Below are 124,227 nucleotides of genomic sequence, written 5' to 3'. Positions count from 1 at the left end.
CTGCAATATTCAACTACTGTAGTTTCAGCAGTACAACAGACAACAAAACACTGGGGAAGAGGGGAGAAACTGGATTTCCTGCACTAAATGAAAATGTGGAACAGGAATTTTTCTTTCCTTATGGTGCAGTAAATAAAGCACAGTATAGTACAAGACTATTATATGATCCTCAGATGCACTGCACAAGAAACGCTTTCCTTCTTTTCAGTTCGGAAGTCAGTGCTTATTGCAATTATTTGCAAATTATTTACTTCATGAATTCTTATCATGATAAAATGATGCAAAAATGTTTTTCAACACCAGAACAATAAAAAATAATCCAAGAAAGGAACATATTCAACAATAACTAAGCTGAATTAGTTAACATAAAAAAGTAAATAACTTGTGAATAACTATGCTCACCTGGTTAACACTGAACCAGCTTCAATACAGCAAAAGAATAAAAAAAATAAAAGTGGTTACAGGAATATATCTAGTACTGTACAAGATTAAGTCATTAACACTCATGCACGTTTTGTGATCATGTATTAACATGGTGAAGCAAACTAAACTTAATTTTTCCTGCTGCAATATTCTCATGTAAGAGAATCAAAAATAGAAATATCTCATTGAGATCAATGCACATTGCTACATAAGACAATTTCACCTGTCACTTTTAATGACATTTTGCCTTTTAATAATGAAACACATTAAAAAGTTTTTTTTTTTTTCATTTTGCCTTTTTTTTTTAAATCTGTGGGCCGTATTTGTTGCATTTATCCTAAGGAATGTGCCTGCCACAGGTTCAACAGAATTTTAGTGCAATATATGAACCCAGAAAGTTTGCTGGACTAACCAAGCAATCAAATTTAAAGTGTTTGCTGCAATACTGTACACAGGGTACAAATTCACTAGTTTTTATACTTTAGCAAAAACTGCTATCAAAATAATTTATTTCTTATGTTAGTAGGAAGCCAATAATGTAAACAAGGGGTCAGAACTGTCTCAAATTCAAAGTTTTGGAGTATCTGACAAAGACAGGCTTCCATTTGTTAGGATCACAGAATTTTCCTTTGGGTATTGCATACTTTGGTGTGCAGTAGTGCTCTGTCTCAATGTATCATAAAGAACTAACTAGCACTAAGTACAGGGACCTAACATTAATTGTAACACCAACACACAAACATCTCTAAAATGATACATACCAATGTACAAAGCTGTGCCTGTGCCTTGGATTTTACTTGAAACAATTCTTATCAAATTTAATAGTTTTAAAATTAAACATATATTTACTTTAAACCCACTGATTAGAGAATATTTCTGCTAATTAAGTCACATGTTAGGCCCAATGTAATGCTTGCATTTAAAGAGAATTTTAAATGCATTTTTAAAAACCTTTGGTGATGGCTGCATAATTTAGAATGCATCAACTTTAAATCTACTTTTGCTTTTGTGAGAAATCTTCTTTAAAAAATTAGCAGTTAGGCTAAACCTTCCTTCCCCCAGGTGCCCCTCAGTGTCAGTGTCTGCGACCCGAGGTGAGGCCAGCCCACCATGGAACACGGGCTGCTGCAGCACCCGGGCAGCTCCTCCCGCAGCTGCACTGAGTCACAGAATCACACAAGGCTGAGATGGAAGGGATCCTCCCCCCTTCATCGAAGCAGGTTTCACCTATTCACAGTAGTGCTGGCACTTCACACATGGTCAGGAAACAGAAACAAAAAGGTGCTGAGTGTCTCTCAGACCCATCCTCCTACCAGGGTGAGAGGATGTTCAACACACCCTCTCAAAAGGCCGTGGGCAAGTACAGGATTCAAGCCTTGCCTTCAGCAACTTTAGTCTACAAGAAAAATGGTTCAAGTCTCACTGATGGACACCTGGCAGGACAACAAGCAGAAGGTTACTATGCAGCTTTTAGTCTCCTCCCCATCGCCTTGGAAAAGTCACTTGGTCTTAAAGCAAACCACATTATCGCAACATCCTTGTGCTTCAAGGAGGGATCAGAACTCTCCAGGCTCACTCCTGATAAGTGGCAAAATGTCTGATGCAAGCACAGTGAAACCAGGCCCCCATAAGGTGCTGTTACTTGGCACACCTGTTTGTCCTTGCAGAAGAAGCCATAAACTGGTGATGAACTGGGGGAAGGGCAAGAGAAGCCATGATATACCAGCACCTCCAGTGCCAATGCAGCAGCACAAGTTGAATCAGCACTGCCAAAAAAATTGACCAGTACTGGGATCTCGAGTCATTTACAAAAACTGAAGAAACAGAAAACCACCAAGTCACTTAAAGAAAAACACAAATCACATGAAAAATCTGAGCATCTTCCCCTTAGAGAAATCTACGGGGGGTTTACTGAACCTCCCCCTTTGTAAATGTATGACCACTCATCAAAGAAATGCAAAAGAAGAAATTTTTTCCTGCTCTATTTTCTGCTTTGTGTCAGGTCACAGGAAAAGTAATCCATTTTATACTAGGCTTAAGGGATAGTATTGTAGCATACTCAGTGCACCACTTCTTTTGTAAAAATCTGCAAGTCCTCTTTCTAGCATCAAGGCCATAGCTGGGTAAATACCTCTCTCTTTTGACCATTAGAGATCTATGCATGCCATGCTGATAAAATAAAAGGTCTTTTTGGTTTGAGTGAACCAGTGAGACAGAAGTCTAATTCTCATTTTCCAGAGGGGCAGCATTTTTTTCCTTTAAAAAAAAATAGATTGATCAACCCTGTCAAATCACTTTTGAAAACTGAATTCAGGCTTCTAAAACAGTAAGTACTTTTAAAAGAAGTTTTACCAAAAGAATGATCATGTGTCTTACTGTGTATCTGTAAAGTGCCTGGCAGTATTATGGCTCTATATGAAATATTTTTAGATTAACCACATTTTCTAATATTTTAATAATCTTTTGTTTGAAAGAAGGTGAGCAAGAAAGACAGAAAGGCTCAACCTACTGAAGTAGAGAAGATATGACATCTTCCTATGCCCTCCACTAGGTTAGGAAAGAGTAAACTTTAAAAAAAAAAAGTAACTTTTAGAAACAGTATTTTAATGAGCTCCAGCAGCTCCCTATTAAAAAAAAAAAAAAAAAAAAAAAAAAAAGGGAAAATATCATGTTCCTTCTCTAGCATTGATACACAGTACCTATCACTTTAAAATAGGGGGTTATGACTAGATTAAATCTCAGTGCTCAAAATCTTTTTGCATTAATTTTACCTAATATAAAAACATTGACATGAGAACTAAAATATCAAGTATGTCATGAATATTTATGGATAAAATAACTACATAGATTTATTTCTCTTAAATAGAAAAATTTAGTGCATCTTTTTCCTTGATCATTCCTGTTAGCTTTTCCCATCTCTGTGTTTTACTGGAGATGCCAATGGCACCAGTGCTACAGAGATTTCCTGAAGTTCACCATCGAGCAGAGCTCCAGACAGCTACACAATGATCAGGCATCTGCATGTCACCTGGTCCACTTGTACCCACTCCCCACCACCTTACCTACCTGCAGGCACCCTGCATTTCAAACCTGGATGACAAAGGTCAGTAAAGATCACCTACTAAGAAGTAACAACCAATACAAAGTATGGAAAGCCTACTAACAAGCTTGAATTAAAACCCTCCCAAAGCATCAACCATAGCTGTCATCACTGGCTGCCATTAACCACTTCTTTATTTGCTAAAACAAGAAATGTTGAATGGGAAACACTCCAAAATTCAAAATTTAATACTGGCTCTTTGATAGCCCATCACCTTCAGAGATTTGTTTAAAATTGGTAAGACTGCCTTTTCCTTACTGAAGAATGAGCAACAGGTACAGCAAACTTTTTTAAAAAATGCCACAATACATAGCAAGTGTTTCTGCTGCGGGAGGCACTTCCATTAAGACAAATACAATACGTCTGTCTTTTAGATACAGTGTGCTACATACATATTATAAAACAAGATTAACCCAACATTTCAACAGCAGGATGATCCTTACTCTCCATCCACTCAAAACCTGATCCAGTCATTGAGTTAATGGATTCATTGCAGATTTGTTGAAACAAGGGGTCATTTTTTAATTCCTCCAGTGTAGCATCATCATCTTGTCCCTGCTGACGACCTGGATCAAACAGTAGATTTGTGTCTAAAGTGTTCAGATCGTTAATGCTGCCTGAGAGCTCGGAAGACAACCTGATGTCGCTGGGAAAGACAGATGCAACGTTATTGAGATCTGATGCCACCTGATTCACCAGCTGCTGGTTTGTCGGCAGACTGTCCTCCCCTAAAAGGTCTTTTACAGTGCTGCTAAAATCTAATTGCTGCTCTCCGATGTCTGATTGTGCTTGGTTATCTCCAGAAGAAAAACTGATCTGATCGGTGCTGCTATTTTTTGTGAGGTAATTTGGTGTTTGGAATTCATAAACTGAAGTGCTGGAATTGATCATACTTTGTGGGTTGGCACTAGGAAAAGTGGTGGATGTCTCCAAAATCTGAGTGAGATTCATCCTGGCTGTGTAATTTGAGGGCATGTTGTTCATTCCCAAACCTCTCACTGCATCATCACTATCAGAATCAAGTTTGTTTAACAACACATTGGTTATTTTTTTAGTGTTTGTTTGTTTCTGAAGAGACGGGAAGGCCGTCTGCATCATCACAGTCAACGGGACTGACTGGCTTCTCTGTGCTATGTTATTGGCACTGGTGTCTGCATGGATATTAGCAAATACGTTGTGAACTTCGGGAGTCACTGGACTTCCAAAAGGTGTCAGATTAGAACGTGGTATATTTGACACAGGGTAAACGGTGCTCCCACTGAGATTACGCTGGCGATGGACAGCAGGGCTCACACTCCGGCATCTCAGACTGTTGTTGAGAGATGAACCAGTTCCTTTGTTGTCCAAAGGAGCAGGAACAGCAAAGCCCTCCTGCTTGGTAGTGCTACTGACAGGGGCTGCCTGGTGCTGCACAGGTGAAACAGGAGTCACGCGACCAAAGTGAGTGTCGTGGTGGCGTGGCTGAGACTGGTATGACTGGCCGGGAACTGCAAAAGCGTGAGGTTTCCTGAAGCGATCTTCCACCAGCTCCTGGTAGCTTGTAAGGATGCCATGGTTTGCAACTGAGGAATTACCAACCCCACTGTAGCCGTTATTCATCCACTCGAGCTTGGTTTTGTCGGGATGGGTAGCCATAGGCCGCTGCATTGGCTTCACAGGGCTACTTGATATGATGCTGGCATCGTGGTAAGCCATACTAGAGCTGATGGGAGTAAATGCAAATGGGTTTCGGCATTCCACAGGACTTGGAGGGACACTGCTGCTGCAGTTGGAATGGGGTGTGCCAATGGGCGTGTGCCGGCTGCTTCCTAGGGCACTGTCTACGGGAGTCGTCTGAGCCAGCCTTGAACAAGGGCTCTCTCGAGACATGTTCTGAGACCCAGCAATCATTTCGGAGGTGGGTGTTGGAGTTGGGGTGGGAGTGGGAGTTGGGGTGGGAGTGGGAGTTGGGGTGTGAATTGGAGTGCTGTTGTTATGGATTGAATGGTAAAAGTGCGTGCTGCTTGGATGAGATGATACGGGAGCTCCTTGAGCTGCAGCCTGACTCTGAAGTGTCATTCCTAGACAACCACTATAAGGATGGGAATTATTCATGGACATTTGCTCCTCCATGAGCACCAGCTCCTCCACAATGCTGTCCTGGGTAAGGTCATCATCAAATGAAAAGAAGTTTTCATTTGACTGAGGGACTGTATGCTCAAACTCTTTCAGCTCAGACTGCAGAGGTAACTGATTTGAAGACTGTGCTTGTATTTGATCCAAGGAGTCCTGGATCTGGCTCTGTAACTGCTGGCTGTACACATCCTGCTGTATACCTTCGCAGTGCACCGGCTCCCACGCGGATTCCTGTAAGTCACTAGAGCCAGAGTGCCCAGCAATAGTCATAACACTGATATCTTGCTGCTGATCACAATTCACAGATGCAAAGTCAGAGGTTTTGGTGATATGATGCCATGTATTTGGGTTGAAGCTGCCATCAGATTTTGAATCATTTTCTATGATAAACAAGTTTCCTTCCAATTTTACTTTTATATCTGGAGATGAAGCTGATGCAAGCTGCTGTTCTAAAGCAGGATCACAGGTATTTAAATTGGTGCTCAAAGAAAGGTCTGTTGCTAAGTTTGCAGCAGCTGTAGGAGGTACAGGTACTGTCACGGGTACCTTGATGGGAACTTGAGCAAGTGTTGCTGTATTGTCACTGTTAGCTAATGATCCAACCTTCAGAGCCTTCTTAACATTGTTAGCTTTTTGACTCTCCACAGCATTACCAGTTGCAAACTGCTCCACTAGTGGTTTCTTTACAGGTGGTAACTGGGAATCCTGAAGTGTGGAAGGTTGTCGCTTTCTTGGACTTTTAGTGCATGTTTTGTCTTTAATCATAGACTCACCAGTAGGAGGTGAATTGATGCTGGTGCTGGACAAGTTTTGACTGGCAACTGTAAGCTTAAGAGTGCTTTGATTATTGCCTGCTGAAGAAACTGGTGTGATTTCATCAGACTGTGTCTTATATTTGGTCCCTGCTTCTTCAGCTTCCTGATCACAGCCCTTACCTGGCTTTAGCTCCATGACATCATCCATTGAAACCTTCAAGGCTGCAACCTCAAAATTAATTAGCTGTGCAGGAGGCAGGTCAGGGGTTGCCTTTATGGATTTAGACACGTCAGAGCTCTCTTGACCCTGTGCAGAGTTCTCATCCAGCAGTGCTTCTGGTTCCGTTTTGATCTTAACTGCAGGCGTAGCTACAGCAGTGCTAGGTTTGGATCCTGGAGACTGAAGTGAAACAACAGATCCATTTTTGATCTGTGGACCAGTCCTCCCTTCTTCCACTGCTCCTGCACTAGTGCTAACTGAAGGTGTCTGTTTGACGGGCACACTACTGCTGCTCGGGGCAAGAGATATTGCTGTCATTTTTACCACATTTAAGGAATTCACATGTGGAGCTGGCACAACAGTCTTGATTGGGCTACTGGTAAATAGCACCGTCGTGGGAGAGCGGATGGTGAGAGCACTGGTGCTTGCTGGCTTGGGTAAAATCTGCTGGTAGCGATGCCGGGCAGAGCGGTCCCCCACAGGGCTAGCGGGAACGTTCTGGGGAGTCTTTGGTGGCTGCTTGACTGATTGCATGTGCTGAGTGACCACCTGAACATTGAGCGGCAGGACCTTGCTATCAGACGATCCCATAGGACTTGGAGATGTCACCAACTGCCTGGTTCTTGGCACCTGTAAAGAGAGAAAGAGAAAAGGTGTGGTAATGAAGCGAGAGGTCCCAAAGCCCACACATGATCTCAGCCACAAGCATTTCAAAGGTGAAAGACAACATAGCTCAATACACCAAAGGTAGTGAAAGTCAGTTTGAAACAAAGTAAGTTCTTCTACTTGTCCAAGACAATTTCTATTTCTCTGCCTAAGGATTGGTAGACAGACATATGCCTTCTATTTTTAAGGCATGAGGCACTGAATGCACTAGTCTGCTCTTCTGCTAAAGAAAAGGGTCACTCTCATACAATCCTTCACCACCTGGGACAAAAAGACAGACATACAAAGGCTAAAGAGGAGAGGATGTGTTCAAAATACTGCTCATTGTTAAGGTTTCAAAAGTGAGTTAAATACAAACTCACTATCAGGCAGAAAAACTGGCTTACCTATCAAAATGAACAGCACAGTGAACATCTTAAAACCAAATAACCTTCCTGTGCTCCCTAGCCCAATTTTATAAGGCTGAAAGACAAAAATGTTCTGTACTACAGACATTCATTCAAAATAAAATTGTACCTGTCACTAAATGCACTGGGCCAATGAAAGGCAATTTAGATTCCATATTAAGGCCTGAGTGACCCACACAACTGGTGTCAGCTCTCTCATCTGGTTAAACTTCATGTCCAGGCTCACTTTAATGACTTCAAAGATGAACTTGGCCTACGTTACATGATCAGAATTCTGGTGCTTCTGTATCAATCCTGTAACTAATGAGCTATAACACAATGCAGACAGAAAAGCATCAAGGCACCCAAGCCTTTGACTGGAAACTGTTCTAATCCACTGACACCACTGCTTAGCTACTGGCAATGTACAACCTTTGCATAGGGTGGATTCTCTAGAGAATTGCTGGAGAGCATTACCGGTATGGGGCTGGGGACAGCAGCCACAACAATGCCAATAGGTGGAGGGGACAGAATGGCAGGACTTCCATTAGATATACTGGTCACACCGTTGGTTGCAGCGCCTTCTGTTTTCTTTACTGGAGACTCTCCTGGCAAAGGAGACTGCAGTTTCTGTTCTTGCTGCTTCTTCTGGATCTTACGCTGCAGCTGCTGCTTAGCATCAACAGGAGATGGCAGAGTTTTCACTTGTGGTTGAAAAGAATTACTTTCAGCAGTAGGTATAAAAGCTGAGGGCTGGGGGATCCCTTTTATTCCTGAAAACAAAAGAAGGAGAACAAATTACAACCAAACATACCCTGTCTGCTGTGGTGACACTTCTACATCTAACAGATAATATATGGCAGGCATCTCCAAAACCATTCTGGGAACACTTCCTCCATGAGTTGCTACCATCCACTTCATGTTTAAATCTATTCAGCTTCAGTTGATTCCCACATTTGTGGCAAAATCTCTGTCTATTAGACAAGCTGGGCATTAGCTGCTAAAATACTCTGTATGGGCGTCTTGTTTCTAATAATGTGAAATGGCAACTTGTGTGTCAGCACAATCTCAGCCCGGTGCATTTCACTGAACTGGCAGCAGAGGGCGGCGGGCACGTTTCAGATGAGCCTTTAAAATCCTGCACTTGCCGTGGTTTTGTTTTGTTACCTGTTCTAAGGCAGCTTTAAATGAAAAATGTTTTCAGAAAGCCGTGGGTCTGTGTCACAGAGGAGCAGCTTTAAGCAGATGACATTATCTAATGGGCAAGGCATTAAATATAGTGCATCTAATATCAGAATGGATCAAAACCTCTGTGTGATCAGGGATAATGGGGAAAATCAGCAAAAAGAGAAGTGTTCAGAAAAAAAAAAAGAAAAAAACCAGAAAAAGTTCAAAAAACAATGGAAATTAGAATGGGAGAACATTTTTTCTGGAGAAATTACTTTGCTGATTACAAAGAAGGCAAGTGCTGCTTTCAGGGAGAAAACAGACTTAGTGTCCTCTGTGCAGCTAGTACTAAATTTCCCTTATAAAATCACCTCACATTTATGACCTTCTGTTTATTAACAGTCAAGAGGATTAGCATGCTCTTTAGAGACCAAATAACCTTGCTGAACTACGTCTTTAGAAATGCTTTAACATTGTTTCATTTACACTTTGAGGTTACAGAGCTTTAAAATTACTCCTAATTACAAATTAATCAACACCATTTTACTACATTATTAGTTTTACTGAAACTAATTTTACAATACTAAACCCAAGTAATTGGTTTTGATGGCCAGCACATGCTTAGGAACTGTGATCTGGGAGCCCACTCTCTCAGCAGCAGGCTGAATGTACCATGAGAGGTTGAATGTCACATCATGTCTCCACTTCCACAATTTCTTCTTTGCAGAGCGGCAAAATGCCCAAATATATTGCAATTACTAGCGCACAGTTCTTCTATATGGGCAAGTAATATTGATAAGAAAAAAACCCTCAAACTTTTCTTTGAGGGTAAAAGTTGTTTCTTCCTCAGTTAATGCACAGAGACACCGTAGTTCCCTGCAAGAGGAATGGAATTATTTTTGTCATCCTAGGAAGAACCTCTTCTAAAATGGCCATCCAAGCCATAGAGGCATGCACTGGAAGTAACTGCCCTTTTCCTTGAAGGAAACCATCTTTTCTTGAATGAAGTGAGGAGGAGAAGCTACAGGAGTTGAAGAGCTGTCCATACACTGAGTGTCCCTTCTAGCAGCACGGAAAGCAGAACCAATGTAGCCAAGCATTAAGTCACGATGGAGCATACAAGCAGCAAAACCCAACACTGCCACCTGTCAGGTCCAAGTTGGAATAAAGGACAGAGAGCTGGAAGGAAAAAGAACATGATCCAGAAGGGGATCACCTGAACACCACTGTCCATTTAAAACTGTCTCAAGAGGTTGGCCTTGATCTTAAGACAAGCCCGTTTGCTTGATAGGCCTAGTCAGAACTTCTCAGAGGGAAGTCTGGGGGCATGTTGTGCATCTGCATTTCCCTTCTCATCCTTCATTTTTGTAATTTACTTTATCCGTGGTCATCAAAACACACTAAATAATTAAGTGACTGATTTCGAGCTTGCAGAAGGAAACAAACCACACAAAAAATCTGCTCTTGACAGAAAATTGTTTCCAAATTAGGGCAAGTTAGGAGATAGAAACACAGCTACACCAGCAGTCTATCTACAAACCAGCACTGTAGTAGCACCAAACTCCTGCTCTAGCCAAGTATCTAAGTTCAGTACGATTACTCACATGCCCTGAAGGTCACACGCCCTGAAGTGCTTTAAAAGACCAGGATCCTCACCAGAGGAATGGGAGGATCACCACCTAAACCTGAGACCGGTGCTGATTTTCAAATCTTTACCCAGATGACCATCAAGAACAGTAATTTTCAGCAATGTGACTAAAATCACATAAATGAATGCTGAATGCTCAGAGTCAGTGTTAAAATTTGCCCTGAAGAGAAAAGTGCTTTCTCAAACCAAGCTGTTACTACTCTCCGCAGGAAGATCCCCCATTTCAACATTCAGCATTATCTCATTACCTGCTGGTGCCCCTGCCATTACTGTTAAAGCTGCCATTGACTTGGTACCAATATAGTGACTTTTGACAAGGAAACGAGCCAATTCCAAGACTGTATCGAAAGGCTGGCTCAGCACTTTCTGGGCCCATTCACAAACAAGGCGGCAGGCTGCAGAGACGACTTCCTCATCCGCACTTTGCAGCTGCCCCGATGGCTCTGCTCCATCCAACTAAACCAAACAAACAAAGGAGGAAAGGTTCCTTTAATTAATAAGGGTCATTAAGGCATGAAAACAAAAATAGAAAGCAAATTATTATCAGAATCACATCAGAAGTTGGAGTAGTATGTTCACAGTTTTACATGAAATTATGATAATGAGATCACAACACCCAGTATCTTTCAAAATTAAATGTCTTAACAATAATCTACGGATTGTTTCCAAAGGCATTATATGGAATTGACATTCCTGGAAGAAAATCACAGACAGAATCCTAATATTTGGAGCACCAACAATTGATTTCCCCTGTAAACAGAGTCTTGTCAGCTCAGTAGTCACTACTACCCAGGAACTGCTTCTTTCACTGGAGTATCTCTTCCTTAGCACTGACTTAAAAAAATACAGTAAAAGTAAAACAGAATCAGAGTTTAAAACATGTATACAGTGGATAGGAACACTCTGGACGTCTACCTCAGCTCCTAAATTAGTTTAAGAGTATTGCAATACATCATGAACTTTACAGAAAAAAACATTAAATGCTGATTCAGAATATGAGTCATAAAGAAAGATCTTAAAAGCTGCAAAGATCTTCACTTCGTTTTGAAAGATTCTAACATAAAAACAGCATAATAAATGCTAGCTTGCAGAAATATATATAAATAAGCAAATATATATCATACCCCATCTCCAGTTTTATGAAAGTCAAGGTTGGGCAGTGTTGGCATGTGCACAAAAGCCTTCTTCCTCAGTCCACTGTAGCAATATGTGAACAACAATTAAGGTCTACATTGTCTACTTGTTAGCTGGGGGATAGGAGAGAAGGGCAGTAATTCCTCTGATAACCCTCATAAGCTTCAAAAGTAAACTCAACGCAGAACTAAGAATTCCTGTCATTAGCATGATCTCACAGTCAGTCAGAATCAAAAGTCTATCAGTGGCTGCATTCTTGGCCAGGTCATTGGGTTTCTCAATCCATGCAGAGATGCTGGGTATGATTAACTTCATTTGAAGACTTAGAACAAGCACCAAACCATTCCAGGCAGCTTCAATTACCTACTCAATATTCAAATCAGTAACATAAATTTTGACTAAATTCTCTTTCTAAAACAAGTTGGGACAATCAATAAAAAAAAAAGAAAAAAGTCAATCACTATTAAAAAATGCATTCTCAAACTTAGGTTCTACTTTGTTTCCTTCTCCTGAAGGACTTCCTCAAACTGAAGTTTCCCAGGACAAGGTAAAAAGCCCGATGAGTGCATTTTTTCCTAAAATTTCACACTATTTTGAGACACTCTTTCCTCATCCATGATTATATTTTTCCAGAAAAATTAAGACAGACTTTTTCTCATCATTTTGGTACACAAAAATATGCTCCCTTTATTATTTGTACTCACTTGTTTATAGGTCTAAAAATCAAATCAGCCTTTTTTTTTTTCCTTTCTACAGCATCGTCTGGGACTTGACACACACTGTCTTTTCTCCATGACACACAACTCCTTTCCAGGATCACTAATTTTTCACATTCTGTAAATATGTATTCTTTCCTAGGCCATGGAGTTTGCAACTGCTTGCATTAACCTGGATGGAGCATAATTACAGTAAAAGAAATCTAAGGAGCCTGGGAATTACAGCAGGTATGAGACAAGGTCACATTTTGATAATTCTGAATTAGAAACATTGGAAATAGAACTTAAAGAGATCCCCTGGGTCAAGCTACAATTACATTGTACAAGTTCTTCCTTAACACTTTTCTAGCTCTATCCAAACATGAGTACTAAGTTTCAGATTTCACTGCTAGATAATCCAACACTGTATTTTATGAAACAGTTTAACCGACACATAACTTCTCCATTTACTACAGCATGGAAGGCTTTTTCCCTCAATGGAAGACAGGCAATTCTGGGCTGCCTGCTAGCATTTAATTTTCTAAGTGCATGCTTCAAGTGAGACCTGGCAAAGGCCAGTACCACAGCACATTCATATCGTTACTGTTACTTCTTTTGGGTGGTTTTTTATTAGGGCATATAAGCACCTCAATGCCTTTTAGCCTTTCCATGCTCTCCCTCCCCCACTTACTGCAGGGGCTTTGCCTATCCAGCACGTCAGGATGCAGCAGGTAGGACATTACGTCACCATGGCCTCTAAGGGCTCTCATGGGAAGGTGTAATTCTCAGCTCAGAAAAGAAAAATTCTGACTGATGAAAAAACTGGTTTGAAAATCACTAATAGTTTTGGTTCCTTTATTCCAATATCTCTTTTGCACTAAATTATAATACTTTTTTGATGCCTTGCTGCTGTGACAACTGTCAGAACCTAAATTTAAGTACTTGTTTCCAAAGTTATATCTTGCAACCTAACACTACTGCAACTAATATTTTTTAAAGAACATTGGAAAAGTGTAGGCATTTTTTAGTCAACATTACTTCTACATTTAGCCAGTAGTTAAGCCACAATGACAGATGATCTCCAGGCAAGAGCAGAACAAGTTACTGAGAAGCATTCTAACAAAGGATATTTTGATTTGCCTCTTGTGCCTAGACGACGGGCCTTCATATTTGGAAAGACATTTTTCATGATCTTTCCAAAGTCAGCAGCACTTAATGGGTGGTAGCCAAGATTGTCACAATAGCTCCTGCAACAAAGAGAAAGAAAGCGTGAATGGAATCATCGTTAATACAAGAGGCCAGCCTACATGCTAGACTCCAAAGGTTTTCAAAAGAAAACACTTATCCCCATCCATATTTAGAACCACATTTAACATTAATGAAGCTATCCACCACGAATTGAATGCATTAAAAATGTATAAACAGAGCTATTAATATCATAGTTTTTGCCTTGTTCTCTACCGAGTTCAAAGACAAGTCATGTGAAGACATAACAAGCAGTGGCACTATCTAGAGCACAGTTGAGATTTACTCCACATCTCAGTTTGAAGCATATGTTTCAATTCACATATTCCAGGACATAATAAATCAGAGACCCTGCTCTAGCCAGAAGCACAGTTTGAGTGTGGTAGGGCTTGCAGGAATATTTGAAAAGCAGTAGGTAAGAGATGTGCCAGTGTCCAGAGAAAGATTTTGCATATACAATTTTTATTTAGTAGACCTCAACAGAACTAAACTTAAAAGATGCCTTCCCAGGGAATCAGCTTTGTAGGTGTAACAAAAGCACATACTGAGGACACAGTCCTCCTACCACTGTGGCTCTACTGAACTATGAGAGATGCTTGATTATAGACAACCCTATTTAACAGTCCTAAATTAACAGAGATTCCAACTGCTGCTGCAATTGAAGATCATCATGCAACTCAGTATACAGCCTGATGATACATGGGAATAAAGAAACAAAACATAATTATTTTGCCATCTTTACTTGTTCTAGCAAAATGTTATCTGTCTTCAGTTCTCAAAAGCAGCAAAAAGAATTCTGATTCAGCATATGAGACATTTTAAAAATTACATTCTTGAGGCAGAGAACAAGAATTGTTGATTTTGCTGCAAAAGGTGAATGTTCTGGAAAATCAGAAACACAAAGCAACGGAGAAAACCAGGACCTGCTTTGGAAGTGCTGCACAAAGGCTGCACAAAGACAGCAACTCCTTGCACTGTTGCACAGCCATTGATGTGCTGTGGCCTAAAATGTACCAGTATAAAACCTTCTCAGTGAGATTTCCAACAGCCAGTGTCAACGACCTCCTTTCCCGTGAGAAGTAGAAAGGGGAGAGTAGAAAGGGGAGATAGCAACGACCTCCTTTCCTGTGAGAAGTCCTATCAGCAATACACAAAAACAACCTGCCTCTGAAAAGGTGACTGTACATGATCAGTGTGGTTATCAGCAAGAGTGCAGAGAAACAATGACTTCACACCCCTCAGTTGCCTCTGCCCTAATCAGGTACATACACACAAACCAACCCCAGAAACTCAGGCAGATGCAAAGAAAAAGCAGCAGTCTGAAACAGATGCTTCACCCCCAGCATCACTTAGTAACGATCTGCATCCAGTCAAAATGTCTTCTCTTCAAGTTGTAGTCTGTAGAAAGCTGTATGTATTTCTTGAGATTTATGTGTTTATGAGATTTATTTTCTTTCACCACTGCCTTTACCTTCTCAGTAAAAATATTAGTTACTACAGAGCAAGTATCTGCTGCTTTTACCCTGGTCGTATGTTGGTGTCCTCCACTTGGAAAGTACAACCACGGATTTAATGATTTTGATGATGACAAACAGCAACATTTATGCTCTTAGGTGCTGACACTCCCCTGCAAAGCCTCCCCACCACTTCCAGGGCCACTCTGTCCAAACCACGATACATTGCCTACAACTGGTACACAGTCAGGCATCAGTCTACTTTCTATGTAGAACATCAAGAAGCTTTATATCCAATTTATATACCAACACATTTCATTTCAACGTATGTCAATCACAGAAGCTGGTTTCTAGCTATGTCCCTTTGAAGTTATTACAAAGGAATTCTCTGCTGCCTCACTGTACCCTCATAGGAATCAGACATTGCTCTGTGTTTAATAAATAGATCTCTGTGCTTTTTGTCCCTTGCATCTCGCCAGGCTTCCATGGATTCAAACTCTAGTCTGAAAAATTCCTGAATGGAGGGCCTTTGCTGCTTACCAATGCTGATTACAAAACTTTAAATCTCAAATACCATTCAAAGGAGAACTCTCTGAATTTCTCTGCCATAGGCAGTAGTATCTTTGATTGAAACTCAACAATGTCAGCAAAATAAAGTTAAAAAAAAAACAAGCTAGCAAAACACCAGGAATAGGGACCTACAATTAACTTCAAAGTTAAAATTATTTCCCCCTTAAGAGAAAATAAATAAATTAAAAGGGAATAAAGTTACCATTCCTCAAGTCTAGCACATTTGCTGTAAGACAATCACTTGCTAGCAGCAAAAACATACAGTCTAAATGGTCCCCTCATATCCCCAGTGGAAGCTCCTGCAAGCCTGTAGATTCTGAGCTATCAGTATTATCATGGAATTTCAGTCTTCAGACAGATCATCCTACACGGCCCCTCCCCCTCCTGGCTTGGCCCAGAACCCTCCATGTCCATCTGCAGTCTCTCATTGACTTGACAGGACATACCAGGAGTGTCTTCCCTGAAGCTCTTCTCTCTGCTACTTGCACTCTTGGCACATCGCTGAGCCCAGGAGCTGTTTTGCTCTTTGAAGGGTGGGTGGGAAACAGACTGGGGGAGGGAAGGCCTAAGCAGAGACAGGAATGACAATGGACACGCGGTTCTTTGTTCCTTTGTACAGAGCTCCGCTACATGATAAGCAGAAAAGGTGCCTTTTTTTTTTTTTTGGGTAGGATCTTCGAATTGAATGTACTCCAAACATAAAATACACTGGCAGCTCACCTGAATTAAAACACCAAAAAAATTAACCAAAAAGCTGATGAAGAGAGGCTATACAGCCCAGCTTACACAGCTTCCTGAGCAGAAAAAATCAGCATGAATAGCAAATGATAAAGAACCTATCAAATGAAACAAAATAGAATTCTTGGTTTATCCAATCCCCAAAACAACTCATCTCCAAAAATGGGTTAGAGTCAAGAGCCTCAGAAAGACGTAGGCTCTCATTAGGCTGACGAATAATGCTGGCACATAAATGCATCCCTATAATCAGGTAGGATGGGAACCAGATGTCTCAAAACCAGTAAAGAAATGAAATTGCAGGTCAGACTCCCAGGAGCAGCAGCAGAGGTGAGAAAAAAGTGCTTTAAGGGGAGTTTGACTGTCTTTCAAAGGAATTATATGGGTAGTTGCTTATGACATGGGACTAGACTTTGCAACACAACAGGTCCCATCCTATTCCTATCAGAGAATATTATATAAAAGCCCTGGATAAGCACCACCCAACAAGATTAGTATGTACCTTGTGTCCTTTATGTGTTCACCAGACATCGTATGCTAAACCTACTGACCTCTTCTGTGTTAACATCTGAATATTCTTCTAACTTGTTGGTTAATATTCTTAACACTTAGTGCATATAATCTAAGCATCAGGTGGCACCAAGTGGCCTAGCAGTCAGTAAAGCAAGGATTAATGATTTACAGACTAAAGGAAAGAGATACAGGATGACTCAAAGACCTCCTAATCCATATTAAGCATATCAAGTGAATCTTCAGGACACCAAACTTAAATATGCATGACTTTTATCCCTTACGTCACAGCAGTAAAGTAAAATAAGAGGACTCAAGTGTTTACTGAAGGCTCAACAAATAATTTTGTGGGCAAGTAAGGATTTTGCCTGCATAAGTACTGCAGGACTGCATATAGATTTGAAATCCTAATTGTCTAAACTCAGCTAAATCCACACATGGCTGTGCGCAGAAGGATGTTTTCTAATAGGGACAAGATACCCAAGTAAAATTGACTTTCGTGAAAACATTGAAAGGATCTAATGGGAAACAGCATCTATTCACTGCATGCTGGATAACATGATGGGCACCTCCCCTTGAGCTCCCATACTTTCCAGCCTGTATTCCCACATAACTCCCAGAGGAAGATGGCAGAAGAACTTTGAGGACCCAACAGAAACCCAGCCTCTTAAAGCTCAAAGTATTCTGTCAGTACAAGCAGCATCACAGCACCAACAAGAGGTGAACCAGCTCCCATCTACCTTTCTAAAACTCAGCTGCAAGCTCTCAAGCCTTCCCAAGTGCTATTGCCTTATATTGTGATGCATTTTTAATTTATCCCTTTCAAAAGAAAGATGAATCCACTCACTTTTATCCAGTTAGAAACATGAATTCACTCTTAAATTGAAGAGTAACAAAACACAAAGAAGAGTCACTGTATTGAATAAGCCCAGAGAGAAGGGGCTACTGAAATGTGGAGGAGCTGAAAACACTATCAGCACTTGCCAATGGTGAATTTGTGTGGAGTGCAAGCTTCTGTCTTTCCCTCTTCATAGAAAAAAAAAAACGGAAGGTGATGCAGAAGGCTGGTAGTTTTGCAAGATTTATTTGACCAAAATTTATGGCAGGAATGAAGATGCTGGTATGATGCAGCAGTCTTCTGAAGTCTTGCATTTTTGGTTTACACATGCAGAGTGCATAAGCTTGCTTATGTGAGCTCATGCAAGATCCATCTCTGCACACAGAAGAGAGAAATGGTAACTGGTTAATATAACGGAACTGAGTTTTGCGAGGTCTTAGCACCCTTAGGTAAAGAAAAAGGACATATCAAAACGAACTCACATATTTATATGCCTGTTCCCCACATCCCACTCCAAGACTGCTTCTCCTTTTGTGTGTAAGAATAGCTCATGCAAATATTCAAAGAAACGGAATGTTTTAAAAACAGAACAGAAGCTTTCAAAGGAGAACAGATTCCAAACATTTGATATTTTTCCTGAATATTTGCTTACCACCCTTATTTTGTTAGGGGAAAAAAAAAATACAATACACAAATACTTGATGCAGCTACATACAAAGCCATCCAAATTTCACACTCCACAATCTGTAGATGATGATATTTCCGGGCATCTGCAGTTTGGCACAGCATGGAAGCCAAGCAGATTTGTTGCTGAAGCAGGCCATAAATTATTTAATAAGAAATATATTTAAGAATAACGCTCCCATCTCTCTCCCGCACAGCAGCTGCCGCTGTTGCTGTGTCTGCGCGAGCGGCTGCTGCTCGGGGATTGGCCACCGCAGCGTGTCTGTGCCATTGGCTGCACTGCCAGGCTGCGTCACCGCTCCTGGCCGTGCAGGAGCTCAGAAATAGGTGTGTACATGTTTATCTACCCCAGGCAAGCCAATGCCATCATGCTTCAGCTCAATCTGAGTAAAACACTTCAGCAGAGAGAGTTAATTAAAAAGAGGTATTTGCAGAAGGCAGCCCTGCAATAACAATTACTATGGGGTGAATCCTGTGGGCACTTAGGAGGTGAAGGGATTCAGCTCCTTGCAAATTACAGTAATTGTTCAGATTATGGAAATATTCATACTAGATCATAAATCTGTTACTCATCTTCAGGCAACTGGACTGAGGATGATTATTTCTTTCCCCCTCCCCCATGGGGTATGTTCTGTAAATGAATTCAAATCCAACTTTCATCAGACAGCTCCCTCTCCCTTGCCTCTAATCGCTTCCTCATTACACGGTAGCTTTGAGACTTGACAACACAGACTCACAGTGGCCTTGGTTACTGGTTTCATACATATTCAGATATATTGTGCCTCTGTTGAAATCAGGTTTGCTGCAGGAATGTCCAATATTTATGCATTATTCTGGAAAGAAAGGTGCGATGGGCAAGATCATATGTGCAAAACAGCTGCATCTATGGGGAACAATTCAACCCCTCACCCTTGTTAAGGCAGTCATACAGGTATGTAAACAAGCAGACTAACACACATTGTAAGATAGTAACTGATGCTTTTTACCTGTGCCACTGCACAAAACAAACCCAATATTCATTCATTCACCTGATACTGATATTCACTTGTTAAGAAATACTTGTACCTTTCCTTCAGCAACTGTACATGTAATGCACAATTTAAACATCACAGTCTTATCTCCAGAGGCAGTAGTAATGAATATAGTTTGCCACAGAGCAGCTACTGCATCCTCAGGTACAGCAGCATGGTCCATCAAGTGTCCACACACACCAGAGGGGCACGTGCAGAGTCAGTGTCACAGAACACTGCACCGGCTAAAGCCGTACGCATGGCACTCACTTGTACTCATCATAGACCTCCTGCTTGGGAAGGGATGTCTCGGGGTGCTCTTCCAGGGTGTTGCGTATCCACGAGAAGGCGTGCATCTGCTGGGCACGGCTGGATGACATGGAGATCTGATCGCTGGGGAGAGAACGAGCGGTGCTGATGAGGACGTGGCTCCATAGAGGACTTAATAATTGTCTGCCTATACAGGTGGAGAGACACCAGAAACAAAGAGGGCCTGCACCTCATGGATTTATCTATTCCTTGAGCCTTGGGCAGCAATTTCTCCCTCTCCCTCTTTAATCCACAATTTGACAAAGAGACTCCACACTCCAGTTCTTGACTGATACACAGCTGCAAGTACACAGTGACTCTCAAATTTATTATTCCTTACTGGCCACCTCTAAGCTTCTGCTCACTGAGTTTGCCAGCTGTCCTTTGGGAACACCCAGTTTTCCCAGGAGATACTCAGTGTGTTTCCTATAGGCATCTGCCTGCCTATAACCATCCTACTGAGAAGAGGTTTATTTTGTGACACTCTGATCTGCAGGCTGGTTTTCTAGAACTTCCTTTAGTCAAACAAGTGTTACCAGAAATACCATCAGTTTTTTCTTTCCTCCACCATCACATTGGTGTTGCTATTTTATGACTTCATGCATAAACAGCGTAGGAACAATTACACAGACTGTGAAACACTTTCTCTGATGACTCTTTAATTTCAGGATATTTATAATCACAAGCTTTTCATGCAATAAAAGATTCTAAAGTTTAAAAAAAACCCTCAACATCCGATCTTCAGGAAAATAAGAGTACTTAATGTTTAATAAAGGTTGCTTCTGCTACCAACATCATGTGAATGATTCCTGAGCAGTTAAGTGCCACAGGAAGTAAAGCAAGTTTGCAGTATTAGCTGTTCACCTTTACACTCACATACCTTTTGTCTCCATTGTTGGGACCCGAAGGCAGCTGAAGGTAGAGGTAGAGTTTCTCTAGGTCTGTAAACTTCTCAACTTCTTGCTAGATAAGGTGTTTTGGTTTGGAAAAAAAAAAAAAGTGGGAGAGGTAGGAGAGGAAAAAGCAAGTAAGAATAGTTGAGCTTGGCAGTTAAAAACTGTCATCTGACAGTGTATTCCTAAATAATATAATTTCAAACAAGAATGTATTTATTTATGTGAAAGAACATGACCGTGAGCACTATGTGACTAGAAATGTGATTTCCTATTTTATTTGCACATCATCACCCACCAGAAAGCACTTACTACAATTACAAAATTCACATGCAATAAAAGCAGAATGTGGAAAAATGTTAACGACAGATTGCTTCTGTAACCAGACATGTAACATGAAAACTTGGTCTTGTCAGAGCACACATGAAGCACCTCTGAGAATCCAGAATCACAACCAGCTATGCTGTAACAGCATAGAATGCCAGATGTGATCCTGCAATCCACTGTATTTACTAATAGTTAAATGTCATAGACTTTCATGAAGCCATTTAAAAACCTATATATGTACATATGTATTTTTTTGTTTCCTTTGAAAATCAGTTATTGAAACTGTTACTGCACACAAGCCCTTCAGTAAACATCCGTATCAGTTATGCCAGACTCTTTCTCCAGAGGATACCAGCTGAGTATCAGACACGAGGGGGAGTTTTACCTGGTGTATGCAGCCAGTGATTGCTACACAGAGACCAGCTTTTGGTCATTTGAAACCAGTACATGGACTTAAAAATAGAAGGAAAATGAACTGTGATAACATGCTTAGGGCCTGCTCAGCAGCAATGCAAGGAAAGCCATGCAGCAGGAAGCACAGGGGGTTTCCTTCAGGAAGATGCTGCAGAAACACTGCCTGAGCTGGTGCTCCATCAGTACAGAGCTGGAGACTCACATGATCCTTTTTGAAGTCCGAATACAGCTTCTGGATTACTGCTAATTCTCTTTGTCTTTACTGGTGTCTTACTGCCAATGTAACATTTTCCAGAAGGAACAGAAAAGAGGAGGGACCAACATGCAGTGAGACCTGGCTCACTTCAGCAGTGAGCAGAATGGGGAGTGGGGAAACCAAAAACCTAAACTTCACTTCAAACTGGGGCTCCCTACCAGACCCAGTCACATCCAGACCAACCTCGCTGGCACAAAACTGACAGCAGCACAGGAAAGAGGAGGTTCCACTTCCTCCTCCCTGACCCCAGACCCTGCACAAGGACTGGTGGGACACGGTATGCAGGGAATGGAGCTGGGAGAACGCGGGGTCGCAACAATCCCAGCCAGCAAACCCCAGCCCAGAAGTGCTGCACTGAACGGGGCCACCAGCGATGCGACAGAGCTGCCCAGAGCCAAGAGAAACACCCAGCAGCACACAGGTAACAGACACTGGATGTGCTGCTTTTATAGGCTGCAGCAAACCACAACATTTGGTTGGGGCTTTTTCCTCTGACAAACTCTTGAAATTTGCTGACACCAATTTCTGTGTGGCTCTACAGCAGCTTACACAGCAGTGGTGCTCAAACCACCAAGTATCAAGAGAGGTATTTCTTAATAATGGGTATATTTTGTCAAATTCTCTGTTCTGCCTTTCCTGTATGAATCACTGCATTTAAATTGGTGGGTTTTCCTTTAGCAAGCTCATTATTGCAAAGTCAACCTTCTCCAAAGAAAGAATTTACAGAAAATTAATCATTTTTGAGAAGACAGAAATTTAACAAGAAAATTTGTACTTCATTATTAGACATCCTCTTGTCCAAGGAACTTAGCTCTTTTTGTTTGAAATGGCAAAAAAAAGCCCAAGCAGCACACCAAAGGGCACTGTCTGGGTGGGATTACCTTGCATGGGAAGCACTAATCCATGAGACAAAAGCATCCCAGGCAAAATAAATCCCCTGCTCCCCTCCCCATGAGTCTGACACTGAAGTGAAAGACAAGTTCTCCCTTCCAAATCTATGCCCAAGTGCAACACAGGAGGCAAGATTTTAGAAGAAATATTAAACCTTTCATCAAAATACACTGCAGTAGTCTCAGTGCCCACTGCAGCTGAAGCCATTTCTGTGTCATGGCAGGAGGAAGGGGCTGTGTGGAAGGGCCCTGTCTGAGCCACTCTGCTAGACAGGTCTCACCTGCCAACCCCCCAAATTAAAGAAAAACAAAACAACAAAAGGTCCCAACAGCAAAGGAAAAAATGTGACTGGGATTATGTTAGCAGAACCTTTTCCAAAGGATGTGAGTGAGCTGGCCACTCTCCCATGAGCAGAACTGCATCCCTACATCTGAGGTGGCTGATTACAGCTTCCTCTCAGCCATCCATGGCAGAAGCAGCTGGAGAATGATGTGATCTTACTGTCTGCACTCAAACCCCACTCCTCTCCATGTCTGGCCCTGGGCAGCACTTTCTGCACAACTCCTTCAGCTTCCAGCAACAGTAGCAGGGAAGCCCTGGAAGGCAGGACCTCAGAATGGGAGAATTAAAAGAAGTCACAGGCAGTTCACAGCAGTAATCCTACCTTGCTGATAATTAGATAAACCTAAGCTTATTAGATGAGACTGAATCTATTTAGAGAAAATCATCTTGAAACTGAAGAAGTGGCAGCAAGGAGATGGAGTGTGACAGTCAGTGCAAGTAGATTTGAGAAAGACTGCATTTTATTCAGTTAAAATTTGTTAAACAGTGTTTTCGCTACACATTTCTGAAACCCTCAAAATTTGGTTACAGTCTTAGTAAGTACAGTCTCTTCAAACTCAGCTGACATCCACCAGTTCTCAATGCTAAAAGCCTGGTGAATCCAGTAATAACTGCAGTTGCTGTTACTACAATTGTTCAAAGCATCAAAACTTTACAATTTTTTAATGCGATCAGAATCACAGAATTTGGGAAATTGGAGGAGCACTTCAGCTGCTCTACTAACTGACCAAAAAGAAAAAGGTTCATTCATTCTGCGTTATTCTTTGTGCTAGGCTGGATGCATGTGGAAACAAATAAAAAGAAACAAGAACACAAAATATTCTACAAATTCCCATCCCAATCCCCAAATACGTCAACAGTGTGGAAAAAATAGGTCATTAGAGTGGAAGAGAAAAGGAATGATGCCATTTGGGTGGCATCAAAAGGAAGAATGTGATGTTGGCACCATCTTGGACAAACTCCCCTTTGTGCAGCCTGTTAAAGCTTATGCTACTGTTGTTCTAAAAACCACAGAGCCTGTGCAACGTCTGGGGAATCCTTTTCTGCTATTTAAAAGGATCTAAGTAAAAATCCTGCTTGAAGTATCCTGACCTTGATTGACTGGTTCTATCACATCAAATGAAGATGGTCTAATTCTCCAAAGGCTATTTATAAATCATATTTCTTGAAGTTGCATTAGAAAAATGCACAAGCATGCTAAACTGCTTGCAGGAGACTGAGGTATAAAGCCAGCACAAAGCATTGCCTCTGGTACCCTTGCTCTTCACACATTACCTTTATCCCCTCCAACTGAAACCATAAAAACAAAGGAAGATTCAAAGAAGATGGGGAGCAGGCAGTGTTCATACTAATTTTTACAACTTGTCTTCAATTCAGCCAAAAATCTATCAAGTACTCATAACACCTCCATGATCTTATATACTGAGACAGAAAAACTAAGGACAAAGAATTAAAAACCTTAAGCCACAGCTAAGCAAAGACTTTCAGTAACACATAAAGGAACAGACATCTCTGCTATTTCTGTTTTGACAATTACCAAATACAGATAGATAACTACAGAAATGCACAAAATAAGTAGCAAACAAATTAAACCACACAGATCTGCTCCAAATGAATCTGTCCTTTTGCTGCCTCAAATAGACATAGAACAAGATTTTCATTGAAACAGATGCAACTTTCTTTATAATTTTAACAGGCATTTTGATTGAGCAAAATAAACACCTGTGAAATAAATCAGGATGACCAAAATTATGAGGGGTAGGGTTTTTTAAAATGAAAATAGCAGGTTTTGATCTCTGTTTCCATTCTGGGAGACACTAACTTGCCACTGCAAGTTTCAGCAGCATAAAGAGACAAAGATTTATTCAGCATAGAATGTGGTTAAGGACTTAATCTGTGCTACAGGAAACAGAGTTTATTCATGTTTCTGCTTGAAGCAGAGAACCTAGAGATTTGAACATGAATCTCCAAAATCAAAGAATATATTTCAGGGTTTCTGACCTTGGTGGATTGGTTCCCTCCTTCTGGTTTCCTCTGACTGCTGATCTACTGTCAGGTCACAAACATTTGACAGCTTTGAAATGAAGCTTGACTAAAGGGATTACCAAAGGAAAACTCCAAGCAAAAAAACCATGTGCTTTTTCTGGATTGTTTACCTAGTCAGGCCAAACTTTAAATAAGATAGAAGAAGAATATAGTAAGGAACAATCAGAAGAGCTGCTACTTCTGTAATGTGCACAGTGCAAATGTCATTCAAATTTGAACTATTTCAAATTTCCATAATGAAAGCAGAATTACAGGTTATTTTTGTCCTCGAGTTTGGATAAGGGGAGCTGAAGGCCAGGGGCACTCTGCAAGCTTTATGCAAGGCTGCTGTTTTAGAGAGCATGGACTGCTCTTAATATTTCTTTCCACACATTGAGTATTTATAGACAACTATACACTAATCAAAGTGAAAAAGGCTGTGCCAATGGCAATGTAACCTGCACCTACTGGCAGAAAGGCCCTAAAATTTGTCATACTTCAGCAGAACAAATATCTATTATTTAACAACCAGAACTAAAAATAGCAAAGTAGTCAAGCAATCATCTCCCCACTTTATGAATAGAGAAACAAAAAGCAAAGGTGAATTACTCTAGATCAGATGGTTTGTTGGAAATATCACTAAGACAGAAAATAACTAATACTAAAAACACCCTTTTATTCTAGAAAGCAGCTAATAAATACAATTGATATACTTTATCTGAGCAGCAGCAGGAACACATTTCACGTGTTAAACATTCCAAACAAGCCCTAAAAAGACATGGCAGCTTTGCTCTGACAGTACCCAAGCACAGCTGCCAAGGCTTCGTGGAGCTTCTGCCTGTCTCCTGCAGGGCCCAAGAGACAAGTGGCACCTTCGCTGCCACAGGACTGACAGACACTGCCTCAGCACCAGCAGCTCTGGTTTCCACGGCCATGGATCCAGCACTCTCTCACCAGCACTGACCTCTTTTCCGAGGACTAAGGAAAGAAGCCTTGGCCTTCTTGCTGAGTGATTATATGGAGCAAACCGTTTTAAAAATCGGGTTCAAAAGTTCACTTGGTATGTGGCTACAAATATAACAAGCAAAATCATAAGAGAGTCTACTGCTAGACATGTTTACTACAGTTAAAAAGATGTTATAATGAATTTTTAATGACTGTTTACACCACAATTCTTGCTAATTATCTTTTTTGGATTGCACAGTGTACAATGATTTTCTTATGATCTCCCAGAAACTGACAGTATGTTGGAATGTGAGTGGTGCAGTGAAACAAGTTGAAGGCAGGTAACTCTGGACTCTTGCATGAGCAGTTGCAGCCTCAGTGCCCTTACACTGGCTGCTTTCCACAGCCCTCTGCTGTGAGTGACCTCCACACCAGACTACTGCCATCACCTCTGCTTCCTCCTAGCTCTCTCCCTGCTGAACTGTGTTGAACTTGGCACCCTGTGAACATTTGTGTGCAGCTCTGCACACGGGGGCTGTGACTGATGCTACCAAAGGAGGGATTCAGAGCTACACAGCCACAGCCTTTCAGTTCAACATGCTTTTAGATTCTGTCTTGCAGATCACAGTTTTCCAAAGCACTTAAAACCACAGAAACCATTTTGCCAGAATTCAGCTAAATTTTGATTTCCTCAAACTATTCTGATCTTGGATTTTTCTTTTTTAAACCTGAACAGCATTAGATCTACCTTTGCTAACCTAGAGTGGCTTTTCCACTGTTGACACAACTCCTCTGAACTCATCAGCAGGACAGACAAGGAGGCATCTGGAACAGAAAATTAGACCATCAGGACACTGCTGCTCCGTTCCAAGTCAAGCCATGGAGACTGCTTTGTGTCCAAGATTTCTCTGTCAATCCAAAGGATGAGACCTACCCAGTACCCTCCATGCAAACTGATAATCCCTGCCTCAGTACACAAAGTCCATAAATCTGCAGAATTTAATGCAAAATAGTCCTAGTGTAATTCCATTTTCTTAAAACAGACTGCCAAAAGTAGATGACTGATTAGCCTCCCACTTATTTACTCCCTCTCCAATGCTACTTAGAAACACCCCAACTCCCTTTTTTTTTTCTACAGAAATAGCTGGTGTTAAAAGAGTTTTACAAATGCAGTTTTGCAATCTGTCCTTTTACCACTGAAGACTCACATACAAAATTAAGATCTTAAGGCACCTGCTTGGTGTTCACAAATGTCAATAAGGAATAAAGGGGGCAAAAATTACATTCTGCACCCCTATTCCCATTGGGTGCATCCAAGAACTTTTAAACAGAGGTTAAATGGGGTCCAAAGTTTGTCTGAAACACAATAAAGCTTTAAATCTTATACAATAATAAATTAAAACATTTTAAGGCAAGACTCAGTACCACCTGAATTAGCCTTTGACAATATGGCTTCGTAGAGTATTCTTTGTTAGCCCAGCCATACTATTTGAAAGTATCCAGATGGTTGTCTATGACACTTTTTTGTCTTATCCACTGGTACTTCTGGATGAAGTGCTGAAGGTAGAAAATCAGGATAAGCAATTCCCTCCAGTCCTAAGATTTATGAACTCAAGACTCTGATTTAAAAAAACTTGCAACCCGCTCACTACTAAAAACAAATAAAACCTCTTTCAGATCTAGTGCTTCCTAAAAATAATCTCACTGCCTAGATCCTGTTATTTTTAATGCACAAATGAAGATGATGTTTTTGCAATTCAAGGGCCTTTCCCGCTTCAAAAAATGATCTCTCTGCCCTAAGCAGCACAGCAGAGCTAACAAGACCTGCAGTGTTGCACATTTCTGGGAAGGTACCTGAGATGGTAAGTAATTTTGATCACATTTAGTGGTAGTACCTTCAAGTACTGCTAAGGAAAGGCTTCATAATAGCTGTCAGGCTCCAGAGCCATCTATTTTGGTCTTGTAGCTCATTAAATATTGAAAAGCATTCTGGAGTTGTACTTACCAAAATGCAGTCCACTTTAGATTGTACAGTTTTGCTAGATGTGAGGGAAGAAAGAGAGAAGAGAAATACTGAATTAGTCTAAAATCAATGACAAAAACATTACATTTTAGAATTTCTATCACTGCACTGTAGGCTTTATATCTTACTCTGAATTATCCTGCTAGTCTATGGAATAATAGTCAGCTATTTTTCTGTAGAAAGTCACCCAAACTTAATTGCTTGCTAGAATTTTGCTGCTTGTTCTTTTACATAAGAACGGCACTTTTTAAATGAAATACCATTGCAATTATTATCCCAAGCTGCAATGCAGCCAGGATGGATATTACAACTTTTATTGTAGCTCTTATAATTTAAATGCATTTGACTTGTTTATCTGTAAAAACAATTAACATCCCCTTCTCCCCATGCTTCAGTAAATCCCACCACTTCAAGGCATGTATTTCTAGCTTTCCAAAGAGCTGCTACAAGGCACACAGCTGTTATTCCACTGGCAACTCTGGAGTTTTCCAAGTTAGTCTCTCTACCTCCCAGCTGGCTTATTAAGACTACACTGGGTGGGGATTCAATAGAAATATGCCAGGAATGACCTCAGTGCATGTGCCAAGGCGGGCAAACAGTATGGAACTTATTATACTTCCTATAAACACACCCATGAGCAGCTCTTGTGTTTCTTAAGGGTGCTGTACTTCACATGCTTCATCTGACAGCATTAGTTGAAGGCATTTTATCACTGCTCTGAAGAGGAGCAGGAGGTTTCCCATACAGAAAACCCTAGCCTGAACACATACTGAACAAGCATCAAACAATTATTTTGAGTTCAGAGAACAATTATTTTTCTAGTAAAATAAAACATAATTCAATCTCCTTAAACAACAAAACATCTCATGGAAGCTATTTTACTTTTGTACAGGTGCTAAAAAAGCTAGACTAAGTCAGGCAGCTGATGGATCTCCTAAAACTCTGAGTAAGAAACAAGCAAAACAAATGGTTCTAGTGTCTGGTGGTGATAGGAACCAGCACCTACTGTTCCATCAGATGCCCAGAGGCAGGAGTATGGTTGCCCTGCTTTTTACACCACTTCCACTTTCAAACAAGACTGTCTAAAAATCTGTTTTGTAGAGGCTGCTAACACTGATGCCCCTTCCCATACAAGAACCGCTCAGGTTATAGTGACAGAATACAAGAAAAGATTTCAACAGGTAAGAGCATTTGACAAGTTCACTGGAACAGATCCATCAGCAGCCATCCACTTCAGCTGACTTTGTGTAGGAGAAGCCATCAGGTGGGTAGACAGGAACACCAAGGAGACAGTAAAGCAGAGCTGCTGGGGATTTTGAAGAACAGGGAGTACAAAGGATGGCAAATATGGAAGCTTTGCTTTGCCTTGCCTTGGGAGAGACGCTTACATATACTGCAGCAACTGAAGAAGGAAATCTAAATGTCATCTCACTTATCAAAAACCACCATCTTAGCAGAAAAGTCAAAGGACACCAAGCATGGAAACCTGCTGCTGCTGCATGTTGCCAGTGCATCTGACCCAAAGCTGAGCAAATTGATGGGGACACAGATGCTCCAGCAGCACTTCTCCACCCTGGACTCCACCACTGCCTCCAACCCCGAGCAAGGTCTCACAGTCCCTGTGCTGCCACAGATCAACAGCCTCTCCTACAAAGCAGCAGGCAACAGGAATCAGGCATAAGTACCCACTCTTGTACCCAAAGCTCTTGTATGGCTTTACACGGCAGCTTACACAGAAAGGGTGCATAAAGGGCAAGGGGATGCAGGGTACAGACATAGGAAACTTAGCCCAAACACAGCCTCTACAGACTTGCAGACAAGTCCATGCACTGGGCTTTTCAGGAGAGCACACTCCAGCCAGCACAGCTTCCCTTCTGCCAACCTGAGCATCAGCATGCCCATCTGCATTAATGTCTTCTTCTTGCAAAGAGAAAGAGGCAAGTTGCCAGGAGGCAGCTGGACAGGAGATCCCTAGAGCTGTCCCTTTATCTCCAAATATCAGTCTGAGTCAGGAAATGTAAACTCTCAAATTTAGTGCAGGCTCTTCCAGTTGTGACCTCTGCTCCTACAGCACCGATCAACAGTGTTGAGAAGCTGCAGCAGAGGAGCAATAATAGGGCCAGTAAATACAGCTCACTATGTTTCCTTTTTGTAAACTGGTGGCATAAAAAGGACAGTCAAGTTCATGTCCTCCAATCTGCAAGCAGATGTTGTGACATTTTAAAAGGCAAAGGTCCCACTGCTTCAGCAGGGCTAAGTGTGATCTCTATTTAAAAACCAATTTTTCCACCTTCTGCTCCATGCTCTTGAGTATACTGGGATGACATAATTAAAATTTGTTAGTGGTAAACTGAGGTGTCTTTCTTTCTAACCAGAGCACAGGTAAATGTTGCTTCATTTTATAAAGCTTGTGCCTAATGACAAAAATGCTTATTTCCCTTCCAGTAGAAGCAATCAAAGTTAAGCACTGGCAACCCTGAGGAATGAGCCCTTTGACTGGGACAGTACTGGGAGTGACCTTCTCATGGACCTGAGCACTGCACAGAAACAATCAATTTGGTGACACTGCAGGATACATCCCCAGCACATCAGGAGATAAAAAGGCAAGTGACAGAAGTGGCAAAGGGACAGACATCCCAGTTACACCTGCCACCTTTGTTTATTTTGCCCCACTTCTTCTCTAGCAGGACATACATGCTTTGAAAGCTGAAGTTTCATTTACAAGTAAGTCAGTCTGCTTCTGTCCCTGCCAAAGGCATCCCATACTTAATTACTACTGCAATTACCATGCGTGCAACCAGCAATCCCAACAACCAGGCTGAATCAGGCCCTTCACAGAGCCATTTCTAACATCTGGAGGCCATTACCCACACATTTTGCTGCAAGCCTAGGAGTAGCTGCAAGAGAACAGCAGGAATTATGTTCTTTCTAATGAAAATAACCATTTGAATCTATTTGGAACCTAAGCCCATTGGAAACTAAGAAACTGCACCTAAAGCCCACAGCCAGCATTGTTCCTCCTGGAGGCTCATTGTGATTCACCCCCACCTAGAAGCACAGCTGGTGTTACTCTCTTTCATAGCTCTACATGATGACAGTCTCCCTCAAGTTAAATTAGTCCACTTACATGATCCAAAAATTAATCCAGGCTACTTCATGCAGTTTTATCCAGGACAAGATCTGTGACTCTGGGGGTAGCTGTCTCTTGTGAGCGACAACGAATACGGCTGCTTTTACAGCTACCTTGGATTTGCCACCTTGTGCCCAATGACCCAACACAAGAACTGTGGAGCATAAAATTTTCTATCAAAGCCTTGTATGTGCTCCTCTCCAATCAAAAAATACAGACACTGTCACAACCAAAAAGGAGGCACTTATTCAGTGGGTGCCATCCTATTGACTGTTTCAAAGTTAAGGCACACGGAGTGACTCAAGAGGGACCCTGTTGTACTGTCTACAGCAATGCTCCTCAAAAATGTCAACTCTGCTCTGAACACCATTAAAGCACATCAATCTGGACATTTCTGGTCACTTACCTACCAGCCACTCAAAAACATGCACACAGCTTCTACTAATTAATAAAACAGCAGAGAAAATGAGGTTTCTTGGGCTGTGCTTGGAGAAGCAGCATAGGGCAGCTCCCTACAGAAGCTGTTGTGTCTCATGGGGAACCCCAGACCCTACAACTTCCCAGAGAACCATGTGTTGGTTGTTTTGAGTCTGCAGCAAAAAGCCTTTCAGGAAGGGCCAAGACCTCTAAAGGATTCTTGAAGATAAGTTTCAAAGGTTGTAGCAATTGATGCTTCTAAAGGCTGAAGACAAACTCCTGAAATTACCTTTGGGAGAATGATCAGGAGAAATCAGATGAAAGTATTTCCTCAAACTGCTCTTCTATCTTCTGCCAAAGTATGCATTTCTGTTTTCCCTGACCTATTTATGTATTTCTGCTCAGAATCGCCCTGACTTGGCATGGGCAGAATGAGGAGTGTGCTCTCTTCCCAGGTGAGCAGCTGAGTTTACTTCGCACTGAGGGACAGAGAGGGGAAAAAAGCAGAAGAATAAGGCAAGGAGATGCAATTCTTTTTTCTAAGTGGCATAGAACCAGATGCTGCCAATCTTCCTCTAATTAAGCAATACTTACTTTCAGGAAGAGGCAGCTGAATTGTACTGAGCAATATGGGACTATTGTATTACCAGAAGTGGCACAATTCAGTTGCTCTGAGCACGAGTACCTCCTTAATGTTGCAAATAAGAGAAGCCATATAACCACAAGGGATAAGAGAAGCCTTATGTCTGTGAGACCAGAAAAAGGGAGGTGGTTGGGAGAAATAAAAGAAAGCCCTTGAATTTATCAGCTTCTGCCTGGTTAACCCTGAGCCTCCCCAAAGCCTGCACGGCACTGAAACGAACCGTTAGCAGCTTTGCAGCTGAGAGCATTCGGCCCCTGTGAAAGGCAGCAGGTGACCAACACTGCGGGAGCGCAGCGAACGCCCGCCCTGCGGCACAGCTCCTCTCCTGGGACACACGTCCAGAGCACCGTGCTGCCACGGGCACTCCCGGGCTGAGTCCCTGGCAGCAGGGGGACAGCAGCACCTCCAGGACATCGCTGTTCTGCTCACTCAGGGGAGACCTCCCAGCCCCAAAAGTCACACAGGACACGGCTCTCACCATTCGGGCACTGGCAGTGGACTCATCCCTCAAATGGAGGAGGACGTCAACAACAACAGAGCCAGTTCAACCGAACTCAGCACAAGTGGAGCTACAATTTGTTGTGCAGAATTGAATAATGGTTTGAGTAGGTGGTCACATGTGGGAAGCCCAGAGTGATTTTTTCATCAAAGGTTTGGTGCATACTGCGAAATTACCACAGATACTCTGTATCCCATTCAGCCCAAGATTGCAAATATTTGCATGAACTGAAACATCCTCCCGAAAATAGCCTCTGTATAGCTGTGTTTCATGTGCTTGCCACTTATTGGACAACCTAGAGAAAACATTATTTCTGCCAAACCATAATGCAATTGATGAAAAGAAACTGCTTTCTATCACTGCTCATAACTGAGCCTTGCATCTGGAAGGCAGGGCTTAACTCCTGACCAGACAGCAAGGGCTCCCCTCTGCAGGGTCTCAGATTCCAGTACTAGAGTATTAAGTTACATTATTACCCAACATGCAGGACTTACAGCAAAAAGTTGCAACTAAAATAGAAAACCCTAGCGTGCAGTTACTTACCATGGGCACAGTTACCTAGTTATTCACCTCAGACTGCAAACCACCCTCTCAGCCATCTGAGAGAGAAAATGTTTACCAAGTTATAAAATAATGTATAATTATTATAAATTATAATAATTATAAAATAATGTAAAAACCAAAAACCCAACAGGGACTGTTCAGGCCACAGGAAAGTTCTGAGTGGCTCACATGCAGCACACACAACCCTTACAGTGCATGGTGACACTGCTGCCCTGGTATTTTACTCACACCTGAAAACAAGCCTTCCACAAGAGAAGAATAACCAAGACAACACTTAGAGCTGTCTGCCAAAGAAGGAGTGTCAAAAATTTCAAAAATTACTGCAATCTGAAAAGCCTCCATTTCCCACTGCATCAGTTGTTCCCCCATACCATCCCTGCAGGTTGTTTGTCAAACTGCTTAGCAACAGGGCCTAGGGGTACTCTGGAAGGGCTGCTCCTGCTGGGAGCAGTAGCACATGAGCAGCACTGCCAGGCTCATGTCTCCCAGGCACAGGAGGCATTTGGGTGTTGACAGCACCCAGGAACTCCTCCTCCTGTGCAATGTCCTGCTGCCCCTTTCCCTCTTGCAAAAATCCACTTCAGCTCCCAAGGAAAACAAGTCAGAATCCACTACAAAGTACCAACAGTAACAGTTTTGGCAAAGCCATCTTTCTGAAAACCTTGTTAAAATAGGGAAGGTCATTATTAAACTGACCACATACCCTTTTGGAAAGATTCAGTCTGAATTCCACTACTCTGACGACATCAGGTGACATTAAAAAAAAAAAAAATCTCTATTTACTCTGTGTGCTGTGAGGAACCACTCAATAAAAGGATTACCAACCCCATTACAGTAAGTGGTACTATCAGAAAGGTACTATTATCACATCCTTACCACGACAAGCACTGTGTCCCAGCAGTGCCTGCAGCAATCAGCCCTTAATTCTTAATCTTACTGAATTAATGCTTCTCTTTCTTAGACTAACAGCTCTAAATATATCTTTATATAACCTTCCACTCAGAAGCACAAAGAAATGTTAAACTGGAGCCAAGGATCATCTAAGGAGAAAATTATGAAACAGCCGCCTATGTGTGCTGCTACTCAATTAACATCTTAACATATGCCATGTTACATTGTCTGGCTTGGCTCACAGTGATAAAGAAGTAAAATGGCTGTAAAAGCATTTCAATTAAATATTTAGAAAGCAGAGCTGCACAAGGTTGAAACTTGTTTGAATTAGCAAAATGACGACTATCCATACTGCTCGGCTAATGCCACAAGAGCTCTAGCACAGGGCACCAAGAAAGGAAAGCACACCCCAAGCATGGCCCCGCACCCCAGGGCCAGGAACCCCCTCCCATCCTCACCTCTCACCCTCGGGCGTGCAGCAGCCAAAAATCGGGTGGCTTCTGATGCCACCTAGGGGCTCCGTCCCTGCCTGCACTGCTCCCTCCCCCGGGAGAGTCCAGTGTCATGCCCCAGACACCAGGCACTTGAGCCTAGCACAAACACAGGCAAACAGCGGCAAAACATTTAATGCAAGACAAATTAGGTCTTTCAGAATTCAAATGCAGATATATTTTTATTCCATATAAAAGCCACAGGGACCACAATTGCATCCTAAAAGCACATGAGGTATTGCTGTTTCTCTGAAGTATAAAAATAGAGCAATGTCCACTGGAAATACAAAAAAGTGTCCAACTCTCAGGCCTCAAAAAGTAAACAAAGTGAGAATTCACCAACCGGTAAATATCGTCTCTTTCTGAAAGCAGATTCCTCCTCAATCCCAGGCAAATCACCCTTCTCAGCAAAATCAGGAGGCAAACGCTCAGCAAGCCAATAAAAGAGTGCAACAAGAAGGGTGAGCTGCCACTACTTCATCATCCTCCCTGTAACCTAATCCACCTCCTTCCACTCACTAGAGAGAATAAGCTAAACCAGTTTTCCATCAGACATAAGGAGGAGCAATGTTACATCACAGTGATGAAAAACAGTGGTTCAGCATGCCTTGAAGTTAATGCAGGTTAAAATGTGTCAAATGCCTGACTTCAACACTTGTTACTTAAATGCAATTAAGATAGTTCATAGAGAATTAAAAATTGAATCCCTTCACCATTTCTGACACTATGGTAATTTTATGAGTATAAATAATGCCAACTATACAAACAGCTGAACAAAGAAGGAAGATGAGGCTGCTAATGAAATGCCCAAGTCTCACATATAGCCCATTGTAATGAACTGCCAAGAAATAATTAGCCAGCAGACATCAGAATACCTATGTCTGAAACGTAGGTCTATAAACATCTCTTTCAGCTCTCTGAAGAAATCTAGTTGTATTCAATGCTAAAGGCTTGTTCCACTATTCTTAAAATAACTGGGAAGAACTTGCAACAACCACACACTGCCAGGTGCTCTATTCCAACAAGACAGTCATTTAAGTTCCTAGGGTTGGGGCTCTTTTAACATTTATTTAAATTCAGTATATTGCCATAAGTTACTGTAATGAACTCTCAGAAGAGACAAAGAAAATGCTTTTACACAGCTCTCACCCTGGCTCTTTCAGCACTGCTCTGAATTAAAATCAGTGCATATTGTTACATTCAGGCAGGAGATTCTGTTCCAAGGATGCAGTGCCCTCTGTACAGGATGTGGGAAGATAATATGACTTTAGAGGAGCTGCATCCTGTATTTATTACTAACAATCTACAACCTCAAAAAAGCACCATGAAAAAAGATTATTTCAGTAGAAATTTCATCTCAGGAATGTCCCACTGAAAGCAGAAAGATGGAAACAGTCACCAGACATGCAGGTTTGTAGCCATGCAGCAAATCATCCATTGCAACAACTCTCATATTCCACAACGAAAACTGCTGGGTTTAAAACTAATTATGAAAAAACAAATCAACTTTTGGTTGCTTCACAATCCAGTCTATAGATAGCTAAGAGACCTGCTGTGCTATTTTCAGCTGAGGTCATCAGAAGCCCCATCACAACATTACTTAAGGGTCTGAACTGGAGGCACTGTAAAGCCAACGAGACACTGGGATTTTTCTCCAGCCTTTGTCCCACATGGCTCCAAGAAAGAATGCCTAGTGAAACTAAGGGGGTGACACTTCTCAGAACTTAAAAACCAAACAGGAAATTCAGTGCATCTATAAAAACACATGTACAAAATTGTTTCTCTTCCATGCCTGCAGAGTCAACAAGCTGAGGAGGAGGAGGAAGGCAGCACCTTGCTGTACATCACAGCCTGCCACAGGTCACAGCCCTGGTCCTCCGCTGCCTTTCCCTTGGGAAATGGTGGCTACAGACACTTGATGGCAAAGCAAAACAATATTGATGTGAGAGAACTGGAAGAGTTCTACACTCTGCTTACATGTAACACACACCCAGCAATGTTCAAATCTGCACAACGCTGTGTTTACTGTACGTAGCTCAGAGCTCAGCTGAACCCAACAGAAGAGCTCCCAGTGTCAGCAGCTCTGCAGCCAGGCTTTCCCACCACACGTGTTTCCCAATGGTGGCACAGGTGCCCGGATGGCAGATTTAAGCCTGCTGATAAAAACTGGGTTTCTTCTTCTTTATTTCAACATTTTCAAGACCCACAGCTATCCTAGTTATGTTCTCTTAACAGAGGGATTTGCTTCTACTGTTACCTCTTGTACCTCTTTATTTCCCTATTCATTTGATACCCAGGGGCTGTTATCTGGTTTGCAGTGTCACAACCCAGTCCTGCCCAAGCTCTTCTGTGGCTTTATCCTGAGGGAGCAGATGAGACCCCCCTGCCCTGCGGAGCCCCACACGCCGCTCACGTCACAAGAAGCCATCCCCTCCCCAAAACCTGCAGGTGTCCCACTGCCAGCCTGGAAACGAGCCCCAGCCTTCCCAACACGCTGCCATCCCGATGCTCCCTGGGCCTGGCACACACTGGGAAGCAGAGAAGCAATCCAGGGGCTGCCCCAGGCCTCTCACAGACACTGCACTGAGGAGGCCCAGCTTAACCTGCAGGGTTTCCCTGGCACACTCTTTGTCCCTCCTCCATGCCACAGATATCCTTCTCTCCCCTCCACATTGAACAGCTCCCCCATAGGTATCAGCCTGTCTTTTTGCAAACAAATCCAGCTTTTATCAAGCCTTCTCCTCCCAAGGCTGCTTGCAACATCCTACTACCCCTGCTTCTGCCCTAATTTCTGCACACATGCATTCCTCCTTCTCCTTACTCCTTTTTCTCTCATGGCTGCCCACCACACAATTCCTCTGCACCCTTTTTTCCACTTGAGGAACCTGTACCCAATTGCTGACTCCCATGGAATGCAATTCTTGCAACCTCTTAGGTTACCCTGTGCTGAGTAATGCCCTGAGTATCTACATGCGCTCTCCAAGCATCTGCCTACTAAAAGGGTCACTCACTTCTTTCCTGCTAGATAGGCATGGCTTCATTGCCATAGGAAAGGCAATTTCTCTCCTACTTGTGCCATGTTGCTCACTGGCACATCCCAGAACCCTCTCCTGTCCTTGACTTTACTATCAGGTGACAATTTAAAGCTGAACACATGCAGGATGAACATGGCACTGCTGCCTGATGGTGACCATACAACCTCCCACCTCAGAGGACTCCCCCTTGTTCAGCTTCCACAGGTTCTTTCAGGCATCCATCCTTCAGCCTTGCACCTGCACCGAGAACTCACTCGCCTCTGCTGATCAGCTTCACCTACTCTAGACACAGAAGCTCTCTGGCCTCTGCAAATAAAGAGCTGCAAGGAGCCAGAAGACTCTTGCCTATCTCAAAGGTCAGTTCACTGAATGCTAAAGCAGTGTAACTCATCAGCTCTCCATCATCCTCTGCTTCTGGGGGTAGAAAAATAATCTATGTGGTACCTTTTAAAATGGTTTTAAACCCTAAACTAGGATCTTCAGAAGAGTTACAAATGCATGCTACTCCAATTCTTAAGGATTTTTAAAAAAGGAGTTTAAACACAACTGCACTCACTCCTAGGTGGCAAATTAACTCTGTCCAACAGGTATCTTACATGGCCCTGCACGGCAGGACTGCCTGCTCCCACCTGGATCATGCGTGCAGCTCTGGGGCTGCCACCATCAGGCCAGCCCAGCTCCACAGCAGCAGCAGCAGCACAGAGCTCCAGGGCAGCACTGCAGAAGCTGCAGTGTGGGGCAGGCCAACACCATGCACTCCACCCCACACACTGCCTCCTTCCCTGCCAGGCTGCCTCTGCAGCTGTGATGGCTGAACAAGTGAGTCGATCTGGATACTTCATCTAAAACCTGCTCATGAATGGAAATTATGAACAGCAAGCATCTAAGCAACATTGAATACCCCACAACTTTAGGGTTCAGTTCTCTGTCCTCAGAACAGGGAACAATGTATGCAGCCAGTTTGTTGCCTTGCTATCCTACTTCTACAGGTAACGAGGAGAATGGGACCTGAAAACCTAACAACTTAGCCATTTTCTTCTCAAGTAACACACCTGCTTTGCAGGCACAGCATCATCCATAAGCATTTTGACACCTATTTCAGAAGTTTTCATAGTGTCATGGTTTTCTTTTGAAAATGCAGTAGAGGGCTTGTGACCTGTCCTAGTACAAAGTACTGAAGCCACAGCCACACAGGCCACTGAGTTTAGCACCCTATTCAGACAATTTACAGAACACCTGCATGGATTCATTATTCGTAGCATGTACTGAACATCCCAGGGAGCTGCACAGTTACACCACAACTTACTTAGTAAAAGAGTCAAAACCAGAAAAGGCTGTGCTTCATTAAATCTAGATCAGATTTCAGAAAAGTTGCACTAAACTTCTGACTTTCCAAAAATCATAACAGCACAGAATTATATTTCAGATGTATGTAGACAGTTCTAAAGAAATACTCACCAGGGTAACAGTGCTGTCGACATTCACCTGTAGGCTACCACACGTTTTCAGCATCTAACAATCCACTGGATTATGTTTCTGCAAGAGTCTCATGCTAATGGTACCCACAATTACTTGTCTGAGGGGTCCTTCCAGAAGGACACATTGTTTAAGAGCACTACAGAATTGATCAGTCTGGATTTTCATTCCCATGAATCACATCATGCGTAAACATTGCAGCGGGAGAGCAGATGTCCGCATTACGAGAATGAAAACGTCCCTTCCTGATTATTAACACAGTTTGATTTCAGTTTTCACAGTGAACTATATGCTGCTTTGCCACTCCTTTGCTCAGGAGCTGAACTAATCAAGCCAAAACTGCAACTCACCTTTCTGAGTTTGACAAATTCCAGAAGAATATACTCAAGCTATCTCCAGGTCCTACACTGGGCCTCACTTCCCACAAAGCTACTGCTACTTAAAGTACTCAGCAGTAACTAAGAACTTTACTAAAGTGACAAGAATCACTGTAAAGTGACAAATAACAATTATTAGCTCTGCACTGCAAACACTTATCTATTGCAAATATTTTCACCCTGAACAGCTGGAGCTACTCACTGACAGCATCCCAGTGCACTACGTGTTCACAGAGGGGCTTCCACACAGGGAACCATGGTACACATGAGCTGAACTGTGTTTTTCAATTACCTTACAAGTTTCACCAACTTGATTGTACAAACCACAGTGATATATGAACCCACATTCCTACCCCTCCAAGAGAAGTAAGCTGCTCGCAAGAAAGATGCAGTCCATGCAGACACGTTCCATGAAAGCTAAGTGGGGACTGCCTAAACTCACTGGTACTAAACAAAACAAAGTATTTTGGTTTGTGTTTATTCTTAGCCTTAGAGCTCAAGACTATTAACATTTTTTAGCTGCTATTAACCGAAAACTGACTACTCAGAGCATATTCAGGCACGGATCTACAGGGTAATCAGACACCTGGCTTCTATTCAGAAGTAACCAATAAAAGAGATGTGTCTGGATATCTTCATGGATCACAGACTTAATTATACAGGTTACCAAATCTTAAGGGTCAGCATTTTATCTTTTTTTTTTGCATGATAAAATGATGCTCAAGATTAATTTTTAACTGAAGATTCACTGTGAACTTCATTTAGACAAACCTTTGTCCAGTGTAATGAAACACACACAAACCACCAATATTTCCAAATATTTTATTTGATTCAGCAAGCTATCTCCCAACAACTAACAGATTATGCTCAAAATATCCTTTTCCAGGGATAGTTCTTGCACTTTAAAATTATATATACCATTCCCATTTCACTCACTTGTTGAATGGAAGAAGCTAATACTTTTCCCTCAGCTGCCATTTAATGTCACAACTTTTTAGGAGTCACTGATTGAACTATACCACTGGAATCAAGCTTAATGAAGTTAATGCTGCAGAACAGGCTCCTGGAGCCTGTGAGTAACTTGATTGTCTTTTAAATATCAACTAATTCATTTAGTTTATATGGTCACTAATAGCAACTGTAGGCCTTCATCATTTATCATACCAAAAGGCTTAATACAGAAAGAAAATCAAACCATAAAGAAAACTCACCAACCTTTTATACACCCTTAATGAAAGGAATTTTGTCACATTTTGTCAGAGCTTGGATAAAAAGCTTCTGTGGCATAATCTGACTCCTGCAAAAATAGTTCAAAATTATTTTTAGCCTTTTCTTTAGACAGTCCCATCACAGCAGAAGGAGCTGCAGCTTTCACCAAGGGCTGGCCAGCCTCACAGATGCCTCACCCACAACTACCAACTTCCAGAGAAGCAGCGCAAGGACCACAGAGCAATCGGGACCTTGCACAGAGCATCGAAGCCGGCTTGGAGCGGGTGATGCCAAGCACCAATAGCACAGCTCTCCTGGGCACGGCACCCTGTGTGCTCTTTCCAAGAAACTACTGCCCACACACCCTCAGCACACACAGCAAACTGGTCCTGCCAGAGGATGTCCAGCCCTGAAGTAGACACCTCGAGTCTCAGTTTCAGATTGCCTCCAGACACTGCATTCACACAGGATCCAGAATCCCCTTGCAGAATTCTCCTCCCAATTTAACAAGCACCCAAGCCTCTCAAGCACTTTACTCCACTGAACTAGCAATGAAACTAACACAGTTCTGAAAGAAGGAGCTGTCACATTTTTCCAGAGCAGATTAAAAAACAAGACTAAAATTCCATCCACAAAAAATATTAAATAAATGTTAAAGCTTTTCAATAAAGAGGCCTTCAAAGAGTTACCACTTGTGGTACTAAGTAACTGCCTTTCCAGTCTGTGTTTTAATGTAGCAGTGGTTCTGAAGAGGAAGGGAGAAGGCACACAGGAATATTCCCATTGAAGTCACAAAGACTACTCCAGGTATTTTCAAGTGATTTCTAAACAAGGGCAAGGAGGAGGTAAGGCAAACACAGAAGAACAAACTGCCCATCCTATTATTCAGCACACTTTTCTTACACACTAATTTTTGTTTGTCTAAAGGATGCTTGTGTTGATACTCACAAGGCAACCTCGTTCATACTGAGAAGTTCCAACAGTTTGTATTGCTGACCATTTTAAAAACAGTATAATCCACTTTGCTTTATATGCAAACTCATGAACTGTAATTTCTACTGTCCAGTGCAATCTAACTTTTTCACCCACAGGTGTCCCAAAACCTTATAATGGTACCTTAGGAATTTCTGACTGAGAAATACAGATTGCCTGCACACCTGTGGGCCATCCATCAGAAAGGACAGCCATCCATCACAGACCTTGACATTTAACCACAAACTTCCTCTCAGGGGGAGATACAAATATGCCTCATTTAATAAACAAGTTCTCCCCAGGAACAAGATTTTCTTCCCAAACTTGAAGTACCTGACAATGGGCAAGGGACAGCGCTCCCAGCCAGCTCCAGGGAAAAGCTGAGTGGGATTCATCACTGTGGAGGAACACAGGTACACCCCCAGCCCTGGAACAGGCAGGACCTGCCCTTGCAGGGTGTCTGTGGGTTACAGCTGACACCAGGGAGGGACAACAGCTCAGGTCACAGGAGCCACGAGGACGTCACTCACCGGGAGCAGGTCCCAACCAGCCAGAGCCGCCCCCATCCCCACTCCTGCAGCAACACCTGCCTCCCCACCCCTTGACAGGTACAATGCCACCACAGCAACCACAAGCAATTCAAAAGAAGCCACAAGGAAAATATTTGGGAAGTTTTGAATGTTTTTTTTTCCACTGTCTTAATGATTAAACATTCAACAACACAAAACACTGGGCAGCTTACTGAAAGCCTGTTGATGGCACAGCAGCTGATAACAAGCATCCTACTTGGTGAGAGATAATCCTTTTTCCATTAAATCAAGAAAGCATTAAAATTGAGATACTGGGTAACTCCATTTAGAACAAAACAAAACAAACCCTCGAAATTCCCAAAGATCTAATGTCATAGAAATATCCCACCGTTCCAGAATTTTTTGATTTAGGGGATTCTTCTCACTGGCTTGAAAGCACCAATTTGTGCTGGCCTTTTGCTCAGGCTCTTTCAGGGTGACAGAGCACACGCTGCTTTTTCACCCATTCAATTGACCTTGAATCACCTGCTGATGGCTTTGTAACACACAGTCCAGCATTCTACCTGGACTGCTCCAGAGGGAGGTGAAGAAGCCACCTCCCTGTCCTCATGGCCACAGTTTAAAAATAAAGAGCTCCTTATTTATATATAAGGGTTTGTAATATTAGAAATTAGAAAGGCTTGAACCAAAAAACCAAATTTGGATCCTGATCTGAATTTTGCAGCTTTGGCCCTTCTCCAAATACTTCTGTTTGGCAAGCAGCTGAGTAGAGTAACAAGAGAAGGCAACATACATAACTTATGGGATCTGTATAAAAACATTAAGCTCAACCCCTGCTTTCAAAACTATACACACACAGAGAAAAAGACTAACAAAACCACCCCAAGCTCCAATTAATTAAAAGATTAATCAGTGCTTCAGTGTAAGTCTGATCACCCCAACCTGAGCAGTACTGTCATCTCACCCAATTATATGATTTTTTCTGATTAATTTATACAGTGTCCAGAAACTTTTAGGGGGAGTTTCCACGTGTTCTTTCCCAGTAGAGATTTGGATTCCTACTTGCCAGTGGCATACAGACACATGTAAATAATGCAGAACTCTCCTAAATGGCAAACAACCCAGCTACAGAGGCCTGGGATGACAACCCTGCAATTCTGTGCTTATTAAGGACTCATTAGAACTGCTGCACTGAACCACAATGTCACACCATCTGACTTGCTTCAATGAGGAAACTCCTGCAGTGGGAAGTAAAATGTTTATGAAACAAGGAATTGCATATGTTTGATGCCGTGAAGTCAACAACAGCATGCATTCCAATGCATTCCAAATGAACAACAGTAAAACTTATCCAAATCCTTTATTACTTGAATAGTGGTTTTCCCCCCATATAGTTTTTCAGATTCTATTGTTTCAAAAAACAAAGACAAACAAAACCCACAAACAAGAGTGAAAAATCCACTCTTCCTAAAAGCAGGTTTTATAAAGACCTTTTTTCTGCAAAGCTATTCCCATCAACTCAGAGCCAGGATAGTCAATAAAACCTCAGCTCCGTTCTCCAAAGGTTGCATAAAGGTCACCATTCATTTTACTCAGGTTTATTTTCTAACCTTGTAAAAACGCCTGCAGACCAAGTTGGCTTCCACACCAGCTGACCTAGAACCTCCAGCACTGTGGTGGCCGTGCCCTGTTTTGGAAAGTTGCTCCTCCTCCCACGCCCTGCCCGCTGCCACAGGGATGCACTGCAGCAGGGAACAGCGAAAGCTTTTCTACCCTGCTCTGGTGACAAGGAATCCTTCTGGGGGCTTCCCCGCAAAAGGAGCGTCCTGCACACAGGAATGTGTAGTAACAGATAAAGGGCGCACCTGGCCCTATTTCAGAGGAGTGGAAAGTGGAACAACCCATGGAGGCCATGTCCAGGAGAAGTCAAGCTGAGAAAGGGACAAATGGTGTAGGATTTGTTTTGCCCAGTTCATGAGTTCTGCACCACAGATGGTTATGTCCTGTTTTAAAATTTGTTTGCAATCAGAGAATTAGGCACATGAAGTGATTGGATGGATTGTTTTATGGAAACATCTTTCCTAAGAGCTAGCCCTCTCCTCAGAAATGCCTTTTTTTCTTCCACAATAACTACATGGGAATTGTACAGAACCAGGTGGAGTGAAACGAAACAAATTCCACTTTCTGTTCCTATCCATTTGGGGAAGCAGAGTGTGAAGGAGAATGACAAGCTGCTAAATGCTTTGCCCAAGGAGGGGTGACCTTCCCTGAAATCACCATGAACTACTCTAAAATATGGTCCATGGTTCAATTTTTTCCTATGTATTTGACTGCTTATACACCATATCAGGAAACACATTCAGGACAGGCAAACCTTACCAACACCTGGAATTACTGGAACCACGAAGCCAGGGAAAACTGAGTCAGTGACAAGAAATCTTTGCAGTTTTACATTCTCATCATCTCTCAGCTAGGGGGCTCAAGGTACTTTTTCAAAGCAGGTAAACACACTTCTGATGTTGCATAGATTAAGTGAAGTAAGTGCAGCCTGTACACCTGTCAATGATAATTATTTGATTTTCCTTACAGAAATCAGTAATCCATAATTAAAGAATTATATAACCTGTGTTTCCCACCTCCAACAATGAATTAACCAGGATGAAGCAAGGAATGACAGCCACTGCATTTTAGGCTGGGGGCACAGAATAACCACAAGTACTCTGTAATCAGAGGAAATTTTGAGTTCTCTCAGTTTTGACAGGCTACTTAACAAAATACTGAAGGTTATGTCAGGGTTTTTTTTCTCTTACTTCCTGTCTCCCTCTCCCAAGCTACAAGAAAGAGAGAAAATGCAGATGGATTGGTTTACACATTAATCCAACCTGACTCAAGAAATTCTTGTTTTAAAAAAATACATACAGAAATTTCAACTGCAAAAGAAAACTACCAAAAAGGTATATCCATCTGCATTTGCTAAAAGCCTGAAACACATACCCCTCGAGCTTCCCTCTTCACTGCCAGGCATTAAAAATATCAAGTCAATCAATATTAATTTTATTAAAAATATCAAGTCAATCATTTTTTCTGCTGACCTAACTATACAAATAAGTAGCAATTCCTATTATGAAAAACCTCAATGGCATTTCCCAAGTTGAAGAACACTTGCTCTGCCAACAGCTAAGTGACGATCCACGCTTGCTGACAATGCCTAATGAGGAGTGATGGATGCAACTGCAGGAGGGAGCAGGAATGTTTTAAGTCATAAAAAAGAATGGAGCCTTCCAAAGATTAGAAAACATTGGTGTTACAATCAGCTAATCTGGTTTTCTAGCACAATAACAAGAGCCCAAAAGTAACAAGGGCACAATTCACCTCCTGCTCCTTTTTCAACATGAGACAAACTGGGCATTAGGACACAATTTCAGCACTGCCCAGACTCGCTCATGTGGTTTTCCAATACAACTTCTAGCTAGAAGAGTGATTGGAGGACAAAAATTATGGGTCTGAAACCCACACACACATCCAGCCTGAAATGGCTGCAAATGCAGTGCTTTGTGTTTGCCATTCCACACTGCCTGGTCCTCAGCTCGGTTTACACATGAGACACTGGGGCGGGGAAGGAGAGAAATTAATCTCTCAAGCAGAATTGCAATATTCAAATCCTAACAGATGCCTTTAGGACAAAAAGAGCTGAGATGCAGGCAAGGTGAAAGAAGCTGGGGCCAACCCATGCACAGATGCAAGCACCAGATTACTATTTACAATGGTAAACAAGTGCTCATAGCAGAACCATCACCAGTTATTCGCAACAGTGAACAAGAAAACAAACCTGTCCGTTCCTTCAATGTTCACAGTTACTGGATTTTGGATTAATACAGTGAGTGGAGGGATTAAATTGCCTAAAACTGTTGGTCTTTTTCTTTTATGCCAGCAATGAGAGACCCTCAGCTGACACCATCCTCCCTTGGCTATCTCTGCATCTCAATCCTTGTGCCACGCTGCTTTTACATCCGTACTTCGCTGGGTGTCTTCAGCTGCAAGATATTCCTTGGCAAGTTAACGTGATACTGAGTAGACTCTGTCTTCACCACCATATGTTTGGGTACAGAAACATCATATACAAATAACACACACTTGATAATACAGTACCCTCACCCAAAGAAGTAAGTGAAACCCCATTAGTCTATATGCTCAGACAGCTGACTAGGGAGGTTTTCCCGCCTCGGGCTCCAACGTCTGGACAAAAAGCTATTAATAAATATGAAAGCTTTAACGAATCTACAGAGAAATAAAAACAGGCAGATTAAGGCCCAGTGTCCAGCGAAGACCAGGGCAATTTACAAACCCGCCCATGCTGACACTAATCAGCCAGGCTGGGCTCCCAAAGACGTGTTCTCTCTGTCTAGACTTCTAATCCGTCAATGGGAAAAGACATGCAGTATTATTTCTGCCCGCTTCACCCACACCGTAAGAACACATCCAACCGCCTCAGCAACTCTCATGCAGCACGAAACAAAACCAGACACTGCTTTGCTGCATGTGTTCAAGTGGGGCAGCCAGGACACAAACACAGATAGACAGTGATGAGCTTCAATTACTGCAACCAAATAGCAGTTAAATACCTGTATATGATGTTGTAATGCAAATAAATACTTCCTGATTTGTTTCTAAGCACAGCTAAGTCACTCTTTTATCTTCCCCTCCTTAGCTCAAACTAGTGGTCACCTTATATGCCAAAAAACACCCCAAAAAAAAAAAAAAACCAAAAAAAAAAAAACAAACCCCAACAGACTGGACACTTAAAAAGCATATTTTTAAGTCTTCAGTACCTATACTGACCATGCCTGCAAATGCAACCAGCAGGGCTTAAACGATTGTTTCAATTTAAGGGACTCCACATGTACACAATTATCTAATATGTTTTTGTCAATCTACATTTTAATTTAATAAACAGAATAAAATAAGTACGAATTGAGACAATTAATAGCTCATTGTCCCACTCGAGGTCTGCATCAGTCTCTATATTTGTCTGTGAAGTGGAGGGACAAGCATAGACTTGTTTGTGATCCTCAAGTCCAGTATTTATGTAGCTGCTATATTTTGCTATACTATTTTCACTGACAATACAATCTGAAGACTGAAACCTTTAAAAAACCTGTAACAAACACAACCAACTTAAAAGCCTCCATCTACTATTTACAAACACGTGCGGGGAAAAAAGGAGCTGGGGGAAAACAACAGAGAAGAGTACTGAGCTGGATGTGCTAAACCTGCTGGGAAGCAAAGGGGGAACTGAATGCACCAACTTGCCAGCACATGCAACTGGCACGGCAGGGGAAGAGGGGAGGAAGAGGAGGGAAGGAGAAAAGAGGAAGAAGCTCTGCTCTGCTCATTACACCTCACTCTGTTAACAGCAATGCGCTGCCATTTTCACAACTGGCCTTCCACAACCTCTCCTGGTGTTTATCCATCACCAGCACCCACTGTACAGAGAGCAAACCCCAGTTTGCTGCCAGTTCAGAAGGAGACTTTGCACTGTTTATTGGGGTGCAGTGTGCACAACATCCTCAGCAGTGCTCCTCATCCCTGCTGTGCCAAAACAACCACTTCATCTCCAGGAAGATGCAAATTCACATTAAACTCCAACCTCAAAGGAAGACTGCTTGATCACAATAGAGAAACATAAGATTTGAAAACATCAAAAGAAAAGGTTTTCTTATAAAAAAATAACCTTATCTTCAAATACTGCATTTCAACAGCACAACCTGCAGGGAACAGATGCTGCCTGAGAGCAGCAGGGAAGTTGAAGCCCGGTGCAGGAAGCAGGTAGCCAGGAGGAACACTCTGTGAAGGTGAGGAACACCTGTGAAAGTACCAGGAGACAGGGCTGCAAGGTGCTGGAAAACCTCTGCTGGTCACAGGCACTTGGCACCAGGCAAGCCACTCACCCCGGGCAAAACGCTTCATTCCTTTGTACCAAACATGGGCTTGGGCTATTCACCAAGTTCACCTGAATCAAACAAGCAGTGTTCATTTCAGAAGCTAACATATGTGCTCTGTTTCCTTGAAAAGAAAAGCCACAATAAAAGCAGAGGTTTTACTTAGTAGCCATTTTGTCTTCAACTTGGACATGATACCTCCTAATCTGAATGCAATGTAAACATGCTCTCCGAGGATCATTTCCAAACAGCACATTCATGCAAAGAGAAGGAAACATGAAAAGACCATCACTAAATACCATAATAAATTAGGAGGGTGTGAAGATTTTATGATCCAAAAAGACAGAAAATTCTGCAGCTCATATTCCTTCTCTAGGTCACATTGCAGAGAAGACCAAAACAAAAGGTAGCAAGTGTGGATGAAGGAGAATGAACTATTATTTACCGTTTAAATAAATAAAAACAAAACAACCACCATCCCAATAATAAAAGCAATTTCAGTATGCCATACAATAAAAAAATCTGAAGGTAAAATTATGTTTAGATTCTGTTTATTTTCTAGCGACATCCATTCAAACCAGACAATCTAACTGTAATATGACGTAATATGCAAGCTAGATCAGTATGCTTTTATTGGGATGAGTATATGTATAAAATACACATGGTGTGTGTGTATATAAAGGAAAACATTACATGAGTAACCTGTATTTACAACTCCCAACTTTCAGTACTCTTTACCAGTGCCCTCAGCCAAAAGCAGCTTTTAAAAACGTACATAAAATACAAATGCTGCAGGTGACAGCCTCTTGCAGATACTAAAAAAAAAAAAAACAAACTAAAAAACAAAGAACAACAAAGTGCTCTATTTGCACCAACCTAAACTCGATTCACCTCGTTTCCCTAATACACATAAAATTCTTAAATAAAATGCTAGTTGACTAAGAAATTGAATTTTTAGGGAAAAGAATCAACAAAAAATAACCTGGATTCCTATGCAGAAACTTGAAAATCATCGTGAGCTCCAGCCAAAACTGCATTTGAACTGCCTGAGACCTCAGAAGAGCAGAGGTTTACAGGGGGCCGGACAATCGCACCCTTCCTGCCCAGCTCCGCATCCCCCGCTGCACCAGCGCCCTGCTGGGCGCTCATGTGCGCGCTACAAACACGGCCGGGAGCGCCGCGGGCCGCGCAAGATGCGCCCGGCTGCGGCGCCTGCGGCAGGTGACCCGAGCCCGCCGCCCACCGCAGCCGGGCAGCGCCGCCGCCCGCCCGCACACGGGGCCGGTCCTGCCCGAGCGGCGCCGGCCGCGAGCACGGCCCGGCCGCGACCCCCGCCCGCGAACACGCGTGTGCTCCGCGCTGCCCGCACAAAGGGGCCGCGCCCGCGCAGCCCCTCGGCCCTTCCCCCGCTCCCCCGGCCCGGCCCTTACCAGATGGAGCTGCGGATCTTGTGCTGCAGCGCGCTGGCCTCGCCGCCCTGCAGCCCCGGCACCAGGGCCGGCAGGGCCCCGCCGGGCGCGGGGGTGCCGGCGAGCCGCCGCGGCGGCTGCCCCCCCTCCGGCTGCTGCTCCTCGGCCATGGGACGCGAGCGGCGCTGGCCGCACTAGGCCTCTGCCGCAGCGCTCGAGTGAGTCGCCTTCCCCGGCTGCCCGGGGGACATCACGGGCGGAACCCGTCCCGCCGCTACGCCGCAGGATGGCGAGCCCGGCCCGCGGCTCGGCGCATGGCGCCCGGCCCCCGCCGCCCCCCGCGCAGGGTCGCTCCGCGCTCCCCCGCCCCGCAGCAGCACCTGGCCCGGCCCGGCCCGCCCCGCGCCTCTCCTCGCCCCGCGGCCGCCGTGCCCGCCCGGCCGCCGAGTGCGCAGGCTCGGCGTGCCCGACACACGGGCCGCCCCGCGCCGCCGCCGCCGCCGCCGCCGCTGCCGGGGAGGGGGCCGGGGCCGCGACTGGGGCCGGGGGCGGCGAGCGCAGCCGGAGCGGGGGGGCGGCCCCTCCGTCAGCCCCGGGACCCCCGCCGCGGTGGGGAGGGGGTTGGACTGCGCCCGGAGCGGCCCGGCGGCCCAAATAACACGTGTGTGCGTGCGTGTGTGTGTGTGTGTGTGTGTGTGTGTGTCCCCGTGTGTCACGGCGCACACACCGTGCGGCACACGCTGCTGCCCCGCTGTCCGGGCGCGCCGCAGACACGTGAAGGCGCTGCGGCGGCAGCAGCATTACATCAGCTGCGGCACCGCGGCCGGGCGCGCCCCGCAGCCCCCGCGCCCGGCCCGCCCTCCGCCGCGGCTCGTAACAAAATAACAAGTGCCGCCGTGCTCACACGGCGCTGAGGAAGCCAGACACCGGCACGGGCGGCGGCAGGCCGGGCCATTGCTCGCCCTCAGGCTTCCTGCGTGCTCCCTAGACATGAGTGGGGCCGGGCTGCCATTAGTTCCACCGGCCTTTACCCACAACCTTTCTGTGAAAACAATTTCCCAAAATTTAAATTGTGCGGCTAGCACAACTGCTTTCTCTGAACTACAGGCACAAGCCATATTTCTACTCCTTGGGATCGTGGCTTTTAAAGAAAAGAGCCAGAGGAATTGCACAGCCTGGGATAGTGGACAGGTAAATACCTACATTCAGGGACGGTGATAGAAGGTGACCATTATTAAAGTCATTATTAGGAGTTGGACTGGATGACCATGTGGGGCCCTTCCAGCTCTGGATATTCCACGGTTATTGTTTCTCTTCCCTGTAGGGTTATGGTAACACAGCCTGCTCAAGCTGCCCCCCTGTTGCCCCTCCTTTCCCAGCCACTCCAGTTCTGGTCTGTTCCCACTGGAATTCACAACTGGACACTCACCCCACTTGGCAGGGGCATGGACATGCAGGTGCCCTCTCTGACACAAGGATGCAGTGACTCCCTGCCTTGTGCTGATCACAGAAAATGTGGGCTTAAAGGTGACTAATAATATAAATATACATATGGAGACACAGCTTTGCTAAATTTAGGAGATGAGCATTTTGTCATCAGCTGAAGCAAAGGCCTTTCAAAAATAAATATTTGCTTACGTCTCCACTGCTCCAAAATCAGAACATTAATGGCTGTGACAATGATGGTGATCTTCGCCTTACAAAACCTCTCATCAGAATCAAAAAAACCTAAGCCTTCTTGTCCCTGCCTCTGATTTAAAATGTTTTTTTAATGATAATTGAAAATTTCTGACGGTCATTTTAAAAAAATTAGGAAAAAAATAAAAGTAAAATTTTTTATCAGAAGTGAGCAGAGAAGTAATCAATTTTAAATCCTAACTGTTATGCTTTTTGCAAGAAAACTACATCAGTGTGCAGGTAAACTGGCAGAGGAAGACAAGGGTCTTGGTCCTTGGTGGTAATTTTTAGTTTTGTGGCAATTTCCCCTTAAGAGCAACTGTATCAACACAACCAGGGTTGCTTCTGTTGAGATCTTTTGTTGGATTCTGTCACATCTGCCCGATCAGAATTTAACCCACAGGGATCCAAGCCATAAAATCATTCTGGCCAACACCTATATATTGTCCCAGATTGAAACTGATGGCCCTACACCTCAGAATAGGGTTCAACAGATGTGCATCATGTTTGCAGGAGCATAGACCATTACAATAAATTGTAAAAAATATACATTATTTCAGTGTTGCTTTCAGTCTAAACCAGCTGGAAGACAAGTTCATTATTTAGTTCCTCATTAATTTAGGTCCCAGACATGACCTTTTAAACATGTTTATTTAGAGCTGTATGGGCATCATGTGACCCAGAAAAAAAAAAGGAGTCACTTCTCTTCTGCAAAATCTGCAATACCATGTCAGGCTGGCACCCAAAGGCCACCAGTACCACCCTGAAATCACACCAGGTGTTTTAGGGCAGAATGGGATTAAACTGGCACAGAGATTAAACAAGTGAGCCAGACTCCCAGGTTGCATTTTGGTGGTCAAAATGGTCCATGGGCTTCCAAAGCTATGTTTATGCTCCCATATCTCACTATCAATCAATTGTTCTATAAAAAATACTTTTTTTTTCTGTGCCTTTGGTGTGAAGCCTTCCAAGTATAAGCCTGTTATTGCTGGGTTTGAGCATCAGACCCAAAACAAGATTCCACAAGAGCCCAAAATGAGATGAGGGTCCCTTTTTGTGTAAAGAAAAGATTTCCTTCTCAGGCCTAGCAGTAAATAAAAAAATAACATTTTTCACAGTGTGATACTTAGAAGAAACGGGGCTGTGTTGTGTATCAGTACAGAAGGGAAGCTCTCTCTCTGCTCTCCACAAGCCCTTTCCTGTTAGGAATAACGCTCTCCTGGCGTTGGCACGGGTCTGGCACGTGCCTGTTTCCACACCCAGCGGGGGAGTCCTGCCCTTTACACACGCACAGGTTCATAAATGGGGGCCATTTCGGCTGCCTCCCACACAACCAGCTGAATTTGCCTCGTGTTTCGTACACCCTCGTGCACCTGTGCAAAATGGGCAAAGATGGTGGCAGCCCATTCACAGTTTATGTGGCCATGTGTAGCTACAGCAGAGAACAAATAGATCCAGAATTTCTGTGTCAACAAAGCTCGTGCTGACAGAATTAACTTGAAGATACTGAAGGAATTATTTAACTGCTATGAGATGAACAGCCATGAGATGGACTGACTGGGCATCTCTCCATCAAGGACCACTACAACCATCTGCTGGAGTTCTTGTACCTAATGGTTCTAAAAACCTTAATTTGATGCAGACATTTAGCTCCCGGTCAGCACTGTTTAAGAAACATACCAGAAGTAATACATATGAGTTAATTTTAAGTTCCCTTACTGTAAAGAAAGACATGTGTGAAAGTTACAGCATGTCAGAAACCAGACTAGTGTTGGCAGGACCAGGATCTTTCCTGTTCTTTCCTATTTTCCAAACATCTGCCCTTGTGGAAGAGCACAGCAGCTGAACTGTGAGTAGGTGGGGGCTTCCTCTCTCCTTCTGCAGGTAGATTTTACTTGTCTAGAAAACTGATGTTGCTGTACTAGTGCTAAAATGCATGTCTTTTCTAACTCAAGAGCACTGCAAATCTCCTGTGCCGGACACATATATTCATCCAAGGATGATCTTCAACAGAGAATGAAAGAGCTGTTCTGGAGAAAGAGCTGGCTGTCTGCATGAGGACGAGCTCCACTGTGCTGTCCTGACACAGGTGGGAGCCAACTCCATTTTGCCAGGTTAATTCCAAAAGCTCTGTTTATTTTCCCTCTATTTCTGGAGCTTCGGATGTAACACATTCCCTCTCTGTGGGGAAAAGTTGTGCTTAAGTACTGTCCAACCCATTTTCCAGGATTTTCTCTGCTGTAGTTCAGCGTGGCTTTGTTTTGTTTTGATTTTTCCATAATAGATTGTGTCTGACAGCTGGGGAATACAGCGTCTCTCACTTTCAAGAAGGAATGCCTCACTGCCCTTTCTGCAGCTTGCAGCCAGCACTGAGGGGAAGGCACTTTTCCCGCTCTCCTGTCCACAGAGAGGGATCTGCCGCCTCTTGTCTAGCACAGGGCCAGGGGCCTGCACGCTCAGAGGTATGAGCCAGATAAATTATGAAATCTCACTATCTTTATCCGCAAGACAAACATGAAGCACATTCTCTGAGGATAATTGACTTTAAAGGTTTGCTTAAAAAAGACACTTCCCAAAAGCTTTAAACGCCAGTTCAGTGAACTCCATTTTGATGCCTTTTTGCAACTCTCCTTCCCCAGGGATGCCTGTCTCTGTGTGTCCTATGCTATGCCCAAGACATTTCGCTCTGGTTCTGTTTATTTTCTTAGCTCCATTCCTGTGTAGTATCTGTAAAATCAAAGTGCAATAACTAGTAATTCACCTAACAAATTTTAATGAAAGCTTCAGTTTTTATAGTTTCAATTATTAAAGGAAAAAAAAAAAAAAAAAAAAGCCAGTTAGCCCAGCTTCAGATTCACATCATCCCAGCTGACAGAAGAAAATGGTCTGTGTTCAAACTGGGCAGTGAAAATGGGGCTACTTTAATTACAATGAAAGCCTGCTTCACCAGAAATTTTCTAAGCTTTGCTGGGTCTTGCAGCATCTGTTTGGAGTGGGAGTGAGCATTGTGTGGTGCACAGTATGGCCACTTGGCAAATAACAGGAAATGTTAAAAACATGCTGGGGAAGTCTGAGGTAGGCCCCATGATCATGACTCCTTCTCTAGCAAAGGAAGAGCATTAACCACCCCTCTGCCTAGTGATGGAAATGGCTTCAGACTCTGTATGGCAGTTTTAGGGTGCTAATGAATGGGATATGAGCCCTTCCTCTGTGTGAATGTGGATGATCCTGAGGTGTAAGACAGCAAGGCCTGGGCTCCCAGCCTGGCTATGGCTCACCAGGGCTGGTGAGAGAAGGATGTGGCATTCTGCATCTTGGGTAAGACATAGATCACTTGCATTCCATAAGTGATGATGACCAGATTAAATTCCCAAGGTCTATCCATGTTCTTTGATGATACAGATACTTTGAAACTTCATTTCTGTAGACTATCTCCTCTGTACAGTACAATAAATCTTTGTCTCAGTAATGTCAAATGGGCTCAGCTGCTGAGCTGTAAAAAATGCCACCGGTGTGGTGTTCCAGATACTGCATTCTTGACTTCAAGTTGGAAGAAGTCAATAAGGTAGAAAAAGGTAGCAACTACTACAGCCTAAGAAAACTACACAGAAGAGGACAGTGATGATGAAAGTGGTGATTCAGGCTGTCCTGTACAGCACTGATAAGTAGGAAGGAAGGGCTCTCACTGAAAGAAATACCAAAGTTTGGTACTTGGCTGAATGAGGTTTTAAACCATTTTTCCCCATTTTTGGGGCTGTTGAATGTTGATGCTCTGCAAGTAGAAGCTTGGGGGAAAATACTTTTAGTCTGACCCCTATGCAGATGCCTGATCTTGTCAGTTGTCTCTTATGCTAATGGTCAAGGAGGGAGAAATATATGCAAGTGATGTAACAAGGCAATCAACACTTCAGTCTTCCTGGGATTTCTTTCTATTCAAGATCCAGTAGTAATCTGGAAAGGCACAAGCATACAAAATCCAACACTGCCTACCTGCAGATTGGCTGGAGTGCAAGGAAGGGGTCAGCTGCAGTTCACAGGAGCCTTGCTACCCACACAAAATCATCACCCAAATTAGAATGACACACTAATGCAGTGCTTCCAGGTATGTGATAGCAGGGAATGGGAGAGCACCAAATCCCCAAGCACAGAGTCATATGGCATGGGAACCGTGAATTTTAGCTACATTGGTTCAAAATCTGAATCCCCAGATAAACTATGGATGTCCTTAATCTTACTGCTGCCTGAAGGATTTCTGGAAGATTTCCAAGTCATACAGACTCCTGAGAAATTTGTTTCCATTTTCTCCTGTATGCAAATTGTCAAGGCAGCAATCCAGCGATACTCAAGTGCTTGCGATTATGGCATTGCCCTTTGATTCCCCATCTTGAGAGCAGGCAGCATCTTGAAAGATCAAACCCAGCCTGAGGACACATTAAGGATATTTGTTCTGAGAGAAGTTGCCCTCCCCCTCCCCCCCCCCCCCCCCCCACCAGAAATGGGGGAAAGGGAAATGCTCCCTGCAGCGGGTAGAGCAGACAGGTAAACCCACACCACAGTAAAGCCTTCCATTTGGACCATCTTCTTTCAAGTCTCTTCTTGACAAGGCAGAGGAGTGTCCTGTCAAAGATCAAAGCAATCACATCTCCTCAGTACTGGTTTATGCCCATCTGGTTTTAACACTTTAGTTCCTCTTGGTAAAAACTCCAGCTCTTCCCCTGCTCATCTTCTGTCTGACAGCTCCACCACCTCTGAGCACCATTTCAGCACCCTCTTTTCCACTAAGTCATTTGCCGCAGGGGCTGCTTCATGGACTCCTCCCAACCTTTGTGTCAGCAGCGCCTGCTCTCCAGCCTCGGTGGCTGCTGAAGGCATCAGTGCCTCGCCTGGGAGCGCTGCTATCAGTGCCTCGTCAGGACGCAGCAGGAAACGTCTGGCCTCCGCTCCACGACCATCTGCTAAAACCAGGACTCCTCTGGCGGGAGTCCAACACAAAGTAAACAGAGTTTCACAGCCAGATTTCAAATAGCAAAATAACTGAGAAATATGGCTCACTGCTTCTAGTTTTCAAATTCAAAACACTGAAGCTCCTAGAAGCGAAAGTCCTTTATGTATCTTAAGACTTCTTGGTTACCAAATGGATCCATTGCAACTAACACTATGGAGAAAGTGCAGTGATGTAGCAATTTTAGTTAGTTACACCTAATTAATTCAATGTATGCATTTGGTAATTTTTAAGATGATTTCTTTTTCAAGATCAGTGATGCAGAAAAATAAATTTGTTATACTGCAGATTTCATTTTGCAGTATTTGTTTGTGTGGGTAACAGTAGAGAAGAATTCTGAATCTTGCTACTGTACAATATTTTTCATGGTATGGGAGACAGAGAAGGACTCAATGAAGTGTGAAGGATTTTTTAAAAGAACAGATTGCCATGTCTTTTAAAATAGGTCAAGTTTTTGGCCTACTTTCCTTTAAAGTATCCCTTAAAGCAATGGGGTTGGAATATCCATGATAGTGACATTGCTTTTTTGTTTATAGCCATGTTTATGTGTGGCTCTAGTTGTAAGGCAGAAATGTTCCAGTGTAAAACTACAACAGCAGACAAAGACCACGTGTCTCCAGGAGCATTTGTGAACAAGTTACACTGAACAATAAAATTTCAGCAGTGGCTGCATTTCATCTTTATGTGTAATGTTATTCTGAAACATGTGACTGAGAAAAAGCAAATTATTAAATAAGGTGATGGCCAGTGAAGACAAAACCTGCAGAAACAAACCTGTCAAACCTCATTTATTAATTCTCCAAATTTCAGGAGGGTTTGCACCGTTGTTTGTTTTCCATCTTTAAATTAATTAAATCAATTGATTAACTTGATTCAAGTAGAAAGGAGAACTATAATAATGACAGGTAGATTGAAGATACACAAGATAGCACTTGTAAGAACAAACTAAGGCCACCTATGTTGAATGGAGAAAAAATACAACAGTCAGCTGTCAAAACAAAAAGAATCTGTATGTGTACATTTAAATTTTGAAAACGGATGTTCAAGATATTTAAAGAGGGAGGAAATTCTGCATGCAATATTAATTAATAGGGAATAAATACCATCTGTCTTCTTTGTACAGAGCAGACTGGTGTGTATTTTTATGGCTGTATCTTTGCTCTAAGAACATAACATGTATAAAACACATATATTTATTATGTTACATAGATGTAATTAGTCTGCATAATACACATACCAGTAATTGCAGTTGGCCTTAGTGCAGCTATATGGAGTGAGACAGGACATGAGGAGGATTTCCTCCACCACAGAGGCCTGGGAAAAGGCCAGGTACCAATCAAGAGTAGTTGTGCTTGGAGACTACAAGGATAGGACTTGCCACTTTAACTGCTCTCCCCTGAGGCTGAGGTGGGTGCTCAGCACATCCCCAGTAAGATGCAGGTTCTTCTCCCCATTAAGCTGATCCATAACAGATAGTGCCCTTCATGTACAGCCTGTACTGGAATGTACCTTGTTGTGGTGAAACTCTGCATTGACCTATTGCACAGTAATAAACATCAGTTGGCTTACAGTGCTGTGCAGTACTAAACACACTGAAGAGCTTGGCAGTGCACATTTTGGGAAAGGTACAGTCTGGGACAACAGGTCCTGTGGACACACTTGGCATACAAATTTTTTGCAGGCTGTATACTTCATTATGAAAACTGTTTGTGATTCCAGTTAAGTTGTGAGCGAAGGCAATGCAAAGGCTTGTCTGGTATTCGTATCATTATAGTGTGGAAAGATAAATCAGCCTTTAACAAGAGACAGTTTAAAGAATACCTTTCTTTTAATAATTATCATTATTTTGCACTGAGATTTGTAGTTGTAACCACCATCATGAGTGGAACCTTTGTTTTGTACCTGATCCTCCTCTACATCTTTTGCTGAGCAACCAGTGTGAACTGTTACGCACATGCCTTTGTGTGCACAGTTTGTGACATAAAAAGGCTCAAGAAAGGGAAAGAGAAACTTTCTTTTAGCAGAATATCACAAAATGCAGGAAGAGTCATCTAGAGAGCTCCTAAGGATTCTGACTTGTGAACAACTCCTTTTCACATATTACTCCCACTACTTCCTGCGAGACAAGAATATTACACACAGAGGTCTGGTGTGAGTTTTCAAACTGGCAGTTCCTCCCAATGCTGTTCATATATCAAAATCACTTTCACTTCATAAGAGACCATAAATTCTTCTAATAATAATTCTAAGAATATTATTTTTGTCAGCTACACTTTAAATGATTGACAAAGATGCTGGGCAGATTTGTGATGCATTTGATATGGAGCAGGAAAATGTTAGTGGCTCTGCAATTATCACACTTCCAATAGCTGGCAAAGATTTATCTTGAAAAAAATCTCACTGAAAAGTTTTCCTCAGCATGAATATGTGACTGCAGAATTACTCATAAGGAGTGGTGGACTAAATCTCATTGATTTATAATCTGAATCAAGGTGGGGAAAAGCAATATTATCTATTTGCATGAATTTATAAGCTTCACAGAGTTTTACTCACCAGCATAGAGCTCAGTGGACCACAGACATTATATTCTCTTATCAGGGTGAAATATAAGAAATGAAAGATGGTTTATTTAGGATACTGTACAAAGGTCCAGATTCTTAATGCCTTCATCTGCCTTTATAAGGCACTGTGGGGTCCTGATGTCAGCAGCACATTCAGATTCCAGGTGCAAAACAGAAGCTGTGAGTGAAATGCCTTCTGTGGAACATGCATAACAATTACACTGCATGCTAAAGTAAGGCAACTGGCTCAGCTGTCTGAAGGACAGGACTTTATTCTGTTGGGCTAAAGCAACCTTCTGTGGGGTTGGAGCCAAGAACATTGAAAAGAAAATGCTGTTCATAATCCATCTGGCTGAAATCTTATCCTATCTAAGCACTAGATGTAGCTCAGAGCCAAAATTAGGCTATTGAGAGAGGTACCAGTGAGATGGGGATGAAGCCAGAGAGCTGGTGAGAGAAGCTGGTCCCTGGGCAGACAACAGCCCGTGAAGGGGGTGGCAGGAAAAGGCTGGGGAGCAGCTCCCATGTCAGTGAGCACAGCAGTGAGTGAGTCAGCAGTGGTGGTGATGGTCTTCTCAGTACCTGTGGTCTTAACAGTGCTCAGCAAGAAAGCCAGTATCAAATCAGTTTAGATAAGAGAAGAATGGCATCCTTTATCAAGATACTTCATCAATGTCTTAATTAGCTGAACAGTTCTGTATCACTACTCTTACAAATCAATACCACACAGAGCCAAGAAACAGCTGTCACCACACTATGAGGTTTCTAACATTGCTCTAACAATTCAAAAGAAAAAAGAAAAAAGGTATAATTTTTAATACAAGAGAGTACTTCATGTCCTCTGCTATTTTTAAGTGAACCTAAGAGATGATTCATGTATTTAATAAATATTATGTGTGAAATTATGGAAATTTACCTAAAAGGTGCCACTTTATGACTTATATGATCTGGGAGTAGGAGGAAAGCATGGGGCTTATAATTAATAAAATACTGGACTTTACTATTTGGGATGGTGCTCAGGGTTTTTCAGCATTTTTCATCTGAATAATTTCTAGTGGAGTGGCTCAGTTTACAAACCAGTACACTTTGCAACTGTATCTTTTCTACCACCATGCAAAAAATAAAATAAATAAATGGGCAGGTCACCTTCCTAATTTGATTTTCCTGATTCAAATAATTTTCTTTCCTTCATGAAGCAAGGAACAGATCTCTTTCAGCATTAAGATAGGAAGTAGGGGCAGCTTCCATCTGCTCATTTGCTTTAACTTTGAGAATGAATTGATCACATTTTGTTCATAAAAATTTCCTGTGTTGGGGCATTTCTCTGTTTGCTTTTTTTCTTAGTTTCTCCCCTTTCAGTTTTTCACAAGTCCTCTCCTCAAATTCTAGCAGAACCCAAACTCAAAAATTCTAACTGTAGTTTTAGAATATTGCTATTTACACAATGTTGTAAGGGCCAGTGAGCCCAGGAGTAAGGCTTGCCTCAGATACAGGCTGTGTTCTGTCCACACACAGGAGGTAGAAGAAATAATGTTTAGTCCTTTTATTAACTTAGCAGGCACCCAACTTAGAGCTGTGCCTGTTCAGGCATCTAAAAACAGTCAGCACTGACCGTGCCCTCTGGCTTCCTGGCAGGGCTACTCCCATACCAGTAACTTGATCTATTCACTCATGGTCACCATAACACCAGCCAAGCACATGGAAAGAAGAGCATCTTTAGAAAATACTTCAATGGGTTAAAAAAACCAGCAGGTCTCAGCTACCAAAGTCATGTCTGGGATTTTTCCCTCTGCAACACAGAAAGGGGGCTCAGTACCTTCTGGCTGTTTGCTACTTGAAGAGGAAAAGGATGATTGTGCAGATGGCAAGTTTGTGCACAAAAAATCTGTTTTCAGAATTGCAGCAATTGACTAGTTTGAGTTGCTTTATTCCTCCAGCACCAAGGTAAGGGAGGAGGTAGAAAGGTATCAGCTCTGCTACTGGAACACAGTTAGATTAACTAAATGTTACAGGCCCAGATTCTGCCCTCACTGTGCTGGTGCAGCTTAGAGCAGGTGATGCAGTTGCACAGCCATGTTAGAGGACAAACACTGTCATGGCACAGTTATAAAGCTTTATTACTGGTAATTTAACTGTCAGAAAGGAAACAATATACTGCATAAATGCCTGGTAGGTGGTTAGAAAAGATTATGTTTTTAACCTTATCCACAGTGTATTTAATCTCAAATTACAGACACAGATATAGAACACACTGGTGTTACTTTTAAACATGCAGACATGCCTCCCTGTAAGAGAGTGGGGGTTTTTCTTAAGTTTTTTTAATTTTGAGGGATTTCTTGAATAGAAATTTTAACAATCCCAGCACACAGTTGTCTATTGCAAAAAATACTATTCTGCTTTTGAGCAATTTCCTCTCTTTCTGAAAGCATAGACAAATTAATGAAGGATAATCATAGCTTACTCATAAAAACAATCTGTCAATATTTACATGGTGTTCTTTTATTCTTGGTCTTTCTTTGCTAGTCTGATACTTCAGCTAAGTACACATCACCAAGCTCTGGATCTAATAACTTCGGAAGATGGTATTTTGAAATGCATTTGCATCTCAAATTTGGAGGAAATCCAAAGGGGGAGAGAAAATGTGTCCTCAGCATGATTCAAAATAATTGCTGAATGAGAGGTCAGGCTATAATAGGATGAAAAAAAAAACGCAAAGGAAAATAAAGCAGGTGGCCAGAACCCAACTGGTGAGTCTGGTGAGACGAGCTGCTATGTGCAGCAATGAGAAGGCCTGTGGTGCACTGGCAACTTCCTCAGACATTGACTGTAAAACTTGAAATTGACTTATACTTCTTTTCAAATAAGATCAAGCAAATACATAGTTGTGTCAGGTCCATTTTAAACTCTTCTGCTCCTCGGGGGTTTTGATATTACTCTTCAGGGGTCTAAAGAAACTCTTCTGAGAAAGAAAAGAATTGGGCCTTGAAAACTCCTAGCTCCAACAGCTGGTGCCAGAGGCACTGTCTGGAAGAAGAGCAGTTTTAGAGCTATCAAATGGCTTTTCCATCTCACTGGCATTACAGCTTCATAGTTCTGACTTATTAGGGATCAAACACAGATACTAATTATTGTAAATGCAGGTGAACCCAGTGGGAAGAAATGATGATGTCTGACTCCAGTTCAGAAGGCTGAGTGATTTCTTTATTATAACTACACTATAATACATTAATATACTATTTAAAGGAGATACTAAAACTACATGCCTACTTGTTCTAACTACCAAATCTAACTAACTCACAACTCGTGACCCTCTTCTCGAGAGTCCAGCCACAGGTGGACTGGATTGGCCACCAGCCTCAAACAATCCTCACCAGAATCCAATCAAGCAATCACCCCAGGTAACAATTCTCCAAACACATTCCACATAGCAAAAACAAGGAGCAGAAATAGAAGTTGTTTTCTCTTTCTTTCCTCTGTGCTGCTCTATGAAAAAATCCTGAGAGAGAAAGAAATGTGCTTGCTACAACTAATAGCTATTTGAGCATAAATATGACTTCTCAGACCAGCTTTTAGTATGACAGGAGCAGGCCCACTGTTTTAGCAGGGCCCTGAAGCGAGGAGAGTGAATGCTCAGACTCCTTTTCATGGCAAGAACGTGAGTGCTGCTGCTGCTTCTGAAACCCAGCTGCTGTAGTACTGCAAAGGGTAACTCAGAGCAAGTATGAAACCAAACGTACTGCCACACAGACACAGCATGTTTCTTTCAGAAGGTTTTTACCCAGAATTATGGTTGATAGCTATAAAAGTCTTCCTTATCATGCTTTTTCATGTGTGTTTTTTTTTTTTTTTTTTAAATCATTCTTGAGAACCTGCTGTTTGGGGACTAAGCAAATAAATTTTATACATGGAACAATTTTATCCCAACTGATTAAATGAACATCCTCCTTCTTTCTTCACATTGAAGATATCTCTCAAGATTTTTACAGTTACTGGGTCTGGCAGTAATGCACAGTCAGAGAAGGCACTTGGAATACAGCATGATAGGGATGCTTTAAGGGGCAGCATACCTGAACTCACTTATTGAACTAGTGTCTGAATCCTCCAGTTTAGGGAACAAAAATATGACACACAGCTTCTTAAACCCCATAAATAGTTCCAAATAGTTTGTTTTCAAAATATTTCTAAGTGGTTTGCTTATTTTGAATTTCTGGGACACTTCTGGATGACACAATCTTAGCGTCAAATTATTGCCAAATGTGCACAAGCCTCTTCCCAGAAGATCTGGCCCGGGGGTGAATAATGTACTTGGTGCATTTGCAACTCAATTACAAGGCAGAGCACAGAGCATGCATTGCCCTGCTCCACTGTTTGCCTCAATTCAGACACTCTCACTCCAGCTACTCCAGTAGAAGAAGCAGCTTTACAATTTTTCCCACAGTACACTTCCCTCCTAAAAATCTCCCACACAAGCATTCTTACTCCTGCAGCCCCACCAATGCTAGTGCATGTGGGAGGGCTGGCATTTTTGGTATAAGAACATTTGGACCCTCTTTACAGTGTCTGCTCTTCTCCCTTGAATACATTTGCACTTAATCAGAGCAACATATGACAAAGGGTGGTCTGCTGTGAAAGGTACCTAGTGCACTTGGGTTTAATATCCCCTCATTTCATGTGGATAATGATGCTCTTTCTTCCCCCCAGATTCCCTCTTTTCCTCAAAACTGCTGAGTGAGAAAGACTAGAAGTTCCATCTGAGGAAACTGAAAACAATAAAAGCTCTGGTCTACTTAAGAAAAGTGCTGTAAGAGAGTCAGGCTCTGTATTATTATACTGTCCAATATATTGTAATAAAACATTATTAAAATTGAAGCAGTTGAGTTTGTTTTCAAAGAGATGATGTGTGGAAATAAACGTTCTTCAGATAACTCTTATTAGTATTTTCACATATGTTATCCTGGTTTTCATATAAACATTGTATGATCTTATATGGTATGTAGTCAAATAGCTGGAATCCATTAAAAGCATGCTCCAGCTGTGCAATCACTGTCCTCACAAAGATACATTTTTATATGTGGTTAATGCCAGAAAGAATCTACAGCTTCAATTATGAGAACATCAAAATATGTTGTTTATTGCAGAAAAAAAAAAAAAAGCATTTGCAGCAATTTAAAATATCCAGTCAACAGCACATTGTTAAATCTAGATAATAGAAATCCCAGAGAAATTTGAGCTAAATCTGTCTGGATTATAGCTGTGGGATTATCTGAATGCTAAATTACTGTATATGTTTAACTCACAAACATGAGCACAGACAGTACAGGAATATGGATGACTATGCAGATTGCAATAAAACCCATCCCCAAGGGACTTTTTCATACACTAGGTAAACAACCCCTCTCAATTTATCAAGCTTTCTGGATTGAATTGATGCTCATTGATGTCATTTACTTTGCTGTTGCTGTGTAGAGGAGTATGGTTTAACATTAACAGATTTAGCACTAAAAAAATAACAAAGGTTTTCTCTGTGCACCCTTCACAACACAGAGAGTGCAGTAATATTAATTTGCTGCTGTGATTGTATAACTGAATTAAAGAAAGTACAACTGTTGTTTGGTGTATAATTAGAAAACCAAATTACATGCAATATTGAAAGAAAAGATTAACCCTGATTGTCTTATTAAACCTTTCTTTCCCCTCCCCCATTGTTTACACACCAGTGTTTCTGGCTTTCTAAGGATAAACAGTGAATGAACCTGGACTGACCTGACACATAGCATCTCTCAAACTTTCCCCTTGGATGATTCACACATATGTGAGCTGGGACCAAACAAAGCAAAGAGGAAAAATGCAGGATACTGTACAGGCTGAGCAAATTTGGAAGAGGTGAGACTGTCCAAGTGTGCCATGCCCGAGTCCCTCCTCTGCTGCAAGCGCACAGCTACTGATTACAAACACACATTCCTTCCCTTGCCAGTTTAGCTCAGTTTGACAACTGCAACTGAAATTAGCTTCAGTCCTGTTTGTGCAGGAATTATTGTCATTCTTATTAATCTATCCCCCAAATTAGTTTTTATTGCTCTCTAGTGCTTTATTTGCTATTTTGTGTGGCCATGCATGGCACAGCTCCATGGTACAGGAAGCATTCGGGAGGGCTTTCCTGGGGAAGAAGGCTAGACAGTAATTGCTGCTTCCTGTGAACAGCTACCAGCTGATATAGATATGGCCACTTTCATTTCCCTCTTTCTCATTCAAAAAATACATGTAGCTCTGTAAACAGATTAAGTACAATTTTGGATCCTGGGAAACCATCAATGTAATCCTTTGGCCAAAGTACAAACAAACAAATAAACAAACAGATCGGTCTTAGCCAGGGAGTTCAGCTGAATCCACGTTTTAAGATACATAGATTTTGGCAGAAAACAAATTCTGAAAAGTCACCAAAACCTCGCTTTTTTACTGAGAAAGAGGGTTTATTATGAATAAATGCCATGGAAATTTGGGCATGATAGCTGTTATTGTCAGACTGTGCGCATGTGCCACCACATCGCAATGTCAGCACTCTCTGGTGTTTGAGATAATGAAATGCCCATTCCATTCTTCAGTTTTTCTCCCTCTACCAAAGGAGCAGTTTCTCACTATTTCTGCCACTATTTTGTCTGCTTTAGTGATGAATGTCTGAACACCAGCTGACCTACAATACAAAAGTTTGGTTGTTACATGAACTATCTGTGGACTAAAGCTCTCATGAAGCTGAACCAGCAGTGGCAACAATGAGATATTTTAAGAGTAAAAGCTTAAAGTCACCTAGTCACAAATATCACAGCATGAGTGCAAAGCTGTGATAGTGAAAGCAGTGAGCTCAGGTCTACCCTGTGTCAATGACTGCAATATGCATTGCAAAGACTCCAGATCACACAGCACCAGTCCCAAAGTGGGTCTCTGCATCTTAGTCTCTGCCAGAAGAATTACATACAGAATAGAAAAACTTGAGAAACAGATAAGGCAAGTGAAGGAATGCAAGTAGAAAAAAGTTAATATGAACACTTTTAAAAATGGAGCTAAACTCATGTAAAAAAGTAAATTCTAAAAGAATTTGGAAAGAGACAGTGCTGTTTCATACCATGTTACTAACTCAAAGGACAAATAATTTTACAAACTGAAACATTAGGAACAGATTTAAAGCATAAGGAGAAATATTTTTTAATTTCAAACCGTACAGCATAGCCATAGTTAAAACAATAAAACAGAGTGCCTCATGTTACTTGCTGAACTAAGCATGCTTCTCAAATCTCTTAGATATTAATGACGAAATTTGTTCTACTAGCCCAGACACAATTTAAACTATCCCCCCTGCCAGGAGAAACCAAACTTCAAAGGCAAGCACTAACTCAACTAGCATGGCTTTCTGGAAAAAGAAATATATTTTTATTAGCAGGAGCAGTATTTCAGAAGATATATCAATTTCCAGTCAAAAAGAGATGAAACAAATCTCATCAGCAAACTAGTTAGGCAACAGCTCACATGCTTATTACTATATATGAGCTTAACATCTTTTCTGAAACAGAGTTCCACCATTAGAATGAATCTCCAACAAAATGCAAATCTTTGTTAGATGAGATCTACAAAAATGTTACGCGAGTTGGGAAAAGTATGTTTTCAGATTTACACAAATATTGCTTTCTTCAGCACAGCCCCTTCAGGTGGACAACTGCCCTTGTCACTCGAGTAGCTTTGTAAAACTCCACTGACACAAACCCGGGTGTGTGAAACCTGCCCTGTGAAACACTGAATGCTCAGAAACACAAGCGCCTGGCACTTATCAAAAACTTGTTCAACACAGCCCAGAAAAAAGGAAGTTAATTTTCATTTCCTATTGGACAGCTGACCACATAAGGAAAAACACAATTATACACAGCATGGAATAACATTTACATGCAGCTTCAAGGTTAATGTCAACACAGTTGGAAAGACTAGAAAATAAACCAAAGCCTTAGTGGAAGTGGTTTCTGTGCTACAGGCCAGCACTTGGTCATGGTGCCAGAGGAGCACAGGGAAAGGATGCATGATTGCTGTTCATGCTGTACCACTTCAAATTTAAAAGGGAAAAATGAACTTATTTTTCACTGACATTACCTGCTTTTTTCCTCTTTCACAAGCAATACATTACAAAGATTTTTGAAGTCCTTAATTTTCCACTGCGTGCTGGTGAAGTGATTTCTTCTCTTCATGTGCTTGATTTGAAAGAGTCATCAGGCAAACCTCCACTAACTCTGCTCATTGCTACTCACAACTTGTGTGCTCAACCCTTTAACAGCTCTCTTTGCTGTCCCAGCCTGGCTTTGGAGGCCCTTTCTTTAGATCATTCACCAAGGCTAAATGAGCTCTGATAACCATTTCTGGAGATGTCTTCCTTTTGCTCAGTTCTTGTGATCTCTAGCATCATCTCCCGAATCAGCTGAAGTTCTTTCTCCGATTTCCTCTGCACATGGGACAGACAGTATTGTACTGTGCCCCAGGCCAGTGAACAGAGCAGAACACAGGAGTTACTCAGGCCTACTGCAGAGTTGTTAGCAAGAGAACAGAAACAGGGATGCTGTGAGCAAACCCCTGAGAGTCTGATATTGTCTCAGAAGCTCCTCTGCTAAGTTGGGTTGTTACAAAATATTAAGATGATTTTATTGTATTCAGTATGTCCTTAACCTGATTTTAGTTTAAAACTACTCCACTTCTACTTGAACTAACCTTCTAATATTTAAAAAGAGGAGAAAGATTTATAAATAACGTCATTAACTTTCCATGACCAGCATCACACATTACTTTTAACTAGCTCGTTCCTAGGAAAAGTCTCAATGTTTGTTGTCACTGAACGCATTAAAATTCAGGTCAGAGATAATGACTTCCTCTACAAACAGTGCCTGTACAGTGAGTACAGTAGCTTTTCTTGTATCAGCTGTGTGAGGTTTCAGTGCACTTTTGGACTAATTTTGCGTTAAGGCTATCTCCTGCAATACAGCTGTTAGTTCAGCCTGGTTCAGAAATGATAGGCAGGTGATCTTCACAGAAGTGAAGTCACTGTTCTGGAAGTATCAGTTTATGACACTCTCAGTCCAGAATTTATTATTTTAAGTTTTAATTCTACTTAAGTACCTTTTAAGACTCAATTTACAATGAAAAGAAGTACTACAGAATTTTACAGTAAGAATTCAACTTTTCTTTGATATCAAACAGTTGCTTTTATCTCTACATCCCACTTGCTGCTTCTTATGCAGTGGCATGATCTTGCAAAATCTGAGCTGCCAACACTGAAGAAGGACGTCCAAATCTAAGGAAACAAAATAGCTGTTCTAATGCTGTTCTAAAGCTGTTTTCTTTTGATCAGGTTTTACAGAAAAGAAGCCACAACCTAGGCTCTAAATTTCAACACTTTTGGAGTGCTCCTTTTACTCAGGACAGCAAAAGGTGTAAGAGCTGAATTAATTCAAAATTAACTTCTGCCAGTTTTTGATTCCCTCCTACCTTCTTAACTAAAGGTTCAGAACATTTGAACACAGACATTCACTTAATAATGATGATAAACCAGTTGACAATACATTTTAAAGGACTGAATAGTCGTTTATCTGTCACTACATTGCTTGTGTATCTGTCCTAAGACACTCAATGAATATACAACACCTAAATTAAGTAGGGATTAATCTTTGCTTGAGAAAGAAAACAGTAAGGTGTGATGGAATGGAAGTAAGGTTGCATTTTATTTGCAAATGCAACTAATACATTTTGTATTATGCACTTGTTTTTGTTAGGGATTTGAAATCTTAAGTGCTTTGTGTTTTGCTTGGTTTTTTTGGTTGTTTTTTGTTTGGTTGCTTTTTTTTTTTAACAGAAGACTTTCTCCATTAACTATTACCTCATGAGGCACAAATCCTGGGAAAACCTTAGTTGCAATATGGGAAAAAACCCATTTTGACCACACAACAGAAATCTTTAAAGTCAGAAGGGCCTAGCCTGGGAATTGAGCTCAGTGTTCAGTCTGGGGTTATTTTTGCCATAGATAGTTTCTTCATAGGACAGATGTTTCCCTGTGCCTGAATGTCCCACAGTGGTTATGCTGCAATCTTACCTCTGCACTCCGTCTCACAAAGCAATTCCATTAGAGAAATCCTTTAGTGTAAACCTTTTCTAAGTCTGACTGCTGAGATGGTAACTTCACAAGTTTATGAACACATTCAATACATGTACCTTCCAAAAGACTCAGTCCAATTTGTGTTCATGTATAGAAAACAAAGCCTCTGTGCTTGTCCTGGTGACTATGCTCACATCAGAGATGTTCCCTAATGCTGTACTTGGATCTTGAATCAGAGGGACTCCTTAGAGTGCTCTGGGGCATCTGCAGCAAGAGCTGATTTTAATAGAAATTATGGGGCTCAGCATGCCTAAAAACTAGGCCTTGTATTTTTAAAAGCTATCAAACATTCTGTTGTTAAAATAACATCTCTTTTTAGTGTGGCAGTACAACAAAAAGAAACCCCCTATGAATTTCTGCTGGCTCTGCAAAAACAGCAATTGCTGTTGGCATTTGTTTATGAAAAGAGGCAAAAGATAACAAACCAGTTCTCCCCCAGCTGACAGGGAACTACTCATCTTTTCTTCCAGCTAGTGAAAAACCTCCTACCTCCCTTAAGCCAAAATAACTTTTCAGTGCAGTTTAATATACAAATCAGTCACGTGTACTCATGCTGGGTGTCTAAACAGGGGCACAGAGCTTGACTTTTAATTCCTTTTCTTACACTGGCACAAGTTTCCCACAGAGAGCAGGCATTATCAGGGAAGCCAAGGGCTGAACTGGCACTACAGACTCAATGAGCATTTCTTTTATCGAGCAACACAGTATACACAAAAACATGTGTTATTCTAGTTTAAGGCCAACATTGAATGCTAACATTAGCACATTGAAAATGATAGAACTTGTTTATACTTGACATGCAATATTAATTTGCTTGGCCATAGCCCACTATAGTCACTGAGTATTTCAGAATATTTCACTGAATGAAAAATTAATAAAAATATGCAATTTGATAGTAAAGGCCAGATCTGCTGTAGTGTTGTCAACACAGCAAAGTAACTTTGAAAGCCCTCATCTGCATTCACCCTTGATATACACACTCCAATATACAAAGTGGCAAATCCCATGAAAGCAACAGTATAAAATGTTTTTTCCAAACAAATTTTATGCTGTGTAGCAGAACATAATCTTCCAAGTAAAGAGGAACTGGATATAAGTGTGACACACCTATGCAGATAAAATATTCATGATGAGCACAAAAGTATTTGGCTCTTTCAGGCTCTGGGGTTTTGGTTCTAAATACCCAGTTGGATTTCTTACAGACAATGGCAGGGACAGGAACAATAAATGCAGCCCAGCAATGAAGGCTGGAATTAACAGAAATAGCATGGAGAGATATGAACTTGCTCCTGTTATAACTGCAGGGCCCTCCATCTAGGTTACAAGATAGTTTCTTTTCCCAAATCTGCCCTGTTAATTGAAAGCCTTGCTGTAGAAAATGAATGATTTCTCAAAAGCACCTTGGTAGCTCTCTTTAAGTCAGGTGGGGTTGTCTTCCTTAGAGATCTAACACATAAAGTAACAGCCTTTTGGAATCCCAGAGATCAAATATAGTTGGAAATATTCAGTTTCATTTTATTGCTACTTTGCAATAAGTAAAATTAAATTTGTGGAGGAGGAGTCACTGATTTGTTTGAACTTATGTAGCTTTTGTTTAAAACAGGACAAGGAAATTATCTCATTTAGGGAAAAACTGTATACTTCCAGAGCAGACCAATGAACATCTAACAAAACTATCTGGTGGGAGGGTCTAAGAAGTACATTTTGGTCCATGAGTGACATGCAAAATTCTTTCCTTTTTTTTATGTAACTTCACACATGACAGTACTTCAGGCAGGAAATGGCATAAGATTTCCATTTGCAGTGAAATGAAAGGTCACTGTAGCTTTGGGAACAAGCTCAGAAAAGCCTTTGTGTGTGCCTCAGCAGCCCTCTGAGGGTACCCTCCATTAGAAAGGTTGCCTCTTACACAGTAGGAGGAATTTCCATCATCAGTGAAAGATATTTCTCCTTTACTTTGACATTGCCATGTTCTCAAATCCTCTGAACCGCTATACTGGAGGACCACATGCTTTTTTTGAATTTTCAATGTGGCAGACCATTGCATTGATAAACTAACTTCTCTGTTTTTTCCAAAAATACCAGCTACCACTACAACAAAAAAATCATACAATTGTCATAACAACCTGGTAATATTACAGTGGCCACTTTGAAGAGTGGTCTAAAGAGTATTTGCCAAACCTTTTGATCCCTAGTAATCAGAACAGAAGTGCCCAAAATCCAGAGATTAAAGGATTAGGCCTCAAGAAAGACTTGTGGTATTTCAAGAAAATGTGACCGATGCTCACCACTTATTTTTTACAGTGCTGATGAGATTTAGTGTTTAAGGTCCTTTCCTGTTCAGACATAAAAGCTGCTGTAATCAGAGTATTACTAGGGAAAACTACTCTGGTTGGGGATTCAATATGTTTAAATTGTTGAGCCAAGGTTATTGTTTGGATTAGGTTAGGAAGGATGACACTGAAATAAGTAAGCCCCAATAGTGCAGTGAAGCAGAGAAGAACAAAGAAAAATGTTTATATTTGTGAACAGGAATCTGGATAGCACAAGTATGCTGCTAATAGCTATATAAAAAAATAACATAGGCCAGCCTAGAAACTAGGTATTGTAAATGTCTACACAACTACTAGAAACAGGAAAAAAAATATTTCCATGGCACTGAAATCTATATGAAAACAAAACTGGAGACACTGGAGATGGAAGAGACTTAATAGGTCAGCCTGCCCATCCCCCAGCTCTGTTGTCCCTCAAAATCTGTGTACCTGGTTCTTACACACCTCCCCAACTTCAGCCACACAAAACTTGGCACACACCACTGACTAACACCAGGGTTATCCTGCCAGGAAACAAAAGATACCAGGGTATAGTGGTGCTAAACCAGCTTAGAATGTCTGTCAGAAAGGGCTAAAGGACTTGCACACACTTCATATATTCAAACAGCAGCTTTCTCACAGGACATCCATGGCTATGAATAATGCTTGGTCCTCTTCATATTTTAGGGAGCCATGAGAGATGCATGAGAAAATATCAGCACAAAAACACATTCCAATATACAATCATGCCATTTCAAACACCATTGGATTATTATTACTGATTAGGGGGAAATATCCAACAGCTGTCTGGGGAATTCCCTCAATGTCTGGATTATTGATTTAATAGCTACATATTGTCTAGATCCTACCATTCCACTAATGTCTGAAAATGCTGTACACAAGGTTGGTTTTGCTTTTTTTTCCCCTATGCAAAATAATAATGTATTTTAGTCTGATTTTTAGATGAATTCAGAATTAGCTACAATACACTCTGCACAACAAAAATATGAAATAGCATTTTTAATCTTTTAAAATAAAAAGAAGATGAGTATTTAAAGCTAACAAAAAACAAACAAACAACCCCCCCAAAAAAACCCCAACCGAAACAAAACCAAAAATACCAACCCATCCAGGTTTCCAGAAATCTGCTAAGTATTAAATTCCACTTAAAATTCATCCCAAAATTCTGCTCTTCCCTCTCTCCCCTCCAGGAAATTGGATCTAGAAAAATGAAGGAGAAATTTAAGGTAGGGAAACTATTCAAATGTGAAGTGGCTGTAACGGTGACAGTTGCTTAGGTTACAGTGATATGCCTTGGATTTAAGTTTGACATCCTCTCTGGCACATTCAGAATAAATAAGTAAACAAACAACTGCCTGCTAGCTTGACATTATTTGCCTTCATGTGCGAGAGCTGCAGCCAGCCTGTCTCTGGTTCCCTTCCTCGTGGCTGGCTGAGCCTGCCCCGGCTTGTGCAGCGGGAGGCTCCCCGTGCATGCCCCGCTCGGAGGAGGATGCTGTGAAGAGCAGCTCATGGCAGCGATGCAATGGAGCAGCCCCGTGGCAGCACACACCCCTGCGAGGCTGCAGCGCTCTGCCCTGGAGCCCCGTGCCTGCAAACAGGGCTGCTCTGAGGGCAGCACCATGCCCGGGCCTGAGAGAGGAAATGTGCCGCGGGAAACAGCCCCTCTGGGGCTGCCTGACCCACAGCAGGGTAATGGAAGCAGTCAAAATGGCCCTGGGCAAGCAAACGTGCTGACATGGAAGCACGAACATTTCAGTCATACTGCCTTGCTGAAGCATCCCTCTTTCCTAGGATGGAGGTTTCTTCTAGAGGTGGAATCAACAGATGTATAAATGAGAGAGGCCTGTAGTGACAGCAGCTTAACCAAATTTAGCTCTACCACATACCAGACAAAATATAGCCCTTAACATGATTCTTGGTCTAAAAGTTGTAAGCATTTGAGGCATCTATATGTGCTATTTATTTGTTTACAATGGGCCTTACAATAAAAAAATCCCACAAAACCAAAAAGCTTGAGCCGGCATATCAGCTGTTATCTCTTTGGCCTGATACACTTGCAATCATTTTTATGGAAGAAAACACTGTGCCAAACCACTACTGTTCCTCTGCTTCTGACAAGTAATGTGACTTATAGTGAAATCCTGTCCCTGTTGATAGTTTTCTAGGTCTCTACTAATCACAGGTTTTATGAAGAGAGAGGAAAATTCTGTATAATGAATCTTTAGGCAAATAAGAAGATATCAGGAACAAAAAAAATGTGTCTAAAAGCATGAAGATATTAGTCTCATATAAAAAATCTCATGCTTTTATTGGAGGAGGAAAGAGAGATCACAAAATTTGTGCCTGTAGAAGGAAGAGGGCCATGGGTAACAATTAAATAATGCATGTGCTTTGATTAAATCAAAAGTAAACATTGTGTATTGATCCTCAGCAGTCTTCTGCAGTAAACTATTCTAACATCCCAGCAGCTACACACAGCCTTCTGTCCCAAACCACCCCTAAGAGCTGTACTGACGGAGCTCTTCTGTTCTCTGACCTATCTCCTCCTTTGCTGGAAGACAACCAAAGGCAACTCAGTGAACAACTTCATTTTGAATTTAACATTTCTGTTGGAGTAATTTAATTTTGGGAGCTTATAATCCTCAGAAAACAAAAACTGAAACACTTGAAAAAAATAGAATGATGATGTACTACTCTAATCACAGAGGTCCCTCGTACAGATCGTTATGATCACAAATATTACTCTGGTTAAAACCTGTCTCTAACCTGCTGTACACTCCACCTCAAAATGACAAAAACATTTTCATTTTACAGACACTATGTTTGAGTCAACCCTTAAAAAATGATTAAATGGAAAATGGGAATTTGCTAACAAATATTGTTGGCTAAATCTTATACCATATACCAATGTTATGCTTTCAAATACCGTTTTTTTCCCCCCAGATAAATACTGAGATAAATTTTCCTATCTCCTTATGTATCTCGCTATTGGTTGGGGTCTCCAATATAAGCCTATTCTCTACCCAGTTACCAACTATGTATTAGAGAATTAACCACAACTGTTAAGGTCACATCAGGTCAACTTTAAAGTGATAAAACCTTAATGGAGTAAGGGATCAAGAATGTAAGAAAAACTCTTATTTTTTCTAATTTTGTTTTCGACATCTCTGGAGAAGTACTTTAAAGTTCATTAAGAAATACTTTTCTAAATATACTGATCTTTTCGTATTACTTCAAATATAGGTAGTTGAAGTCTAAATCCAATTGATATAATATTTCAAAAAAATCAATCATATTAAATAAATCATGCTGTGGATGTAAGAAATATTGTGCAAATTTGCAATCCTAATATGTATGTATGTTACTAATCCCAGGGGGTTTTAAACAAAAAGAACCTTGTGTTGCTGTGTTTGTTAACATATTTAATAATTTATGATTAATAAATTACCCCTCTTTTGTTTATTAAGCCTTAGCTAAAAGCTGGCTAGAAAACCAGTTGCTCTAATCTCTCTAATCTCAGCCAGTGATTTTGTTGCCTCAGTATCTAACTAGCAGAGATCTTCTAGCTAATACTTTTGTCATTTTAAGGTGTTATGCTCTTATAGCTATTTTGTACAGGAACTTTAAAACAAGTAAAAGTATTAATAAGATGATATTTTAGTTCTGCAAAAAGAAATAGTACTTTTGGGGGAAAAAAGTTCCTGTTTGGAAGGAGCATATTTCTCCTCTTAGCCTTCATCCCGCTAACCTTTGTTTCCTTCTCTAGCTCCCCTGTTTCTCTTCAAATCTCCCAGGACGTCACTAGAGATATTTCTAAAACATGACTTTGGTTATGATGTGTTAATGTCTCATAGAATCTGTAATTTATTTCTTAACAAAATCTGGTTTTTTCCCATGGAGGTTAGATCGCTACTATTGACCTCACCCTTTTAGTTTTTCCAAACCAAAAGCACAAATGATGGAATTACATGCTATTCCTATTAGTAAAAATATAAAAAATATAGAAATGGATTGACTTCTTGATGGACTTTTTAAGTCCTCATAACATTTTCATAGGCTCACTCTTTCCCCTGTGTGTGTCAATACTTTTGAATCAACATTAGTGCTAAACACATTCCTTTTCTATATTGATATTTCTAATTTTTGCCTTTCACTAATCACATTTGTCCTGTCTTTCATTTCACCTTATTTATCCCATTTCATTGCCTGTCTCAATGCTCAAAATCTTCAAGTATTTCTTTTGCCTCACAAGTAATACTTCTGCAGAAATCCTTCAGCACTGACCTTCTACTTCCAGCCAGCTAAGCCCTTCTGATTTCCCTTGTGCAAATCTCTTAAGTAAAATAATATACAGCCCACGTAACTCAGTATAGACCCACATTATTCTTGCTCTATAGATACCTGGTGCAGCACAGTTGGGCTGTTGTTACATGCAGGGGCACAATCTGCTAGGAAGTTGGGAAAGGAGATGGGAATGAATGAGCAGGTGAGTGCGCAAGTAATCCACAAGCAATGGGACGTGAGGCACAGGCAGAAACTGAGGCACAGAAAGTTCCAGCTGAACTGAGGAAGAACTCCTTTACTGCACAGTGAGCATGCACTGGAACCAGCTGTGAGCACTGGAACAGGCTGCCCAGAGAGGGCGTGCAGTCTCCCTCCCTGGAGATGTTCCAGAACCATCTGGACACAATCCTGTGCCATGTGCTCAGGGATGACCCCGATTGAGCTGGGAGGGTGGACCAGATGACCCTGCTGTGGTTCCTTCAACCTGACCTTCATTCTGTGCCTCTCAGACTTTGTGACAGACGAGAGTGGCAACAGGCTCATGGTTGATCCGAAAGAGAAATGCAGCAAACTCAAACTGTGTGTGGGTGAGGGACAAAAATAATGGAGGGATTTAAACAAGTGGTGGAGGACAAGGTTAAAACCAGGCGACAATCACAAAAGTGTGTGCATAGGAAATGCAGAGGGACGGCAGCACCACAGAACTGTACAGAGGGTGGCACAGTTGCCGTCATGCCGCAAACAGGAGTTTAATGAACTGAAATGAAGGGACGGCTGGTAGGACAAAGTGTAGCAAGGTCAGAAGAGCTGTAATAAATACTTATTAGACTAACAATGGTAATGGCCCCTCAGCCCTTTTCACCTGTCCCTCACCTGAACCCCTGGCAGCCCAGCGCCACGCCGGGTGCCAGCTGGTCCCTGCGCACGGGCCTGTCCCCGCGGCTGTCGCTGGGGCCCTGACATGGACGGAGGGGAGGAGAGAGGGAAGGAGGGAGGGTGGGAGCGAGGGCGGGCGGCCGCCGGTTGCCCGGGTGAAGGCGACGCCACAGCGGCCTCGGCGCGGACAAAATGTCGGCGGTCGGCGCGGCCCGGCGGGGCGGGGACCTGCCCGGGGTAAGGCGGCGGCTCGGTCTGGGCTGGGGGCAGCGGGGCCGCGCCGGGCCCGCCCCGCTCACTATCGCATCCTCCCCGCAGGTGCAGAGAGCGGCCGGCAGCCCCCAGGCGTTCGCGGGGCCCGGCGCGCTGAGCGGAGCGTGGCTGGCCAAGGAAGAGCAGTACAAGTAAGGAGGCCCTGCCCCGCTGGGACCAGCGCACGGCCGGTCCCCTGGACCCGGGTGCCGCGGCCCCGTCCCCGCAGAGGGTGGATGGCGCTGCCCGGGGCCGCGGGACAGTGCCCAGCGCCCCTGGACACCGCCGCCTCAGAGAGACTCTAGGCCCGAACCTGAGGTTCTTCTGCACTTCGAACACTGACTTTAGTTCTAAATTATGACTATATAAAAGCTTAAGCCTGTTAAAAACAGCTTAAAAGCTGTAAAGGTTTTAAATGGATGCCCTGTCCCTGTTAGTGCCCAGCCCCGGTGAATGGTGAGGGCTCACAGAGAGCCACTCTCAAACTCTGGCAGTCGCCGCACCAGGGGCTGTATGAGAACATGCAGGGACACCTCCCTACTCTAACCTGTACATCCATATGGCAACACATCTTTAAATACGTGATGAGAAATGTAGTCCTACATGAGTGCTTCCCCAACCCCTGCTGTTTGGCATACTGAAAGGAAGGACTGTGTTAAACATGGAAAACCTTTAGGAAATAAAGACATACAATGTATATTAAGAAATGGCATGTCCAAAACCAAAGACATCCTTCAGCTCTCACAGTTACAGTCTGAACTGTGCTGTTTAATGGGCATATGTATTCTATTACTATTCATTTGGCTGGAACACAGGAAATTGTTGAAACATAACTTTTTTAATACCTTGAAGTGTATTTCATCATCCCTTTGTAGGAATCATTAAAATTTCACTTAGTTCAGACAAAAATACTGTCACACTGACATTTATTCCTTTAAAATTTTTCAAAAATTCTGTGAGAAAAAATTCTTACTCTTTTAGGCGACTGAATGCAGAATTAGAAGCCAAAACAGAAAAACTGGTGCGTCAGGCTGAAGAACTAATGGTGAGTAGCAGACTATTAGGTAATTTAGTCTGGATTCACATGCATACAGGGCTGAGCGTCAAAAGAAATTTAGACCTTGACTACTAAAAGCATGTTGCTTTCAAATGCAAGGTAAGCTTTAATTTATTTCTTTTCGAAGTTGTAAATTTGTATTAAAAATACATTAAAAATAATTTCTATGTAATTTCATCCAGTAGGTATTCACACACCTGCCTACAGCATTTGTGCAGATACATACCTAAAACCACATTAAAAACTTGTTTAGTTGTTTAAGAAAAGTATCTGTAGGTAGTTTTATGCCTTAGTATTTATGCCTTAAATACTAAAAATTAGTATTTGAAAACCAGATACTGTTACAGTAACCTCCTAGTGAGATATGATCTACATTGTTCAAGCTGCAAGAGATACAAAGAATAAGCAACATAAATAGAAAACATGAACTTAATAAGAAGGAAGCTTTCTCAAAACAGAAAAAGTTGATGTTTATTATCAGTATTATCATTTAACATTGGTGTGGCTGTGTACCAGATAGAGTCAAGACTTTATATGAAAGTTGGACAAATGAATAAAAGGGAACGGAGCAGGTATGGTTTATACCCAAAACAGTTTGGAGAAGTTATTCTGCATATTAGAAATATTCATTATAAGTACACTCATTCAAATAAACAAGGCTTAAAAAGCAAATTACTAAGTATTCTGGAGAGCTGTACTTGTATGCACTTTTCTGACTGTTGAAACTTCAATTTTATGGGCTGTGAAAACATATTCTTCTCTTGAGCAGTGACAAGCTGAGGCTAAATGCTTGGCATTTGAACAGGAGCAGATGAAACAGCCAAAATAGCATCTAGTCTCTTCCCTTTAGAAAACAGCAACAACAAAACCACTGTTCTTTTCTTCTCTATATATAGCAGAAAATGAAATATTCTTAGGGTACTTAATATACCACATGGCACTGCCAGATTGCACAGATATACATTTAACAACAAAACAGCAAAGGCATTTTCATTTTTAGACATCTTTTCCTGTGTTTCACAAGTTCTTTTCCACAGTAGACTATAGTTTCCATTTTCCATAGTAGACTGTAGTTACTGTGATTTGTGATTTACAAATAGGTAATTCATCTATAATGGATCATAGTCTCCCAAAATCAACTACTTTTTTTTTCTTTTTTTTTAATGAAGAAAAGCCAACAGAAGATACTATCTCAGCCCGTTTCAGTACAGAGTAAGTTACCTGAAGATGACAGACAGAGGTATGTGCTTTAAAACTGCTGTGTATAATTGGTGGGGAACCTCACACTGATCCTGCATGCCTTGTGTCCTAATCATTCTTCTGTTTTATCTATCTTTGCTGTATACTGCATTGGTGGAGTCTAATTTTTTTCCTCCTATTAAAAAAAAAAAGTGATCCTAAGCAAGGGTTGTTCCTTGTTATTTCAAGGAAGGCTTAATTTTGCTGGAATGTTCTATCTAAGATATTAAGAAGTGCTGACCTTTGTAAAAGAGCAAGGTAAGGTCACAGGTTTCTTTGCAATACCAAACAGTAGACAGTGGATGGTCTTTAACAGTTGAGCTGACAAAGTGAAGGAATACCGGTTCACATTTAACTTGGCCTAAATGTCCCTGGGACAGGAAATGCCTGAGGAAAACAAACACAAAGCCCTAAGGCAGGCAAACACTGAGCTGCCACCCTCTGGAATGTGCATACCATTACAGTGCTGGGCCCGCACGCCTTCGGCCTGGATGATCACAGCCTGAGTGTCCAAACCCCTCAGCTCCCGAGGGGGACATGGCTGTATTCCCTTAGTCATTCAGGGCCATTATTATTTCCTTAGTTGTTCAAGGGTTTGTGTATTGGTAGTGTGGGAAATGGCTGAATTTAAGATAGACTAATGCACAGTTTATCAAGGATCTGATCTGTAGGTTCCTAAATTTATGATGCCACTAATCTGGATAAGAAAGATACAAGAACAGACAACAAAAAAATTCAAATGTTAAGCTGCAGTTGGGAAACTTTTCAAATAGAGTATATGAAAAAATGTATATGATAAAAATGATCAAATCGTTACTTTTGTGTAGAATAGAAGCAAAGACATGGAGTTTTTCTGAAAGTAAAAGGGGTTTTCAGTACACAAAAAGATGTGACAGCAAGTCAGCTTCTATGATAGAAGCCTAACTACCAGCAAAAGTTTGCTACTACAATTAAAATGATTCCTGACCTATTTTAAAGCCATAGCTGAGGGAGTGAGGGGCAAGAAACTTAATGTGTTATCAGTCAGTATAATCATGCTTTTTAAATAAATTCTGGATCTCACTTTAGTTTTCTGTTCTGTTAGATGGATTTTGAACATTAGACAGAGAATTTTTTAATAACTTCAAACTGGAGTTGAGTTTTAGGGCTGCTTTATCAAGTAATGTGATTGGAAGATTCAGCCCCACAAAGAGAATTATTAGCTTTGATGGTACACATTAGAAATAAATTGAAGTGTTGGAAGAATTAAAAAAAAAAGAAACAAAAAGGGCAATTAGCATGTCAAGAGTATCAGCTGACCTACCAATTACCAACATAAATTAAAAAACCTTAAACAACCACAGTCTGGTAAACAGTGTTCTGGTAAACATTTACATGAGAGAAGACTGGAAATCCCATGCTGTAGTGAAAAAAATTAGAAATGTGTGCTAGGAATTAGGCACACTGATTATCCATGAGTGAACATCGAGGCCATTCAATTAGATTAGTTTGACGTATTTAGTATTTAATTAAAAATTCTTTTCTTTCTAAATTGTGCAAGCAGATAGGCCTTAAATCTCAAGGAAGCACTTGAGATATTTTTGAAGTATCTCGTTAAATTTTCTGTTGATTCCTTTAACGAGAATGAACGCTAGAGCAACTGCAAAGAAGGGAAGAACTGAAGCAAAGAAAGAGGTGGTATCGAGGGGAAAAAATTACAAGTTGAAAGGAAAAAACAAATGAGAAAGCAAAGTAGAAAAAAGACAACAAATATTTAAGTCACTCTCCAAGTCAACGTATTTTTTAAATGAACTTGTTCTGGAGTTCTTGCAGCATGTTGTCTGCAGGGAAATCTGACTGACTTAGCAACAAACCCGCTCGGGTGAGAGCGCACGGCAAGGAGCTGTTGTTTACACTTTCCCTCTCCAGCCGCGGCCCGGCTGGCGGCGCTGGGCAGGGCCGCGCATGGGCAGCGCCGGGGCCGGGGCCGGGGCCGGGGCCGGGGCCGGGGCCGGGGCCGGGGCGCTCGTGTGCGCGCCTCCTTTCACCGACCGTGCAGCCACGCAGCTGCACAGGGGCCTTGCAAAATGGGCTGCCATGGGTGGGCACCAGGGAAGAACCATTAGGAGAATTTGAGAGATACAGTAAGGCTGGGTTTTTGTTTTGCTTTGTTGGTGTTTGGGTTTTTTTTTAAGGCGGCCCTAAGACAACAGATACAGTAGGAACAAATTATTCTATTGAGGGAAAGAATACAATTGTTTTCTTGAGTATAGAGCGTGTTGCATTTTAATGTTTTTCAGAATAACATATAACTGCTATTTCTGTGGCAGCAAATCCTCACCTTCTGCATGCTCCTAGAGCTAGCCAATAGGGAGAAAGCTTGAGGAAACTAGGGTAAATAGACAAAAACTAATCATCCTATTCTTGAAGTCTGTTGCCAGCCACACACAGATGATTTCTCCAGGTCGTTTTTTGTGTTGGTTTTTTTTTATTGTTGTTGGGATTTTTTGGATTAATAAAATACGGAGCTTTGTGCAGATAATTCTTGTTGATGAACGTCTATGAAATTTTTAAAGGCAAGATCTAAACATTTGCTCAAATCAGCCTGGCAAAAAAATTAAGTGACTTGATGAGCCAGAAATTTAAATTCTATTCAAAATATTTTATAAGCCAGCATTTTAATTGAAGTAAAAAATTTATAAAGGGTAGTTTAAAAATAGCCTTTCATTGTAATAGTATACATTCACATAATTCATTTTGAAAGCAAAATTATATCTACATATCTGTATATCTATCTGACAAGGAATTTGACCTGAATACTACACAGCATGCTAAAACTTTCTGCTTAATTTCAATAGACTTGAAAAATAATAATTTAACCTGAAATTCACTTACTAAGAAGCATAATTTTCAGTCAAATAAGCAGATAAGAAAGCTGATTTTTTTTTTAAATTCTTGGTTTTATTCCCTGTCTGTAAAATAGATACCATATTTATAATACTTATTTCAGAGAAAATTCTATGAGGCTTAATTTATAAATTGCTCCACCTCATATTCCTCTGACAGTCCCTGTCAATTGACCTGAGAACAGTCAGTCTGATCCTGCTAGGACAGGTGGAGGATGTAGGGGACACTGGTTGTATCTTCACTTTGTTTGTGTGAGTTCAGGGGCTTTATGCCACGTAGGTGTTACCCAGTGAGCTGCTGGCAGTCTTTGGTTCTGGATTGTCCTGGGAAAGCTCTAACTCTGCTTCTTGGCTGAGTACTCCCTGCTACAGGGAGTTACTGATCTAACAAGCCAGTAGCCTGAATTCCAAGAGACAAGATCAGGATTCTGATACATGAGTACTGTTGTATTAGATATCATAGACTCACCAGGTGATTTGTGTTGCAAATGAAGTAGACTGGACGGATTGTGAATGACACTGAATTTATGCTTGAACTTAGTATATGTTTCCACCTTAGCTATATTGTTATTCTAGACCTATAAAATGTTATTCTCCTGATTCTGACAGGGGAGGTTGTATTTTAACTGCAAAGTGTTTCTATTATTATAGATCAGTGAATTTTTACTTTTTTTTTAATGCAGAGATCCACTCTGTCCCGAAGTTTCATCTCTTACACACTCACTTGCAAAGGTACCAAAACTGTTCTGGTTGAATTATTTTCTAGCATAATTTAAAAAATATAATGACTTGTGGTTTTGAGGCTACACTGGGGACTTACATGGGTGCCAAGCCAAAGGGAAGTGATGTCCAAAGCAATGCTACAGGGACAGTGTTAGCAGAGCTCCTCAGTGCTCCTCAGCACTGGTGGTCAGGTAGACTTACATAATGTTTAATTTTTGTTTAATTTTTTATTCTGTTTTCCCTTCAGCATTGAGAGAAATGTGTAGTGTTTTGAACATCACATTTAGAATTCCAAGTAAAAAATACAAGAACATAATTCGTTTCTTGCTCTCTTCCCTCCCTCACCTGTATAATACTAAAGGCAGTACTACTGTCTTCTAATAATGTCTAGATAATAAACAAGTAGTCAGAGTAACTGAATTTAGAAAATATAATGGAAAAATGAGATTAAGAATAATCTCAATAGTCTCTAACTACAACTGTATTGAAACTTTTATGAGGTAAGCTGAAGCTTCTAAAATACCATCTGCAGTTATTTATCAGAATACAGTAGAAAATCCTCTAATTTTTAAAGAATATTTGTGTGAAAGTAACAGAAATATTGTTAAATCTTCCTTCGATGGGGACCTTAGAAGATTAAAATAATGCATAAAATACCATATTTTTGAAGTTATGATAACAGTCCAGTAATTAATACCTTGATAAAAGCTCAGAGCCTTGCTTGTGCATAGATTTATAATGTGTGGAAAAATTCCCATGAGCCAATGACTATTGGGTGTATTACAGTTAGGGTGTAGAGACATAAAAGTTGCAAGCTAAAGATGACTGCAAATAAAATTGAGAAGTCATTTTGAAAATTTGAAAAGCATTCCTTGAAAACTTCCTTGAGTATAGATATATGCTATTTCTTCTAAGAAGAAAAAAATACCCATGAAAAAACTAGAAAAAAAGTATTTCAATAATAATAATAACCCAGTAATTTTTGAAAAAACTTTTAGGTAGAAAACAAGAAGAAATTTCCTTCTGTGCCCACAGCTCAGAACAGACCATACTCTGCAAGTAAGGGAAAAAGAGCAACTTCAAGGTATATCAAACATCTCATTTGGTTTGTCATGAAATCTTTTAGCTGCTATTTTTATCTATCAAGTTATTTTATGGATGTATGCTTTTATATTTATACAAATAAATGTATCAAACTTCCTCAATCAGCTCCACCAGGTGGCTATCTCTGTTTACTTGCACCAAAAACTATCAGTGAACATATGTGATTAATGTTGCAGCAAAGAAACAGTTGCTTTCTGCTTCAGCACTTCTCAAGGCTGACGGCTGAATTCTGTAAACTCCTTCAGTGAAAGGAGGTCCAGTGAGCAAAAATGGAGCACCTAAGGCAACGTGGGCCAGCACACTTGAGTGCTACAGCCTGATTTGTCACCAGACTGGTGCTAGGGAACATGAGGCCTTGCAGGGCCTCCTCTGTTGTAGTGAATGTTGGGCTCACAGGATAAGGGGCTCAGTAATGCAACACAGCTTCCAGGGGCTCCCACCTGAGAAGCTTCTGCTCTGGAGGTAGCAAATTAAGGTTGTAAAACCAAATAATGGAGATCTGGACAAGAAGAGAAGAGTAAAAAAATCCATAAGAACCTGGGAGCAAATTAAAACTGCCATAAATAATGGCATAATACCAAAATAGGATGAAGATTGTCTGCAAGGTGGCAGGACATGGAACTGACAGGCTGAGGCCGTCTTACAGGAGTTGGAAATCCCTGGGGAGACTCTTCAGACCTCCCTTGGGCAGTTCAGGGGAGGTTGTCATGCTGGCACCCCGTCATGAGGTTTGGAAGTAGAATTGTGCTGATACAGAGCCTGTGGGGGAACCCAAAAGTTGTGGGAGAAAGTTAGCTAGGAGGAGTTTGGAGGCTGGAATGAGGATATGTTGGAATAAGAACTTAGGAGTTTCAGATCCTGTTTTAACTGAGATCACCTTTCTATAGGAGAAAGCTGAGGAGATACCCTGTGTAGGTGATGTGTTACCCTGCATTTTGGTTTTATGAAAATGTTGATATGCAACTTCTAGGATCAGTGAAGTTTCCTAGGCTGAATAATGATGCAGAAACTGTCGTAAGGTAGGAGTACAGCCAGGGGCAACAGAGTTCTACAAAATAATGTGGCAGGGAGTGGAAAGAGCAGAAATTACAACAGAGGATAAAGGATCACCCCAGGACAGTAGCCAAAGCCAATAGAACATTCTTCTCTTTCTGTGCTTTACTCTGATTTAGTTATGGATTTGTTAGATGAGAAGACCATGCCAGAATCTTTTCAGTTGAAAATGGTAGTGGTTTCTCTGCCTTCTACATTATAGTATGTAAAATCTTGTAATTATTTTTGTGGAATATGGTAAAGGTATCTTACAGAAAGCAAATGAGAAATTGCCATTGATGCATCTTTCATATGAATGCAGGTAATGAAATTGCATTAAATGCAGGTGAATAACTGTACACTCTTAAAAATAGCAAATACTAAACATATTTTACAAAAATATAATGTATAATACATTTAAAATCTAGGGTTTTCATTTTTTTTTAGTTCAAAAATAAGAAACATGGAAGTACAAAGTGCTGATGGTGTTGCAGTACTGGAAGATTGCATAGGTTTTTCTTTAACAAAAACAATTAGCAAAGTTGAAGAAAAACTAAAGAAAGGAGTCTTACCAGACTGTCAAGATGATGATATTATTCCAAGGGTTGGAAATGAAATGGGAGCAGGTAAGTTTCCTTCCATGGTTAGTACATTTATTCTTGCTTCATGACTGTTAGAAATGGGTTTTCCTGGGGAGAGAAAAAATTAGTTTCTCTAAAAATTACAGAGAAAATTCTATAGCCCTTAAACTAAAGGAAAAGGGAAAGAAGGTTTTTCCCTCTTTACATAGTCCTAGAGGAAGATCAGGTCACCTATGATTGATTATGTGGAAAAGTGATTTTTTATCTTCTTTTCCACCTCTGTAGGAAAGTATTTGGATGGTTACATATGTTGAGTAAGTACATAACATTTGATTCATTTCACTGGGGAAACAGAAGTACAGGATGCTAAGCTTCAAAAATACGAGCTTCAGTCTTTGCACAGATTCTGCCTTTGGAGGCAAAAGCCTTTCCTCAGACCAGTGCTCAGCAAGTGGCTGAAACAAGGTAATGTTTCAGCTGCAGTGCTTGAATTAGAATCCTCCAGATATTTTCCCACTCCAAATGGTGTGTTTATGTCTGTCCTAGAAACAGAACAGGGAAGGGATTGCAACATTTGCCAGCAAGGCTAAAGGCATGACACACATCTGTCCTTTTGGCTCTGATGTGATAAAAGTGAGTTGGTGTAGTTCCTTACAATGCTAAAGTGAGCATGAAGTCAGAGATTCGCTGCAGTAGCTGGAAGTGCCTTTTACTCTAACAGCTTGATGTCAACAAGCATGCCAACACAGAAATAGCTTGGTTTCTAACCTCATGTAATTCTATGCACATCTTCTGTTACCAAGTCTCCCATAACAGATCCTCAGATAACTTTTTTATAGTTTTCTTCCTGAACCAAAAAGAAATTGCTTTGGCTTGCATTGGAAACTTCTACCAAATCAATTCAAGGCAGCTCAAGAAGAGTTATTACTGGTGCCTTGTAATCAGGGACCAAGGGCATGTATTGCAGTATTGAGGACTGTTTCTGTAACTTTAATGATGAAATAAAAATCCTCTGAATTGATTTTTGCATTTTGAATTTGATATTGACTGTTTTGAACACGCTGAATGCCTCCTTAATGTGGTAAATAAGCTATTTCAGAGCATTCCAGCCGTGTCAGACTCTCAGAACAGTTAGGGTGTTCACAAGGAAGCAGGCACAGGTACTAAGCAGGCCCTGTTACAGAGAGGGCTCAGTGGGAATCTTTGTAATGGATTCCTTAGGCCTGTGCCCAGCTATTCAGGCCAATGTGCTGATAAGGTTCCATAGTACTGTCCTTGCCTTGAGCTTCTTGCAGCACTCTTCCTGGAATTGGTTTCCCTGTCTTTATTTTATGATCACAGGTTACCACAGTGCTGCTAACACAGTAGCTTAAACATTATTTTAGTCTGGGACTGTTTTGGGGGGTTTATAATTCAAGTCTGCAGTAACCAGCAATGATAGAAGCACACAGACCTAGAGAAGGCTGAACATGAAGCTCTATTTTTATCTAATATACACTTACACATAGGAATAAAATACTTGAATATATTGTTGCACTTCATGTTAGTCTTCATCTTATCTCAAGAATTCAAGAAATCTGTGCTTTCTTGTAGGGTATCAGAGTCTCTCCAATGTCCTTTGCTTGTTTACTAGTCCCTAAATCATTGGTTACTTTATAACCTAAGACGATCCTATGAAGTGATACTCCCCCTTATCAGCCTCATCAGGTGATTAAAATTGACCAGTTAGGAAGCTAATTGTTTAATTATCTTTACCCCTTGTCAGAATTCAGATTATTTGGATCATGGGCACCTCCCAAGACTGATCTGATTCTAGTTGTGCACTTGAATTTTCACAGGATTTACTGCTAAGTGCTCTTAATGACACACAGCTGAATAAGACAGAAGCTGTCTGTGGACTAATAGCTGGGTAAAAGAGGAAACAAAATGGTAAAAAGATCCAGTTTTTACAGGCAGTGGTATAGCCCTAGAGGAATCTGTCACGGAGCTTACATTGATAGGTGGTAAAGAAATTTGTCTATGTAACAATGATTTTAGGGTAATTAAAACTGATGAAGTATTGCAAAAGAATCTCATAGTACTGAGTGAGGTGGGGGAGCACAAGTTTACATTCTGTATTAAAGAGTGCAGAGTAACACTGACAGAAAACACAACTTTCCAATCCCGCCTACTACACAACTCCAGTCACACCTACTACTGAGCTGGACTTACCTTAATTAGTGATAACTAAATAATCTCCAAAAGCATAAACTTACTGCCTGTTCACAGTGGAAAAGGCAATGAATTTTTAGAAATCCTTCAGAAGATAGCAGAAAACAGAATATTGTACTGTTACCATTATGCTATTATATAATTGATGCTAGCCCATCTTGAGAATGGTACAGTTCTGTCCATCCCATCTCAAATAGGATGTAGAACTAGCAAAAATACATGTTCAGAGTGTACAGTGCAATGAGAAGTGTAGAAGAGCTGGAATTTGAATCTTCAGTTTGAAGACAATTAAAGGCAATATGAAAGTTCTTTAATGAAAACAGTAATGGTAAAGGGAAAGCTGGCTTTCTCTAATGAAAACACTAGTAAATGCCACATTAAATTGGACTTAAAGTAAGCTACACAAAATGTTTCTCCTTCACATAAAGCATAATTAAGTTAGCCAGCTCATTGCCACAGGATGTGGTAAATGCCAAACTACAATATGTTTCATGAAGAAAATCAAATAACTTAATAGTACAGAAGTACCTGAAAGGGGATTAAACATGAAGGTTTCACTATGGTCTCTATCTTGATAGCCACTAATTACCAGAAGCTAGCAAGGATATAACAGGAGAAATAAAAGTCAGCCTGTATCTTATTTTTTCATGGTGTTTTCCTAAACTGTACTTTTTATTGGCCTCTTCAGAGTTAGAGCTTAAGCTGCAATCAATGAAGGAAGGTGGCTGAAATTAAACAAATTCTTGTTACAGCAAATGAACACATGTACCCATCCATTTCTCCACTCTTAGCTCTAGGTCCTTATCCTTCATATTATTCTTTTCCTCTTGTAACTACTGGGAATAATGGTTTCTCCTGTCAGCTTGATCCTCAGGCTGTTTGCATGCTTGATGCTTGTGGAAGTCCAGAGGAAGTTCCTTGTGAATGATCTGGGGAATAGGAAGTATGAGAACAGACTGTTCCTACACAGCTTGTTTTGTCAGTCCATTTCTTAGCTGTCCAAGAGCAAAACAGTATTTCTTTTGGAAAAAAACATCTGATTACATGGATTTAATTTTAAACTATTAGTTGAAGAATGTTAGCAGTGTACTTTTAAAAAGCACAGAGTACTGTGTGGGAGGGATATTTACCTGTTAGGAGGGGTTTGAAGCCTACATCAAATTCCTTGTTGTGCACAGGTTAAAATTACTTTGGCTGTAACTACAGAAGTTTTAGCTCCAGCTGGATTGCAATGTAGACATGCCCTAGTTTTGTTGACTTCAAATTCAAGAAGTGCTGCCATGTACAGCATGGTATGATGCAAGTTTTCAGTAAGTTTCAATGTTGAGCATTGTGAGTCTTTTACAATTTAAAGATGTCAAGTTCAGTCATTAAAAGGAAAAAAAAAATCTATACAAAGCTTTGCCTAAGAATGAGAAACATGCAAACACTTTTCTAGAAATCTGAGTTTTTATTTGCCTATTTCTCTTCAATAATTATAAACAATGTCATGTGGTTTTAAATGTAAGATGATGAAAGTGAGTTCTTGCATTAGTTTTGGTTCTTGTCTTCATTGAATAACGAGTACTCGTGTATATTAAATGTAACTTTTTATGTTCACAGAAGCTCAAATCAGATTTCTTAAGGCAAAGTTACGTGTGATGCAGGAAGACCTGGCAAATATAGTGTTTGAATGCAGGAAAAAGGTAAGGGATTAATTTTTTAATCTAGAAATGGAATAGGTTCCTCTTTAAAAAACAATCCCAAAACAGAATTCTCTCAGCTTTTCTGTTTCAAGTATTAAAAGGTAAAGTTCTTTTTTTTTTAAATACTGTACGAATTTAGAGTCAGGGGTGGTAATTTCTGTATAAGTGTGATTTTGGGCTAAAAGCTTTCAAAATGCACTTAATGGAAAATAATTTTGGGCAGGAGAGAACCACTGGGAACGAAGACATGCCCCACCTGTAGGGCCACTGTGGTTCTGCAAAGTATCAAACCATCTCCTTCCTGCTGGGAAGGAGAGCAGAACCTGAGAAAAAGGAGGAAGAAACAGCAATGGTGAAATGCAGATTGTGGAGTACAGAGAGAAGGGGAGGGGTGTCCAGAGCTGCCTGCTGGCATGAGATGGATGTTTAGGGTAGAATGAGAAATAGACCAGCTTGAGAAATAGAAAATCGTGAGAAATACAGTCAGGTGCTTTCGGTATGGTCAGTGGATCAAAGTGTAGAAAGTGCTTCCATTCTAAGTGGAATATTGTAATCAAAACAGAAATCAGGCTTTCTCTGTTCTAAAGAGTACAATTGATGCAGAGGACAGTATTTAAATATAGATATAGTATATTTTATATATATATATATATATATGTATGTTTGTATATGTATATACACACACACACACACATATATATATATACACCTGGGCAGATCAGCCTGAACTTAAGGCATTGTGACGCTACACTGATATTTCACTGTTAGAATGTACAAGTGAGTTTTATGATCTGCACTGCCTGGCAGTATATTTTAAACTGATGCTCAAACAGCTCTTGAACTGTAAAAACTTAAGTAGTTCATATCTGTCTGCCAGAGGGATCACTTCTTATTCATGTATTTGTAATCAAGCAAGCTTTTTGAACTAACTTTCCATTTTACATAACTGGACTATTTTTAGTTGTGGTCTCTTAACTTCAGAATGCTTTTTTCCACCTATTCCCCAGCCCCAAAAGTGATGATGACATAAAGAACATCTAGCAAAACACCTATATATTTTCTTACAAGCTTTTAAGTTAGTGTTAAGGAGCAGAATGATAGTAAATTAGTTTTTTGAGATAAGTACATGAACAAAATCTTTAGAAGTAATTAGATTTTGATATTTTATATCTGTACTTTATTTTTATCAACACGGGTTCTTCTGCATTTCAGTACTTCTATGCTGTGAGCAGAAGGAAGTTGGTACATTAGGTTTTAAAGACATTTTCAAATCAAATATAATTTTGTCAGTCGCTATTGTACTTCATCATTCCATGCCAAAATCACTACAGAATTCAGTTACTGTAGCAGATGACCGAAGACAGCCTTGTACTTATTCTTGTCCTGCTCCCTTAGCACTTTGTATGTAAATGTATCATTTTGGGTTCTAGTTTCTCTGGTGTGAAAATAACTTTATTACATTTAGAGGGTCACAAAGATTTCATTTTGGCAAAGCCTTGAGACAGATTCTGGGTTTGGTTCCAATTCCCAGTCCAATAGTTCTAAGGAAGCAGTAAATCTGTTTAAAGAGGTGAGAGTTTCTGAGGTGCCTGAAATCATGAGATGCTTAGGATAAAGCATACAGATTTCCCAGGTGGGAAGCTTGTATTCCAAGGGACTGAGAGAACAGCAGAGAGAGACTTTCTTCACAGAAATTCCATTTTTGTTTTTTGTAAGTGCCTTGGTTTCTTTTGCTTAACGAAAAGCAGGGCATAATGTGTCTCTGAAATAATCTACATTAGCATTCACTTACAATGTTTGAAAGGTTATAAAAGAAAAATGCCTTGAATGATAATGCTTAATGTGGGATGTAATTGCCAGTAGGTCATGAATCTAAGACGGGACTCACTTCATGTTAAGAGAATCTTAAATTTGAATACTTGATGTATCCTGGATCATTAGCTTTCTTTTAAGTCAAAACCAGATAATCTCCTGAAACATAATGGAGTGGTTTATCAGTAATTATATTCTCCTCTTTTTCCCATAACTTTTCCTAATACGTGCATTTAGCTATTTTCACAAAAAACGTCACAAAATATCTATGTACCACTGTTATTCATATAATTCCATAACATTTTGATTTTCAAAACCTTTGAGCTATGAGAATTTTTTTACATACTGCTACAAGACAATTTCAAGTAAAAGACTGTAGAATATTAAATGAGAAGAGTGTTATTGGTTTTCAAAGTATTATCTTGGTAAAATGATGTTTTGTTTCCTTAGTCGTACTTGTTGCTATTTCTAAATCTACAGCACATATATTCTTACTGCCTTTTATTTACAAGACATTATTACTACATTACCCTCCTGCTTCCTTGCAATAATTTAGTTGGGGGCTTTTGCTAATTACTGCCATACAGGACGATGAAAATCAGAATTTAGGAACTCGGCTTAAAGATACTGAAGAAGAAAACTCAAGACTGCAACGAACAATCAGCCTGCAGCAATCTCAGATTGAGAAGTACAAAATGTTGTCACAAGAAGCAAACAAAAAAACTGAGGGGTTACAACAAGAGGTCACTGCACTAGAAAAGGTACTGCAGATATTAGTCTTATTTATCTCAAAAAATGGAAAAACCCACATCAAATTATCCTCTGTTCCCTGATGGAGTGATAGAGCCATGCCTAAAGATCTCATTAGTGTTTCAATGTCTGTTAATTTATAAATTGTATTTTTAAATGGCCTAAATTTTTTTAAGAAAGAAATACTACATTTTGCTGTTTTTCTTCTGCTTTTACAGTCATATATTTCTGTGTTTTAAAATTAAATTCCTATGCAAAAGACATACAAGAGACAAAACTACCTTTTCAGAAACTGCTGTCAAATTTAAAAATGAATCCTAAAAAGTACAAGGAAATTCCATTTTTTGGGTTTTAATTATAATTTTTTTAAAAATTGCTTCTGTAAATTCTATGGTAAGCTATAGAACCTAGTGAACTTTTTTTTTTTTTTTAAAGCACCTGCAGCTTATAATAGCATCTTCTGCAGGTAAAGGAAGGGATGTGCTTGTTGTTGCAAATGGACTGTTGGAAAAGCAGGCCCTGCAGTGTGGCTGAGCCCAAGCGAGCGTGGCTGCTGTCCTACAGCAGTGCTGTGCCTGCTGCAGCAGATGGCTGCACACACAGCTTGCTTTGTTTGCAACTTAATCTTAAGGGCAGCATGTGTTTTTCTTTAATTACTCAGAGCTAGAGAGGTTGACTTCAAAACCATACAATACATACAGTGTTGGGTAGTACTTGTAATACAACCAGAAGAATGTTTCAGTTTAAAAATCGGGGAAAACAGAACACAGCCCATCAAAGGCTCATACTTCCATTAAATCATAGTATGGATTTATGTGGGCATGCTTGTATCTTAATGTTTCATAGTTCTGGCATTTTAAAACTAACATTGTCTTTGTGGTTTTTGTGCAGATACTTGGAGGTTTTAAATTCCCTTAAACTGATTGTGATTCTGTGAGGAAAAATATTCAGTACTAGTGTTTATGCTACTCATCAGCTCACAGTCAATAGGGCCTAGAGATTTACAGTCATTTAGTTCCTTCTCTTAAAGCAAGACAGACAAATTATACTCAAACCATCCAGCACATAAGTTTGTTTAACTTGTACTTACAGCCTTCTGAAGTTGCAGTTTCCACCACTTTCTTGCACACAGTCACAATTAGAAAGTATTTAGGAAATGGGATGAAAGGTTTATTCACTTCCCCTGTACAGGCACCATAGCCAGAATATGGTCACTTCCCTCACTGGTCTTTGCTTTGGATTTACCATCCTCAGTTGCTTCAATTGTTCCTCATAGATGTGTTTTCTAAAACTCGTCAAGGTTGCCAATCAGTCATGGTCATGAAAAACAGTGGTAACCCTTTAACATACTAAGCAAAAAAAGCAGGTATATGTAATGGAATTCCGAAGTTATTTTACATATTTTACATATTTTTTCTGCCATAATAAATTATCTAACTGCAAAAACCATGCATGTAAAAATAATTTTGCAGTAACTGCTTAAATCTCCAGTGGATTTAGAAGTCTAAAAACTGCTCTATATTTTAGGTATGAAGTATTATTCAACCCTATTTAATTAATGTGCGTAGATCAATTCTAGCCATGTTTAAAAGCAATTTCCTGTGAACACAGGCTTGAAGTGGTGCTACTGTGCTGCTGAACTCTCATGACTCTTTCAGTCTAGAGAAGGTTTTCTGTATAGCTGAGAGCACAAATGTAACCTCTGCTTTTGGGGCTTTTTTTGCTTTTTCTGTTGTTGCAATGTAGATGATGGTAGACCTAAGATGTGATACATGCGTCTCCAAACTCCTTCGATTATCAAGTTTTTTAAATTCATTAATCCCCCAGGTACTTTTTGTATGTGCCTAGGCAAAGATTCTCACCTGCTTTTCACAATTTACCTGAAACTACTTCATTATTTTTAGATTTTCTTCTTTTGGTGTTCAGTCTCTGTAAACATTACTGCTGCAGCACCTACCTAAGGCAGTAACTGAATTCTGATGCTCCCTGAAATTTCCATCTTTTTCTTTCCAGCATTCCAATTTTTTTCTATCTAGTTGATCTCATAAATGCTGTGACCTCTCTCATCTCTTTTTCACCAGTGGTCTACAAGAACATTCCTTTCTTTGTGTTCTCTCACTTGCTCAGCCAAGCTCTAATGTTAGATAGTGGTCTGGGAAATACTAAAGTTGTACTTACTCTTTTTAAGCTTTTGTGCAGGGGGTTATCACTTGCCTTGAAGAAAGGCTTGATGTTAAATACACCTTCTCTCAAAACTGTTTTTTGGGGAGGTGTTGCGGAGCTTCTTAAAGATCACAGTGCTGCCTGCACTGCTGCTGGGAGGACAGAAAGCCTGGTGAGGGTTACTGTGGGCCATCACAGCCCCTGCTGATACTCAAGTGCTTCAGCCATGGCAGAACAGTGGGGAAAATCCAGAAACTGAAATGGGATACAATTTTAAAACACAGTAGTTTATCCTCCCCCCTCTTAGCGAAATATTATATGAGAAAACTAATCCAGCTTTGACTTAAAGTATTGAAGAAATGGCAGAAACCTTGCCTAGTTACAAAATAAAACATTTATTTCAGGCATTTTTAAGATTAAAAACTTGGAGTCTAATATATTTAATGATATACCCTCACTAGATGACTTGGAAAAAAGTCCTTGATAAGGTATTAAGTATGACAGTAAATGTCAAAAATCCCTAAAAGAATTCTTAGAAGTCTTTCATTAAATGATCTGATTAGCTGATAAGTAATTTGCATTGCATGTAGACTATTTTTTTTGGTCATTAAATGCTTGAAAGACTATTCCAAAGCTTTTCATATTAATGCAGAATAAAATACACAGCACAAAAGATGTAATAGACTTCATTCACAACTCCATCATCTTGATACAAGACAAAAAGTATTTCTTGGATAAATGATGTGGAAGTCTTGAGTAACCACCACAGAACAGGTGCAGACTTAAGAAAATAGAACAGTTGCTCAGAAACGAGGCAGTCTGAGGGCCACCTCATTATCAGTAAGCCCCCTCTCGACCTTGATTTGGTTAAAAGAAACTTCCTGTGCCCATTACTAAAAATTTGATACTTTAAAGAAAAAGTCAGTTTCTTTTTCATAAAACACAAGATGTGCTCTTTCTTGCCAGAGTTGTTAATTTCTTTTACTTTGTATGTTATCTATATTCCCTGATCTTTAGTCTTATTATTCTGTTCCTCAAGTTGGTTTCTTTCTCTCATTTCCCCACTTAGAGCACTATGAAATACTGTCAGCAGAGTCAAGAGACAACTGCTTTGATTGGTGCCATAACACCCAATGAACTATTTTCTGCCAGATGAAATAGTTACTACCCTCAGCCATCCACAGTAGGCTGCTTTAACTTCTTGGTGGTAATTGCATGTAGTCATCTCTAGGGCAAAGAGGTGAAAGGAGTGGGTGGGAAGAAGCAGCAGGGAACGTGAGTCACCATTCCAAAGTCTGTCACAGAGTGGACATAGTGATACTTTTTTCTCTTTTTCTGACTGATCATACAAGGTTTTTCAGTCTTATATGACCAGCTTCACAATTTACCCCAAGAGAAGCTTAAAAAAAAAAAGATGAGAAAGATCCTTTTTCAAGATTTCAAAGGAGAAGGGGTTGTTCTAATGGTAGAATTGTCTCTGAGATAGATTCTATTACAGGCAAAAGAAATTCACAGACTCTTCAGCTTTCAAGGGTGAGCCTTTTTGTGTGCTGTTGATACAGGATTCATTAGAACACCATTATTCATGATGTTTTTACTGGGTTTGTCCTCTGCTTTTTAAATAGGAATTGGAGAGTCGAAAGCGTGCCCAAAAGCAGGCTGCAGCCACTCAGAGTGCAACAGAGGTTCGTTTAAACAGGGCCTTGGAAGAAGTGGAGAAGTATAAAGTAGAGCTGAATAAACTGAAGCAAAGCAACAAGGTACTATGGCTTAGAAAAGCAATTTCCAGTCTGTAATCACTCAGTAATGCTAAAATGAGACAAAAAGCTTTGGGCTTTGGAAGCTTTGTATCTCTTACAGGCAGCCCCAAAATTATCTTGGAGCAAGTCACAAAACACCTCAATACGTTAACTTAGAGGATACTACTGCAACCTCTGCAGGAAGAAGAAATGTACAGAATGATGTTAAAGCCTTTCTGATTTTCCTCATTTGTGTGAAAATGAGACATGTTTAGAAGGAGGGAGAAGTACACATACACACCTAACACATACAAAGGCAAACCACAGCTCTTATTGCCAAGATTTTCTTTTCTTTTTTAAGATTTAATGTGGGAGTATTTTGATTAGTCCTGTTTCTTTTCAGAAGTGTCATGTGTGGCTACTGTTTGTCGTTTTCTTATGTAATGCCAGGTTTCATTGGTTAAAGCACCATTTTCATAATTAATACGTTTCTCCTTTTCTTCCCTTGGTAGGATGTAACTAACCAAGAACTCAAAATGATTGAAGAATTAAAAGCAGAAAACAAGAAACTGCAGAAACAAAAAGGAGAGCTAATTACAGGTTTTAAAAAGCAGTTAAAGTTAATTGATATTTTGAAGAGACAAAAGGTAAGGCACAGACTATGGGTGTATTTCAGTTAACAACCTCTAGCTAAATGCATTGTCCAGTAAAGTAATCCTGAGAACTGTGAGTTTACATGGAAGGAAATTAAAATGAGAGGACTGTATACTGAGAAATATTGCCCAAATAAAATGATTTTCCACTTACTAGTTCCATCACAGTTTTCACTTAAAATACTTGGGATGTGTTCAGTCATTTCCATCAGTTTTCCTTCTGAGGCTGCATGAGACATGTACAGCTATGGGCTGGACAGGACCTTAACACCACAGAGTGGACCACCTCCAATTGCTTACTCTGCTGAATCTTATGGGATTCATTTTGGGATGGAGTCAATGCACTTCTTGCACTCTCAAGCCAAAGCTGTAAGACAGCTAAAGCAAGCAATGTATGGTGGCTTGTTGAGCAGAACCCCCTTTAAGAAGGGCCAGCCTTAGAGATAAGAAAGTAGAACATTTTATTTACCCTTTGAGTACTTAGTGATCACCAGACATTCAGTAAACACTTTTGAAGCTGTTGAGCCCCAAGAGGAAGAATAGTTCTGTATGAAGTGGCAACTTAAGTGTGTGTATTATGCACCCTGATCCTAAGAACTGGGAGTTGCAATATGAAACTACACTCTTGAATCTGGAATACCTCCCCAACACAGGGCAAAGGAGGACAGGTAAGTGGAACAAGAGGAAGTGGGGCTGCTTATGTATTTCCAGTGCAAGAGAATTTTTCTGGCAGTAACAGGATGCAGAGGAGATCTTGGGGATTCACCTAAAAGAAATTGTACTAGCTTAGCCTTTGGCTGGCCCTTCTAGCTCTGCAATTTTGAGAATGAAAACTACACAGCATTCACTCAAAATATGTTCTTCCAGATGAGATAGCTCGTTGTCCTCTGGAACCTGAATTTACTGAGATGGGTGTCACAGAGCAGCATTTCTGTTTGACTGGGAACCAAACCCATGGTCTCAGACAAATGTCACAAACTGCATTAAATACATTTTTAAGCACTTGCAAATGCTGTATCAGAACTGCAGGTAGGAGAGGAAGCCACTTACCTTTTCTCACAGAAAGTGTTACTCACAGAAGAAGGATGCTGTGAGTTCTCCTTTCTGAAGAGACTGTGACTGGAGGAACATGGAGGAGACTGGGGCTAACCCTGCCCCTTGCAGCTTCTGGCAGAAGGCACTGGGGAAGGGCAGCTGAAGCTCACATGTGCTCAGTATTCACAATCAATGGAAGGACTTCAAGTCTGCTTCAAACACACCTTTTGTTGAATGAATTAGAAAAACCTGATTTAGGCTATTTGTGTAATATTTGTGTGTTAGGTTCAGATGCACAGAGCAGACAGAGCCTGAAGAATGATAGATGGAAAAATTCCCCAAAGACATTAAATATCAGGAGTAGGATGAGATTTGCTTTGTAATAGGTTTAATGTTAAATTGTATATTGATCAGCTTGAAAGAATGTGGACCAGTTTTCTTACATATGTTCTTCAGAAGTCACAAGAGTTGTCAGATTTTCAGGAATTTCTGTGTTTTATTAAAACCCATACAATATCCCAGTTAGCCAGGATTTTGTATTGGTCATTCACACTATTTTACCTTCTGCTCACTTTTTTTTTTAGATGCACATTGAAGCTGCCAGGATGCTTTCTTTTACTGAAGAAGAATTCATGAAAGCTCTTGAGTGGGGAAATTATTGATTCCATTAAATAATTCCTGTTTGAAAGATGAGTCAGATGGTACATTATTTTGAGACTGTATATGAGTCCTTGTTAATAGTTAATAACTGTTTATCCCACTGAATTGATTTTGTTGATTTTCCTTATGTTTAAATAGTTAAACTTTTGTAAGCCTGATAGCTTGTGTTGTAATGTTGTTTGAAACACAAATTTCTACTTCATTGTCAGGCCAAACTGCCCATTCTGTAAGGAGCAGAGAAGCACAGACCATGCAAGGAATATTCCAACAAGTGAATTTTGTTATCAGTTAGCTCTGTTCTAGCATTTAAAACTGTACCTCACAGTCATAATCAGTCCAAGGAAGTCAGGATTTAGTCTCAGAAAATTCCTTGTTGCAACAGAAATAAACTAACCAGTGATCCACTTGAGAAGAAAATGTCATGTCCTTTTTAAAACACGTGGTTGGAAAATTGGCCTTGTCTGTTCTCTGTAACAGATCTCCCCTCAAAGCTAGCTGGTCTGGCATCTAATTTAAGCACCAACAGCTCTTTTATAGAAATGACCATAACTTGTTTTAGCAAGTACATCTTAGCGCCCCTGGCTGGCATAACCATGCATGAGACTTGCCCCTCATCGCCCAGACAGACTCCGCAGTCCCGTGGAGCTGTATTGTGTACAACTCTTCCTTCAGTCAAGGTGAAGGTATGAAACCTTTCCCTGGCCATCAGCTGCTTCTTTGGGTTACAGGCAGGAGCAGTGACTCCGTATTCACAGGTGCTCTACAAGCATCACATCCATAAAAATTTAATTATTCATCATTGTAATCAATAACCAGGAAACAGATTCAGGGTAGATGAGCTGAGTCTATTGTGTGTACAATAATGAACAGGAGCAATACAGGCCTGTGCTGCTTACATGAACCTCTGCCACACCTCAGCTATTTCAATGGATTCATCCCTCAGAGTAAGTGAGTAAGGACGTGGGACAAAACCAGTCAGTTTATGCACTGAAAGAAAGGTATAAACAGTAGTTCTGACCTCAGAATGACACAACATACCTGCTTGGATCCTACCAGTGAAGTACCTCAGATCTACCTCGTGGAGATGAGACACACTACATTTGAATGAGGATTGTAGTAGTGTAATGCCAGTGCAGCCACGTCTTCCCCGAAATAGTGCATTAGGAGAATCCTTTAGTCCAGACTGGAATACACATGCTAGGTTAGATTTCTGCTGAGTTGCTGAAGAAAACATTTCTAATATTACTACAAGACTAACTGAGAATAACTGAGAACTCCAGAACAGTTTATTGGTGAAAAATGCAAGTGGAGCACACAAGCACACACTTCTATAAAACTAACTGCTCATCCGTTTAGAACTTTGATTTTAAAATGAAGGCTGTTAATGCTCACTGTTAAAAGCAAATGGAAGTTTTCACTGGGAATCAGATGACACCTAGTGGCAAAGCAGGAGCTGAGCTGGGGGAAGGTTCAGCTCTCTTCTGAATGTTCATTACCTCTTCTCTGCTGGTAAGCCAACCTGAAATCTTCTCCAAGCATGTTAATGTCGTTTTCGTCTTTGAGTATTCCCTGCATTAATAGAAACATCAGAGAAAACAGAGCAGAGAGATTACTATGGATCTCTGAAATTTTCTATGGAAGAAAATATGGTATCCATAATGGTATCCATAATACTATGTTACCTTTAAAGCAAACCTGAAAACCGTCACAAAACCTGAACAGGTGAGTTACAAATCTGTGCCCTCTTTTTTTTCTGCCAAAAGACAACATTTAGCTGCATTCTCTTGCTCACAGGAGTGATTAGAGTCAGTACAGCACAGGGGCAGGTTTGGTAAAATCAAGCAACTGCAGTGAAAAGAGGCCCTGGCTGGGCTGGGGCTCTTTCTCCCTCTTTACTTGTGTTGGAATTAACTCATACAAAGGAATAACTTGGGAAACCAAGTAGTGCTGGTCAACTTAATCAAAAACAAAGTTTTTGGGAAGAGAAGCTTCAGGCAAAAATCTAAATTTCTAATTAATTTTAAATTAATTTTACTGCTAAAAACATGACCCACAGAACATATCTTGCAGCAATTTAAAAAGAGGGAAAAAGTTACAAACTGAATTTATATTGGAAGGTTTCCTATTTGGTAGCACTTTGCTGTTTAACCATTTTGAGTGAAGTAATGTGATGTAGGAACACCCAACTCAAGACACAGTGTTGAAGCAGAGAACAGAAAAGTAGAATATTATACATGGCACACGTGTGAGCCTTGGACACTGAAACTGCCAAGGCTTCCTACAACAGCAAATTCAAACCACAAAAATTTATCAAAATTTTGTCAATATGAGTTATTCTTTAATTAAATCCACATTAGAGAGCAACTCACTCCAAGTGTTACAAATTCCTGCACCAATTATTGTAGTAATATTTGAATATTTGTAGTAATATTTGAATTAAAGTTAACCTTGGCTCTCCTGCTCTACTGGTTTTCCAGTATTGCAGAATTTCTTTTACCAGCTGCATAGTTCCCTCTCTACTGTAAATGCATTTTTACATCCCTAAGGCAGCTCTCAGTTCATTTGTGTACCATTAGGAGATCTTTGCAATTATGAAGCACAATACAAAATAAATTGTAGTTTATTCCTATTGCAATAACTGCTTCCATCTTTTTAACTTTTAAAAACACAGGGATGAACAGAGCAAGCTCTGTAATGTTTCTGTAAATGCCGCAGTTCATTGCACTGCTGCAGAGTTCATAGTTATGGAATACTTGGCAGACAAGCCAGAGAGCTGCGAGAAATTGCTGCCAAAACCCCAACTGGGAAATTTGGTGGAAACAGGTTTTAAATTGTGGTGGATTCCTTTCTAGCTAAAGAAGCCCTGCTGTAGAACTCAGGTTCCATATTTCAAACACTGGATGTGCAAAGTGCTGTGGAAGCTTTCAGCGAGTTCTGTACAAGGCAGCAATAGTGCCAGGGAGCCCAAAGCCCCTCAGCACGAAGAGCAGTGCTGTAAACGAGTCCCAACTCAAAAGCAAATGGAAGAGGTGAGCGCAGGTGAGCTGACACAGTAAGGACATCCACTGACTCCAGGAACTGCCACAGTTCTGCAACTTCACCTTGAACTGTCCAGGAGAAATCAAATTTACAGGACAGACATTAAAAGTATTTAAAATACAATTAACTTACTCGAGGAAGATAACCCAGCAATTTCCATGCATGCTCTTTCAAGAGTTTCTGTCTCTCCTCTTCAATAATTGCACGGATACTTTCTTGTCTTCTCTTCTCTAACTCTCTTTCTTGAAGTTCATGCTCCTACAATAAACAAGTTGTGAGAAGTTTTCCTAAGTTCTGTTTCAGCTTTGTGAACATTTGTTTCCACCACTCTCCACAACAGCATAAAGAGAAAAAATTTCAGTGGAGTATATTTTGTATTTCCACTTATTCATTCCTGGTCACAGGAAATTCTCTTGAAAAGGATGGAAAAGTGTATGGAAAACCCCACAAAGCATTGTTTAAACAATACCTGTCTGGCAATTGGAAAGCAAGCTCAGACAAAAGAGAAAACTGAATGGCAGGTCATGGGGTGAGTCTGCTATCCAAGTGTTTGATGTCAGAAGCCCTTTTGAAGGCAGGCAATGTTCAGTTCTGGTGGCTTTTTGGCTCTTAAATGAGTTAGTCTGTTCCAGCCCTGCTGCTCTAATCCAGGAAAAGGAACAATAGGTATGAATTTTCACACTGATGACTGGAAATTGCAATTCACATTACACAGGTGATTTATACCCTATACACAGATCTGAAAACAGCAGTATGGGATTCCATATCTTGCTTTCAGCTTACACCTTTTCTTCCTCTGATCTCAATAAAAGAGACTTAATCTCAAAGCAAGGCTAGGCCTTCCCCTCCTCACGTGTCATTATCAGTGCAGCTGACCAGGGATGTGGAACTGGACGGCAGTTGTGTTACTGATCTCATGGCTCCTCAAGAGGTATTTGCAGTACACAGCTACACAGGAGGGCAGAAATGTTGTTGACCCCAACCTCTGAAGCTACAAAAAAAGTTAGCTCTAAAAATACTTTTTTCTTGTTAGAAACCAAAACAAAGTCCCGGTTCCCCCTGCTATTCTCTCCATCACCTTTCCCTACCAACACCAGCATTGTTCCTTAGGATAGCACAAGTATTCCCATTTTAAACACTGTGCTCAAACAAAGGTGCATGTGAAACTCTTACTTTTTCTGCAATACACTGTTTGCGACGTTCCTCAAGAATTTTTTCCACGGCCATTTTGTGTTCAAGCTGTCTCATTCTCCTTTTCTGCGTGTTCAGCTGCTCAATGCGATCTTCCTCGGCCAGCTTGGCCAAAATCCGCTGCCGGAGAGCTTCCTCCTCTTCTCTCATAGCTTGTTGTGCTGCTGCCTTTAGAGCAAGTTGCTTTTCATATGTTTGCCTTAAGTCTAGGCGCTGCCTTATTCTCTTTTCAATTTCTTCCTATAAAGAAATTTAGTAAAATGCAGTATTACTGAAAATAATTTGAAAAATTCTCAGCAGCAGCAGCCAATCTACTCCATTTATCTTGGAATAAATTTACTGTAGCTCTTAACTTCTAGCATAACTAACTGGAGCAAACATTCCATACCTGACAGTGCTCTCCAGTATTAATCAGCTTGGCAAATGTCACAAGATTCTCAAAAATAAGTCCAAAACCAAAGGGGATTTTTTTCCCACTATGATGAAGGGAATCAACAAGACAGTCATCCTGAACAACACTCTAAAAATAGCAGTGGTTGGAATCTCAACCTGTGTTACATTTTGTTTGTCACCCACAGCAAGGTAAGACAGAGTGTGTCCAGGCCCATAGGAAATAGACATGCAGAAAAAAAGCAGTTAATTAAACTGCTTAGCTTAAATCTAAACTTGAAAGTTACTGATATGCTCTTCACAAGATAAATAAATGTATAAATGGGGCCATAAGAGGTATTCAAAATCTTTACTTGCCTTTCTGGTTGAAATTAAATACATTAGGAGCAAAAAAGGAAACTCAAAGTACACAATTTTCCCTCCAAAACCTAAGCTAATCTATAAACTGCCTGTCTGACTGAGAACATTTAGAAAATAGAGTTGAAAATAAATACTTTGTGCTAGAACATAACTGGAAACCCCAAAGTCACAAACAACACTGCAGACTTAGAAATCCAAAGCGTGGGAAAAAAATCCTTCATGTACCTGCCAGCACTTACCATCTCCTTCCTCCTTTCTATCGCTTCTTGTTCTTCCAGATACAGATCTTGGCGGATTTGTTCCTGTTCTTTACGCCTCTGTTCTTCTCTTTCCATGGTCTTGGCAACCTATTACAAGAAGGAAAGGTTTCTAAATGAAAGACAAAAACATACAACAATTTTTTCTACAATTTCAATTTTTGATACCATGTTTTGAACTCTCTGTTTTTTCTCCTCAGTGTCTCGAACTTTAGCCATCCAACCATCTTCTCTTTGTTGTTGCATGTTAGCAAACTCCATAATTTTCCTATTTTCTTCTTCCATCTCCTCCTGTTTCCTTTTCCTCCAGATAGCTTGTTCTTTTATAAACTCTTCAATATATGTCTGAGTTTCTCTTATTTTATCTAACTTCCGTTGTTTTTCCCTGTAGAAGATGGAAAAAAACTGTTCAAATAATTATTTACATACTGCAGAGTAACATTTAACCAGATGCTCACCATTAACAACATATTCCTGAGACTAAGATTTAAATGACTCTCTTTAACCATTCAGCTAGAACTAGATAGCTAAATTGAAAACACTTAGTAGTAAACTGCCCCAAGAAGGGAATCTCATGTCTAACACCTTTCTGGAAGGCAGACTGTACACAAAAGTACACACTGCTGCTGCATTTTATACATGCCCCATCAAAGAGAAAGAAGAAAAGGAAGCCCAATAGCACCACAAACCCTAAACTTTTTATTTACACTAAACTCTCCCCTGCCACACACAATACCTTGCCCTCAGAAACTTCTTGCCCTGTTCCTAAGACATGCAAACAAAGCATCTGGTAGCAAGGCAGGAACACAAGGAGAGGCAGAAATGTGTAATATGCTGCTGTGTCCAACATGATGGGCTCAATAGAAGCCCTCCTGCAAATAAGCTCAATTTCATATTTGGGGAACAAGGACACAAGAGTGACTGGGACATTCTGAGGTTTCAGCAGGAACATTCATGCAAGTCAGTCTCTTGTTACTAAAATGTGACCAAAGGAAACTAAAATGGGCCTTAGTGTATATGGAATAGGTGCATACAAATTAGCTTTCTGTGCAGAATTATATGAGCTGCTTTGTTTTAAATTAATAAATAATAAAAATTCAAAGTAACTAACATTTGGTCTTCTTCATAGATCTTTTTTACAATTTCATCAATCATGTGTTTCTCTCTTAGAAACTCTTCATAAGCCTCTTGCTTCTTCTTCTCCTGTTCCTCAACCTGTTTGTCCAGTTCTTGATGGTACGTTTTCTTCTCCTGGTTTCGCCTCAGTTCTGCAGACATTTCTTCTTTCAGATACCTGTCATAATCTTCCTTCATCTCTTGGGCTACTTCATCCTCCCATTTCTAGGGGGAAAAAGGCAACGCAAGATTCCTTTTCACTCTCACTACTACAGCTTGTAATGAAAAAATGCACAGTGTGGAAAGGAATTATGCAGCATTGCCAGAAATGAAAGTCTTCCACCTCAATCTATAAATATAGAGCCTTAACACGCTTAATAGCTTAATCCAGTCAGTAGAACTGGATTCTACTCTGGCACTCTCAGGGCACTCTCAAGATCTGACCAATTTGAGGAGCAGTAAAAATACTTAAAGAACAAAGTATTGAGCATTTGAGCACAGGTGGGACTCACTCACATCAGCACAACGACTGGAATGAGGCTGGGCTACAGAGAACACCCTCAATGAGCACATTGCTGTACAACTGCCTGCACTGAGCCCTGTATAGAGCATTAACATCATCAGAATCATCCACCTGAACACCAATATCTTTCTATAGATAAATATAAATTTGCAAGTCTTTCTGAAGTTACCCAGATCACTGTTTGGAAAGAGTAACATTGTTTTCAGCAACCAGATTCTGAAGTAATGATTCACCACTGTAAACACTTACTGTACAAAGGGTATCATAGTTTTGACTTGGATAAATACTACAAAACCAGTAAAATAACAACTATAACCAGTCATACAGCTAATTCAATCACTACTCCTTCAATTGCAATGGCAAAGTAAACCTTTTTCTTGTAGCTAGTTATTACTAGTTAATTAATCCTTCATAACACAAAATATATTTTCAATAGCACTGAATGCTTGAACAATATTTTAGATAAAAAAGGTCAAAGGAAAAATCTTCTACATAATCCATACAAAGAGTTATGGGACTCAGGTGCTGGGATGCACTAATTACCATTTTCTCATTGTATATAGCTTTTTTTTCAGCAATCTGTGCAGCACGTTCTTTATTCATATAAGCAGATTTCAGCTTTCTTTCTAACTCTCGAAGTTCAAGACTGGAGAGGAAAAAAAAATTATCCTATTACAAGGGGGTCAGTATCTAGGGGAAGAAATTAAGTTTCCATCAGTATTTAAACACAGTATTTTTCATTGGGACAACCATGATGAAAAATATTGCTCTAGTTAAAGAGCAGAAAAAGAAAAAAAAATCATTTAAAACCAAGAGTTACCTATATTTCTACGTGTGCTATCAACAGTTCTGCATACTTCACTTCTAACCATATAAGCACAGGTACATGTACATACACATGTATGCTCACAGATATGCCAAATTGTACATATACATATATTCAAAATGAAAATTTTGTGGCTTGATCTTTTTCATTGACAAAATTTGCTTAAAATTAACTTACTGTCATACTTTGATCTCAAAGTAACTTTTCCTTTCAGGTCTGAATCATCTTCACTCCTGCTACAGCTTTTCCAAATCTGATAACAGGAGCAGCCAATTTGATACAGCTGGGAAATTTCTGAATTACCTGTTTGCTCTGACTTGTTGCCTGATCTTCTCATCTTTAATTTTCTCGCGGTCCCGCCTCGCCAGCTCAGCCGCCAGCTTTTGCTCTCGCTCCAGCTGCAGCGCTCTCTGCTTTCTGTTCTCTTCTGCCTGATGAGAACAATTTCCATACCAACTCTCGGACATGCACATTTGGGAGAAGGAAAGGAGACCGTGCGGTCAAGCAAGACTTTACAAGTCATTAAATGATCGTCAGTGGGAAAAGCTTTTGACAGGCAAAGGTGAGAACTCTTCTCCTCAGCCTTCTCCCTCCCTGAGCGCGACCAAACCCGCAGCTCTTACCGCCCGCAGCGCCTCATCCAGCCGCCGCTCCCGCTCCAGCTCGGCCCGCAGCCGGGCCGCCCGTCTGCCCCACTCCCGCTCCTCGGACGCCTGCGGGCGACAAGGGAGAGGCGGTGGCGCAGGACAGCCGCGGGGACCCGCTCCCCATGCCGCCTCCCTCACGGCCCCGCTCCTCCACCGGCCCCTCTCCCGTCAAGGTCCCACTCCCCATGCCGCCCCCAATGTCGCTCCCCTCACGACCCCACTCACCAGTCTCGCTCCCCTCAGGGTCCCACTCGCCATGCCGGCCCCACCCAGTCTCGCTCCCCTCAGGGTCCCACTCGCCATGCCGGCCCCAGTCTCGCTCCCCTCAGGGTCCCACTCGCCATGCCGGCCCCAGTCTCGCTCCCCTCAGGGTCCCCCCCGTTACCATCCTGCCGACCGTTGCCGTAGCAACGCGCGGCGCCGCCGGGCTCCAGGACGCGGTTTCACTTCCGGGGAATCGCCCTCGCTGATTGGCCAAGATGGCGACCCGACCCTGACGCGTCACCCAAGTGGGCGGGGCCATGGGAGCGTGACGTCACCGCGAGGGGGACTTCGAAAGGTGGTGTTTAAACGCATTTCTTGAATCGTGACTTTAAATAAATGCACTTGAGTCATCTCTAAACACAAACCCCGGGGGGCAGCGTTTAATTAAGAATTTATGTCCTTCACAGCGATGACGGTGAATCTCCAGCAGCTTTGGGAGGTACAGGCACAGGGCAGAACACAACAGCCAGAACGTGAACCTTGATCACCACAACAGATGATTCTGGTAAAGTTACTTGGTACCGAGTATGCTTTATTTAAGAAAACGCAGCCCTCAATATTCCTTACACAGAACACAACTGCTCCCTACAGTTTTCCCGGACTGACTCTGCTCCAGGAAGGAAATCAACGTTGTGGCACCCAACTCCCCAAACTCTCCCCGCCCACTTTCCTCACCTTAATGTTCTTTTCCACATAGTTGAGTAAGACTAAAGATATTTAAGCTTATTTAAAGCAGTATTTCAAATTTATTAATGTCACCTACTTTATAAAATTAATTAAAATTAATAAAGCTTAAGAGAAGAACACCTCTGAGAATTAGATAACAAGTCTGATTGTTTCTACTGATGCAGTGCTGTCTATAGATGTGTCTATATCTTCTTGGGCTGAGAACACTTATTGTTTAAAATCTTTTACAAATTTTCCCAAATTGGTGGAATTCTTTCTGAAGCTTTGGTTATTCTCTGTCTCTTTAATGAGAAAAGTGTTTTCACACAACGCTTGAGGAAGGGAGGAATAAACTACAGGAGACAATGTCTTTAAAAAGATACAGAGAGAGATGAGACAAAAAAAGATCATAAACATTCCTTAGTTTGTCTTTGCAAGTGGTGTTACCACTACACTTCTCTTTTCAACATTAGGCAAGGAAACAAGTAAATGTCAACTGCCCCCCCAATCCCCCAATGATTTCAAGGCATTGGCTTAAAAAGAGGGAATCTTTTAGGTGCTCTGGCACAGCAGTGACTTTGAGTGCTCAAGGTTTGGAGGTGGCAGGACTGGGGGAATAAAGATGCACAAGATTTTTGCTGTCTCTTCTCCTCAGTAAACACCTATGCACCTCAGTGGAAATAAACAGAATTTTCTTTCTTACCAAACAAAAGAACAAAATTACCCTTCACTTCAGGAAATAAGAGCAAATAACCTTGAGATGTAAAATGTCATCATTGTTCACACGACATCCTCCTTTTGGAACAGCAACCCTCTAGAAGGAGAGCACAAACATACCTTGAGTCAGTCTCCAGGACAGAAAGGCACTCAGACAGAAAAGTGGGAGCAAAAATGCTTGAGCAAAATATATACCACAGACCAATGGATCAGTTCACAAAGTTATTTTTAAAATTAAGAGGTGGCTTGTATTTGCATGTAAAGTATTTGTTAGCAGTGTGTCTTTCAAAGAAGAGACAGAGCACAGGACTAATACCCTGAAAGATTCCCAATGGAAAAAATATTTTGAGGTTTCCAGTCCTTGGAGCCTTTACTGTTCTTTTATTTCCCACACATTTGCTGAAGTGTGCTTAAAATACAAGGAAGAAAAAAAAAAAAAATGCAACCAGAGAATTCTTGTGTCCTCAATATCTCACAGCAGTTTGTGCTGAGAATCTCTTACCTTTAATGGCCTGATTGTTTTCCCCAACATAAATTAAGCCACAGGGACAGCTCAGTAAACTGTGCCTGCAGATTTCCAGAGGAAGGTAACTAACCTTCCAGCACATAGTCACTCCATGTAGAGAACAAGGAGGGAAAATAACCCAGAAACTCCACAGAAACACCCACTATTCCCTTGCCATGTAATGGAATATGTAAGAGATAGAAAACAATTGTTTCCCTCAACTTAGACACAACTGCTGCTTTCATCTCTTGAGAGCACCCCCAGGAACTGCATGCTGCTGTCCTAAAGCTTGGGCATCTTAATTTTTTTGTTGCCTCCCTTTACATCCAGCCAGAAGTGTCCCTTTTTCAGTTGGTAAGCACTGCTGCTCTCCAGCCCCGGGCTCTGACTGCATCTCCCTGTTGGTTCTCTGCTCACCTGCACCTGGCCAAGCATTTCTGTGCCAGGCCCTCTTGGCACATCCTGTTCTCCTCCTCATCAAGGTCATCTCAGTCGGGTGCTCCTCCTCCACCTGAGAGGGAAGCACCTGGTTTTGCTGCTCCTCCTCCCAGCTCTGCAGTCACAGCAAGTCACTGCTCCCTGGAGGGGCCTTCCTTGCACCTTCTTATTTGGGAAGAAATGGAGCACTGTGCTGAAAACAGACCTACCTTCTCCTCACGTCACAAAGCAGAGCTCCTTGATGGCACTGATTAATTTCTCAGTTAAGACCTAAGAATTTCACACTGCAGAGCAGAGTTCAGTCCAGGCAGAGTTGCTCTGCTCTTTTAAAGAAGGAGAATAAAAATGCACTGTTTCAGCAACCAGCTATGTCAGACTTCTTAGAAATCCCGTGTGTTTACATTTAAGTTTTCTTTCCATTATAGAGTTTTGAGAATAACAGATAATGAAATATCTACCTTCCTGTAGTATGGAAAGGAATGAGTCCCAGCTGCATAACTGCTATCAAACTCCCGTTGCATAGAGCATTTCTTCTTGCAGCAGCCTGGTTACAGCTATAGGTCAGTGATCTGATTCTCATTTCTTTTTCCTAAGAGTATTAAACCCTCCTGGAATCTGAAAAGCTTTTAGGTAATCAGCAGCCAACTGTACAAATGTAGAGTTAAACTCAGCAGTCCTTTCTCAGGGTTAACACAGCTTCTTAATAAATGAGCCAGTTCTTAAACTCAGTATCAGCACCCACTGATTACCTCCTGACAGCAAAGTGAAGACTGCTGAGAAATGCTAATGGTAAAAACGATGAAATGGAGCATTAAAGGGAAAAAGTAAGTTCCCTTTATTTAGCAGTTTCAGTTGAAGGTGATACAGGAACACGTAACAGGAAAGGTCATTAAATAAAACGGTGAAGCCATTTTGCAGGTTTACCTCTTTTCTAGGACATTTTACCAGATGATCATAACATGAGACAGTGACAAATGCATTCCAGCTGAGATAAGATATGTGGGTCATGCTGACTTTGCAACATTATAAACCACTATTGGGGATAACACAGCTTCTCTGTGAGGTAATTTACCTTCTTTGGATGAAAAGATAAATGCGAATTAACAGGCAAGAGACTGAAACATCTGAGCTGTGCTATTGATCTACTAAGGACCTAGATAAGTCACAGAGAAACTAATGCTTGCTTTGCTTGAGATTAGTGATGGATGGGACAGCGGATTTAGCAGCTAAGGGGCTATCACTGTCAACAAAGCCTTAGCACTATTTTTTTTTAAATTATCCTGCAGTAGTAGGGAAAACATGCCCCATAGCAGCAGTAGGCAGAAGCAATCTTTTACTCATGACATTATGGACTCTAAACTAAAATAATGCAAGGAACAAAAATACTCAGTGCTTCAAATGTGTTCAACAAAAATACATCTGTTTCTGATAAGACAAATGGGGATTTAATAAGTATTTAGCTGTAGGACTCCATTTTCTGAGAGGAACACATAAGTGCTTTCTGCTGAGAATATCAGGCTTTCTGCTTCACCTCTATGATTTTTTTTTTAAATACCTGGTCCAGGGACAGCAAATATAGTTCTTCTGCAAAGAATGTTTTAAAACACTGCTATAATGACACTTCTGTTTTTTGCAGCAAGACCTTTATCCACTTACCTATCATAACCAATAAAAGAGACCAGATATCCTAAGTTCAAGCAAAAGGACTGAGTCCTTACTTAGGAAACTGAATGGAAATTATTTTTAGAAGAGAATCTAAAGGTTTATTAGTATGAAAGTTCTGTTTGTAAAAGGTTTTTATAAAAGTATCTATTTACTGAGATTTTGATATGAGACCTCTTATACAAGTATTTGTCAAAAAGTGCACTTCAAGATAACAAGCTTCATTTGGAGCTCTTTGTTTGAAAGGAAAGATTAGATTTTTTTCTGTTCTAGCCTATCTGTGTCTCTTCTGTGAGGGGTGTAGAGGAGGTATTTGAGTAACCAGCCTGCAAGCTCGTCTGCCAAAGTGCCCAGCTGAATGGGCAGAGGGAAAACTAAAACCAGTCATGGCCTCCACCCAGTGATCATCCCCCCAGCTGATTTTGGCTGTCATTAAGCACTGAACATGGTTTCCTTTCCAGTATTTTGTATGCAATGCCATCAGAACATACACCTCTGGAAGGAAGATTTGTAATTTCCAAGGCTGAATAACATTGAAAATAAGCTATTAAGTGCTAAGCTTTACTACTCTTCCTATAGCAGCACCCATAAAAAAGTATACACTGAGCAAAAGGGTGAGATGGCATATGCTTCCTGGGGACTGCCCACTCCCTGGGAAGCACCGAGTCCAGGTGTGGCCATGTGTTCTAACTTGAGTGCAGACTTGAAAGCACCAGGAAATGTACTTTAAAAGTAAGCAGAACCCCTTTCATTCCTGCAACATACCACCAAACACAATTAATTCCAAAGAGTTCAGTTCAGCTTTTGTGAATAATTAAAAAGCTGAGGAGCTCCAAAGGGGAGCTTAGCAAAGAGCAGAATAGTAAGGAAAAAGATGTCTGCTGCCAACAACAGAGTATTAAACAAATTAATCTGTAGCCATAACCTCAAGCCAACCAACAGAAAGGGCAACTGAAGGGCAATAACAGAAAACAAACATCAGTCCCAGAAAGGGCTGAGAGCAAGGTGAAAGTCATTCTGCTGCCTGCATCCATCTCTTATGCTGGCATCTCCTCCTGCCCAGCAGCCTTGGCAGTGTGTTGTGATGAGCCCCAGGCTGGTGGAGGCTCTGCTTCCCTGCCCCACACAGGGATGTGTCTGGAGGAGTCCTGGGGCATGTTTAGTAAAATCACTGATGTTTTATTCAAGAGCTTTTAGAGAGGAGAAGAGAACACAGTGGGTACTGATTTTGCTGCTGCTAAAACAGCAATTTCGTGCTCCAACAAAAATTCCTCAGTGAAGCGGTGAATTAGCTCTGCATTGCTGTGGGCCAGATAAAGCCCACAGATTTCTGTCTGTGAAATGTTCCCAGCACAGCGATACCCACAGGCTTTGCTGTGCATCAATCCTCGTGTCTCATTCAAAAAGTGCTCATTGGGAGTACCAAGATGATCACAGTTGGTACAGAGGCACCACTGATTTTGGTTTCAGAGCTCCTGCAGGAAAGCAGGGCCTCTCTCCATGTCTCCACTGAGAAAGCTGTCTTGTTTCATTGAGAAAATTTGAGGTCAGCATATAGAACTGTTAAAAAAAAGACAAGATTATAGAAGGATTTCCACCAGTGAGCAACATTCACTTCCCCTTGGTATCTTAAGTCACGTTGCTTTCTTGAAATCAGAAAACAATGTTCCACACACGTACAGTAATGAATAACTACAGAGTGTGGCTGTGTGCTTACACCTTGCACAATAAGGAACCTAGTTTTGTCTCTAGTTCTATCTCTAGAATTTAGAAATCAAACCTAATCTAATTTGCTACAGCTGGACACCACCTGCAGAGTACTGTTTAAGTACTCTGAACATTACATACTTATCTTTTAAATATTGATAATGCCATTTTTCATTTATGTGACATGAAGTCCCACAGGGAATAATTATGCTAATAAACCTTAATGATTCTTGCAAATAAATGATCAAACAAAATTGCTACTGTTGATTTATATTAATGGATGCCTTCAGGAGAAGATTTGTCAGGATGTGCTGCTTCTTGAATCCCAATTCATCTTATTTAGCAGAAGAATGTACATAGTTTGTAATACAGATTAAGTGTTTAAAATATAATGTGTTCATGCAGTTTCTGCAGTTCATAACACTCAAGAACTATTATCTTGCCTTATGGCAAATCTTCATTAAAGGCTTCTTTGTATACAACCTTTGTCAGTCCTTTTTCCCCCTCCTTTTGTCCCTTATGGCTAACAAAGTCCTTCTTCAGAAGATTTCTAACTTAACCTTTCTGTCACTCATGCAAGAATCAGTGATCACCATGCTGAACTAACAGATAAACACCACTGTTGAACAACTGTGTTTACTGTAATTAGTCCAGAAACATGCTTGGTGCTTTAATAAGGGCACATGACCTGAAACTGGGTGACCTACAGAATTTTACAAGATATATTAAGATGAGCAGTTTCTACTTTTCCTCTATTGCCTGTTATGCTAGAAATTCTCATTCCCAACCACCCATACTTTTGAAATTTTAACCAAGTTCATTTGGAAAACATTTTACACAGGCTTGCCCTTCAGATAGTATGTATGTTTGAAAGCAATACCCATGGACCTTTTGCTTTAGCTTATAAATAACCATTTCCTGACTCCATATCTATTCAGATGTTTACTAGAGATACAACTGTAGCTCAAGAACCTCACAGTAGTATTTTCAGAGGAATTCTCTCTACCCTCTCTGATCTCCATTACCTGTTTAGTATTTTCTTCCCATCCCACAGCTGTTTGTATTACAAAGTACTCTCTTGGGCACTCCTAATTCCTCAATTTTTCCTCTTGTTGTGATGCATTTTCCAGGGCTTGCCTCACTTCACTTACATGTGAGTACTATTACTCTTCTTCCTTCCCTGTCAGTGGGTTTGGAATGACATCTCTCATCAGGTTTCTCCAGGATCCAAGAGCTCTGTTGAGACCTGATTTCTGCAGACAGAAGAAGCAAAAATTATGATTAACCCAGTATCTCTGTTAAATGAGATTTTTCATTGCTTCTCCAATGTAGAAACCTTTCTCTTAAATGGCCTCATCTCTTCTTTGCAGGTTATTTTAATGTGTGGTGGTCAGGTGAATCCCACAGTACATGATTTCTACTTGCTTGTTACTTATTGGAAATCCAGTCACTCCTTATTCTCACACCATCTGGCCAGACATGTCTGTTTTTATATACTGTAGATATTATAATTTAAGTTACTTGATCCTTAACAGTTAGTTCATGCATTTTAGTTAAAATGTATTTACAATTAGATGATGAAACATTCACTTACACCTTCTTCATGTATGTAAACTGAGATTCCAAATGGATGTCACAATCAATTTGCTAGGAACACATACACATTCCTTAGTGCTTATACAATGGATTAATTCTGGTTTAATATTAATTAATTTTTATCCTGTGTCTTCTAAATAATTAATGTAAATAATTCATGTTTATTGACTTTCAAGTTACCACTGCAGCAGGACTCTTCACTGGCAGCTGCATAAAACAAAATTGCTTTTATCTAGACTGCAAGATTCACTTTCTAAATATTTTCCTCTTTTTAAAACTGACTTGAAAGGAACAATTCATTCTTATCTGCTTGCTATGCAATGCAGGATAGTTTCCTGAAGGACTATACATTTTTAATTTAATTTCTTGGGGGGGGGGGGGGCTTTCTTCTTCTGAATTTCAGTATTTTACTATTCAGTACTTGAAAAACTTACTGTCTTTGCCTTCCAGGCAGCAAACATCCACCTTGCCTGGCTCCCAGGCTGGCTTAGCAAGTCATGGCAAAGCATTCTGTTACTCACAGCCTAGGATGGGAAAAGTGTCCAGCCAGGCCAGACCTAAGGAGTAGAAGGAAGTCTCCCTGTGCAAATCCTTCTCTGGACATTAGCTTGAGGACAGAAGCCTGAGTCCCTGTAGCAGTTTGTCCTCAACTGAAAGCAAGAAAACAGATAACCAATAATAATCAAAATGTGCCTTCAAAGTGGGATGTGAAAGTGTAGACTATAAACTGAGATAGATCTTAAATGATAGATAATGCCAAGTAGCCAGTAGTTCTGGATATAGAAGATGCATCTTCCATGCCCTCAACTGCTTCAGAGAATTTGTCCCTTTTTCCTCCAGAAGCCATGAATAAAAGAGATGAGTTTCATTCCAAAATGTATGGAAACCCTCCTTAATAGTAATTTTCTGGCCAATCCTAGTCAGTGATAAATGAATATTAAGGTTACATTTACAGGCTCTACTAAGCTGTATTTTACTTTATTTAAGATTTGAACAGTTTAAATTGATCTGAGTAAAACCTGAAAAAAATCCTAGACATTTGCTGACATTTATTTTCTAAATAATATTGCTAAAAATGTATAGTTCAACAATAATACAGGCAGAGCTTACAAGCGAATTATATAATAATAATGCTAAACATAAGTTTAGTCATGTCATACTGTAAGGCAAAGCTCTGTAATGAACTCAAAATGAACTATGGCAGAAACATAACAAATAGACAATAACAATACCAGTACACAACAAATACCAAACCACAGGTTTTTGTGTCATCTCTACCTACAAACAAAAGATGTTTACTGTGAATTCCCTTTATGCTCTGCAGATTTCATTTACACAAAGTTTTGAACCTGTTCTAGTTGGTAATCTTCTAAGTGTAATGAGATGTGGTAATTAAAATGCTTAAATGTAAAGCCATGAAATAACATGACATTCATGACATACACCCAAGCCATTCTGTGGGTCTCGTTCAGGTACCTTTTAAATTCTTGATACCCTGGAAACAACGACATTTTTTAAATAGGTCAAGTAAGTTTTAACCGTAATAAACTAGAGAATTAACTTATAATTAATTATAGCATTATAGAATTAATTTATAGCATTCCATAACGTTGTTCAGGTGGAGGAGCTTTCTCTCATACCCCTCTTCAGGACTGACAGAGGAAAAGAAGGGTCTCCCCAGGCCACATTTTGGGGCATGCTTCCCAGAGAGACAAAGTCACAGTGTACAAACACTGATTCACCAAGGAACAGAAAGGGAAAATGAGCTTTGGCACTTGCTTGCATCAGACTGTGTCCAGCCCTGGGAGAGGATCCTGGCCTGGGGAAAGCTCTTCTACTAGCACAAACCAGAACCTGAAACAGCACGGCAGAACCACATTCCTGGACACCACCCTCTACACCCTCAATTCTGACTCCAGTTGTGTTTTGTGACCTGGTCCCAGGCTTCGTAATCCCTACTTTTCTCACAGTAACATGACAGGCACTTGTCCTTCTTGGACCTGGCAGCAGAGGCTGCACTGATTACAGCTGTCTGAATGCAGCGCTGCCTAGGTCTGCCCGAAAATGACCAAAGTGACTATTTTCCTACATAGTATATCTTTAAAATTCACATATTAGAAGACACTAAAACACACTCTAGGCCTTGGCTTAATTTAGGAGTTTGCTGTACCCTGCTCTTCCTTTCACAGAAGTGCCTTGTTTCCCTGGACAAGTTTCTGTATGACTCACCATTTCCATAACCTCAGCCTCACATTCACGAATGCACCAAGGCTATTGAATATTTATCAGATTTTGGACTTTTTTTCCCCCTAAAAGATTTGCATTTAAATAAACGACAACAAAAGAGAGAGTTGAAAAGAGTCTTCCAGAACTCCCCCACATTACCTCTTTCAACTTTTGTACCATCATTGCAGTCATTGTCTACCAAATCTTCCCAGGCAGACGGAGAATACATTACTGTTGCAAAAAGCAAGATGCAGTTTAGGAACAATAACTGCAAGTGATTACATGAGTTTACAACATGAATATTGTTATTATACTTGTAGGTTTTTATTGCTACTATTAAAAAGTCTACATATTTGCTTAATCCTTCATTGAAACTAATGGTGAATTTGCTGTTTATAACTTTTTTGTTATTTTATTTGATTTCTTTTTCTGGAAGATGCTCTGCTAGAAAATCTGAACTTCTCTTCCTTTAATTCATTTAAAATTAACTTCCTCAGCATAATCTTTTTCTATCCTCTCCCTAGGTGATAGCCACTCTTCTCACAAGAGAGTTTTCTGGCAGCATTCCCTCCCCATTTTTGGTGCAAATGCCACCAATGAGGACCTGCCACTCTCTTTGGTGCCAAGAGAACCGAGATGCTTCTGTTGGACTGGCTCCAACAAGGGTGAAAATCAGAGCTTCTGCGTGTTCCTTCAAGCAACAAAAAAGAAGCACCACGATCTCGCCTGCCTACTCTGCCTACTCGTTTACACAGGCTTTTCCTTTCCCTCAGACATCCCTGCAACACCAAACATCCACAAAGCAGTGAATAAGCTCAAGACCAGAGACTTGGAGACTTGTGCTGCCAATGGAAAAGGCTGCTTAGGACATGGAGAGTTGTGTGGAAAAGCTTGGAATCCATTTTCCCTTCACCCTCACCTATGGAAGGCAGAGAAAGGGAAAATGAAAGTGAAGGAGAAAAAAATATTTTAAAAGTAATTACAAAAAAAAAAAATTTGAGAACTTGAAGCTGCCTCTGAGGGTCTGCAAAAGAGAGGCAACCTCTGCTCAACATCCACTAACCTCAGAGCAACAACTGAGCTCATCTTCCCATCCCTACCACTACCCAAACTCCACAGAGAAAGAAACAGGAGCAAGCTGAGCCTTTCTCCCCTCCCCATGTTCCACCTGAGGAAACCTGCACCAGGTAAAGGCAGCACCAGAACATGGACCAGAGGCATTTGGGTGTGTGATGCCATGCACTAAGTCACGCTTGTAAACGTGATTTCAAAGGCAGGCTTTGCTTTTGCAAGGGATTTTTTTGGCCTTGCTGTTACCATGATGTATTTAGAGGGCCAGGGACAGAGCAGCAATGACTCCCAATGCCACAGCTGGGGGATAGGATGTCTGTAAAAACCAGAAATCCTATCCCTTTACTGGTCATTTTACCAGTCCTAATGTACCTGCAGCTCCTAAGCTGCACTGCAAGAATATTGAATTGTACAGCTCCTTCAAGCTGGCAATTACAGTAAGTATAGAAAGGTATTACAAAAGCACAAAGGCAGGCAGGATCTATTCAATTCCCAAGGGGGCACCATGCGAAAGTTCAGCAGCTTCCAGACCATCACACTGCATTTGCTCTGGTGGCAAATGCTAACATTGGGGGTTTTTACCTTATATATTTACTAGAACTAATCCATACCTTTGTAAACTCAGAGTAATTTCTAACCTGAGGAATAGCATCTTCTCATTCTAAATCCACTTTAATGATCACGCCTACCCCATTCCACTGAGACCGCTCAGAGGAAGAGGCTCTAATCTATTTAGCTTCACGAAGGGTTTCTCTCTGACACGTGCTCTCCTAATAGACCATTTATCAGGATGAAAGGTGATCCCCAGAGAGTGCAGACAGCAGGACCAGCCTAGCCTGAGTGACAGTCTGTCCAGCAGAGATTGACTTTAATGAAGAGCAGAATAAACAGGAAGATTAAGAGAGTGCAAAAATCAGTGACAAGTTTTGAGTCCACCTGGGCAGCTTACTGTGCAGCACAGATCTGTCACTGAGTTATAAACGTTATATATCTGTTTGGTTGCTAAGGATCAAACACAGCAATCCCACACACATTACAAGAGAAAGCCTTCCCCTTGGTTCTCACCCTTGAGAAAGGGTACCTGCTTTAAACCCAGAAACACAAGCTGAGGGTGGACTGGACTCTGGCAGTTGTCTGGTCTGATCCTTTGCTCAGAGCTGGGCTAGTTTCCAGTATGCTGCTCAGGGATTTTCCAAGTAACTAATTTTCAGTTGACAATCTTTTGTAAATATTCATGATGGAGTTTGTTTCTCAGTGACAGAAAAGTAGTGACAGTATGGCTGTATTGTATGGGATCCATCTTAGCAAAACTCAGACCATAGCATCTCCCAAAATCTTGTTACTGACGATGGCTAGAAGGCAGGTGTGCCTGCCAGTTAGAAACATCTACCTCAGGGTGAGATCATGTCAGCAGCTCTCTGCACTGCCTCTTAATGGAAAAAGATCAACTCAGACACAGACGTCTTTGGACAATGACTTGCATCCACAGTCAGGCACATAGCCCTGAGTTGTAGCCAAGGCTCATTTTTCATTGTGACAACTGTGACTCTTAGGCCAGACATCTCTCCAGCATCTTCAAACTTTTTTCTTGGATAAAAATTCATAAATGGAGGCTGAAGCTACAAATGCAGAGAAGTTTTTCACCTAGTGTTAAGCTTCAAGTGTGGATAGGATTCTTACTACTACACCACCTCACAGCTAGAAAAGCCCTATTACAGTGTATATATCTACTACCAGCAAGTAAGAATCATGTTAAATCTTGTCTCTGGATGATCTGCTGGATGTAAAGACACCACTTTGGTAAAGCAAAGAAATCAATCTTTCTGCAGAAGCTAGTTTTGAAGAAAACACACATTACTGGCAAGATACTTTACCCCTAAAAACCTGGAGTTTGAGCTCTACTTTCTAGAGCAGAATTAAGTCACTATAAACCACTTTCAAATAGTTTTCCTCATGCAAGTCAAACTCTTGACTGAAACAAAGCAGAAGTTTCCAAACAGAAAAATAACTTCAATACATACTGTTGCTGCCTAATATCAGGACCATCTATAGTTTTTTTACATAAACTGGCTATGTAAAAATCAGCTTTATAGATGTAGTTCTAGAGTTCACACTGTCTAGTTTATTTCCCTGTAAAAAGACTGTTTTGTCTGTGCCAATATTCACATACGACATCCAGCCCAACAGACAATGGCTGCTCCACTGTATAGACTTCTGTATGTGTTTGTTTTTTAAAAGCACAATACATAAGGTGTGAGCACAAGAAATGAAGCTGGATGTGAAACAAGCAGTACAAGAAGTATTTCAGGATCCCCATCTGCCCATGCTGCAATTGTACATGGCCAACAGATGATGGCACCAAAATTCAGTCTGTTAGCAAATGCTACTTGGGAATTGACAAAGTGCTTCGGCAAATGCATCAAAATAAATGTACTGTAGCTAATTTAAACTGCATAAAATAGACACAACTAAGGGGAGGATGGAATGCACCTTTTACAGTAAATTATTACTTTTCCCTGCTCCCTCTTTGCTCACATCTCAAAAACTTCATCTTTCAAAGTATGCATAGTCATGGTCTGACATCTGAGGGACACTATGGACAGATATTCATATTAATGGCATCATCATACCTTCAGCCTTTGCTAATCTTGTGTTGTATACAGCAGTAAGAATGCTCTTAAAAGCACAGGCTAACTACACAATCAAATGCACAAGCAAGAATGTGAAGCTCAAGGATATGCTTCCAAATGCATAAATAATTCTGCTGTTAGAAGTCACAAATGTACTACCCCATCGTGGATATTTCCATGAGTTTATTCCATCTTTCTCAATTGCTCTGGTTTAAACACCATGCATTTTGGCCAGCAATTGAAAAACCATCTGGTGTATAAATATTCATAAATTAATTTATGAGAAATACAGTCTCCTTTCACTGCTTCTCAGGTAAACATCAGGTGCAGCTTTAAAGAAGCAGAGCAGTACAGTTTTAAAGCTGCAAGTACTGTATATGTGCTTTAAGATTTGACAACCTGATTAGCAACAGTATCTGATTATACCTTAAAGCAGGAGGGAGGCAGGTGTTAAATAACTAAACAAAGTACAACAAACACTTTGGTGTTTAACAATTTACTGGATTTAGTATTTCCAGAGGTTTAATGGAAGCTATGTTGTTTTAGAAGTGTTTTCCGTTTGCCATATGTTTGCAGAGCCATTATTAAAACTGTAATTTTATTACTGGAATGAGCCTCAAAAATATTGTGTCCCAGCATTACCTCCTGGAACCAAAGGTCAGATCAGCATTTTGTTCATGGTATTAAGCTCTGATATGCCTCAAGCAAGACAAAGAGATCCATTAATTCTGGAACCCCATCAACTTGTTAGAAGTATAATTAGTAGGTCAAACTCCACAGTCCATAATAATGCTAGTGGCCACAAAGTTTTAAAGGGTAGAACTCACTGATATTTCACAAGGGGTATTTAAAATTTAAAAAAAATACACAAAGCTTAATTATTGAATATAAAAAGTAAAACATTTTTTGACACCTGACACATTCATACATTCCTACTGCCAAAAGGACTGCATTGAAATTTGAAAGCTTTCAACTGCATTTTCTGTGTTTAGAGATCACTGTGAAAGCTATTTCTATAACCTGTCCATTTATCCCTGCTAGCTCATTCATTTACTGATAGGACTGTCATTTGTTGACAGACAGTAATGAAGGTATTAGTAGCTGGTTTATCCTGCTTTGTACATTTCATATACCTTTCCTCATTAAAAAGTATTTTGACACATTAGAACAAGACAACATTATTCTTTATGCTTGATGCACAGGTAGTCTCTTTTTACTAGTATGTGCCTATGTTAAAAAAGAGCAAAGATTTTTATTATTAGAAACTGTGCATTCTCTGCTTTTAAGTTATATCAGGAAAAGGCTTTAGATGAGATGTCAAAACCTGGTTATTCAAATATGCAAATATGAATTTTACACCATCAAAAATAATAACAAGATTCAAAACCTACCTTTGTTACTCAAGCAAAGTATGTTGCAGGGATTTATTTTTTTTTTTTAATAACTCTGAAGTTGTCTGTACTGTTCTAAAGTAAATCTTCTGTTCTATATGACTGCTGCTTCTCCCTATATTTTGAGTATTACACCTTGGTCACTTGCTCAGGATCAGCCTTGTAAATGAAAACACTGGAATGGAAATTAGGAAGTACTTTGTTTCTACAAAAGATACTATATATTCTCTACTTAATCTGATGTTCATCAAGGGCTAATTTTAGAAAGTTGTTTCTTCTTCATATGTCGGACTTGGATCCATTAAAATCCTTCCTTTCTCCAAACTCCCACTGTCAACTTCTTACAGGATTTTTTGTTAAGCAGGTAATATTTATATAGTATAGTTTTTTCTTACCTAGTTAGCAAAAAGTATACCATGTATACTGGCTTGGGCTTCTGCACACAGCTGTGAAGTGAATAATGACAATAACGGGGGTTGGGACTGAAAGGCTGAAGTTGCACAGTTAAAATAGCATTGTTAATTACCAGTTCCCTAAGTAGCTAAAATAAAAAGCAAGGGCAGACTAGAAGTGATTTTGTTCAGATGAAGTATTTTACATCTTTTCCTTACATTACTGGTTTTTTCCCCTCACAAGACCATAGATCAGTTACTAAACTACCGAAGTCTATGCCTGTCGTTGTCAACATCTAAGTGCTTAAGTACCACTTCATCACAAAAAGTGAGCCTTGACTGATAAGGAAGCAGCCTCTCTCATATAGAGGCTGTAAAATCAAATATGATCATGGAATCATAGCATGGTTTGGGAAGGAAGGAAGGATCCTTATGGATCATGTAGCTCCAACCCCCTGCATGGGCAGGAACACCTTCCATTAGCCCAGGCTGCCCAAAGCCCCACCCGGGCCGGCCTGTGGCAGTGCCAATGCTGCTCGGCTTCTCAGCTCTGTGCGGCACTGCTCGGCCAGCCCTCCCTCAGCCCCGCAGCCACCCACCCGAGCTGCCTGGAGCTCACTCGCGTGCAGATACACACACGCCTGGCACCCTGAGCTGCCTGCACTGAACATGAACCAAGGCAGGCAAGACTGGTTCCATAGGAAGCTCAATCAGGCATCAGGTGAAAACACCCATTAGCACATCTGTTTACACATAATTTGCACAACAAAGGCCCTGGAATTAGTGATCCTTACAGCAATACAATACTAGCCCAATATCTGGCTAAATCCTTCAGGAAAATACAGTTACCAAAGCTGCAATTCCAACGAATATAAATCAAAAGGGAGGAACTGGAGGGTCGGGGAGGAGCCCGTGACTGGTGGTAAAGCACCAGAAGTATAAATAGAATTAATTTCTCCACTCCTAGATAGAACACAGCTCAGTGATGAGGAGATAGGGAAGATGAAAATCTCAGGAGCTTCAAGAAACTGCACCTTCCTGGCCACGTAAGAAAAAAATGTCTTTTGTTTTAAAGAAATGCACAAGGATTATAGTGCTGTATTTATCCTTTTCCATCTTTTTAATCACATCCAAAATACCATGCTCTGTTCTTCTGGGGCAAACATATGTGTGTTCATGTATCTGTGTATTTTAGTAATATATATAGAATAATCCAGTGGTCTGATGAGAAATGCACATTACATTTAAATGAGCAAAGGGAATAACAAAGAAAACAGATAAATCCCATTACAGGTGTCTGTGAGGAAGAGAATACTGATGTGAAGCTCCAGTTTGAGAAATTTAACAGCTGTCAACATTAAAATACCCCAGTGGGAATTAGAAGAGTAAAGCCTTTAACAAATCTTGCAGGTTACTGATGTTTGGCCTGTGCATCCACAGAGGGCTGAAATTAATGCAGCAAGGTTTAAACTCAGTGGTTTAGGATAATTTTGCATTCTGGTAAAACTCATCTTCATCATCCAGAATGAATGCCTGTCTTTTACCAAGAGAAATCTTATCAGACCAATATAAACAACCAGAGGACTAAAAGTACTGTCTCACTCTTAAATGTAGCAAGATTTAAATTATAAGTTACTGGTAGCTTGCTATTCATTTGGTTTAGTTACCCCACTAGAAATGTGAGCTAGGCTCAATAATAGAGCATACAGTAATGTTCAATGAATTTAATTTCTGTTAATTACAAAAAATATATATAGAGAGAGACCCTCCTTAAGAAGAGATATTTGTAAAGAACTATGCAAAGAACTGTGTGGCTTTCTGCAATATGAAGCACTATAATCAATACTCAAACAGAAAATAAACACTACAGGATCCAAATTACAGCAGGATTTGCCGTTCAGGATTCAGAGATGCTTGAATTTTAATGCTTGGTTAAACAACTTTAGTATTTTAAACTATACATACATTCTAAAATTTCTGTAAATAATGGACAGTTGAGACAGAGTTTCCATCTGCTCTGGTAACAAAGAATTTTCTTTCTAGTCACTTGGTAAAAAAAAGGATTCTGATATTGTGTTCTTCTTCTATTCATTGATCTATCCAGGTAATTTTTAATTAGTAAAGTAAATAATTACAGTTCCAGGAAGACATAATGCTTATTAACAGTTTTGCAACCCATTAGAATACTCACTGTAGAACAAAATGAGCCCCTCCCATGCTCACTTGTCCTTAAAAGAAAAATTATAGGAATAAAAATAATTATAAAAAACATTTAAAACAGTTGATGTTAATGTGCTTGTGAGAGAAGGAAGGAGTAGCTTTAGCTTTCTGTGCCAAAGGTGACAAACTACTCCACTGGTGAAGTCGAGCGTGTTGTTATTTTGAGGGTTATCCACAACTATTGCAAATGAAGGGCCATTTTCTATCACTTGTAATAAAAGACACATGTCCAGAAACAGGTTAAGAACCATCATACAAATGAAAGGTAATTTGCACACATACATAAAATCTCACATTTGAATCCAGAAACATCAGTGTTGTAAACTGCTATTTAAAATTCAGCATATTTAAAACATAACAGAACTTTTGTTAAGTAACATGTTTTCCCAATTATCAACCATCTAAGTGAGCAAGGAAAATTGGGTCCAAGAGAGGCTCTCTTCCTAGAGTCCACCTTCTGCAATGATATCTGAACTATGGTTAAACTAGTTTTTTAGCTAACTATAACACAATAGTATTTGGGTAAGCCTGCAG

General features: G+C 40.9%; 3 protein-coding genes and 3 long non-coding RNA genes across 8 annotated transcripts; 3 read left to right on the top strand and 3 right to left on the bottom strand.

The window, feature by feature from the left end:
* Positions 1 to 3,688: 3,688 nt before the first annotated feature.
* Positions 3,689 to 49,619, bottom strand: RFX7 (regulatory factor X7). The gene is made up of 9 exons (XM_053988619.1): positions 49,384 to 49,619; positions 27,763 to 27,796; positions 20,545 to 20,627; positions 19,626 to 19,748; positions 13,440 to 13,556; positions 11,605 to 11,689; positions 10,729 to 10,936; positions 8,143 to 8,438; positions 3,689 to 7,243 (listed from the first exon to the last, which is right to left on the bottom strand). Exons 1-9 carry the CDS (start codon positions 49,530 to 49,532, stop codon positions 3,932 to 3,934), a joined length of 4,407 nt encoding a protein of 1,468 aa, XP_053844594.1. The 5' UTR covers positions 49,533 to 49,619; the 3' UTR covers positions 3,689 to 3,931.
* An 833-nt stretch (positions 49,620 to 50,452) lies between these two features.
* Positions 50,453 to 53,495, top strand: LOC128813465 (uncharacterized). Its single transcript, XR_008439044.1, has 3 exons — positions 50,453 to 50,553; positions 52,995 to 53,128; positions 53,324 to 53,495. It is a non-coding gene; the product is annotated as an uncharacterized LOC128813465 (long non-coding RNA).
* Positions 53,496 to 76,413: 22,918 nt separating this feature from the next.
* Positions 76,414 to 98,017, top strand: TEX9 (testis expressed 9). 2 transcript variants are annotated; one of them, XM_053988048.1, is made up of 12 exons: positions 76,414 to 76,515; positions 76,597 to 76,682; positions 77,512 to 77,575; positions 78,757 to 78,827; positions 82,395 to 82,443; positions 83,433 to 83,518; positions 85,018 to 85,196; positions 88,965 to 89,047; positions 91,447 to 91,620; positions 95,398 to 95,532; positions 96,024 to 96,158; positions 97,784 to 98,017. In XM_053988048.1, the coding sequence occupies exons 1-12, from the start codon at positions 76,471 to 76,473 to the stop codon at positions 97,859 to 97,861; spliced, it is 1,185 nt and encodes a 394-aa protein (XP_053844023.1). In that variant the 5' UTR covers positions 76,414 to 76,470; the 3' UTR covers positions 97,862 to 98,017. The 2 variants fall into 2 exon arrangements, with proteins under 2 accessions (XP_053844023.1, XP_053844024.1); XM_053988049.1 differs by lacking the exon at positions 95,398 to 95,532.
* LOC128813199 (uncharacterized) lies at positions 78,088 to 88,831 on the bottom strand. 2 transcript variants are annotated; one of them, XR_008438951.1, is made up of 3 exons: positions 88,132 to 88,831; positions 85,143 to 85,259; positions 78,088 to 78,468 (listed from the first exon to the last, which is right to left on the bottom strand). It is a non-coding gene; the product is annotated as an uncharacterized LOC128813199 (long non-coding RNA). The 2 variants fall into 2 exon arrangements; XR_008438952.1 differs by lacking the exon at positions 78,088 to 78,468 and adding an exon at positions 83,485 to 84,037.
* A 1,110-nt stretch (positions 98,018 to 99,127) lies between the features above and the next one.
* Positions 99,128 to 106,529, bottom strand: MNS1 (meiosis specific nuclear structural 1). The gene is made up of 10 exons (XM_053988046.1): positions 106,434 to 106,529; positions 106,185 to 106,274; positions 105,865 to 105,992; positions 105,279 to 105,381; positions 104,208 to 104,437; positions 103,265 to 103,481; positions 103,079 to 103,186; positions 102,072 to 102,329; positions 101,031 to 101,156; positions 99,128 to 99,428 (listed from the first exon to the last, which is right to left on the bottom strand). The coding sequence occupies exons 1-10, from the start codon at positions 106,509 to 106,511 to the stop codon at positions 99,330 to 99,332; spliced, it is 1,437 nt and encodes a 478-aa protein (XP_053844021.1). The 5' UTR covers positions 106,512 to 106,529; the 3' UTR covers positions 99,128 to 99,329.
* A 190-nt stretch (positions 106,530 to 106,719) lies between these two features.
* Positions 106,720 to 107,995, top strand: LOC128813198 (uncharacterized). The gene is made up of 3 exons (XR_008438950.1): positions 106,720 to 106,767; positions 106,880 to 106,977; positions 107,064 to 107,995. It is a non-coding gene; the product is annotated as an uncharacterized LOC128813198 (long non-coding RNA).
* Positions 107,996 to 124,227: the final 16,232 nt, after the last annotated feature.

Source organism: Vidua macroura, chromosome 12, assembly GCF_024509145.1.
Source record: "Vidua macroura isolate BioBank_ID:100142 chromosome 12, ASM2450914v1, whole genome shotgun sequence".
In the NCBI taxonomy this organism is placed as follows: domain Eukaryota; kingdom Metazoa; phylum Chordata; class Aves; order Passeriformes; family Viduidae; genus Vidua; species Vidua macroura.
Note: the sequence above shows the minus strand (reverse complement) of the source record. Positions and strands in the feature narration are given on the sequence as shown.

Coding starts and splice junctions, on each gene's coding strand:
- MNS1 (XM_053988046.1), bottom strand. CDS start 106,511: ATGGCGAGTGGGACCCTGAGGGGAGCGAGACTGGGTGGGGCCGGCATG. Junction 105,382..105,864: donor CAACAAGTCAGAGCAAACAG/GTAATTCAGAAA, acceptor TTTCCTCTCCAG/TCTTGAACTTCGAGAGTTAG. Junction 102,330..103,078: donor TAGAAAGGAGGAAGGAGATG/GTAAGTGCTGGC, acceptor ATTTCTTTATAG/GAAGAAATTGAAAAGAGAAT.
- RFX7 (XM_053988619.1), bottom strand. CDS start 49,532: ATGGCCGAGGAGCAGCAGCCGGAGGGGGGGCAGCCGCCGCGGCGGCTC. Junction 20,628..27,762: donor CTAAAGTGGACTGCATTTTG/GTAAGTACAACT, acceptor CACCTTATCTAG/CAAGAAGTTGAGAAGTTTAC. Junction 13,557..19,625: donor GAGGTCTATGATGAGTACAA/GTGAGTGCCATG, acceptor TCTTTGTTGCAG/GAGCTATTGTGACAATCTTG.
- TEX9 (XM_053988048.1), top strand. CDS start 76,471: ATGTCGGCGGTCGGCGCGGCCCGGCGGGGCGGGGACCTGCCCGGG. Junction 83,519..85,017: donor GGAAAAAGAGCAACTTCAAG/GTATATCAAACA, acceptor ATTTTTTTTTAG/TTCAAAAATAAGAAACATGG. Junction 89,048..91,446: donor TGTTTGAATGCAGGAAAAAG/GTAAGGGATTAA, acceptor ACTGCCATACAG/GACGATGAAAATCAGAATTT.